Raw genomic sequence first — 144,179 nt, forward strand, 5'->3', positions numbered from 1 at the left:
TTCCATGCTTATGAAGCTGTGCTGGCTATTGGCTTCCATATATTAAGGCCCTCAAATCCACAAGCAGGTTTGGAGCTGAAACCAACAGCAGACTGAGGTGAAAGGTCACAGTCTTGTATTGTTACGGGTCAAATTGACCTTTATTTATTAAAGTAAACAGTAATAACAGTAATCTGCCTATCTAGCCTTTGTAGCTGTATGTGAGACTGGGCCAGTAGTGAGGCCACTTGCTGCAAGTACCAACATCATATTTATTCAGAAAAGAATGAATGTAAAGCTATTTCTAACAAAAAAAACCAATTTCGATAGTTATGAAAACATGCCCCGAAATCAATGTGACAACTAGCCCCACTCTCCCCTATAGCACTAGCTGTAACAGTAACAGCCATGTAATGGATTTACATGGATACAGTTACTCCCTAGTCTAGTTTCCATGGTAATGTAGGATAAGGACGCTGTGTTGTTCCACTGCATACTTGTCTGTTACAATATTAATATGTCATTTTAGGCGTATATGTTCATGTAAGATGTGCTCCTAGGAAGAAGTTGATCTAGATTCTCACCTGGTGTTCAGTGTCATAGGTTTGATTGTCCATGAGGGGGCAGCAGTGCACAACATCATAACTGGCAGGTCCAGAGCTACAAGCCAACAAACATGGAGGAGACAAGTACTGGCCACATCAATATAGAACCTCCTTGGCCACATCTCCCTGGTCTCTGTCACCCTCTGGCCAACTTGGAGCCCAAGGGTGCCCTGCGCCCAGTGAAGCCCTAAGCCCTGGACCTGGACCTGGCTTTAACCCCTTCCTCCATCATTGGTGTAACAGGCTATATATACACAGTATTAAATCTGTTGTTTAGCACAGAAATAATTTCTCTTGACTGTTTAAACCAACTGAAAACACATAGAAGGTGATGTTAATGCCAGATGTAAAGACGGCCTTTATAATCTGTGTAAACATGGAGAAACCACATGGAATCTGATTTTTTCCTGTTTAAAGGTGCTACATGTAGCATTTTAACATCAATAAATCATTATCACATAAATTTTGAGACATTATTATTCCTGTAAACAAATGAGACCATTGCTGAGAAGACTCTCAGCCTCTACCAGCTTCTACACTGTTTTACATTGTGTGCAACCGTGTTGGATTTGGCGGGAAATCTGCTGGATCGCTTTATGGCACCAAACAAGATGAGGGCGCTGTTTTCCAGAGCAGACAGAGCTAAAGCTTTTGAGATTCTGGCCACAGCAGCTGGGGGAAAATTACTTCCAACATGTTTATCCTCTTCAGTAAAGGAAAAGAGAAAGCCTTTGATCTAGGAAACAAAGATTTTATTTGCGACAGGAAGCCACAGGGTTTATGGGAAATGTGGTTTTAATTTTGAGAAACACTAGCACTAACAATACCACTGGTGTGAGATAGAGGCTACCGGTCGTCTCGACTATGGTCTCATGTCTTTACAGTAATTATACTGAGGTTACACAATCAATTTGACAATCATATATTGATGTTTAACAATGCTGCACGAAGCACACTATTAAGCACCCATGAGAAGATCAGAGCTGACTGTTTACTGATATAGTTTGGTTTCTGAACTGCTGCATCAAGCTAGCAAGGTCAGTTGTCCCATTTGCGTAATGCTGTTGAGACCAGTATCAAGGTTAGAAAGTAAAGGGTGGAATGTTAACTATAGGGTTAAAGGATACGGCTGGTGTTTTTTAATGCATTTCTTACCGTCAACAAATCCTATGGAAACAACAAAATCGGCAATGAATTTGTTTTGTCTCGTCCATGTAGCCGGTGCCCAATGAAGCCATGTCCCAGCAGCCATAGAACTCCATTGTATTAAAAAATGGTTAAAAACACGTCAAAGAGCCATGCTGCTGCTCTGGCAGCATATTTCATCATCACGATGCACCGGGCCAGCCGACTTTTTCCTCAAACAACTTAATAAGCCGGCTGTAAACACTTTGCGATCTCAGGAAGGTAGTTCTGTAGCACCGAAAATAGTCCCCGTCGCAATGAAGAATTTGTTCCCATTTGAATTTGATTTGGTAATAACTACAATAGCCTGATGGTAACAGTTAGCGATTTTTAAAATTGAAACTATGTCTGTATTTAAAGGTTTTAACCTTACAATTGGAGCCAATGACTTCCGGTTTAAAGGCTAAAAAGGGAACGTGGGAAGTCGGAAAGTAATGGGAGTAGAGCAAACGCATTGATGATTTTATTTTCATAGGATTTGTTGATGGTAAGAAATGCATTAAAAAACGCCAGCCTTATCCTTTAAGTGTAGATGCAGGGTAGCTGAGTATAGTGCAGCATGGGAGGTGTATCTAGAACACCAGAACTTCCTGTTGGTCCTTCTGGAGGTGTTCTGGGTCTAATTCAACCAAACATTTGTGATAGTATTGGAACCCACTTGAAAACTCCAATAACATACCTGCTCTCACCCTTTTAACATCCAAGATTTGGCAGAGTTTAGTGGTCAGGCCAAATCATCATGAAACAAAACTGACGACAAAGCACATTTACCTTTGCAATGGGCCTTGGACCTTGGGACATTGAATAATTCCAGTTCAGAATAAACACAGAGAGATTGTTTCACGTTTTTCTCCTCTGGCCTCGGAGAGATGTGGTTTCATTTAATGCACAGGATTGGCTGTCCTGCTATCTGCACAGGATCTGTCGACACCGGAGACTAAACTAAGCACTGAGAGCTTGAATTGCTCTTTATCACTGAGAGAGTCATATAAGGAGGCTTAATAGAGGAACTGGAATACAACCAGTGGATTTATGACACGTTGACCTCAATGAACGGTTGAACTATGCCCAAGGTTTCATATAGAGCATGAGGGTTGGCTCTCTCAGCCACAGTTTGTCTTAAAAGCCCTGGAAAGCAGCGCATTCTTGGCAGGCCATCACTCTTTCCAGATTGGTGCAGGTGAGCACAACTTGAGTTTTGTGTGATGATATAAACTGAACATTGCTTTGACTAAGTGGCATTCCACAAATCACTGCCTTGTGAATCTGATTATTTTCAATCATATGGTCTGATTTAGGAGTTGATTAACGAATACAAATTTCAAAAAAGACATTGAAATGATTCATTTGCACATAAGAAATTGAATGTCATATGTGTAATAAGTGAAAAACATGAGGTGACACCTTGAGGTGCAATGTGATAGATAGATAAACTTTTCTTACAGTATAATCATTAGACAAACATCAGAAAATTACATCCAATATCATCATTAACTATACAGTTGCCCCATAAAGTACATTCTTTGTACATTGTTATACCATGCTTTGATTGATGATAATAATGATGAGCATGATAAAAGTTCTAAGCACCAGTTCAGGTAAAGTGTTACCAGACATTTTGTTGCACGCTGACAAAATATTCCTACTCGTGATATTGCACAATCGATATCTCTCCAGGCTGAGTAGGGAAGGAGTGCATGAACGGTGACTGCAGCAGATAAACCTCTTGAGGAGAGGAAGGGCTTCCCATATGGACTCCAACGGTGCTGGCAGCGTGCAATACGACCGCTGGAATGAGGACAACATCAACATGGACGTGGCTGCGCCGCAGTCCGGTGTGATGAGGTAAGACAAGACACGGCCTGACAAAAAGATGGAAGGATCAAAGAAAGTCTTCATCTTGTTGAGAATTTTCTGAGGCTGCTGATGAGCAATCTATATAACTGTAGGAAGATTTGGGTGAAGTACACTTAACACACAACAGGTGGGGAACTTGGGTACAAAGAAAAGAGTTCTTGAATTTTAGGACACATGGTGATGGAGCTTGCAGAGTCCACATCGTCCAGTGGGTCGACATTGGGTTTTTATTAAAAATCAGAGTCCAGCAAGTGTCATCTACCTGTGATATGATGGATATGGTACAGTTTGATTCATCCATCCACCCATTCATCAATTTTTTAGCTGCTAGGGCCGCGGTGGCTTACAGGGCAAGAAGAGCATCCCAGACATCCTTTTTTTCTGGAACTTCCTCTAGCTCTTCCAGTTTGTTTGATTACATATTTATTACAGAATTGAACAATGCTACACTGGTTGTCTATGGGAAGCCCTTAACCTGAACGGATTCTAATGGATTCCACACAAGTATGAATATGTTATTATCGTCAGAGAGTTTTAGTGTCCCATGAAGGTCTAAATGTTGTTTCAGAGGCTTTTCCACCCTGACAGAGACACAATTCTGGGGGAAACACTGAATACTCTGAATTTGTTTGGTATGAAAAGGGTCACAGCACAAAATTTCAGTATCAGTCTTCAAAAACCAAATGCAAGTCAAATGCAAAATAAGAGTATTGGCAGGCTTTGTAAGACTTCTACAGCCATTTCACAACAGTAGTGACAACATGGTGAAACAGGGGCATTATGTAATATCAGAATAACATTGGTCTGTCCTTAACATATTTGACCTGACTCTGCCTCTCCTTTTCTTGCTTTTAAAGGCTCTACCACAGCGTGTGTACCGGCAACACCGGAGTAGTGGTGAAGGCGGCAGGAGCTTTGGCTGCACTGGTGTCCATTTACATCATAGGATACGTCACTGGATACTACGTCCATAGGTGCTGACTGTGGAGTCTAGCCAGGAAGGAAAGAGCTTGCATATGGACGTTCTGGATGAACCAAAAGGCTATGCTTTTTGACATCAGCAGTCACAAATGAAGCATTTTTAATGCTGAAGGGAAGTCAAATCCACCGTGTTTCAGAAGTCAGGCAGATAATTAAAGTTTTAAGAGAAATGGTCAATAAATTATTTTAAAACTATGGATTAAAAATTAGCATGGTATATCGCAGGGACCAAGTGTAGGGTCTGAATTTCTGGTGAAATCATTTTTTTTGATGTAAGAAAATTAGAAATGATGTTTGTAAGAGTATGTAAATAATCTACATGGAATCTCTATTCTGTATGTAATCTTTTGTTGTCTCAATAAAACTGGGCTATGACAACCGTGCCTCAGTGATGTCTAGATTGAATTTCAAAGCGGAAAGGTAATAGGAGTGCTTAAAGTATCCAAACAATCCTCAGCCTCCTGAAGGCCAGGGATCTTTGGAAAGAAGGAAATAATATTACAACCAATATGAAATTATGGCATAAAAATATGCAAAAAAAGTTGATTGTATGATTATATTGGTGTAAATACATTTATATCCGCTATTTGAATTACATTCCAATGATGTGATGCTATGCCTAATGTACATACATTCAATATTGTGACAGCAAAAACATTTATCTAATCAATCTCCGTTGTAGATTATCTTTATGGTAGCCACGTCTTGCTCCTCTGCAGGATTTGAGCTATTCAGCTCATCATTTGACGTGGAGAAGAGACTGGAATTGACTTCCAGGACCCATTCTGCGATCCTCTGGTCCGTGTAGTACTCATCGTCCTTATCAAGGCAAAGGGAGCCTCTGCCAGTCTTTGGATGCCCTTTGTCTTCTGAGCACTGAGATTCTGTTTCAATAGCCGAATCATCGGAGCACAAATCTCTTTGTTGCCTCGCTTCACAGAGACTGGCGTCGCGTTTAATCCCGACTGGCATCACCATGCCGCTGTCATTGGCACTGGGGTCACTAACGTCATTCTTCTTTTGACTTACTGTAGGGTCCACCGGTGCTGGAGTCAATGTCACAGCTGGCTGGGCATCAAAAGGCCTTTTTATAAGTCTAGGGCAAGTCTCGGAATGCTGGACGGCCGCTTTGTTTCGTACTGCAAGAGTACCACTGATTTTATTTGATTTATTAGACCTCTGAAGTCCTTTCCCACACCGGGCAACCGACACATGAAACACTGTATTTTCTTTCATCACACTAGAAACTGATAGTTGGGTATTGCTTCCATTTGTTAAGGTTGACCGCTCGGTGTGTAATGGTACAGAAGTGCGCTCCACTTTGCCAGAGATGATTCTTGATCCACTGATAGGTGGTAACGGGATGTCGCGGTGGACTGAAGCAGTAGAAACTGGTCTCGGTTTAGTCTGAACCATGAAGTGTCTTGACCGAGCCAGGAGGTGTGCAGGGTTGGCTGATTTTGCAGCTGGTTGAAAGTTTGTGGATGTTCGTGCTGTCTTGACGTTCGCAATGCTCAGCCTGTCAATCCGTTGGACGTTAATCTCCAAGCACTGACTTTTCCTCTCCGTGACGTTCAATCCCCATCGGCTGAACCTCCGATTCCTGTTTAAATCTGACCAAGCTTGCTTATTCTGAAGTACTCGGTGTGTACTTTTCATAGCTCCGACAGGTTGTTGCTTTTAAATGAAAGCGTGCATCTTCTGTCAGGCAAACTAATCCATCTTTGACGCACACGGACACGCTTGACCGGCAACTTTCTTATATACTGCCCGTCTCTTCGAGACGCCTCCCTCGCACACACGCACACACAACCCTGAGCAGTCACTCGATCTGTAACAGTACCCATACGCTTTCTAGTTTACCTGTGAATACCTAAGCTCTTTCACAGTTGACAAAGAGCCATGCATCCTGGACACACAACCTCCAAATGATTACCTACTAATGGATGACATTTATCATAGAAATAAACGTCTGTTTTGCTACTCTCTGTTTACGATTGCTATAACACAATACTGATTCAACGTATAGTCAGTTCATAAAAGCTTTTCCATTCGCTGTTCTAAACACCGGGTGTCTGGTAGCTCTGTCCCGTGAAAGTGATGCGTTTTACTTTCTGGTTTGTTTGGAATAAATAGAAGAAGAACTGGGTAGTTAGCATGAGCAGCAAACAGACAAAGAAAAGAGCTCCACCCACAGAAACTCAAACTTCATGAACAGAAAATCCAAGAAGAAAGACGACACAGTACTGGACACACCGTTTGATTGACAGGTGATCTCAAGTGCAGTGCAGAAACACCACAGCAATGAACGTTTAGCACCAAAGATAGAGGCTAAATAAAAAAAAATAAAAAAATGAGGAACTCAAGGATGACCACTTTTAGGAATTCATATTTGGGGAAAAAAAAACTGTAAACCACGTATGTGCCATATGAAATACATAATTGAATGAAAACCACCTGTGCCTCTGGCCGTTGAAGTTAAAGTTTATTTTTAAGACTCATTCAGACTTTATTCCCTGCTGCTAAAAGGGTAAATGGAAATGCTTTATGTTTATAAACCAAAATTTGTCATAGAAAGTCTCCGCTAATCCAGATTAGTGACCAGTCCACAGTACAGTACATGTTAAACAAACAAAAACAAAAAGACATGATTTTGGAAGTAATACAAAAACAAGTATACAAAAATTAATATTTTGTGTATGTTATATAAACGTTTAACTTACGTCATTTTTAGCATGCTCTCAGGAAGTGCCAACAGGATCAAAACTGTCAACACCATTAGCCTAGACAGGCCTGTATGTGGTTCAGACAGCTGGTAAATTAAACGGTTTACATTTATTAACAACTAATATTATGCCGAAATCAAACTTCTGCAGGATTTTGCCTGAATGACACAAACAATCCCATAGTCAGGTTTTCTTTGCTGAACAGGATTCCTGTAGGTTTACAAATGCGTGTTCATAAATTCAGCCTTAATTTCGGATCTGCGCAGGATTAATTAGTGTAGCATGTGAATGAGTGTAAACAACAGAGGTTACGGACAGTACGACTACCAGACGACGGTCAAGTTGCTGACGTCGTTGGAGAGGTCGGTCTTCGATGGGTAGACCACCTTGAGGTTCCCGTCTTGGTCGACCGTTCGAATCTGCTGGACGATCAGTTCGCTCGAGGTGTCGCCGTCGGCGGCCGGGTCGGGAGGCGCCTCTCCTTCCCCGTCCGACCCGGCCTCCTCCTTATGCTCTGCTGTGAATTTGTTCAATTCCGCCATTTTCTGTGGAAAAAACATGGGAAATGCCTGTTAAATGTGTGATAATTCTTGGTTTGTTCATGAGAATCTCTCTTTGCTCTACAGGTAGTATAATTCTCCCAAAAGTTCTCAAGACAAAATACAGTTATGGTTTAGATATTAGGGTTAGACTGATATTGTTGTTTGAAGGCTGATACAATATTTTTGTACTGAAGCTGCCAATAGACAATAATTCATAACTTTAAATTTGATCATTTTCATGACAAAAAAATCAAAAAATGACAAGTATTCAGTTGGAAAAGCCTCTGAAACAGCATTTAGACCATGGGACACTAAAACTCTCCATTGAAACTTATTGAAACTAAGTATAATCATACTACTATGGTGTGGAATCTGATCAAAATGTCTCATTAGAATCCGTTCAGGTCTTCCCATAGACAACCAAGTGTAGTATTGATCAATTCTATAATAAATATGTAATCAATCAAACTGCATCATATCAGAGGTGGATCACACTGACTGGACCGGAACTGAAAAGGCCAATATTGACCAAACTATAACATAAACTTATTTATGGATTTCAAATATATCTACCATATACATACAGTACATACAAAGATTTTCCTCAATTCCTTTAACGCATCTGACCTAATGAAACTGTGGCAGACCTGGCTAACCGTAGCCCAAACATCTCTCCCAGATGAATCCTCACGTTTGTTTACGTTGCTAAAATATTCAGTAGTGGGGGTATGCGATCTGTCGGCGAGATTGTGGAAATATCAGGACTGGTTCTTCGGAGCAGGAAATGAGTTGCGCGTCCTTGCAAACCTAAACCTGCGGTTTCAATTTCCAAAGTCACGTTCTCCGTTTAAGAGCTCCTCTGCGACTCCATCTAATTTCACATCACCGGTCATTTAATTAAAGCTCTATTCAAGTGGGGGAAAGGGATTAAGACGGGATTGTTTAGCAGTTGTGACAGGCTGCGTTCTCGGTGATGGCGAGGAGTAATTGTCCGGTTGTCACTAGGGGTCACATCATTCATTCATTCATGCGTTCCATTCGTTTTTTTTCATTCATTCCTTTTCAGGGTCATGGGGGAGCTGAGGCGTATTCCGGGTTACATTGGTCAGAATCAATAAAAAAAAAAAAGACAGAAAGAGTCCCGATATGATCCGTCTCCTTCGATCTGTTTAGACGTGGACGTCACCCAAACAGGTCGACGGTGTGTGCAACAGTGCCGGCCGCGGCTCTAGAGTTGCAGCGGCGGTATTGTGAGCTTTGTGTGTCAGTCGGTGACATTGTACACCCGACGGGACGGGGCGGCCTGCCACGGTGAGCTCACTTCTTCCACTGACAGGAGGGGGGGGGGGGGGGGGGGGGGGGGTCAGACGTCAACGGACCTTGCTGCCCTGACAGTTTTCCTCATCCCCCCCCCCACACACACACACCTCTCTGTTCTTGCGAGAGGGTCGGTAATCTGAAGTCACTTGAAAATGGAGAGTTCCTGGATCTGTGTGCTTGTGTTTGTGAAAATAACATGGAACTTAGGGTTAAGACTGAGGTGGGTTTTTGAAGGCTGTCTTTTTTGGGATTGAGAGTGGCGATATATTCAATATCTTTAAATCATTCAAAAATTCAAATCAGAAACTTCAAGTATTTGTATTCTTGTCAGAAGGTGGAAAAGCCTCTGAAACAGCATTTAGAACACGGGACACTAAAACTCTCCATTGAAACCCAGGATAATTATAACAATGACTAAAAACATATCAGGCATGCTTGTGTGGAATCTGATAAAAATGGTCTCATCAGAATCAGTTCAGGTTCACTTCTCCCCATGGACAACCAGTGTAGTATCAATTCTACAATAAAATATTTAATCAATCAAACTGCATCATATCAGAGGTGGACAACACTGACTGGACCAGATGTCATTTTTTAATAAAAAGCCAATATCTGCCTCATATATTGGTCTAAACCTATTTGCAATGTACTGAATCAGTTTACAAAGTGACTTAAAATCTTGAATAATTCAGATTTTCTAAGTGCAAAACTTACAGAATAGCTAACCGAAGTGGTGGCCGTCTTAATTTTTTTAATTTTTTCAGCATAAATCAACAGAGAAAGAGCGAAGCTTACTGCGATGAGAGCGTCCATGACGTCTTTACAGGTCTGCAGGCTGGTGGAGCTCGTCACCTCCAGGAACAGCTCTTTGGTCGTCTTCCTGATCTGTAACAATGTATATTATTTCCATTTAAATATATGGCAACAGATATGACTTGGATTCCAATTAGACAAAAACCACCTTGCATATTCGGTGGGATCGTTGGGTTCATTGTCATTTTTGTCAACATCAGCTCGACTGTATCCTATCCAAATCTCTGACAGCATTTAATTTCACCTCCTCTCTTATCTGAGGAAGGAAGCATAGCCTAATTCCGGTAGCAATAAAACATAATTTGTGTTTGTATCCGGTATTCCTGTCTAGTCAGTCATTACAAAGTCCGATAAAAAAGCAACAAAAAACTCTGAGGTGTTTAAGATCTTTGGATAACATTATGTCAGGATTGCTTTACATAATGGTATCCTTAAAAACAGATTCAATTCCAGTTTTGGCTGCTTAACTGTTGAGAATGACTTAACCAGTGACCTGTGAGAAAGACAACTGTCTATGGTCAGATTAAGATCAAACACACACACACACACACACACACCTTGGTTTTCTCACTGTTGGTGATCGGTGGAAATGAGATCACATGTCCATCTGCGTCCAGCAGGCAGGGGTAGAGTGCTTTGCCATCCAGAAGCTGCAGGTATCTGTAACATACAAACATTAAAATAAAATAGATTGTTCTTGCAGTTATCCAGAAGTAGAGTTCATAAAATCCTTTACAAAACATAAAACAAGGAATAGTAAAATGCATAAAATAAGATAACAGTTCAGTCACATTCAAAAACAAGTGTGCAAAAATAAATCAGAGAAATGAAAGAAAACATGAGTAACAAAACAAGGGGGTTTTCATGAGTGCCACTGAATTAAACACACTAAGTTACAAAGGCAGGTCGTTCCACAGTCTAGGAGGCCTGATGGCAAAATCACCTTTAGTCTTGAGTCTAGACTGAGCACTGAATCAATCACCTTTAGTCTCGAGTCTAGCATGAGGACAGTTCCAATCAATCGGCAAGGCTCTGGCTCATAGGGAACTTAGAAATCTGCAATGTAGCTTGGGCCCAGACCTAGTCATGCTTTAAATGTGATCGGTAAAATCTTCCAAATCTAAATCTAAATCTAAATTAGGGCTGGGCGATATGGACAAAATCAAATATCACAATATTTTTGACCAAATACCTCGATATTGATATTGCGACAATATCGTAGGGATGACTATTGGTGCTTTCACAAAATATTTACACAATGAGACTTTTGATAAATAATCATCAGTAATGTGGATATAATGATATATTATATAATGAATTCTGGATGAGCTTAGGTGACATTCTCTGGAAAAGAAGGTTAACATGCATTCAATGATACACACAGTTAAGATTAAGCTTGGAGGAATGAAAGGTTGTAGCATTCAACTGTAAACCACAGTGTGGTTGCAGTTGGTGTGTGTAATACCAATCTAACTTTGGCTATATAATTGAACTGACAGGAACTCATAAAGCCTCGGTAGCACTTTACTTGAAGCACATTGTGATGCATTTCAAGCAGATTATAAGCCTATTAGGAGCATGGATGAATTTTACTTACAATATCACATCATTAACCATATGTTTATCATATCATGCTCTGATTAAAATCATTATCATGCATTCACAATGTATTCCCAAAAACTCTTGCTTGTAAAAATGGCACTATGCAGGCTAAAAAGCTGTGCTGTGAAACATATTGGTATTCTCATTTTCAAAGTGTTATACTGCCCTCATGTGTCGAAACAAACAAAAAAAAAAAAAACAGCCTGCTCATCATGCTGGAGCTGAGCCCCAAACAAAGGAAATGCTGGATAAAAGAATGTTTTCTTTGTGCCGACAACCCGCACCAAAATCCCCTCCAAACAGAGACAGGAAAGAATAGTGGTTGTATTGTTCCTGGGAAATAATGACATCCAAAAATCTCATTGTCATAGTGCGAGCGGGAGGCCGTGCCTGCTTCCACTTCAGAGGAATCTGTCTTTCAATAACACCTTACATGAAGTGCTTTGTGATTCATTACCAGCAGATTATAAACCCGTTAGAAGCAGAGATGAACTTTTCTTACAATATGATCATCAGACAAACATCCCAGATTACATTAAATTTAAAAATCATGTCATTGACTATACAGCTTTCCCATAAAATGTTCAACTCCCTACATTTTTTGCAGTGTTTATTGTAGCACGCTCTGAATATAATAATCATAATGCACTCACAATGTGTTTATAATGTTGCCTCATAAGCACCACTTCAAGTAAAGTGTTATCTGGTTGTTTGTGAGTACCTTTGTGTACATATCTTGTTGGTCTTTTTAATATATTTTGAAAATCAATTGATTATTTGCACAAAAAAATCTCATTCACATCACCTTCTCCAACTCCAACTAAGCAGTAACTTTCAAAACTTAAAGACACACACACACACAATGAGACAAAACGAATGTTATGTATGAGTCGTGTGTTGTACTGACTTGTGGAGGCCCGAGACGTTCTGCCTCTTCTTCTGCTTCCTCTGCTCGTCGGCCTCCAGCTGAAGCTGCCTCATCAGCTCCACGGCCGTTATCTCCTTCCGGCCCAGCGGCACGATCTAACAGAACAGTGTCATCATCGTGTTCGATCTGAGGCTTTTTAACAGCTTTCCATCGACAACTACACTGAAGTACACAGCGACCGATATAACCAGAGAAATGAGAACGACTCTAGTCCGATCAGAACGTGTTAGGTTTTTGCGTGGCAGGGCTTGATTTCGCACCGGAAAGACAGCGCACCACGACACCGCAACAGTTTATAGACTTCTAAAGCTGAATTTAAGGCATAAATGGTATGTTTAATAGTAGGATACCTTCAGCTGGGTAGGGGGCTTGGCGTCGTACACCAGTGGAGCCTTGAGAAGCTGCATGTCATGAGTTGCGATGGTTGCAGTGGTCCTTTTACCACACAAGTCATCATGAAGCTTGGTCTGGAAAAACAACAGGGGGGTGTTTTTTTTTTTTTTTTGGTGAAGTGGTAATACTCTTGAGTTATGCACAGAAGTGTTACCAGTCTCAAGTCTTGAGGCAAAAGTCTCAAGTCAAGTTTACCAAGATTACCAAGTCAAGTCCAAGTCATTAATGTCAAGTCTCAAGTCTAAATGTAGATTACCAAGTCAAGTCCAAGTCATTAATGTCAAGTCCCAAGTCTAAATGTAGATTACAAAGTCAAGTCCAAGTCATTAATGTCAAGTCTCAAGTCTAAATGTAGAACAGCAAGTCAAGTCAGAACAAATCAAGAGTCCAGTATCAATTTAATATATTAAAGAAAACTAAATATCTAGGACGTTTCAATGCAATATGGTTTTAATAGGATAAAAACGTGGTAAGAGCATCATGAGTTTGATTTCTAGAATCAGTTTCAGCTTCAATAAATTCAATCATTCCATCCAAATTCAGAAAACAGAATCTAAATTCAGTCGTCTGCTGGAACAAATCTCATCACTTTCAATCTAAGTCATTTACACAAACACAAGATCTCAAGTCAAGACTTTAGAAACCTTTTCAAGTCATCAAAGTACAAGTCAGAGTCAAATCCCAAGTCACCAGAACCCAAGTCAAGTCAAGTCTCAAGTCTTCTCTTCTTGCATCAAGTCAAGTCTCAAACAAATAAAACTGTGACTCGGGTCTTGAGTTTGACCTTACCTGGGCCATCAGGAACCTCTTGAGAGCGTTCCCGGACTTCAGGTTCATGCCCCGGACCACGCAGCACACCAAGTACGGCCGGACGTCCTTCACCTCCCCGCTCACTGTGACCGTGAGCGCCGCGGGGGCGTCCGACACGTGCAGCACCTTCACCACCAGCTTGTTCAACTCCTCTTCCTCGTCCTCGTCGTCCGCCGCCCTCTTCTTCTTCCTCTGCCTCTTTTTCTTGTCTGCGTTTCGCCCCCCCTCCGCGTCGTCCCCGTCCTCTCCTTGCCTTCCCTTTCCTTTCCCTCTGCCGCCGGCTCTGAGGTAGTCCAGGATGGACTTGGTCTGGCAGCCGTTGACCATCTTCTCCAGACGCTTGTCTTTGAACTTGTTGCCTTTGAAGTTGATCTCTTTCAGCTTGGGGCAGTCGCTCAGGTCTGCGGGGATCTCGCTCAGCTTGTTGTTGGAGAGGTCCAACATCTGGGGAGACAGACATAAGCATCAGTTGGGTGTGGCAAGGTGCGGCACTCCAGACCTTAGTCTTAAGTCAGCAGTTGTTTTTATCATTATAATGGAGAGCAAAGATCAAGCAAAAAGTCTATTTGGAACCCATATCTTTAAAAGTCACACCAGGAAGCATCAGGACCAATGTTCCCTCTAAACTGATAGTTTGGTGACCTAATAATTTATAACATTGACCAAATAATAATATTGTAGTGGAAATATACTGTAGTTGAGACATCCTCTCTACCAGTATATTTTAACTCTCGGCCCCCACCTCGGGAAAGTAAGAATATCCACCAGTGACTATGTGCAGACAGATTCTATTGGTAGAATAGGAGGGATCATGTCAGAAAGTTGAGTCAAACTGAAACTGTATAAAAGTATTGTGTTTTGACCATGAGTTCAGTTCTTCTGCAGAACCACTCAGGTCTTTGGTACTTGAATAAAGATCTTTAAAAGCTGATTCACGTGTCTGAGGACTTTACTTCTGCCACTTTGGGGAACAACTATTCTACGACAATATCTTTATCTAAATTTAGTCTATTTATTTTAGCAGGTTTGGACGTTTTGGTGTACAATGCTATTAGATGTAGAGACTTTGTAAAAACATTTTGCACTTTGGCCTCGCTACTTGCCGTTCTCTGTCGTATGGAGAGACAAGCCAAACTCATTGAATAATCTGACAGTTTAATGTTGCCTTGCGTGTCGGCAAATATACTCGTAAAATATGATTGAAGACCTTTAACAAATAGCTCCTCTTAAATTCGGCATACCTCTAATCCACCTAGCAGCACTTAATTTCAATTAAATGTCAATTTAAAGCATTGGTTATTAACATTGTTTGCTACCGCCCTCCACGGTGTAGCGGTACTTTAGGAGAGGAAGAATGGGGAAGTAATTCAAAAAGTAGAGGTTTTATTTAAATAACTGCCGCTTGGTGTATTTGGGTGTATGCCGAATTGAAGAGCAGGTTCTACTCATTCTGAAAATGTCGTGTTATATCAGGTGTCTATGTGTGCCGATAAGCAAGGGAACACTAAAATGTTCGGCCTACTTTCAGAGCGGACAGCTTGTGAACATCACCGCTCAGCTCTTCAATAGAGTTGTCCGAGGCGACCACGGTGCTGAGGAGGTCCAGCCGGTCCGAGTAGAAGTCAGCGGGGAATCCCGTGATGTGGTTCTTGGAGATGTTGATGGTGGAAAGCTTGATGCACTGGCTCAGTCCCTCGGGCAGGGACTCCAGGCTGTTGCAGCTCACATTGAGCGTGTTGAGCTCCCCGAGCCGGGTGATTTCCTCTGGTAAAACTCGGAGGCTGTTGACTGAAAGGTCCAGAACCTTCAGGGAGCCGAGACTACCGATGACTTTCGGGATGGAGGCCAGCTTGTTCCTGCAGAGGATGAGGCTTTGGAGGTTTGTTAGATGTTTGATGTCCTCGTGGATCTCTGTCAAACTCGGACACTGGCTAACTTCAAGATAATTCAGCAGCGTGAGGGAAAAGATGGCAGAACTGAGTCCCCCATTAGAGGAGACTCTGCTGTCGACCGCCGTGCCCTGTAAAACCAGTTCACGTCTCTTCTCTTTCGCCGCTTTGTCTATTTCTGGCCATTTCTCCAAGTCATCCATGCTGCTGCTAAGCACCACTTGTCAAGTCTTCTTCTTCTCTGGTTTACCGTCGGACCGCAACCAACGTTAGAGCTCCATGCTGCCACCTACTGCACGCGTCTGTAACAGCGTGACTACACTTGTCAAGTCAGCGAGGACAACAAAAAATAAAACTTCCGATCGAAATCTTCAACATAAATGATATGTTATGCATAAATGATAACTGCAACGTTTTTTGGAGCATTGCAAAGTACTGAATTTAAAGAACATATTTAATAAAGAACAGATCAATTGATGATATATATATTATCACAGTTGTTTGTCTGTTTGTTTTGCACAACCTAATGTTTATTTAGTTTTTAACGACGCAATCATTAGGCTTTTATTTTGAATGGAAAATCGCTTAACTTCCGGTATTATCGCTAACTCTGGCTGCTTGACGTTGCTCTGCTTTGCCAGACCACCAGGAAGAAGTTGTCAAAACGTATATTTGGAAGCTTATCGATACTGTCATTCGTCGCAACATGTACGCATAACTATAATGCAACCAACAATAAGTGGGTTTTATTGCGAAATGGCTGCGTGAAGTGGCTATTGATGCTGAAAGTTATTTGCACATGTAGAAACTTCATTGACCACAATTCCTTGCGAGTGACCATAATACTGCCATTGCGCATGTCCCCGCTAGTTGTTGTCAGCGGTGGTTATGGAGATGAAATGGGACTGCGACCTGTCAACATTACGGTGATGTTAGTGGTAAGATATCTTTGAAATACATGCAGTAAAACTTCCACTTACTTTAGACCGTTTACCAACGACAGGGGTGTTATGTCGCATATCAGTTGTCAGTACATTTATAGGATTCTAGCTGGTGAAAATATAGCAACTACAGAACTAACGTTAGCTAGCTGTCTGGCTGAGTACTTAGCTAATGCGGTGGTCTGCCCCCCCACGTCCTTAAGTCGACAGGGGCTCTCTGTTCTATCCAATATAGCTCTGTTTTTATGTGTGGAGAGAACGGTACGCCAAACTCCATTCAATAATCCGTCCGTTTAATCTCGCTTTTCTTATTCTCATACACTTCTCGTAGAACATAACGTGAGAACTTTTACGAATCATTAAGATCCACTGTTCAATTCGGCATACTCTCAACACACCAGACAGTACTTATATACTTTTATACTTATAAAATCTGGACTTTACAAAGTGGTTCGCTGTGTTTCCCATAATCCTCTTCCACCAAAATACACCGTGAAGCGCGGTAGGTAGCGAGCAGTGTGAACCAATTCTAAAAGCTGAGATTTATTGAAACACTGTCCTGGTTGGCGCATCATTTGTATGACGAATTGCCACTAGACCATAACGATTCGTAAAGGCCTTATGTCATGAGATCTGTGAGGTGTGCGCGTTTGACAAATAAGGCAACATTGAATTGTCAAATTTCTGAATAGAGTTTGGCGGGGCGTTCTCTTCATATAAAAGCAAGAAAACTATCGAGACTAGGGCTTTCTACAAACCAGCAGGAACATCTAAAAACAACTTTTGTAATGCCGAAGGCTGGTGTCAAAATACATAAAACCTTGGCCAGGTCTCCCTTGAAAATTAGATTCTTAATCTCAGTAGGACTACCCTTGTTAAATAAATAAAAAAACAAAAGACAATCTGTTGCTTGTCTGCTCTGTCAGTGTCCATCAGAGGGATGCCCAGGAAGATTGGATTCATCGTGGTCAGCTCTTCAGGTCATGAGGACAACTTCAGTGCCAAGGAGCTGATGGTCCACGCACCCACTGTCAATGGCTGGAGATCCACCAGGTACAGACACATAGTGGTTTGTTTTTAAGTAGATGTTAGAGTGAAACAGTGTGATTTCAAAAAGTAATACACTCAAACACATTCTCTGACCAACTTGATTTTATCTCACACAGGTTTCCCCATCACTCATAAAAATAGCCTTTGAGGGAATGGTTAGTATCTCAAGATGGTTTCAACTCACTTGAATCAAATTATCACTGAATGTTAAAAAGTCAAGCTGCATTATATTTACAAATAAAAAAATAAAACATGCTGTAAGGAATATGCAAAATTCATTGTTGATGCAGTAGAAATGAATCAAGTTCCTTGCACCCGTTCCCTTGGAATGTTGGCAGATCTGAATCTGAGCTGGAAAAACCATATCGATTCAGTTCAAAATCATTAAAAGCTATGTAGTTTGGTTCATGTCACATGTCTGCTAACATTGTATTACAGCATGATTGACCGTTACCTAACATACTGTAATAATGTCTGGGCCAGCACATACCTGTCATATCTTAATAAACTACGTGTAGAAAAAACATTAATATGAATGACTACTTTCTCAGATCATTATGAAGCTTCTGCCAATTTAACCTAAATATTGTGAAGAGTTTATTGTCGTTAAGCAACTTCAAAAAGAAACTGTCAACAGATCTGAACCAAGCTACATCGTCACACTCTCTTAAGTTGCACTATTAAATTACTGGTTCTCTCTCCCTCTCTCTCTCTCCCCCTCTCTCTCTCATATATTTTGTCTTTCATTCATTCACTCACTCAAGGTTAGCCTGTCTGCCCCTAGTGGCCATTAGGAGGCACTGAACACATGTCGAGAATCTCTCTCTCTCTCTCTCTCTCTCTCTCTCTCTCTCTCTCTCTCTCTCTTTCTCTCTCTGGTGTACACTCACAATTCTCACAATTCTTGTTGACCTCTCACGCACCATAAGTATATCTCTTGTTTTTCTCGTTTGTACCAATTTTTTTTTGTATGCAAATAGATACAAATAAATAAATTCAACTTTTGTTTTTTGAGTAATCGTGTAGCCCCTTCCGCGCACTTTGTTCCCTGTGACGCTCCTGTATGTGATTGTAAATACGTTCAGTCTTTATGGAAAAAAAATCTTTAACAATCTCTAGGTAACGTTTGCTCCCCCCCCCCCCCCCCCCCCTCCAGGTTGTGCACCTTCCCCCAGCAGATCACCCTCCAGCTGGTGGAGCGCTGCAGGGTGAGGAAGCTGCAGCTGCTGGCCCACCAGTACCTGATCCCAGCCAAGGTGGAGTTCCACATCGGAGACAGCCTCCCTGACACCGGCGCCCCCGGGTTCCCCGCGCAGCTCCGCAGGCTGGGGTGAGACTGCAGATCAGGCCCGGGGGGGACAGCTGGGACACTCACTTCTCAGCAAGCTCTTAATCAGAAATACACATTTAGGTTGAGATGAGATGAAACTTTAATGATTGCTGTTGGGAAACTGGGTCGCTGCAGCAGCAGAATAATAATGGAATTACAGCAAAAGAAAAATAGCATATATGTAGGAATCGGGGTATTAAACACAATGGAACTGGCAATTACGACACAAGAATGTATTAAGTTGAAATATAAGAATGAAAAGTATGAAATATATGAATTACAGCATTTATGCAAAAAAAAGAATGAAAAATATGATGATCAAAGTTACCAAAATCATGAAATATATGCAGTATGAAAATACACTAAGTGAAAAATAATACAAATATCAACATATTTGCAAAGTAACACATGAGAAAAGTATGCTGCCCTCTTAGCCAGGTCGCTCTTGCAAAAGAGATTTCCTTTTAATCTCCATGAGATATTACCTGGTTAAATAAAGGTAAAAAAAAAAAAAAAAGAAGAGAGAGAATATGAAGAAACAATGTGAATTTACAACATGAAGGGAAATGAGCAGGTCCTGAAGAATCCCTGCTGACTATTAGAAGTGCTAAACAAACGTTTCTATCACAATTTCCTTCATGACACATTGCCGGTATTGGCAGTTAGTATGGTCAAATAGCATTCTTTCATCAAGGAATCTCGATCACATAAGTTCATACATAGATTCTATCATTCTCCTAGGAAACTCTCCCAAATGAAAATACTTCAATTTCCTAATTGTTCATTTTGCCCTTATGGTAAACCAGGGACATATATTATGCCTGACATTGGCTCTTCTCATGTGTTCTCCTTTCTCTTTAGTCTTGCCTCACTAATATTTTGTTTTATTTTTATTTACTTATTTATTTTTGTTGTTGTTGTTGCTTTGTTTAATGTATGTATATCTTAAATATTGCATACCATCACCTTGATTAATGCTTGAGGCAAGTAATATATGGTGTATTTTAGGGAAGGTGTAATGTCTACGACTATGTACTATCATATACCAAATAGAAGTGTTCTGATGATCCTTGTTTTATTATATGATATAAATAATTAAAAACAATTGATCACAAAAAAATGACACATTGCCGGTATGCGCATTGCAGTATATATAGAGAGAATGTACAGAGAATCCACATACAGACAGCTGATGTCAGTTGGCATTACCAATAGGAATTAACATAGAATGAAAATGTAGTGCGCTGTCAGGGCAGAAGAGGTGAACTGAAAAAGCCACATTGTGCTCTATCCACAGGTACGTCTCTCTATCGGACAACGAGAAGACGGGCTTCAAGTCCCGGGAGCTGAAGTCCGTCCACGTAGACGCCATCGGAACGTACCTGAGGATAACCTTCCACAGAAACCACGCCAACCGCTACAACCTCTACAATCAGGTACTCTGTCAGATAATAATAACTTTATTTGTATTGCACTTTTCTAAAAAACAATGTGTAGTGCTTTACATACGACAAAAACACAAAGAGACAGTCATGTAAAAGTACCTCATTTTGATCAAGTCAGATAAAAAGAAGTATGGCAAATGGAAACGAGAATAAATGAAAGAAGAAGGAGAAAAAAAACAAATGGTAATGAGTTGGAAGAGAGGTGCGAGACGCTTCAATTAACTGGCAAATCACATATTTTTTTGCTGCTTTGATATTGCAGTTCGAGTGCTACTAGCTATAATCGAAAATAAACAGAAAATAAATAAATAAAATGACTTCAGACCTTATAATCCATCCCAGCAATGGATGCAACTGATTTTTATTCCTGTAGACTGTCATATAAAAGTATAGGAAATGAAAAAAACTATAGGAAAATGAAAAGACTTCTGAGGACGTGTTGCTCACAGTGTGAACACGGGATTAGACGCTTGTTTGGGGTGACTCTGATATGAAATCAAGACAAGAAGCATAAAAGTAAAAAAATCAAGGTAAAAAATAATGAATAAATAAATCATCACATAAAAGCAAGTCTATAAAAATTGTGAAGTGAAGTGATTTTAAAAAAGGATACAGACCTCTTTGGACTGAGCCAGAAACAATTATGTATAGCTTCCAACAATGATTTATTCAGTGCCAAAGTGGCTCCTATCCAGAAATTAGCAAGGACCATGATAGATCATCAGAGGTATGTAAAGCTCTACATACAGTGAAGTAGGTGATGAAATTTCAAACACAATCAATCATCATGATGGCAAAAACTAGGAAAGTAAGGTCCCGGTTGAAAATAACAGGAATTATCCTTTAACACAATTGGACTTAATGTCCCTTAACAATTAATTTCTTGTTGTCAATTTACTTATTCTGCCCATTTGTTGCTTTATTTTTGTTGCTGCATTCGTCTTAAATTCCAATCCAGGTAGTGTTAAAACTAATTTTGTTCGTTACTTACAATATAGTGAAAGGGAGGCCAGGCCTTTGTAACACACTATTACTCATCCATTTTTCACATGCATTGATTTTCACTTGATCAGTAATTTGTACAGACATACACTTCCACACTCCTTTTAAACATTCTCTCTCTCAGTTCTGTTTCATTCCGCCACCTCACCAACATCTGTTTATGATTTCAGGTTGCTTTGGTTGCCATTAATGTTCTCGGAGACTCTGTGGATGGCAATGCTTTTAACACAATTGTAAGTGAGCGCTCCTGAACGTTTGTCTGTGTGAGTGTTCAGCCGCGTGTTGTGTCGAACTTACATCGGCACAACAGTGGGTGGTGCTGTTGTGTTGTGAATGTGTGTGCAAATTTCCCTGTCATCAGTCACTAGGACTTGAGTTGATTGATGTTTCATCACCCATCTGTTGCCATTGAACTCACAATGACTGTTAATGCCTTTGGCACAGTAAAATGGGAAACAGGCTTAATGAGCATTCGTCATATAATGCACTTTAATGTTATAGCATAAACGTATATGAGCCCGACTCACATATCAACCACCAGCTTCTTGTCTTATAAGCTACAACATGTAATTTCTGGAAGAGAAAAATGGTGTAATAATATAATAAGGATTAGGGCTGGGAGATATGGTTGAAATCAATATCATGATAATCATAAGGATTTTATATATCAATATATATCACGATATGGTTCATGAATGCAAAATCAAATGAATGTTCATCTCATTGAACCGAATGGTAATGTAAGGTGTGATGTCAAACAAAACAGAAATATTCAAATGATATTCCTACCATACCTCATTTTATGAGAGTTAAAATTTGCTTATCATCAATTTAGACAGCAAACATGTCAAACGTGTCACAATATTAAAATATCTTTATATCATCATGATATGATTCCACCGAAAGACGATAAACGATAATATTGAATTATTGCCCAGCCCTAATAAGGATCCTATTTTCCTCTTGGGACACTATTTACTCCATACTTTACATTTACTTTACCTTTTCTCCATACATTTACTCCACGTACACTTGAGTTTTTTTGACGAGTTTCTTTCCAAAAATGCAAATGCTCAGCATCAATAACAATATTATTATTCAGCTTCACAGGCACCGATCCAAAGATGCAACATATGTGTGCATACACGCACGTGTGTTTACCTTGATTGTGTGTGTGCGGGTGTGTGTGTGTGTGTGTGTGTGTATGTGTGAGGAATGTAGTAATGAGACGGAGAGGGAAGGTAGTGTGTAATCACACAGGAGGCCTTTAGTTAGCTGCTGTAATCAGATAGACGTGCAGACGGACAGCTCCTGGAGGAGAGAGAGCACCTTAAAACACACACACAGAAACACACACACACACATACAGACACACAGAGACATACAAAGACGCAGACACACACTCTCGCACAGATTCCAGTGAACAAGCTGTGCATTGTTGCGCCGCTAATCCGACTCTGAGCACCTCGACCACTGCGGCGATCCTGCCTAGTGGGCTGGCTGGATCTTGTTCTCTTATATCTGTCCTATGGGTGGAAGGTGTGTTCACTAAGACATGGAGTCCTATGGAGGGATAACTGTGCAGCTTAGAAAGGCACTGGATCTGATAAGACGCAAAGGGCAGGCCTGTTTAAATCGGTGAGATATCCCGAGTGACGGCACGCTTGCCATAACTATGTGCTGGCTTAACACACACACACACACACACACACACACACACAACCACCATTAATCAATTCAAGGTGGTTTATTGGCATGACATACAAAACGACTCATTGCCAAAGCAAAAACCACCAAATATGAGCAGTTTCAGCTTTTCCCCCTCCTTTTTTTCATGTTGCGGAGAAGCTTCGATTATTTTTCATACTTTTCGCTCCCAGTTATTACAGGGCAGGGAGGAAAGGACGCTTGTCCCTCATCATACCCGACGTATGTTTACGTTTGGCGCTCGTTAAGTAATGCGAGAATGACATCATCGAAACTGGACATAACCGGACAGTTCTGGCGATTTGCATGTTGGTACACAGCAGATGACAGATCTCCCCCATATGGCTGTAGCTCATGGATGGATAAGAGCAAGAGCGTGTGTGGTGTGTGAGTGAGAGTGTGTACTTGTATGACTACCGTTGTGAGGACAGGTTTGGCTTTTGGATATATAAGGAAGGGGCTGTTTCATAGGGGTTAGGTAAGGGTAAAGTGGATGTATAGTCTAGAGTCTATTAAAGGTCAAGGTTAAGCTTGACACAGCACAGCGACACGAGCGTATATGTGCATGCGTGCGTAATCTGTCCATCTGTTTCGCCCCCAGCCAAGCCGAGAGCAGCTGATCGAACACTACCTCAACAGTACGCAGCTGGAGGCGGCCCTGGACACGACCTACATGGGGTGAGGCCAGGCCGTTGAACCCCGGTTCCTTTGTCTTGTGACAATAACAAAAGCCATTTAGCCTGGACGCCAACCAATAAGGCGCTCGGGGGTCAGCCGCGGTCCGAGGACAAGGCAGGTGGCGGGCCAAAGGAGGCCCGTGCGAAGAGGAAAACACGTTTCGAAATAGTTGTTATTTATTTTAATCCGAGGGGGGGACATTTCACCTCAGGGTTTCACTCCCAGGGTTGGTCGATGTTTTTCCCCCTCTCCGATCTGAAATTGCACAACACCTAGCCCGGATCTTACCCATGTACTCCGATAACGAGGCATGTATTTCTGCACTGACATTGCCTCGACTCAAATGTGTCCGATGGAAGTCAATTAGTGGCCGCTATGGAATTGAGACACCTGATCAGCTATTCTAGTTTCTGTATTTAACTCTGTTGTAGAAATAATTAGGGATGGGACAATATATTAAAATGAATCCTTTCAACCTCCAAAACACCCCCCAGAAATTTACTATTTTCCAGGTATATTCAAAAATACCCAAGGATTCCCAAGATTTCTCAGAGGAAAAACCGCATGGAAAGCATCCACCCTACTATAAATGAAAAGATACTGACTCTACGGTCTGACACTGAGTCTACTGTTCCCCTCTTCCCCAGTAAGTGCGAGTCCATCTCCCCCCTGGACGACCTGGCCTTCGACATGTACCAGGACCCCGAGGTGGCCCACATCATCCGGCTCCTGGACCAGAGGAAGCAGGACACGGTCCGCCAGGAGAGATACGAGCTGGCCAAGAGTCTGAAGCAGGCCATCGCCGACCTGCAGAAGGTAAATACAGTTATTAGAGGTCCTACTAATTTTCTCTGCGTGAGAGTAATACACTCTTTAGTTAATAAAATGAATTCAATCACACTACTATTGACGTTTGTTTACATTCGGTGATAGTTGGTGTGGTGCACGCAGGTTTATAAAGCAAAACAGGGTGAGCACAATATGCGAAACATGTTCCGTTTTCATTGCATCTGCTTTAATAAACACATTTGAACATCATGTCTTGTAAACAATGTCCTGGTGTCCACTTTCTTAACCTGCCCTTTAATCGTTTCAGACCCTTCATAAGCTGTGTTCAGTTGGAAATAGGTTGTTTTTGCCAGCTTTTTCTTTCTTTGTTTTGGTTGTTAAGTTGGTTTTAAATTCATTTCCAGGTAGCATTAAAAAAAGATCTTAAAAAGTCTTAAACTGGGCTTTCTGAAACGTGCAGATATTCTTGGTCTGAAATCTTAATTCCAGATCCAATATGTCTCTACAGATGGATGGCTTTACTGTGATATGATGAGTAATTCTTAACACTGACTCGGCACTGAATAAAACGGAATGATGCCTTTCTGTCATGTTTGTATATTTCTATCAGTGGGAGCTAATTTGTAGTGCTGGGGAGCGACTGCTACTGCCTTGAAGGTGCTACGCGTAGCATTTTAACATCAGAAAACCATTGCCACATTCATTTTGAGACATCGGTATAATTACTGTAATTAAACAAGTGTATTGCCGAGAAGATTGGCAGCCTCTACCAGCCTCTACACTGCATTGCGAGCCACCGGGTTGGATTTGGCAGGAAATCTGCTGTATCGCTTTATGGCACAAAACAGGAACAGTTTTTACTTTGCAAGTAATACACAACTATATTACAGTTCCACTATTCTAACTGCATACTTTCAACTTCATGTTAGCTTAACTTGTCTGACAGCATGTTGGCTGTTATCGGCACTTCTCTTTCTTCTTGCCCTTCAAAACAAACTGAGCAATGCCTGGGAGAGGGACGGGGGACAAGTTGCAACAGGAAGCGATGGGGATCATGGGAAATGTTGTGTTAATTTTGAGATACACAAAATGCTACATGTAGCACATTTTAATGTCAGGGAAGGACTGAACAAGATGCCTGAATTGCAAGAGGAAGCATTGCTTCTAAATGGTAATTCCCCCCAACCCTCCTTTTTGTGAAGCTTACAAGATCTGAGTAGATGACAAGCTCCACATGTTTTTGCACATTGACTTCAAGTCTGCTAATAAGCAGATAAAGTAGAATCGTCTGTATTTGATGAGTTAATTCAGAGAGAATTATAGATGCAATGGAAGCCTTTAAATAGACTGTAAAATATGTGAGAAATGTTTTATGGGGGTATGGAAATAGTTATCTAGAGATATCAATACAAACCACTATATCTTGCAAATCTCACCTTTGTGCTGTGGCTTATAGTTTTTTGTTTTGTTACTGATATCCAGTGTAATTTCCCCAGTGTTTGTAACTGTAGTCGTTAAACATTGTTCAGATTCCTGTTACCAACCACCCTTGTATACAGCGTTACCATGCTGACCATGAATTCTTAATAAGCCCGACAGCTGCGGTGATGGCCCTAGAGTAGTCCCTCTCCCTTTGTTACCTCCAACCACGAGCCTCTCTGTAACCAAATAACGCACACACACACACACACACACACACTAGCACCTTCTTAGCGTGGCAAATTAGCATCGCAGACAAAGCAGTTGCCAAGGTGTTCATGCTGAAAATCCCTTGTCATCGCACGTTCAGAGTATGTCAAAGGACGATTTATGGTGTTGTATGACATCTGGAAACACGTGACTGATAGAGAAGACAGGGGAGAAGGAAGAGTGTCTGTCTAGTGCATCTCTTCCCCTGTATTTAGCCTTATCCTTAACCTTAACCTTAATGTAGGTTTGAGAGTCAGCTGCCGTGCGGATCGTCTACCCCAAGAGAAAGTCTGGAAGCACAAGGCATCGCCTGGAATCATGCAGTCACTTCAGCAGTTGAGACCGTCTCGCTTGGCACCGGGTTACCCACTTAATTCAGCTTAATGGAATTTCCTCATAAAGAAATGACCCGTCTGACTTACTGGAAGTTGCTGTCGAATTTCCAGCCTATAAAAGATTCAAGACCTGGTCCAAAGGGTGGCGAGACCAAGTCAAGACCAAGACCAGAGCAAATCAAGTCCTATTCAAAACCAAGTCCTATTCAAAAACAAGACCAAAGTAGGCAATAAACAGTGTACATGTCCTTCCAAATGTAAAAGTAATGATTGAAGGGTTTCTTAAGGATCAACAGAGACATAGATACTATCTAAGTATCTAAGTCTAAGTATGCTTCCATGTTCACTTTCTCGAATCATGCGATGTAGACCGACTGTGTGACCGATGCCAAGGCTGTCTTCGCGGCTCTTTCAGGTGGGGGAGCGCTTGGCTCGCTATGACGCCGAGAAGCGCTGCGCCATCGAGAAGGAAGACTACGACCTGGCCAAGAGCAAGAAGGAGCAAATGGAGGAGTACAGGATGACCGTCTACCAGCAGCTGGAGGTCCACAACCTGCTGGACCTGGCAACGGTCAGTCCCCGGTCACTACTGGCGACGCTTAACCTATGGAGTGCCAGTGTGATGAATCTGTGTGGTACTTCTTTTATCCTTCCAGGAAAAATCTGTGTTTTTCCAGGTAGTTGATTTGATATGAGAGGGCAGAAATATCGGATATAGGAATTTATGGGATATGGGGGGAAACAAAAGCATTTTCCTTATTCTCTCTCTCTCTTCTCCCTGTTTTTCCAGATCACCAGGGCGGCAGAATCGTCCCCGGCCCAGGCCCAGGAGCCTCCCTCCCTCCTGCCTTCCCCAGGCCGCCATTCAGCCGCCACCAAGCCCCGTATCTCCACGGACACCTTTAGGAAGGGGAAGAAATCCAACCCGCCCCGGGACCAAGCGCCCAGGCCGGTCGCCGTCGCCCCCGAGCCTACCAGCCAGCCCGCCACGCCCCACGCCCACGCCCACCCGGCCGCACCCAGGATCGATGTGAGTGTCCCGCCTCCCCCATCAAATATGCTGACGGATGATGGGGAATCATACCGTACTCCTGTTTATATTTTGAAAGGGAGCAAGGAGGAAGGCCTGCTTTTGGATCTTTATTTAGAGTCACAGGGAGCGGTCCAGGTCCGTGTGTCGAATTGGAAAAGCTGAAAGGAAACGACAAATTTCGATCCGCAGTCTCACAAAAAGTTTTTACACCCGATCTGTGGAATAGATATTGATGCACAGTTCAAAAGCGGCTTTGGACGTTGTGAAATGTAGTGTGTAAAGTGCATTTGTTTGTTTTGATCTTCATATAGCATTGGCCAACATTGGTAACAGCTTGCCCAATACTAATTCCTGAAAGACTAACCCTTCTCTGATGTTTTTTATTTTTTAATTAAGGAAGCCTATTTATTCTCTTCAAATCAGCTGATGGAAACAACTAATTAGCATTTTTTTATTTTTTTATTTTTTCCAAAGTTGACCGTTCTGTGGACCACGGCCCTTGAGTGTTTTCTCATTAACGATCCCGTGAAGAAAGCTGCAGTATTACCTGTAGCTTGCACAAATTCCGTTATTGTTTCGAAAAAATAATCCAGCCCACTGTACCAGCTTGGGAACACATGTCCCCCCCCGCCATAAGCCTCTGTGGTGTCGGAACATGGAACACATAGGGAGATTATGACCAGCAGGGGCTTTTATGCCGTACTCGCCACCTAGTGAGACCGGCCCTGCTACAGGTTAGGGTTTCACTATTTAATTAAAAGCGTGCAACAGTTGGCTGACTCCGGCGGCTGCCAACCTGGCCTGAAGGCAGGGCTTTGAGCCTTGGACAAGGCAGCAGGGTGCCAGTTGGCCCGGGGACATAGGAGACGGAGCTGGATGGATGGAGGTGTGGGTTTGTATAGAGGGGGTTAAACGTTCATTGTCATCATTAAGTTGAACGATCAACCTATCCAGTGATGAAATGCTAGTGAGAGTTAACGAGGAGAACGAGAGTAGAGTTCATCAATTTTTCAAAGAGATGGACGTCCTTTTCAAGCTTGAAAGTATAGATCGGTTGTTGAAATGTATGCCCATAATTTAATATGCTGTATTGACAACAGCATAGGAAATCCATGTCTGAATCTGAAGGTTGTATATAATGTAAAAAAGACTGTATCCCGCATCTTTCTTTATGTGATGCTCAACGTCCTGTGCTTCCAGGTGCCTTACGACGAGAGGCCACTGCCGGCCCTCCAGAGGAAGGACCGGCCGGGGGAGGCCGCCCAGAGCCCGGCCGAGGAGACCTCCCCCCGCCCCGACACCCAGGGGACCCCGCACAGCCCCGGGATGACAGGGGAGCCGGAGCCGCTGACGGAAAAGGCCCAGAGAGAGGCCAGCCTTCCCATAGAGGTCTACGGAGATGGCCTGGTAAGATACGACAGAAAAAGGTGGCTTAATCCAAATGCATGGCTGATAGCATAACGTTCCACCCTGTTCCTTTCTAGGTGGCTGCAGCTTATTCCAAATCCTGGTCCTACAGAGAGGACGCTCTGCTGTCTGTGTGCAAGAAGCTGCTGGAGTTACCTGCTACCCCCAAAGAAGAGCTGAGAAACACGATAAGAGCTGCAGTCTTCCTGGTTAAGAAGGGCCTCCTGGATAAAGTGTCATCTGTGAGTAATTTTCTCAAAAGAGGGTGATTCATGACTGTCTTGGTGATATGACACTATAAATGCTGTAATGGCCGAGTTCAGTTGAAAAGAGGTGGCGACCCCCATCAAAGCCTGCCAGATACGTCGACCTGTGTTACTGTCAGAGTCTTTGATTAATCGTGTTCTCTGGATTCCTGTTGCCAACAGAATTAACGTTCATACCGGTAACACCCACCCACTCTCACACACACACGCACACACACCCTTTACAATGTTCCCCCTGTCCCATATGCAATCCCGGTTCTCTCTCCCGGAGTTGGCTCCCTTGGATAAACAATTTTGACAAGCATGGCCTTGTAACCCCTCCCTGGAAGCCTTCTGCAGCTTGTATGGTAATGAAAAAGGTAGTCCTGCAATAATTCCGGTGATTTATTTTCCCAGTCACGCTGATATAATGCTCCGTTAAGTTGTTAACTGGTTCATTTGCTGCTCCAGAAAAGTGTGTCAGTTGAGTTCATGTTAAATATGCTCTCCTAATCAGATGATCTGTTAGAAACAGGTTAGCAACAGTGGCATCTTTGTTTTCCGCTGTCTAAAGCCATACAGTTATTAAGGGGATTTGACAATTGTGACTGGTCCCTTGCATCCGCCCCTCTCCATTTGCATTCACTGGTCAACTCCTGCAGAAGTCAAACCAAACGTTGCCATGTCTAACCTCCCCGCTAATTGACCTCACCCTGGTGCTAGCTTTTTCTCGGAAAGTCCGTTCGAGTGTCACAGCGAAGCCTCTGCCCCGCTCTCCGCTCTCAGGTTTTCCAGGCCTCTTTGAAGCTGCTGCGTCTGCTGCTGAGCCAGCTGATCCCAGGTCTGGGGCTGGGCCGGGCCGAGGTGGCCCACTGCCTGGAGCAGACCTGGCCTAACCTGTTGGCCAGGACCGGAGACCCAGCCGGCCGCCTCAGGGCAACGGCTACTGCCTTCACACAGGTGTCGCACCACACTGCAGTGGCATATTTGTGATGTCTTGTAACCAGTAATTTAAAGCTGCTACATGTAGTGGTTTTTAGAAATAAGGCAGATTTCCCGGCACACAATGTAAAATGCAGTGTAGAGGCTGACAAGCTTCTCAGCAATGTTCTCATTATGCTCATGTCTCAAACCTATGTGGTCTAATCTTGATGTTAAAATGCTATACATAGCACCTTTAAAGAAACCAAATAATTGGGATAGTGTAATTTGGAACCATTTGGATCTTTTTTTTTCTAAACCAACATTTGCTTCTTCTGTCTCTCTCTCTCACATTCACACACACACACACACACACACACACACACACACACACACACAGTGATTTTGAGAGTTTACAGTATATCAGTGGCTACCGTCAATGGCTTCATCATCAAGCAACAGGCCTTAGTTACGACAGATGAATTTATGTTACTGTGACCTGCTGCAGAATTCCTCATCTTGGCAATTACATCAGTGACTTTGTTCTCACTAGGTTGAAACCTCAGTAAAGGAGGATCCATTTTATTTTATCTGAGGGAAAGCTCTCAGGATGGATAAGCACACATTAATAAAATACTTATTGAATTCAGAGGCAATATAATAAGGGTCAGACAGTCTTCCATCAATGAATTGTAAGCGAAGAGCTGAGGACGCCCTTTTCTTGTATAAAAGCTGAGTGATGACTCCATGTTGCTTAGTAAATGTGTGAACTTGTTTTCTGTAATCAGTACATTTGTCTGTATCCTGTTAAATAAAATCCTGCATAATTTAGTCTTTTTAGACCTGGGGTATACCGAGGTTTCAGTTCTCCATTAGTAGTTTTTGTATATGTAAATTAGCAAAGAATATATACAGGAGTCTTAAATGCAAAGGAAGCTGTAATGTGTTGCTTGTTAACTGGAATCTGCGTGAGTGTCTATGTATAGTAGTTAAGCATGGGTGTGTGTGTGTATGTGAAAACGAAAGGGAGGGTGTGTGTTTGTGCCAGCTGCGGATTCAGTGAGTTCAGCCAGAACTGAGTCAGCCCTTATCATGTAACTGTGGTTAAATTTCTCTGAAATGCCTGTATGTGGCTGCCATCAATTAGCATATAGGCCAAGTGAACATTAAAGGTGAAGTCCTCACTCTGACTTACTAATATTAACTACAATTCAATTTGCATGCCTGTTGAAAGTGCATAAGACTGCGTGGTGTGAAACGATTCACCGAAATCTGAATACAACCTTGCAAGCGTTGTGAAAGAAAAACAGGGAACAATGTGTCCATGGGTCTTTAAAAAGACTGAGAAAAATCATAAATCATCTAAATTGCAGGCCTTCAATGCAGTGATGAGAGGTTATATTTTTTCACCATGAAAAGGCAGGTTTCTTCACACTGCATGTGCGCTCTTAGATTAATCCAGAAAGGGGTTAGTAGTACAGTATTCATCCTGTCTGTTTAACTCAACACAGTTGGACTTGATGTCCCTTAACAATTAATTCTGTGTTGTACTTTTTCTTATTCTGCCCTTTTATACTTTCACAACTTTCATTAGCTATGTCCAGTTAGAAATAGGCTCGTTTTGCCAGCTTTCTTTCTTCATTTCATGTCTTTTAATTGGTCTTAAATCAAATTCCTGGTAGCTTTAAAAAGATTTTGAACAGTCTTAAATCTACTTTTCTTAATATGGGGAATATGAGATCGATTACAAATACTCACTGACTCTACGCTGCCTACTTGAGCTGCAGTCTAAGCATGCCATGCTGTAGCTAGATATATGGAGGGTGAGTTAGGAGGTGTGAGGTGTTGTCATGCTCTGCCCCAAAGCCTCCAACAAGCCCCATGTTGTAGTCACCCCAGGCTGTTTAGACTGCCTCCTCTGAGCCTGGAAATGGAACAGAGCCATTGGTGTGTTTGTGATACAGCGGAGGGAGTGTGTGTGTGTGTGTGTGTGTGTGTGTGTGTTATATGTGCACTGTACTTGAATGCAACCCCTCAACATGTATAGGCGGGTGAGACTGGAAAGTGTCTAGGCTGGAGGCTGGAGCGGAGAAGAATGTATGTGAGAGCGTGTAATGTGTTGCTTACTGGAATCTGTGTGTGTGCTCATGCATGGGTGTGTATGTTTTTGTGTTGCGGCGAGTAAGAAAGGGAGGATGCCTTTCCCATGCTACAGTAGCTGCTGATCCAATGACATAGCGAGGCCAGAGCTGCGCTAGCCTTTGCCATGGCACTCGGCCCTCTTAAATCACTGTCCGTCCCCTCTGGACCTGTTAAGAGCTCCGGTGGACCGTCCAAAGAAATGAATGAATGGCCCTTTGTATGTCAAGGCCAAATTACATGTGATCATTACACATGTAAATTACACATTCCTCCTCTCCAACAATTGACTTCAGAAAAGGAAAGAAAGAGCTTCAACTCATTTGACAAAGTTAAGGATAAAAAACAGACTTTTTTTTTTTTTATCAAAATGTTCAGTCCCATATTCCCAACACACATTCCACTCACCTGATGAGACTACAAATGACAGAAGATTTTCCAAGAACCTTCTTCCGTCACTTGTAGCACTCTCTGTCATGACTTGTCTCTCAGCCAAGCTCTTGTGTGTTGAATGACAAATCACCCATGTGTAGCATCAGACAGATTTGGTTTGTCAGTGGTTAGGTTTATGTTACATAAGTCAGTATCGATTCGACCGACAACAAAGACAATGCAGCAGGTACAACCCTACATTTTTTTTTTTACATAAACTGTTATCTTGTTGCAGTAAACAAAAGATTTTAAAGGCATTGTATCCATTGTTCCCCATTTAGGAAATCGCTGCTTTGAAGGAGGTGCGAGCCCTGCAGGTAATCCCTAACGAGCTGGTCAAGCCCTTCAAGTCCAGCTTCCCCGCTCGGCTGGCCCAGAGCCGGGCCGAACTGCTGGAGAAGCTGCTCGCCGGGCTGGGCACGGACAACTCCGGCTTCACCCTGGACAATGTCATGAAGGTAAAGGAAAGGAAAACATGCTCGCTGCGTCCGGCTGTTCTTTTCGGTGATGTCGACGTGTCCTTCGGCTGTGGGAGGCGGATCTGTAATAGCGTTTGACTGATAGATCAAGCTAGATCAATACCTGGCCTTTGGGTTAAACATCAGATATGGTCCAGTCAGTGTCCCTGGAAGTATCAGGTTCAGGTTCAGGTTACTTGATTTCCCGTAGGTAGATTTGGTTTGCAGTAGAGAGTCATCCATCTTGACACATTTTAGAAACAACACAAAGAGTAGACAAACATAATAAAAGTACTCAAAGTTCCAATCATCACTAAACCACTAAAACTAAAAGATAACATAAATAAATAAATGAATAAACGTTGCTTCTATATCATCTGTGCAATGTCGCTACGACTTGTTCATCTGAGTGATGGACCGCTTTGTTCTGCTTTTTGGGACAATAACCCTTCGGCCAGAAGGAAGGAGCTGAAATGCACTGTGCAAAGGGTGGGAGTCGTCATTTAAAAGCTTATTATAGTCAAATGAGCTCTGCTTTCAAATCATCAGATTCACGTCTCCCATTCCAAACTTCCATTTGCATTGTGTGATTGTATGCCTGTGATCACAGCACTCCCCGAAAGGGAAGAGAAGGACATAGTTTACTGCTGAAAATGGGCGGCATTCCCCTTTAATAGATCTCTAGAGTAACGCCGGTGACAATCGCCCCTCGCTTTTTGGCAAAGCGTCAACTTCCTCTATCCAGTCATACTTTTTTTTTCCACTCTGTAACTCACAATTATCACATACCACCTACAGCTGGTTGGCACATGTAAACAGATACGTAAAACGGTGGCTGTGTTATTCCAGGTTAAAGCTGGCCAGCAGTTACATTCGGCTTAATAATGTCAGTATGAGTGAGATGTAACTGAAAGGGAGGCGGTGACTCCAAACACCCAAACAGGCTGTCAGTAGGCTCCAGTCAGCTGAGTCAATGTTGTCACCATTGGCATCAGCTCTGCTCTCTCCTCCACTCCTCTGGCTTCCAACGGTGACCTAGTATCTATGTGCAAACTATCCAGTTGTTGACAGGGCCGGGCAGGCCGACAAGCTGTCCTGTCCTCCCTCTGTAGTTTACGACCGGCCCTCCGCCCATCCCTCTATTCAGCCCTCCTCTTGACTCTGCCCGGCCTTTATGAGCGAGGGCAAATTGTTAGGTTGGTCCCTTTTGAGTTCCCCAACCTCTCTGAAGCCGAAGCCACACAGGTGGCCCTGGGTGGCCTGTGTTTGCGTGTTTGTGCATGCTTGCTAGCACTCAGCGCCGGGCCCCTTTGTGTTGGCTGCCGCTCGTGTTTGCTTGGGAAACATTTCCAGTCTTGGATTGAGATGTGACCGGAGGGCTCTGCTGCGTCCTCTCCTGACTGTCACATTAGTTGAACAGCTCAATTAGAAACCTAGGAGAGAGTTCCCTGACTTGAGATGAAAACTAGTTCTGAACTAAAAAAAATGACTTTCAATGAAGAGTGGCTTCTCAGATAGCTCTTTTATAATTACCTTGTATTTGATTTGCTGTAGGTGAAACCCGGTAAGCCTACTGGTTTCAGGGTCAAACAGGTTTCTAGAAGGACTTTCCAGGTCTCAGTCTGTCTACCAGCTTACGGAGGATAATATTCCGACTGACCTCAAGGCACTATGTGACTATTTTCAGGCCAGTATCACCTACCTGATCAGCTGCAACCGAGATGCAATATTTGAGGCCCATGGCAGGACATGTCTCCAGGGTCATCATGTTGACGCTAAAGGAGGTGGTTAAGCCTGATCTGGTCTTGGCTAAGCTACTTTACTGCACAGAGATGCTTCATACTAGTGAAAATGCTATGCAGTTGTTAACTTACATAACATGGTACCAAGCAATACTCTCACTGAATCCGGCTCAAGCAACTTCGTTAATTACAGGCTCTGCCCAGAATAAAAACCTCTTAATTCAGGCCTAGTCCCATTTAAATAAAAGTCCACTAGTATCTGTTTTCATCTTCTCTTTAGCTCATGTGTCTAGATCTTTTGATAGCTCTACAGTGTTCGCCTAGCTATGGTTTGTACATTTTTCCTTTTCCCCCCCTCTGTTACCTGGGTGATTCGCTGGGAGGCGGGAGCCCGAGTAAAAGAAGGGGTGATTGAATTTCCTGTAATTAAAATGAGGAGCGGCCAGCAGAGACAACAGAGAATAATGGCAGCCTGTCCCCCCAGCCTATTGAGCGAGGGATGGGTGCCCTTTGTACACAGTTTACCTCGGGATGTTAATGCTCTCCATCGCCGGGATAGCCATTGTGTCGTCGCCCTCTTCACAGAGATTACATTGGATAATAGCCTCTTCATACGTCATGATGTGCACGGCTCTCAAAGGACTTCTTCGCTAATCTCACCGCTTTGTAGATGGCAGTCAGTTTAACTAGTAGAACAAGATATTACTTAATAAAACTTACTTTTAGTGTGCAGTTGAAGATGGTTTCAGGGTGTGCAGAAGGATTCTAGATTAAATCAGCTAACTCTGAATATGAAAGCTTCTTTATAGTTCCAGATAAGTTTCAATATGAGGGCCAAAAGGAGCCTCTGAGGAGCCTTTTTTTTTTATAAAGATGTCTCTAATAAGTCTGAAGTCAGATGAAGAAGTTGAAACTGTCTCTGGCTTTTGTTTGAATGATAATAAACTTTATTTCTATAGCACTTTTCAAAAACAGAGTTCGAGTTACCAACATGAAGCAAAATAAAAAGAGAGTAAAAATAATTCAACATTGGATACAAAATACAATAAAATAAGGGAAAGGAGTAAACTAAACATGGTTTCAAAGTGCAGTAAATATAACAGAATATAAAATAGATCCATTAAATAAAAGATGAAGACAAAAATAAAATACAATAAAAATGACAGACCATAGAATCATGTAAAAGCTTTTGAATAAAAGTATGCTTTAAGGTGAATCTTAAAACATACCATGTGTGCGTATAAGGCTCCAAAAAGATCGTAAGTGTATATGGGCGCTAAACCATTAAGGGCTTTAAAAGTAATCGGAATAATTTTAAAAGCAATTCTGAATTTTACTGGGAGCCAATGTAAAAAAGCTAAAATGAGAGAGATGTTGATCCCATTTCCTAGTTTTAGCCAGCATTCTGGCTGCTGCGTTTTGAACTGGTTGTAGCCTGGAGTGGGCCTTGTTACTGAGGGTGGGGTAGAGAATTACAATAGTCCAGGTGGGAGGAAACAAAGGCATGAATAACTCTCTCAAGGTCATTGAAAAAAAAAGACCGGATTTTTGAGATGTTTCTAAACTGGCAGAAACAAAAGCGAACTAAACCCTGGATTATGCCACAATAGCACGATACCTGTGTGCTTTAGCTTAGTCTGTTTACTCCCTGTTCACACGGAAAGGCAAAACCTGTATTCTTCTGTCAGTTCTGTGCAGGGGCGCTGGAGCACAGCGCGGCAGAGGTCAGAGAGCTGGCAGTGCGCATCGTCTTATCCATGTACCAGCAGCACAGAAGTGCCGTCCTCTGCTACCTTCCTGCCAACGACGCTGCCACACGGAGGAACGTCCTCTACAAAAACCTCTTTGATGGCTTTGCCAGGATCGATGGGCGGCCGGTGGAGACCAAGGCGAGAAGTGGTTTTGTCTTTGTTGTAAATGAGGCAGATGGGAGCATTTTCTATAGTTGAGACATTTCAGCTTTTTAGAGGAGACCACATTGCGTCAACATTTTTTTTTTTTTTTTTTTTTTTATGAGCTGACCAGTCACACTCTTTCTTTCTCTTCTCTCTCAGTCAAATAAAACAAAAACCTAAACCAACAATACTTCTTCAACACCAACTGAATAGTGTCCGACATTGCTGTGGAATGTTGTGAGACCCATTTTATCAGATTAGCAGCACAAAATGTGGTCGAGGCAGGCACTTTTTCTACAAAAAAGCTGGAGAGTGGAGAGTGTGAATGCAGTCAGCAAGCCAGTCGGGCCACGTGCCAAAACCTGGTGCTGGCATGGTGTTGAATGTTTCTCTGAGTCATCCAGCGTTGGCAAGCGGCATTTCCCGCCAGCTTTTTTAGAGACTCAGCCTTCCTATTAGGTAATGGCCATGCTGTTGAGTAGCGCTCAACTCTGTCTGGTCATGCTCTCATCTGGGCGAGCTGTTGACATCAAAACCACACCACATCACTACAGCTTAGAGTCTGCACAGCTTAAATCCATGCAACTTTAAAGAGAGAGAGAGAGAAACTGGCATGGTGACCGAAAAAACAAAGAGATGTGATGCTGAAATGATAGTAACCAATAATCAGGGAGTGTTGTGAGAAAGAATTCGGCAAAGAGAGAAGAAAGGCAGAGAGGAAGCGATTGAAAATTGACGTTGATTATGGTGCTAACTGCATGCCACTACGCATCAATTTACCCAGACTTTGAAGAAGGGAGGTGGCCGGCAGGACGGACAGAAGGAGAAGGAGGAGATCCGCTCTCTTCAGGAGCAGCTGGCTGCCTTGAAGGAGATCAGTGTAGGTGGAGCTGTCGTCAACAGTGCGATTACATCACTTCTTGTAATGTCCAAATTGGTACTTATGTCATCTCAACATGTCCACATAGATGTTATGGAATTTATACCGCGCAGGTGTACACAAACTAGCTTGCTCACATATGTATACATAGCAATAAACTTGTTGTATGTCTCATTTAAAGTCTTGCAAACAAGAGTTCAATTATTAATTCACAATTGCCTATGTCTAAGTCACTTTTAAAGTTGTTTAGGGCTTTCTTTGTGTGATAGCATCTCTCTTTGAATCTGTACTCTCTGACATGGACCTGTGCTTTTCTGTTTCCTTGTAAAGGAGAAGGGAAACGAAAGCACCAAAGGACAAACACACGTGAAAGAAGCTCCCAAGGTTGAGAAAGAGTCCCCTAAGGCTGGAAAAACAGGTACGTATGGGCGTTCGAAAGAAAGAAGCAGAAAAAAGCACTGAAGTGCCTACTCGCACTAAAGAAGGTGCTCTTTGTTAGAGATGAAACTGGAAGGTATGTCAGTAGGAAAAAGAAAATCAAGAACCATCTTAAAGTGAGAAGCTAAAACACTTCTTGTATTCATGACAGCATACCTGCGAAGGCATAGGATAATCAATTTTAAGGATAGAAGAAATATATACATAATCATGAGCTTCATCATCATGGTCAACGACATCATTACACTAGTTTTTTTACTTTTGAGAGGGAGATGTTGATGAAGGTCATGATTATTATTTCTTCCATCCTGTATTAAGTATTATCCTATGCCTTTACAGGTGTGACATGGTGGGACATGAGTACCCCCCTTCCCTTCCCTAATTTACAGGGTTTTACCAGGTTGGGCTCCTCCTATACCTGAAGAAGCCATTGTCAGTGAAACGCGTTGTGTTCCTGTCTGTGTATCCCTTTACAGTCATGGCTTTTTAATATTTTTGTCACTTAAAGAATACCTTGGATTGCCATAACATGTATCAATGTATTGGTGGTTGATCTTGGCCTACTCTGAACTAGAAAATTCACATTTCACTTTAGTCACAGTATGATAATGGTCAGAAGCTAAGAACTAAAACTGAAAAGGAATGGTGTTTATTCTTTTACTTCAGTTAGTTTTGGATGCAAAGACTAAAGTTTAAGATTAGTTTGAGTTTTCATGCACTATAGTTTTAAAGGTGCTACATGAATGAATGAATGAATGAAAGAAATGTTATTTTCGTGTCATGCCAAATTAATGGCCCATCCCACATGAGATTACATGACACAGTGTTTTGCAAACAAAAAAAAAATCGCCATACAGGGCAAGGCTCAGATGGAGAGGGAGCCCTGGGAGTGCCCTATGGCTTCTGACTTCTCATCCTGACCAATTCACACTCAGCTGCAAACCGCTCCAGTGCACATCGGAGATCACGATCCAAGGAAGCCAGAAGGACGACATCATCTGCAAACAGCAGAGAACCCACCCTAATGTCACCAAACTGGACACTCTGCAGACCTCGGCTGTGCCTTGATATCCTGTCCATCAATATTACAAACAGGACAGGGGACAAGAAGCATCCTTGTCAGAGTCCAATGCCCACCTTGAATGTGCTTGACCTACTGCCGAGAATGCAAAACACAGCTCTTGCACAAAGTGTACAGGGATGGAATGGGTCACAGCAGTGACCCGGGCATGCCCTTCTAACAGGTTACCTTAGGGAACACCGTCATTAGACTTTTTTTTTTGGCTTTATTTGACATTTGACAGTAGAGCTAGACAGGAACGACTGGGTGAAAAACAGAGGGGAATGACATGTGAAAAAGGTCCCAGGCCAGATTCAAACCAAGGACACCTCGGTTACATGGTACACACCTTAGCCAACTGAGCCACCAGGACGTCCATAAGACTTAAGTGACAGGATTAACGAATTCTCATGACCCCTCGATTAGTCTAGAGTCACCTGTGCCAACCAGTCCCAGAAGGCCTCCTTCTTCAGCTTGATAGCCTCCTTCACCGGCAGTATCCACCAGCAGGTTCTTGGGTTGCCGCCGTGACAAGCACTGACCACATTCTGGCCACTGCTTCTTGCAGCTGCTTCCATGACAGAAGTTTTGAACAGGATCCATTCCAACTCCATGTCCCCAACCTCCACCCAGATGTAGGAGTCAGTATGTACGTCCTTCTTCAGCACCCCACCCACCTTCTCCAAGAAGACTGAGTACTCCAAACTGCTCTTACACATGTACGCACAAACAGTTTTACTCTCTGCAGCACACAGTTGCACTGAGGAGACCCTCTCATTGGTTCCAGAACCAATGCTGTGTGTAGAGGATAGCCCATATATATCTAGGTGGTACTGCTCAATCTCACATACCAGCTCAGAGGCCTTCCCCCCAAAAGAGGTTAGGTTGCAGCTTCCGAGAGCCAGTTTCCGTTGCCGAGGTCCACAATGCCTAAATCTACTCTGCCCCTGCCCTTTGTCCGACGGGCAACGCACCAGAGCCCTACTCTTCGCTTTGCAGATGGTGAGCTCACAAGGTAACGGCCCTGTACTGCTTATTTGGGCTGTGCCTGGCCGAGCTACAGGGGTCACCCAGCCACAGGTGCTCGCCTGTGAGCGCTACTCCCAGGCCACGCTCCAGTACTGGGAGTGTCCCTATTCTGGACAAGGTTCCTTTAGTTCTTGCTGCACCAGTCATAAGCGTCATCTCTGGGAAGTGCAGTGCAAAAACATCACAGCAATGGCACCAAAGAAGTCAACAAAATAAAAAAAAATGTTTATATTGTTGATTACCACTTTGATTTTTATTTTACTTGACTAAAATGGTTTCTGGCAAGTTTTAGTCTTGGTTAAGTATAATTATCTTGGTACACATGGTTCTTGTTTTTCTTTGTCCATACCTACAGGTAGGCATGAGAGAACAGCCTATCACCCAGCTCACACATGCTACAAAGTGTGCACTACGTATAAAGTATTTTTGGTAAACTTCTATGCCATTGAAGTCTTGCATAAATCTACTCTATTTTGACATCTGTTGAAGTCTCTTTTAGTACAAGAGTGCTTTCATCACATTTGGAAGGTACTTTCAAGGGTGGCCATGCAATGCCTCTAATTTGTGCAGTGGTGACTGACAACTGACAAATACTCCCTTCTTGATTTCCAGCTGTCACGAAGGCACCCCAAAACAAGTTATCAGATACAGTAGACGACCAGCCATCAGTTGTCAACTATCTGGACAAGTAAGTGACTCAAGAATATCATTGGAATGATATGAAGATGCAAAGTTTATCATGTACTTAGCTAGATTTTAATCTAGTTTCAGTTTGTTACATATTAGTATTTCTGTGTTGAGGCCGGTGAGTCTTGGTAAGATCTGATTTCTAGATATTTGGCTTTGGATGGCCACAGTATGTGTCAATGTATTGATGGTAGATCTGGGCCTATTCAGTACTGGATTCACATTTCATTTTACTCACAGCATAGCATTGATCAGAAGAACTGAACCTAAAAACACATCATGTTAATTGGTATTTTAGTTCACTTTGCTTTGGAGGCAAAAACTATAATTTCAGTTTAGATTAGATTTTCATGGAATGTAGTTTCAAATTTTTTTCCAGCTGACTACAGTGTTTTTTTTGTGGATTTACATTCAGTGTTTATATCTACACTATATTTCCAATATGTATTTCAGCCTGTGCATATTCTGCGGTAAAAAGGATGGATCATTCACAGAGGATGGGTTGGACCTTCACTACTGGAAGCACTGTCCTATGCTGCGACGCTGCGATGAATGTAGACAGGTACCTTGTTACATGCAAAAAGGGTTAGTGCATTTATAATCCACTTGACTATGAAAAGGGAACACACATCCATGTCAGCATCCAAGTATGTGACTCTTCCTTGACCCTAGCATACAGTAGTTTTTTTTGTAGTAGTTAACATTCAATAATGTGATGTAACTGTGAGAGATGACTTTTGAACATAAGGGCAAATTATGTGGATAAAACCATAACTACATGCGTCATAAGATTCATAAGTGGAATGTCATACAACTGGGTAGACGGCTAGAAATAGTTGCTGATGCTCCAGAAAAGTGACAGATTTGAAGTGTACTTATGTGGAAACAGTGAAATTCAATAGTTGTAACTGTTTTGAGAGCTTAAAGTTACAAAACTGAAGGCATTTGTAAATATCAGTATTTCTATTTGCTGAATTTTTGGTTTTCAGTTACTTCAAAAATCTTTTCACGCATTCACAAATGTTGAATCACACTTCACACTTATTTGCCGATTATGACACAAGTATACAAATGTGAATACCCATGTGTAAATATGACATAACACATTTACAAATCTGAAATCACTACTACAATATAAAGGTCATTTGGAGGTCAAATCTCATACAAACATTTGAGGAATCAACAAAATGATTTTCTCATTTATTGTCAATAGAGCAGCTCCAGGCTGTGTATCTGTAAGCCATCATATCATAAATGAGTCCTGCTTCTCTAGTTGGACACGGAGAGAGCGGTTCATGTTAACAAATACGAATTTGACTGTTGTATGCCATGGTGAATTCTAAATTAAATTATTAAATGCTGAAAATTTAAGGGAACTACTCTGAATCCATATTTTAAAATCTTTATTTATCCAGGGAAAGTTAACTGGTGGTCGCATATCCTCTTTTTTTTTAGCCCCACCCTGTTTTACATTCCCACACTTCTATATCTTATAGAAGCTACTGGTTATTATAGCTACTGGTGACTATCTATCTACATTTGTGGTGATAAGTTTGTGTTTGGAGTTTGAAGGGTTTTGTGTGCAGCTCTGCGTTGTGTTCACAGGTGGTCGAGATAGCCAGCCTCACAGAGCACCTGCTGGGTGAGTGCGAGAGCAGGTCCAGGTTCAGCCAGTGCCCGAGCTGCTCGGAGGCCGTGGCCGCTGACGATCTGGCCCGCCACACCCAGGGACCCGCCTGCAACCGTGAGTCTCCTGTAGTGTCCTCACTGTCGCCAGCCCTATCCTAGTGCTGCATTCATGTCGCCTGGGAATAACCTTCAGAACAACTTGGAAAAAAAAGCAGCGAATTGGAAATGTTTACAAACTCTTTTGAAGGCATCAAGATGCTTGAGGTGATTGATGGTTTCTGTAGACTTTGGTTGCTCCTGATGCGCTTTTTGATGAGCAACAGTTTTGCAATGTCAACCACAAATCAAAAATCCAGCAAGCAGTCTCACAAAGATCACAAAATTACTTATGTGATGAAAATCATTCATTTTATTTGAAATGAATATAGCATTCCATAAACTTGACTCCAGGTATATCCTTATTGGTGATGTGAGAATTCAGGAAATTGGAGAAACCAGAGTTCATCGCCAAGTTTCCAAGTAGTATTTACCATCTGAAAGCTGAGTGAACAGTATTTTCTAGTAGTATTTACCATCTGAAAGTAGTAGGAAGCTTAAATATACTGTTTCCAACGAGATATGAATGCAGCATGAATGCTAAAACTGTTCATTGCCAGCTAGAAGAATGAGGCTACCAGCTAAATGCTAATTACACTCATGTTAAGAGGGCTGATGCTTTCAATGCTAACTCTTACAATAAATAGCTAGATAAGGCAATGCTTAACTCTCAATCACCAGCCATATGCTTCCATGAATAATTGAAACCCATAAGTCTTTTGTATTGCCATAAAGCACTATTCTCTGTTCCCCCGACCATTTGAAACGACAGCAGATAAAGAAGTAGACAAACTAGTGAATAAAAAAATATGAGTTAGTGTTTGTTCCCGCTCACTTTCTCCGCTCCTCAATGGCACACTGTTATGTTTAAAACAACTCGTTTTCAGCGGTGTCGTTTAGTTATTTTCTGCGGGGCGTTTAAGGGGCCTTAGCGGCTTAAAGGTGTCGTGTTTCTGTCCGTTTCAGCCCCCGTCTCGGGTAAAGGGTCCAACCACTGTCCTTTGTGTCACAACAACTTCAGGCCCGGGGAGGAGGTAAGACTCTGCACATGCATATTATATAACACAGGTCCAGTTATACCCGTTCTGCGATGCCCACCCCCTGAGGAAAATGACAAATCGATGTGGGTGATATAAGCAACAACTATAAAGGATGTGGCTAACACATCTGTCCCTTCTATTAGGATATTCAAACTTGCCACCCCTGAAGCCTCAATTCAGCTGCAACATTTGCCTTCCATTTGATTAATGGATTAGCTTTTTTGCATGAAGCATATGGTATTCTCTGGAAATTGCCCTCCTACACCACGTGCTCATTTAGCTGCTTCCTAGATGAGAAAGTTTATGAGATGGGAAGAATACAAGGCGGAGGAGGTCGCCCAGAGTCTGGGATGTGTCGAGGCTTTCGCCGTCTTTCGGGACAAAGCTTGCCCACGCCGTGCTTTTTCTCTTTTCCCTTTTATCCAATCGGAGAGCTTAGAAAGCAGCTAATGTTAGGCTTGAGGAGCAAACAGGTGTGGGGGTAAAACACCACCATTGTTGACCTTTTAAACTTCAAAAGAGGGAGACACCTTTGTGTCTTTGTGTCCGTTTCGTTCGTCCCAAGACAAAGAAAATATGAGCACATTCTTCAGATTCTGATTGGATTAAAGGGAAATTGAATTGAAATGAGAAATTGTTTATAGCCAAGACTTACCCTGACTAACCCTGCTCGGGTGGTAAGGGATCATTGTGGTTGTGGACCCACACCCAGCTTTGCTTACATTCCGGTGTTGATTTAAGCGTGGACTGAAATGCGAAAGCTGTTGCTTTTGACACGAATTCTAAACACTGGGCGATGCTCGTTCATCTTCTTGGGGAGAAATTGGGCTGAAGTGCAAATTTCATTTTTCTCCAGCAGCAGTCATGGTCATGGTCAATGATCGATCTATAACAGGAAAAGGAGAAGAGATTTATTAGTCATCTCAGTTGAATATTATATATCAATAGATTAAATGTATCCATAAGAAGTGTGGTCAGTCACAGTGGTTGACTATTAAACATCAGCGAATATGGTATGTGAATATTACCTGAATATTATGTAATTTCCCCACGGGGATCAGCAAAGTCCCATCTTACCTTCCATAAACCGTACTCATATTCCTGCTCCCTAATAATCGGTCTAGAATGCAAAGCGAACGTGCCGGATCGCGTATCGCCAACCTTTAGAAATATGGACTTCGGAGCTGCTCATTCATAACTAATCCTCAGCGTCTATTCACTTCCCCCCTTGTGATGGAAAAGGTCAGAACGGAGGTGCGATGTCGAGGGTTCTCCGCCCCTGCCGAGAGATGTAACGGCGGTGTCGCCTTTCGGCCCACGTCTGCGTTTCCGTCGTTGCCGAGTCCAGTCGAACGCGCGGCTCGTCTTTCAGCCGGCCCGCCTCCTCCTCTGTACCCGGGACGGGTCTGACCACTGCCGGGAACTGGCCTGTCCCCGTCCCACTTAGCGACGCCACTTTGCAAATGAAACGTGTGACGCGACACCGCCAAGCACTCCCACAGTCCAAGTGGGAGTTTGAACCCTCTCCTTAGATGAGCTCAAAGGTTAACATGTTGGATTTAAAAGGGGTAGTAAGATATTTACTGCCCCATAGCCCAAATTGACCATTATATGTCTGTGGGGGGGTCAAAACTGGTGGTTTATCAGCAACCAGTAGCAGCCATAGACCTTGTAACAACGCATTATGTAATAACACCGCATTATGTAATAACTTGACAAAATTTTCACTTCATTATGTAATAACACCCGCATTTTGTAATAACCTGCCGCATTTTGTAATACACATCCTGAATGCAATATGTAATAAATGTGCAGTTTCTATGTCTCTATGAGCCCTCAAGTACAGTGACACTTAATGTAGTTTTGACCAATGAAAGATACTAATCTACTGAACTAATAGTATCTTTTTAAAATGAATTTTGAGTCAGTATGATTCATGCTAGAATGCATAGAATAAACATTGTTGTTATAATGTTATAACGATTTTTATGAATGAAGACATCCATTTTGGTTGGTTATTACATAATGCACCATATTATTACATTTTCATCAAAAACAAAGTGCAACTCCCGTATTTTGTAATAATCACCGCAATATGTAATCATTTATTACAAAATGAGGGGAAATTGATTACGTATTGCGTTCAGGCTGTGTATTACAAAATGCGGCAGATTATTACAAAATGCGGGTGTTATTACATAATGAAGTGAAAATGTATTACATTTTGTCGAGTTATTACATAATGCGTTGTTATTACATAATGCGTTGTTACAGATCTTAATGCACCTTTAACATGTTAACATGTTTGGATTTATAGGTTCCTGACTTAGACAATGGAAATGGTTAATGGTTAAAGGACAAGTTTGACGATTTTGGACCTATATATAATTTGTCTCTTACACACCTGTAGTACTTGGAGCCACAGAGAATATTTACTCCAATGCTAACAATGAGTCCAAACCCCATTTGGACTCATTGTTAGCATCAAGAGGCAACAGAGCTTGCTGATTTAACCGACAGCTGACTCTGGAGTCAGTATTCTCTGTGGGTCCAAGTACTACAGGTTTGGAAGAGACAAATTATTATATTGTGCAGTCTGTTTACACACGACTGTGCTGCCAAATATGATATGACTACAACAGCATCATAAAATTCGCAGATGACACCACAGCGATTGGCCTAATAAGCGACAGTAATGAGAGGGCCTATGGTAACAACCTCTCCAGGAAAGCCCAAAACATCATTAAGGACACCGGCCGCCCCGCTCATGTTCTGTTCTCGCTCCTTCCATCTAAAAACACGTTACCGGAGCATCACATCACACACCACCCGTCTCAGTAACAGTTTCTTTCCACAGGCAGTCAGGTTGCTGAACAGCTGACGCACTCACATGCACCCATATGCACCGTGTATATTGTGTATATAATGTATACATACGAGTGCATTGTGTACATAGTCTATGTAGGCCTGTAGTGTCTTTCGCTTTTTTTGTTGGTTTTGTGATGGTGTGCCCTTTGTGATAAGGCAGAGAGAGTCAGAACACAAGTATTTCATTGTGTTTTAATACACATGACAATAAAGTTGAAAGTTGAAGTTGAAGTATAGGTCCAAAATTACCAAACGTATCCTTTAAATATTGCGCTAACCAAAAATCACTCATACCGCTACTTATGTGTCACTTTAGTAATGATGTAGTTTGTCCTATAACTACATAAACATTTGTGTTCAACAGTCATTGTTATAAATCATTGTAAACCCGTGGTTCAACTCCGTTATAACTCATCTGTGTTGCCCGCATTAAAAAGCAGTTGGGCACTTTTCATATAGATCCACAACATGCAGCCCTCCCTCCCTCTCTCTCTCCCGCCTCACACCCTCACTTCATGCCTTCAGCTCAGGGAAAACTCGCACAGAAAAGTCACACTCTCAAAGCCAGTGCTTCTCAGCGTAGACCAAATGAAAGACTGCAGTGTTAGCGGGACGGGGAGGGCGGCCGTTCGGGGGCCCTGACTGGGCCCACAGTGGCCCCCGGGTTCTCCCCGGCGAGGACGAAACCGGGAGAGGAACCGACTTCACTGAGCCACTTTGTCCCCTCTGCTCAGGCCTGGAAGGCTCACCTCATGGGCAGGGAGGGCTGTAAACAAAACTCGCGGAGGACTGCGGTGTCCCAGAGAACCCAGCCAGCACAAGGTAAAGCATTCATTCACCCTCTACCCCCCCCCCACCTCTGCAAAAGCCTCATGTGAGAGCCACAGAAAGTGCCCAAGCTGCAGCTTTTTCCACTATGGCTTCCTCCTTCCTCCTTCCATAAGCACATAGTGTTGCACATTAAAACAGTGACAGATTTAGTGTAACGGATATTTGTGTATTCATTACGAGCGATGTTCCGCGATCCTGATACTGGTTGTATTCTGATTGTTGAATGGAATGACACCTCATTGCTACAACTTGCCATCAACAAGTTACTGTAAAATCCCAGTATGTAGCCACATCCCCACTTGCTGCTTACCTCACGAAACTTACCTGTTTATACTCACAACACCGATACCACGGGGGCTGCTTTGTGTCGTTGTCAACAGTACACAAAAATCACTGGGTTCTCCACTTTGTAAAAAGTGCTTACGTTTGTTTATGGTAAGGGAAGGTCATTCTCTGTGTGTGTGTGTGTGTGTGTTTGCAGGCAGGGCTGTGGGCGGAGCCAAGCTGAAGCAGGCCTGGTCGGTGGGGGCCAGAGCCAGGCCCATGGGCAGAGGCAGTCGGATCCCGGCCCTGGCGCCCCGGCCCAGCAGACACACCCCGAGCAAGCGCTGACCCTCAAAGCACCCCGGGGACCCCCACCCAGAGGAGGAGCCGTGGAGCTCCAAGAGCAACGGAGAACAACGTCCTGCATATAGGCACTCTTAGAAAAATCATCTAGGTCGAAGAGGTAATTTACTGACCGATCTAGGCCGATACCGAATTTTTGGGGGAATTTGGGACGATTTCTGTGTGAAACTGTTCCTGTCTTATGAGCCTAAATCGCGAAGTGGGGCCGCAACAGAGAAGAGCCATCCCATCCCCACTAATTGAGACGCCGTAGATTCAACCTATTAGGCCAAATGAGATTCCGGTGTCAGGTGTGGTCACCTCTCCACCCCATAGCAAGGAGGTGAATCGGAGCTAAAGAGTGAAATCCAAACTGTCTCCTAACAGCAGTGAGCGAGTCGATGTTTTCCGTCCCTTGGGCATGTGCGGTTTACTGACGTCGCGTTGCGGGATTTCCGGGTTTTCGAGGTTCATATTTTTGGAAACGAACACCTCTCACTGCCATTTGGAATTTGACCATTTTCATGACAAGAAATGACAAGTGTTTCCTCCAGAATTTAACTTCGGGGCAGGGTGGGTAAACCTCAGAAACAGAATTTAGACCACAGGACACTAAAACTCTATTGAAACCCAAGATACTAATACATATTCATGCAATGTTTGTGTGGAATCAGAACGGAATGTCTCATTAGAATCAATTCGGGTTAAGGTCTTCCCATAGACAACCAGTGTAGTACTGATCAATTCTACAATCAATATGAATGTACAAAAGCAGAGAGTGCCACTGAACCATTCCCTAAAAAAAAAAGCCATGGACAACCTGAGTGTAGCTTTACTGTGTGTGAGCCTCATGCTTTGCGAACCTGTTTACATTTTCTTCTTCTCATTTCACTTCCCTTTTCTGCCGGTGTGAACGCTGCACTCTGTAACTCAGAAGGCTTTAATGTAGCACTTTGCCAAAGCGATAATGCAGATATTTCAGTACTTCCGTTTTTGGGTTGTTTTTTTTTGCTAAATGCCTAGTGACAATCTGCGATAGACAGCACAGTTTTTTATATGCTCTAGTCTAGTGAAAGAAATAGAAAGCGGACCTTTTGCTGAACAGAATTGTTAAAATGAAAAAAAAAGAGAATAGGCTTAAAGGGAGAGGAATGTATAGAATTTACACAGCGCTTGTTTTTTCCTCGACAATCAGCATTTCAAGCACTTCAATCACTTTGAATTCTGTCCAGGATCAACATGAAATAAATCATTTTTTATGGGTTATAATGCAACTATCTTTATTGTGCTCTACAGTGTTATAGTGACTTTGATCCCAGTCATTTGTGACTCATCTACAACTAAGACAGAACACACATCTCTGAATCTGTGAACCACCTTGATCAGAAACATTCTGAATACCGTCCATAGAGTGATTTTTTTTAACTACATTTGCATAGATTGTAATGTTATTAGGATCAGACCTTTATTAATGTGCTTCTGATAGTGCTAACTGTGGCATGTACTGTATTAACCTTGTCACATTTTAGTGGAGAAACAATTTGGCTGTCCTTACAGAAGATTATCTTGATCAGTGTATAGAAAAAGAAAAAACTTTCCAGTCCATGGATTTGTTCATATTGGTTTTGATAGGAATCTGCTTCAGTATGGATAGAAGTCGGATCAGCAAATGTTTTATTGTGTTTTTTTCTATGTGCATAGAACTCTGCTTTCCCCTGAATATGAATTTTGAGCTGAAAATGACTATTTTGTTTCTGCAAATGTGTCTATATTTGTTTAAATAAAGCTAACTTAAGTGTTGCAGAAGTTGCTGTGCCTTGTGGTTTCACGTGACAAAAAGCTCTGTGTTGCCATAAAATAATACCAACAATTTGTGTTGGAGTTCCATCTGGTCAGCACCTCCAACAACCCCCTATTGAGCAATCAGGTGAAACCAAACTACTATACAAAGACACGTTTATTGAAAATCTGCTAAACAAAATCACCTCTTCTAGTTGACTGCAGAGCTTGAGAAGTATTTGCAATAATCTGATGCTAATATAAAGCTGAAGCACAACCAAAATTGCCTTTCCATGTCAAACGCTGCAGTACTCATTCATTATTTACAAAGTTGACAGAGGTCCAGTTTTATGTACACTATCATACACAGCTCTACAGTGTTACAGCTCTTTAGCTTCTTTGGTTTTTTTTTGGCCTGCCTCTGCAAATCATACTCGTACACGAAAGAATTACAACTACAAAAAATGAAAAGAGAGTAAAACAATATATTAACTTTTAAAAAAAGAAGCAACATCAAATTGATTTTTTACAATTTCAATACCCTACAAAACAACGATCACCCAAAATTCATGTGTTTTCTATGCAGTGTAGCTTCACAGGTATGTGCATTGAATCCCTATTGACAATCACAGAGATCCTGAAACAAAATCGAGAATAAAATCAGCTTTTAAAAAGGGGAAGAACTCACATTTTTGCCACTAAATGAAAACCTGGTTGATTTTTCTCATCGACAACAATGTGATTTTTGAACATTTGGCTTTGGCTCTCGGAGATCCAGTGCTTTTTGGCCATCCGAACAATACGTGGCGTCTGTTTTCTGTGGAACAATCCACAGTTGTAATGAGCGACTGTCTCCCAGATTAAAGAAACCAGAGAACTAAGACTCCAATCTGAAATGTCACCAAGATCTACAGCCCCGGGGGGAATGGGAGGCTGTTTCTTTGAGCTTTTATACCCAAAGACGTATTATTTTACAATATTACCAGCGTTTCTCAACCAGAACACCAGAAACCTTTACTTTTTTTCATTGAAATGACCTCTCCGTGGAGCTGTATGTGTGTTATTTCACAAAATTGACAACATTTCTGTAGTAACTTGACTGTGCTGGAGTGTAGGAAAAACTTGAGTGATGCAGTGGGAAGGTAAACCCGCCTAAACTCTCACATTTGAAGTTGCAGAAAAGAGTTTATGAGTATGCTTTGTATCAAATAGATATATAGGGAGAAACATAACTTAATGCTTTTCTGAAAATATACTCTGCCTGTAAAAAGTTTGGACCCACCTGATTGAATCTTCTATGTTTTTCATTCTCTTGAAGCCATTTTGATCTAAAGGCTTCTGCTTAAATGCTTGAAATGAGTTTCTTAGACAAATATAAATAGTGAAGTTGATCCTATGTATGAATTTCTTTCCAAAGCCTTTGCCTTTCCATCAAGGCAAATAATCTAAAATATAAGAGAGGTTTAATTTGTTTAACACTTTTTTGGTCACTGCATAATTCCATTTGTGTTATTTCATACTTTTGATGCCTTTACTGTTATTTGAAAATGTGGGAATTAGTAAAAATAAAGAGAAATGTGTTGTGTCCAAACTTTTGACAGGCAGTGTATTTGATTGTTCTTTCTATTGGAGGTTGTTCGCCTGATGATGAAGACCAGCATGGAGCTCAACCTTTTATTTCCCACTACATCACAGCAGCAATCACTGATTTCTCAAGACCATCATCATTCCGTGCAGTTGAACTATAGCGCTAGTGTGTGAAGCGACTCGTGTTTAGTTTAGTTCCATTGAGGTCCTTCTGGCGCACACCAGCTCCTCGTTCTGCACCACACTCCACATTTTGAGCAGCTCCTGCGCGCTCAGCTTGTGCACCACGATGAGGTTTTTGTAAAAGCACGGCTCGCTGTTCATGGGGCTCACCCGGCGCCGCGTGATGCCGAAGGTCCTGAAGCCCGGGTGCATCTCCGGCGCCAAGCGCAGCCGCTGCAGGCACATCCCCAAGAACACGTCGTCGATGGGGTACAGCTCCAAGTCCTCCGAGACCACGAAGAGCCTCCTGGCCAGCGGCGAGGACATGAGGAACCCCCCGCCCCCGACGTACGGCGGGTACGGCTTGTCGTACAGCTCTTTGGGGATGTAGTATTTGCTCTGGCGGTTCCGGATGGGGATCGCCTTGGAGATGGTGTCCCCCACGAACAGGTCGGACACTTTGCGCTCCTCCGCCTTGAACCCGATGAGATCCAGCAGGTTGCGCGTGTTCACGAACACGTCGTCGTCCCCCTTGAAGATGAACCGCACGCCGGCGCAGTAGATGTCGAACCACTTGAGGAAGTTGACCTCCTTCAGAGTCAGGTTGAAGAAGGTGTCCATGAAGTCCCACTGCAGGATGTCCCCGTAGATCATGTCCTCGTACTCGATCAGCTTCTGCAGGTTCTTGGTGTCTTTGCCGCTCGTCGGGCTCCCCAGCAGAAATAGAGTTTTGATTTTCTTCCCGTCCACGGTGTGCTCCCGGCCCCAGGTGTTGCGCACCGCCTCCCGCCGGTCGTGCTGCTCTATAACGGACTTGACCACCATGAGGAGGTGCACCTCTCCGCCCGCGCATTTCTCCGGGTGGTTGATGCGCATCGGGAAGTACCGGCAGTGTCGGTGCAGCACGAACTGGTGAAACCTCGGGTCCAGACGCCGGAACCAGTCCTTGGTCCTCACCGCCGCGTCTTCGCTGCAGTTCAGAACCTGCGCGTCCCAGGAGGCCGGGGTCCCGTTGGAGACGCGCAGCCGTTGCGCGTCCAGATCGTCGCCCAGCACCGTAGGGGACGAGCTCCCAAAAGCACTTTTCACGACTCCCTTCTTGAACGAGAAACACTCCGAGCCGCACCAGCCGGTATCCCGCATACTCTTAACCCCCACGCCGTCCTTATCAGCCAGCTTCAGCTTGTGCAGCATGAGGAAAGACGCGAAGACCAGAGACAGACTCAGCAGCGTTTTCAGCAGACCGACCCGCTTCCTCCTGAAAAAGTGATCCATGGCTGTTACTGCGGCGCCGACGAACCCTCAGATGCTGGACCGTTTGCCGTCATAGTGTTTTCACATGTGCGCGTCCGAGTCCGATCCGCCACCGCCGTGCCGCCTCGCTCGGACACCCAGGGGTGACGCTAAAGTGGCCCCGGACCCCCGCTTTGCCATGCCGGCGCTCACTGGAGCCGCAGGTCTGCTCTCGGTGCGGGACAAAGACGCATGGTCCCCTCTGCTCCTCCTCTGTCCTCTCTCTGCCAGCAGACTGACTGGAGACCTCCTGACGGCTCTCTCCTAGTCACCCCCCCCACCCCTCCTCCCCACCACCAAACTCCCCTCCCCTCCATTACCGACACTGATCTGGGACCAGCAGGTTTCTCCTTTCTCACACACACACACGCGCACACACACACACATCCCCCAGGTGTCCACCGTGTTAGAAAGTGGACCAGGCCTAAAGCTAGAATTTGATAGGCTATTTGTTGTCAACCTTATAAATAATAAAAAGGCTGCAGATGAAAGCTCCGCGGGTGCGATTTTTAAACGCTCAATATGGATTTTTAATTAATTTTGAAAATTTTAGCCCCACAGACTTAGCCTATTTGTGGCTATTGCTTTCAATCTGACTGTTATTATTAGGCTATTTCCACATGAATAAAACCCCATGCTGCAAATAAAGAGCACAACAAACGTAGGCCTATAGCTAAATCAAATAAACAAATAAACAAGAGATAATGAATCATTTTAGAGATAACACATACCTGCAAGTAGGCTATATCCATGATATATTTCATGATCCTGGATGTCATCAAACATGTACAAATACATACATTTTGTCCATTTATATATTTTAACCCGTCTAAACATATTCTGAAGTTTATCTGGGAACACACACACACACATACGCACACACACTCTAGAGCCAGAGAGGGAGTAGCATTAGGAAGTCTCTAGCACCCCCTTGTGGATATTTTCTGAAACTACATTTGACGTAAAGCACTGGCAAATTCACAACTTTTGTTTCCGCCATCTCTCTCATTTCTCACACTCCCCAGTTAAACCGAAACAACCTGCAAAACAGGACTTTGGCAAAAAACTTGAACTTATTTTCACATATTTATGTCGACAGAAACGCGGTTTATACTGGCCTTGCGATATATAATGTAAATAATAGTTCAGACACGATAAACGGGCAGCTGCGTCAAGCTAGCCAGAGTTACTTTGATAGCATAAAACAGGAAGTCCACTTCAAAATAAAATCGTTTTCATTCCTGAAAAAGAATAAGTATTGTACGGAATAACGAAAAGTGTATAAAAAATACTTGAATTGCTACAATAAATATCAAGAAAGTTAAATAAAAAATATTTCGTTTATTATTATTATTATTATTATTGTTTTTTACAAAATCAATATAAAATGCATATTTTCTAGATTTAATTATCTATTCTATTGTATTAAATTACGGTGCATTCTATTTTCCGAGAAAGCCATACCAAGCCAAAGTACATTTACGGCTAAAAAACAAACAAACAAAAAAACAATGTAAATGATAACTTAAGCAGAGAAAAACATAAAGAAATCTCTGAAAACATGAAGATGAATATCTAAACATTCAATATCTAAAATAAGTCCCATAGCAGTGGCAAATGCATTGATAGTTTGACTATTGGGCTGTACAGAACATCAACAAATCTTATTAAAATACTCCCTAAGTCATTCCAATACTCTTGAAAATAATCATATTGCAGGAATATGGAGTGAAACCCTAGCTGTTGGCTGGATACTATCAGCACTAGCTACAGTGTATCGTGTTGTGTGCAGAGTATTTCCTGGTGAACGGGCCATCTAGGGGCGCTCAGCCTCAAAGACGCTCCGACCTCTGACTGAACCTCACTGGTTTCGCGAACAGGAAACAGCGGCTGGTTGACTCACTCGACCCGAGCAGACGCGACGACGCCTCAGCGTCAACTTAGTTGTTTGTTAGATACATCACATTTATTTTGTAGCTAATAGCATACAAAACAAAACAGCCGAAAGACCTTCATTCACACCGGAGCCACAGAAAGAGAGGAACGTTACACCGGAAAATGAGACATAAGGTGAGTGTTCACGTTTCACTGACAGTCTGGTCAGCTAACTCACTATTAATAGCTAATCTAACGCTAGCTAAATAGCTAGCTTTGTTAGCTAATAGTTGACGTTTAGAGGTCCGTTATCGGAACCAATTTGTTAACTCTGGTGAGATCTCAGTCGTTCCAATAAGCCCCTAAATTTTCTCAGCATAACCAAACCACCGAATAACGATGCCGAACAGTGTCGAAGTAGCTCTTAAGTTATGTGCCTTCGACAGGGTTATGTTACCCACGTCTGTTTTGCTTTGATGTTACCAACGTCTGTGTTTTGACTCTAGTAAAGACAAGCCCTGCCGCTAGTAAAAACAGTGTGCTCTGCTAAAGGCCAAATTGCGTTTGGAAACAATGAAGAGTTTAGCTGTCGCTTGTTGGCATCTAACCTTGCAGCTACCAGCCAGTCAGCTAGCACTCCAGTGTCCATCTGTCCACTAGTAATCAGCTCGCCAGCCCACAGCTGGCTCATGTTTGCTGTCTTTTCATATTTGGATAAGCATAGCTTAAGCAAACCTAGGACATATCCTAGTACCTTTCTTCTTTTGACCCAGACCCAGAACTGGTCTGTTAAAATCATACATCACGTTTTACTTTGGTTCTACTATATATGAATATGTATACCAAGCGTAGACAAACGAGCTCGATTTGTGCGCTGGTACCCCAATGCACCCAAAACAGGATTTAAAAGCTGGCTCATGTAAACTAACCGGCCTGTTCTGACCACTAAATTGAACTTACCCTGAGTGAAAATCTCTGTAGACATAGTGCACATAATGGAGCGTGGATGGGGAGAGGAGACAGACATTTAGAACTATTTAAAACTTGACTTTAACATATTTTCTAATAAAAAAAAAAAGTTAATATACACATTGTTGGGCATTCATACCAGTATTAAAGCCAGTAAAGTGAAAAGTTTTAGCTAAGTAGTTGTTAGGCAGTAGCGTTGAATCTCCTGATGTTATGAAGGAAGTCTCTCTGCTGATTGAAACCAGCTGTTCTCATTAACTAAACAAACTGCATTATCTTCCTTTGCAGATGCCTGGTCGACTTGGCAACTTGAAGCGCAGAAAGGGGAAAACCAGTTCTGAGGCCAAAAGTTCCAGTAAGGTTAGTATTGAACAGAATACAACAAGCTGAAACTGCATCTTTACACTGGTTAGACTGATATGGGTATAAGAACGATGCATATCGATTGTCTATTGATATATCAGCCTGACCCATAACTCATTAACACAGGCTTCTGCTCAGAGGAGAAAAGATCTCAAAAGACCAAAGATGGACTCCTCAGCGGGCTTTCAACGGGGCAACTCGCCGGTTTGCGGCTACGGCAAGCCGGCCAGTCCTCTGGAGAGATTTTCCCGCATCACCTGCGAGTGCCACCAGCTTCCCGACCGGAGGCGGTGCTCGGCGTCGCCGCGGCCCGAGGAGCAGGAGGGCAAGGAGAACGAGGTGAGGACGAGGCTGGGCCTGGACGGCTGCAGAGCGTACGGCTTCCTGGACAAACAGGAGGCGGAGGAGATGGAGTACGGGGGCGCCGGAGAGAGCATCTTCCCGGACGACGACAGCAATCAGATTCTTCCCGTGGAGCAGTTTTTCGGAAACCTGGACGCCGTGCAGGTGAGGTCGCTTTGGTTACAACTTCCAGACATGACATTGTCGTCTCAAACAGGTTCTGGCAGAGGAAGCCTTTCCCAGTTGAAGGGCAAGTTGGGAGTGTGAAAGATGCTGCATATTACCCTCTAAATCCTATGCAATAGGAATGTGCAAAAACTATCAACACTGGCATTAAACCTGCCAGCAAAACTGTGATTTTTTTTTTTTACTGATTGACATTTACAAAAAGTCAGATGAATCTCAAAAGTAAATGTCTCTTTCTTTGGTTTTGATGGAAGCCTACACGTTTCAGTCTTTTGAAATGAGATGTAGGCGTTATGCTTTTTCCTGCGAACCTCACAACACACATCAGACGAGCATCATTACCTTGAACTCTGTACAATCCGGCTAACAATCTCCTTATTGGTTGAATGCAATCTTATTTATCTTATCTAGCCTACCTGTCAATGTGGTGACTGTGGTGTCTGGCTCTGTATCCGTACAGGATTGTCCTCAAAGAACAGCAACAACGTCCGTCTGGGTCCAGAGGGGCAACAGGAGGCGACATTACTACGCCAGAGAGGACAGCGACGAGGAGGAGGTGGGCTACACTGACATGCAGGACGACAGAGGGGGCAGTTAGTGAATAGTGACTGTGCCGGTGACTATGTGGAACTCTTAATTCACACCTATGGAGCGGCCTAAAACCTCGTTCCTGCTTTGGCTAGAAGAAGCCAAATAAAGCTAGCCAGAGAGAAGCACGTGCCAAGCTGTTTTCTACCTGTTTAAGCATCTTTGGGCCTCACACATGAGCATTTGCTTGTATTTAATTTTAATAGCTCTTATATTTTATTAAGACAGGTGGCTACATTAATGGGATTGAGGAATGCTACTGTATAATATAGCTCAGTTTATACTCATACCAGCTCTAGTTCAACCTTAACTGGTCTTACCTGGAGGTTTATGATTGGAAATGATAAAAAAAGAAAAAAAATGAAATGCTCATCAAATGGGTGTAAATTGTGCCTTGAGTGTGAGAAAACACAGGGGTGATCATATTGGAATGTGATCCATTAGTGGGGACAAGAGATGGAAATTATGGCAAGAGCAATCATTCCACGACACGTTGGTTCAAACAGGGTTTTGTCAATTTGAGGCAGGAGCTCAAATTCATTTTATTAAGATGAGTGCAGTTTATTAGGACCAGTCTTGTGATATGCTAAAAGCACTACGGGACTCAAACAGCTTCTTTGCCTCATTAAACTTTTTAAATGACAAGATACTCAATTAAATTTATATGGGGGGTGTCGCACCAAAGGACCGTTCCAAAATAAGAGCTTTTAATATCACAACTTTCTTCTTACATGTGTTTTGAATTAGTTTTATGTATAGACAGTAGCCTCAAGTCTCTTTTTGGCAGCCTACATACACACGTCTGTCTACATATAGGTGCAGCTAATGAGGTCCATGTTAGCTACTTGGAAATTGTGTGTACATTTTTATCACCATGCAAAAATGTAAGACATGGACTCAAAATAATTGTCAGTTCTTTTGAATGAATTGAGGATAACGATTTAAGCAACGGCTTGAGAAAATCAAAGCTATGTATCTACCTTGAAAATATTTGCACTAACAAAATACTCTGTTCATATCTGCAGTAATTTGTTGTATATTTTGTTGATTGTACCGACCAATCAGATGTTTGATATATTTTGATTATTTTCTTCTTTATTGCCTGTTAACTCATGCCTTATTTTTGCACAATGCTTTTCATATTTTTCTATGCAACTGCTTGACTGAATGACACACATTAATCCAGCAATCATTGTAGTCAAACGATGTATTTTATATTACCATGGCAACACAAAGAACAAATAAATGTTTTCTTGATTTCAAGGTTTTGCTTATTTGAAGCGGTGGAAGTGTGGTCCACTCTCCACCAGCCAAATGATTACTTCTGTCTAACAAAACAGTACCAGTATTAGGCATGGGACCTTACATTTTGTTAAGAAATATTTTTATTGCATCATAGGACACATCATTTTTTTGTGAACATCCTTTTTAGTGAAAAACAAACAAGGACAGATTCAGACTCTCGCCAACACCCAGCAGGTAATCACAATGAGAGAAAAAAATCAATTAATAAAAAGAATCTACCTATCAACCTGATATCCAAGCATTCACATGGTTCAATTAGTTATGTGTTGTAAATGCACAGTAAATGAATAACTTGTTTTGTTTTCAGATCACACAGACAGGTACAGGAGGTACAGCAAGGACGGCAGAATGAATGCAAAAAAATAAATCAGGAAATCAACAGGACTGTACGTTAGTGAGCTAGACAGCTTTTTCAAGTTACTCGTGAGGATATTCACGATTATCCCCATAATGGAAATTCACCAAGATGAAATTATCTTGAGTGTTTTTATCGTGATAAAAGAAAATCTTATATCCTCCCATCCCTAACTAGTATATATCAAAGCTTCACAGCCTGAATTGATTCAGACTGTCTCAGAGACGGCTTTTCAAAAAATCAATTATTCAGATGAGGTAAAAGAGTAATTATAAGGTCAGTCCGCTTAGCCTTGTTGTCTTTAAGCTCTTACTTCAGGTGACTATTAAGCTCCAACGACATCAACATGTCCTATAAATCTACTTTTCACAGTTCATCTGCATAAATTAATACAAATGTCATAAAAAAAGAGTAAAAATACATATAAATAATACTAATTTCTTTTAAAAGTAAGAGTAAAAAAATTCATGATAGGCAACGGCGCTTCCCTTTGGGTTTTTGTTTTGCCTTGTCCGTGCCTGTGGCTCGTTTGAATACCTTCCTCCTGTCACACAGCAGGTTGTGGGCTTCTTTCTTGTGGCACACAATGTGAACCAGCTTCAGGTTTTCCCTGGTGAACAGCAGATGGTAAAAGTAGTCCAGGTTGAGGTCGCTGCTCTTGTGATTCTGCACAGCGTCCAGCAGAGCAGGAATGACCGCCCTCTTCTTCTCAATCCTGCCCACAAGTTTAATAAGATATGCAGTTAGTGTAGCATGGATTCTAGGTTATTTTAGAGAGAACATGAATAAGCTGGTATAACAGTCGAAAATAAAGATCAAAATTAAATGAAATTGAGTAGTAACAGGATGTAGCAACTAATATAAATGCAGTAAATGTAGTGTCGAGCATATGAAGTAAAACTATGAATGAAAAGTATGACAAAATATGAATTACAGCATTATGAGGGTGTGCAAAATAACAGCCACTGAACATACTGAGACAAAGGAAATTGAAGGAAAACATGCATGATATGGAAATATACCAAAATGACTGATATGCTGTGTGAAATGATAAAAACAGAGATATGTAATAAGTGAGAAGGATGTGAGAATATGAAAGGAAAAACAGCTTACATAAAAATGTATAAAACTATGTGCATTTTATTCACATTAGCAGGTCTACAGAAGGCCATACTTGTGTGCAGAAAATGTCTAGGTGCGTACTATAAAAAAAACTATTCACTTTGAGTATATTCAGTTTACATATGTAAATGGGGAATATGTGCATAATGTGCCAATTTGGATATGCGTACAAGACATGTAATTGCTTATAGGTTTTTTTCTCAGCCATCTCTCAATTTGAGGAATCATGCACTCTGATATTTTCCCACAGAGACAATGTGTGAAAATAAGTGGGGAGGTATAAGAGTTGTGACTGACAGGAAAATCTCCATTAGATGTGAATTGGGATCTGTGTGTCTGAAAAAGCCTGAAGTCCAGTGCGCAACGTGAAAAATCCTGATTTTCAATGCAGTAAAACCACAGCCAGGATATAACTAGCCTTGGCTCGCCCTTGGTGACAACAAAAAGCTTTTTGACCGGACTAAAGCCTCCAACCTGTGGTCCAGGTTCCACGTGCTGAAGACCACCCGGCTCTCTCGGTTGCCGTAGGGGTTGATGGAGTGCAGAGACCTGCACACCTCCTGGTCAAATGATCCCTGAGGGAGAGGAGGCAACGGAGAGGAAAAGGTAGAAACTAGGACAAAGCTTGGTCCGGTTCATCCATCATCTTTAGTATATTCTTCAGCCCTATTCAAACTGGATTCGTTTTCCTGGAGTAGGTCCTGTAAATGTAATTATTACCAACTGTATCTGATTTCTCTCCACTATGAAGACCGGGAAGTAAAAAAAAATGTTTTTCAGCAAAAGGTCATCTGATTATAGCAATCCAGGTTGAATCTCCATAATCTGATGTTATTTTTTTTGCATACATACTGTAGCATTCTAGCTGAAAGAGCTTAAATGGAGGCTGTAGATTTGGGATATAAACAGCAATTTCAAGGAAAACACAGAGATCCTTTATCCTGTATGAATGGTGCTGTGGAATTACATTACAGGACCTCCCCCAGTAACACTAATCCACTTCCAGTAGTGCTTTACACCAAAGCCTCTTGAAATTCAGCGAAACATTCCCCAGATCCCTGTCGCAAACTCCCTTTTCCTCTAATATCAAAAACAGATTTCTATGCAAATGCTCACCTTCATTTAAAACTGCTATGCGTGTCATTTTTAAACGTCAATGTATCATCGTATAATTAATTGGGATACCTTGGTATAATTACCGTTACCATGAATAAAACCATGGTCAAAATGATTGGTAGCCTCTATCTCACACCAGTGGTATTGTTCGTGCCAGTCTCTCAAAAGACCACATTTCCCATAAACCCTGTTGCTTCCTGTCACATTGCCAGAAACTCTGAAAGCTTTTGTTTTGTTTGTGCTGGAAGAACAGCGCCCTCTTCCTGTTTTGTGCCTGTAAAGCAATCCAACAGATTTCCCACCAAATTCGACCTGGTGCTACACAGAGGCTGCCAAGCTCCTGTATTGGTCTTGTTTGTTCACGGTGGTTATACTAATGTCTCATAATTAATGTGGTAATGTATTGATTTATCAACATACTACAGGTAGCAGTGCTGCTACTTTACTAGCCGAATGGTTAGTACAATAAAAATGTTTTGCTACAAATTATTTGTTATTTATCGAGCTTCACTGTTTAAGAGTGTTTGACTACAACACATTTTGACCATAACCAAGCCTGTCTGATATCTGCCTTTATGACTGACTGTGTTTGTGTTACCTGGCAGGTGAACCAGCCTTCCCGAGTGCAGAAGCGATTTGGTTCCTTTTCAGTCCGGTCAAAGTAGCAGCCGTTGTACTTGGCCGACTTCAGCAAGTCCATCAGGCACTTTGTCGTTTTCAGGAACTCCGCCTTCACTTTCGGTTTCTGTATGCTTTTGGCGGCACCGTCCACCTGAGACAGACGGAGACAGAAAATTGTGTCAAAATTGTGAAACGAGAGGCAGATGAAGTGTTAAGTAAACAGGCCTTCACGGGTTTTTACCTCCTTCATGTAGCTTCGTATCCTGTTCTCGCAGTTGTATTTCATGTAGGCAGACTTTGTCTTGAACCGGGCACCAACACCTGAGACGAAACCTCATTTAACAATAAAGTCCACTACAGATTCATTCGTGTTCAAATACAGCAGGTCAAACTTGGCAGAAGTGCAACTGGAGCCTCTTTGTACCTCTGAACCAGTCTTCATCCTCCTCTCTACTCTCCAGCTCGGAGCTGTCCTCCAGGTTCCGCACCAGGTCGCCCAGGAGTTTCCGCCGTTTAGGAGACCGCTCATCGGAGAGAAGCTCCTTCGCCGCTTCGATGAGGCGTTCAGCGTGCCGGTCTGTGCTCAGCAACCGGTCAATGTCGCACACAACTGAAATGACAAGCACAAGGGGGTCGTAAGGGTTGGGCACAAACACTCTCATCTTTACCACAACCGCATATCAGGTCAGGAGGAGGGGGCACGCACAGCTGCAGAGTTGTAGCGTTTGTCAAACTGGTGTCTGGGGACCCGCAGGGGGCCTTGAGGGGGGTTCCACAAGGAATAGTGTAATTTCATCTTAAGTTAGGACAGTGAGGGAACAATAGAGAAATGTCTATTTTCATCATAGGTTTAACACTCCACACTGTTATATCCCCACCTACAGTGTAAACAGTATCTAACAATTCTATCGAAACAACAAACCTCTTCTCAGATGGGGGTCCCTGTGACAAAATCTTGGGGGCCTTGACATGAAAATGTTTGGGAACCCCAGTATGTGTAGTTTACTGCCAACTAGTCATCTTTGTCATTCACCATCACTGCCGTTACAGACACTCAACTTTGTTTTATTGAAAGCTTTGTCAAACCAGCCAAAAATAACACAGGAAGTCAGACAGTGTTGCCTTCAAAATGAAAGTGTAAAATTTGTCACTGTTGAGAAAAAAAAAGCAAGTATTGCGATGTCCAAAATATATTTTTAAAAAAATGGTTTGCTTCACCTACCTCCGCTCCATGTCTGGTCTCGAGACAGAAGAACAAGTTCAGTGTTGTCAGGCAGAGTTGGGAAGTATTCCTCTGTCACTTTTGTCCCGTCCGCATACAAACAAACATGCGAACCACCAAGCGGCACCTGGAACAAAAACGGACTGTATCTAATGCTCATTTTCTGTTTCATTTTTTATTTCTTTTCTGTTTCATTTCACAGCCGGCTAAATAAAACGGCATGCCTGCGAATTTCTGCAAGTTAATTTTAGGACTTTTTAGACCATTTTATTGTAAATTCAAATAAAGTCTACGGTCAAATTCACCCGAAAATTTAAAAATGTTGCAATTTAACGCTTCCTTGCTTATCGGCAAACGCAGATACCTTTCCGAACACGACTTGAGACATTTTACTAATAGTTAGAAACCATTCATAAATTCGGCATACGAGTAATTCACCGCCGAATTTAAATAATTCAATTCCAGACACTTTTTCTAAGACGTTATAAGCTCCTGCAGACGTCCTGTAATGCTGGGGCATAAAGAACACACGGTACCGTAATGTAAACAACGACAAAAAAGGAAGTTAAAGTGAAGAAAACACACGGTCTTACCTGGAATATCTTACAACCTTTTTTAAGCAACTCTTTCAAGTTTTTTGCTGCAATTCCATATTTTTTACTTTCGTTGAGGTTCCTAATTTTCACAGGTTTACTTTTCCCGAAAAAACCAAACATTGTACTGCCCGTGAAACAGCAATTACTGATGCTATCTTCTTCTTCTTCCTCTTTGTGGTGTTTTACGGCAGCTGACGTCCAACGTTAAATGGTGCATTAGCGCCCTCTACCGCAATTCTGGTATGCCTGGGGATTCTAGCCTACATTCTAATATTGTTTCTTTTAAATAATATTCTACAATCCACACTGCTATGGGTACAGTTCAATATCCCTATTAACTCAAACTCTTGTTTTCCAGTTTGTCTTAACTCTGTAATCAGCTGCCTTCCTCTCTGATATGTCTGACATCTAATAACAGCATGCTCCACTGATTCCTCCTCTCCACAATAATCACATTTTCCTGTCGGATGTTTTATGCAATGTTTGGTTTAGTCTGCTGTGCCCTATTTGTAATCTTGAAATAATGACTTCCTCCTTTCTATTTCTCATCCTTCTATTTACTATGCCAACTGTATTTTGCATGGTGCACACACACGTCTCCCTTTGATCTCTTTTGATCCCGCTATTCCTGCCATTTCTGATTTACCATCCGCCAAATGATTCCCTCTGCTTCTGCTTTACTCAGTGCTGCTGATAGGCCTATGTCACTTTCATTTCTTTTAACAGCATGTTTAACAGCAGCATACATCTTCATTTCCTTCTATTCCAATACGGGCAGGAACCCAAATATATGGAGGACCAAAATAGTCACAATTATATAAATATGTGTCAGTCAAATAAATAATTACATAAATGAATACAGAAATAAATTAATAATTGATTGATTGTTTTTCTTTAATTTTAAATTTATTAAATAATATTATTTCATAATTATTGTTTTCATAATAACATTACTATATTTAATTGTATTTTTATTTAATAAAAACTTTTTTTATTTTTCAAATGGCTTTTATTTTCAATTACATGATGATATTATTCAGAATTACATTTTTCAAAGTGGTTCTTTTATTTCCCTTTTTCTTTTTTCATTGCGCCTCTTTTTATTTCATAATAACACTTTTCATTTCATAATGTCACTTTTCATAATGTCTCAGCCGTCTGTCAATCAAAGTGAATTGGGCAGGATCTATTTGCTGATTGGGTAATCCTTTGCTATCGATTAATTTTCCTGGCTCTGAGGCTGGTCTTGCCCCATGGGCCAACTGACGTTAAAAAAGTCATATTATGAGAATAAAGTGGTAATTTTGAGAAAAAAGTCGAAATATTACTTTCAGAATATATTATCAGCACCTGGATAAGGACCTGACACTGCGGGAGAGAAGAGGAGCAGTTCACTTCCCCACAGAATCCCAACAGCTCCCAACACTTCAGCTACACTCAGCTAACAGTAACAGGTAATTGTAGGGAAATTATTAACTCTAGCTATGTTTAGCATGCATTCCTACCTATGATTCCTACTATGGATGTCAGTTTTGGGTAATTTTTCTTGGCCCAACATCTGTCATCGACCCTTATTATTAACAGTTAACTAGGGAGATTATTAGGCTACTTGCTGGCTCTATTGAGTGCATTGGTTCTTGTATTGATTAATACCTTCTACCATGACAGACGTTACTGTCTTCTACTATGATTCCGTTCTATTCTACAACTCTAGTATTTTTACTGTAGCTCTACTGTCGTATAGTATGACTCTACCCCACTGATGTTGACCTGGTTTCTTCTGTGTGTATGTGTGTGTGCGTGCAGTGAGCTAGAGGTTTTTTGTGAAACCTCCTGGAGATCTGTCCTCTCTGTCCTGTCTGTCCGAGGAGCCCAGACCCGGACCGAAGCCCCCAGTCTGAGCAGAGCAGAGTGCTGGGAGCTCCTGTTCTTCTCCAGCAGAGCCTGATGGAGCAGGTAGGAAGAGGGACCAGAGCCCTGTAGGCTTTGTGGAACCGATTAATTCAACATTGATTTGTTAGGCAAACTCTAATCAGGATTTTCACAGTAATCCTCGGTTTTTTCAATGTGACCATGGCATCCCTCTCTGTGAAGTTCTCAAGACTATTCTTGATGAAACAACCTGCTTAAGCCTTCATTTGACATTTAGTCAACTGAGAGTTGCCTGTCTGTTTTACCTTGCATCTCAAACCAATGAATGGAAATCCCGATCAAAACAAAACATTTAATTCATGCATTGACATACCTGCTATAGGTAAAATCACTGATCTCATGGTAAGTGAATGTCCACTGGCTGCAGCAAGGACCATGTGTGACTTCTAGCCTACTGCCTGGTGTACAAGCCAATCGTGGGACATTTGGCATCTGTCAAATTCAGCTGAAACCACCTAGGTTTAGGCTAGTTGCTGTGGGTTGCTGAGTCTCAAAACATTTTGAAGCAGTTTACCTGATTGCTAGTTTGTTTACCTGGCCTCTGTCAAAAGTCCAGAGCATTCAACTTTTTTAACAGACTGACATTTTCACGCACTGATCTCTATCGATCCATGCCATCCAGCAACGCACAGATCTCACCGAAGTACATTCATAACTAGTAATTTTTATGTCGTACAAATGCACATGCGAACGCCACCATATTGCAGTGTACAGAGCGCGTACCGTAATTAGGCACCGCAGTGCGCACTGGGCACAAACAGCCCGGCTGCCTCTGCCTTGAGTCCACTTGGATCCATGGAGCTAGTGGATTTTCTAATAAACCATCTTCCATATTAAACTCTTAACTACCTGTGCTATATGTGCTGCTTTGGAATGAGAGGACGTTAAAGTTTACTGTTACTTTAGTGTGCCACCTTTAGCTTAGGATCTTTTTAGAACTGCCTGGGGGATGAAACCTTTCTTAGCTTTCATATCCGGACTGGGAGAAGAGCTTCATTTTTGTAGCAAAACACTGGGATCAGCCGATATATGAAAATCATCTCTGTGTCTCTGGTGCAGAAATCTACCTTGTGTGCTTGCTCCAGCGTGATTTGAGTTTTTGCTAATTTTTGACATTTTACATCCCTTTAATGTTGACTGTTTTTACGTGTGTCACAATTAAAGATATTTTAAAATCAGTTTTGCCATACCACACAGGCTCATTTACTCCCATTCAATTCTAAACGGCATAGAAAACAACTTTGGAGACTTAATTCAGTCAGTAAAGGTAATCCATCACTGTGAAAGAGAGGCTGCCAATCGCGTTTTGCAAAATTGCTTCAGAACGATAATATCAGGCTATAAACGTTTACATTTTTAAAGAAATTCTGTTCACGGTTTCATATTAGTGTTCAGGAACACTGCAAGAGCTAAGACAAGACAGACTTACCACCGTTTTCTAATATACCGCTTAAGGGACATTACATGTCCGATTTCTGCATTTTCTACTCCAAAATAAAACTTTTAACCACTAGAACACAACAACTATAACAACTTAAATCTGGAGTCCATCAGATTTAAGTTTCGGTCGGTCGCATGCAACACATGCAACGAGTCATACTTTGGGCTCAAACATATGGGAGAGTCGTACACTTTTATTTTAACACAATACATTCTTCAAACACAAAATGTTTTATGGTTTAGTCTCTTACTGTAATGTCTGACAAGGTTGGAGAACACTTTGGGAGGGACCGTGCCTCCATGCAGAACATTTCAAGATCCTTGATATTCTTAGGTTTGTGCTTGTGGACTGCCCTCTTCAATTCAGACCTCTGGAGACAAGATGACCATTGCAAAACATCGATTTTGTGTTCCAGCAACCATTTCTTTTAATTGTAGTTCCAGTGATGCTTGGCAAAGTTCAGGCGCTTCAGTTTATGGGTTGCACTCAGTAAGAGCTTCTTTCCTGCAACCCTTCTAAAGAGCTTGTTGACATGATGGAGGCGTCTAACTGATTGTGACACTTGATAACCTCAGCATTCCACTCAACTGTGCAACTTTTTGATTATTGCCTTGACTGTGCTTAGTGGTATTTTACTATCTGTCTCTTCTGAGTTGAAAGCTCTTTGATTTTCCACAAAGTGATGGATGACAAATGGATTTTACATGTGTGCAACCTCATATTTTGACCCCAGTGAAACAAGAAATGATGAAAGCATACATTTTCTAGATTCTGAGATCATAAAAAAAAAAAGATTATTTTATACAATACATTTTGCTCATTTTCATGAAGGGTGACAATAATTGTGGAGTTGACTGTATATGTATATGTATCATGCAATTCCTGTATGATCATTTCTGAATTTACAATGCATCAATTCACAGTAAATGAAAAAAAAGACTGACATGGACTGATTGCAATGCAACACTGAATTTATTTTTTGCAGTGGGATTTCAGTCCCTCTCAGTTTCCTTGGCTGTTTTCCTCAGTGTTTGGACCAGCCGACGGAAGAAGCGCCAGACTCTGTTCTTCTTCTTCTTGGTCTTTTTGCTCTCTGAAAAATAAAAGAGGACAGTCAATGCCTCAATTCATCTTCATGGAAGTTGACATGAGCTACAGTGTGCGCGGACCTGATGAAGAACTCCTACCAGTTGGGAGGCTCAGAGGAACCAGAGGAGCTTCAGTAGGGAGGATCAGAGGAACCAGAGGAGCTTCAGTAGGGAGGCTCACAGGAACCACAGGAGCTTCAGTAGGGAGGACCACAGGAGCTTCAGTAGAGAGGCTCAGAGGAAGCAGAGGAGCTTCAGCAGCGAGTATCAGAGGAACCAGAGGAGCTTCAGTAGGGAGGCTCACAGGAACCAGAGGAGCTTCAGTTTGGAGGCTCACAGGAACCACAGGAGCTTCAGTAGGGAGGCTCACAGGAACCACAGGAGCTTCAGTAGGGAGGCTCATAGGAACCAGAGGAGCTTCAGTAGGGAGGCTCAGAGGAACCACGGGAGCTTCAGTAGGGAGGCTCACAGGAACCAGAGGAGCTTCAGTAGGGATGCTCAGAGGAAACACAGGGGCTTCAGTAGAGAGGCTCAGAGGAGCTTCAGGAACCACAGGAGCTTCAGTTGGGAGGCTCAGAGGAACCAGAGGAGTTTCAGTAGGGAGGCTCACAGGAACCAGAGGAGCTTCAGTAGGGAGGCTCACAGGAACCAGAGGAGCTTCAGTAGGGAGGCTCACATGAACCACAGGAGCTTCAGTAGAGAGGCTCAGAGGAAGCAGAGGAGCTTCAGTAGGGAGGCTCACAGGAACCACAGGAGCTTCAGAAGGGAGGCTCACAGGAACCAGAGGAGCTTCAGTAGGGAGGCTCACAGGAACCAGAGGAGCTTCAGTAGGGATGCTCAGAGGAAACACAGGGGCTTCAGTAGAGAGGCTCAGAGGAGCTTCAGGAACCACAGGAGCTTCAGTTGGGAGGCTCAGAGGAACCAGAGGAGTTTCAGTAGGGAGGCTCACAGGAACCACAGGAGCTTCAGTAGGGAGGCTCAAAGGAACCAGAGGAGCTTCAGTAGGGAGGCTCACAGGAACCACAGGAGCTTCAGCAGCGAGGATCAGAGGAACCAGAAGAGCTTCAGTAGGGAGGCTCACAGGAACCACAGGAGCTTCAGTAGGGAGGCTCACAGGAACCAGAGGAGCTTCAGTAGGGAGGCTCACAGGAACCACAGGAGCTTCAGTAGGGAGGCTCAGAGGAACCAGAGGAGCTTCAGTAGGGATGCTCAGAGGAAACACAGGGGCTTCAGTAGAGAGGCTCAGAGGAGCTTCAGGAACCACAGGAGCTTCAGTTGGGAGGCTCAGAGGAACCAGAGGAGTTTCAGTAGGGAGGCTCACAGGAACAACAGGAGCTTCAGTAGGGAGGCTCACAGGAACCACAGGAGCTTCAGTAGGGAGGCTAAGAGGAACCACAGAAGCTTCAGTAGGGAGGCTCACAGGAACCAGAGGAGCTTCAGTAGAGAGGCTCAGAGGAAGCAGAGGAGCTTCAGTAGGGATGCTCACAGGAACCACAGGAGCTTCACTAAGGAGGCTCAGAGGAACCAGCGGAGCTTCAATAGGAAGGATCACAGGAACCAGAGGAGCTTCAGCAGCGAGGATCAGAGGAACCAGATGAGCTTCAGTAGGGAGACTCACAGGAACCACAGGAGCTTCAGTTGGGAGGCTCAGAGGAACCAGAGGAGCTTCAGTAGGGAGGCTCACAGGAACCACAGGACCTTCAGTAGCGGCGCTTAAATCTCCATCAAGGGGGGTGGAGTTCACGGCTCCATCCACTACAGCTGGCTGGGTGGAATCATCTAGATCCACCTAAAGAGGGAGAGAAACCATTTGAATTTCTTTGTTATTATACAGTATCTTATCCAGCTACTCGATCATACATCTGCGCAGGTCTTCTTACCTCTTTGGTGGTCAGCACTTGTTTCTGTGGCTCGAACATCACACAGATTTCCCCCACTGTGACGTCAACGATCCTGGTCAGCAGCTCTGGCTCAAAGCGCTTCAGCTTCTCCAGCAGGACGTCTGGAGTGTACTTCTCTCTGACCTTGTTCTGGATAGTAAGGACCTTCTCATCCCGGATGGAGCGGGAGAAGGTGGCCTGACGGTCCGTGGAGGTCAGAGAGACGGAGAGCTTATCCTCAACGGCCTTCGTGAGTCCGACGGCCAGGTCGCTGAGCTGCAGCGGGGGTACGGATAAGAGGATCGCCAAATTAATCCAGAAGCCCTGCAGGACTTTAGGCACAACCAGCATCACCACCTCCTGGGGGCCGAGGAGGCTGGAGCTGGGCTGCTGCTTCTCCATCAGGCTCCTGATGGCTTTGTCAGCCAGACGGATGATCTGAGGGTCTCTGTCAATGAGAGTCGCTCAAAATGAGTTGAAATACACATTTTCTGAAAAGACACAATTTCCCCACGGAAATCATTCAAGTTTCATCTTATCTCATAACTGTGACTTACTGAAAACAAGGACTGTTTGCTTCAGATGAGTTCAGCACGATTCGGGCTAAAAACTCAATGACCATCATTTTCATGCTGATGTTCACCTCCCACATCTGAAACAAGAAATAGGATGCACCATTAAGATTTGACATATTTACAGGATCAGTCTAGTGTTATGTGATCATTTACTCCAAACTGAGTCTTTTCATGATCTTGGTCTTACCAGCGTGAGGAGAGGCTGGACACTTGGATCAAAACTCTCAAGATCAAACCTCCACAATCTATAAATGGAAAGAAAAAAGAAGGTTCATCTTAACTGTTGCTCTATTCTCATTAGTAACAGACTAGCTTAAAGGAATAGTTCACCCAAAAATTTAAATTCTGTCATTATCTACTCACCCCCATGCCAGTAGAAAATCATAGAAAAATAAAGTCTGTTAGTCCATACAACAGATGGACAGTTAAAAAAAGGAATAGTTTACCCAAATTTGGGTGAACTATTCCTTTAACATGAGCAGAGTCGATGACAGATTGAGTGGTGGACTGTCTCACCGCTCCCTGAGAGATGTCTTGCCCTGCGCCACCAGCCAGTCAGTCATGTCCTCAGCTGTCAGCTCAGATGGGACCTGCTTTTGATGCTGAAGCCTCAAAAACTGCACCATCATTTTTTTCTACAAGACAATAGAAAACATCAGATGTTCTCATGTACAATCATAGGAGACACTTTACCAGAGTTTGTCAGGTGTTTTATTTTGTGTGGGCCTGAAACAAAAGTGGTTCTTACTTGTACTTCATAGTACTTCCACTCCCAGCAGAGCTGTACAGTGTCTCTGTACACCGGTACATTGAACAATGCCTTTGAAGGAAATGTGATAATGTCACTCAAAAGCCTCTTATGCTACATTCAATTACAGCTCAAAATCTTTACAATTCAACTGCAATAAACAATGCTCACATACCTTGATGGGTCTATAGATGACCCTTTCTCCTTCAATCCAGTCCATTGATGTTTTGTTACTGGATGACAAATCAACAGTGCAGAAACGACACAATAAAACCAACTACCAAACTCACAACTACAGAACAGATGTAAAAGCACTCAAACACAGTTGATACTGGTGGCTGAAATGAACTCAGAGTGTTCAGGGAGAAAGTTTATGTGAGAGACAGAATGGACTTATTGTTGAGTCACTGGGAGTAGAATTCAGCAAATTTATGACAGACAGATCCTGTTTTGGTTCAAACTGTTCAGGCAGAGATGACCAGGGAAAATACATGTGTGGGGAATTATGATGATCAAGATTGATCAATAAGTTGCCTTTACATTTTTTATTTAATCACACAGGAATGTCTTTTTGCAAGGCAACACTTGATAGATGTTAATCCTGTGTTTTGACTTGGTTAGTTGTTTGGTATTGGGAGTGTAGCCTACATTGCCCTAAAAAACTGCCAGGTGTGTCAGCACTTTTATATCCTTGATATGCACACTGTGTAACATTTTGGTCAACATTGCAAGATTACACAGCCAAAGCAGATGGATAAACACTCTCACATTGTCTACATGGCAACTTCTAATGCTATGGTATTATGCTGCAAGTCTGACTTCAATTCCTGTTGCCCGACACGTTGCCTCGTCATCTTCTCCAAAAATGTTGCTTGTTGTATCACAAGGTTTAGGTCCAAGATGCACAAGCAACATTTTGAATCTGTGGAGAAGAGAAGTATCGCTTACAACAGGGATGGGATTGGCAAGCAGGACAAAATCAATGTAACTACACTGGCTATAGGAGAATAATGAAAAAATACTTAGTATTTAGATTGCTTCACAACAGTTCCCATGTATCATGGCCCTTATTCCTCCCTCTAACACATTACACTGAATTGATTTACAAAGTAACTCTTACTTTGAGTATATTTTAAATGAGCTACTTTTCTTTTTAATTGCTTTCATAGTATGCTCTCTAATGTCACTTGAATGACACTTCAATGATAGATATTCCATACCTGCACAGCAGGTGGCACACTCCTACACATTTTAAGTGTAACTATCTGCCACTTGAGTAGGTGTTGAGTATGAAACTTGGAATTTCATTGACATCCACATTGTAACACTCAATGTATGGAAAATCCTCTCCCACTTTAACCTTCCTCTACCTGCCTCACTACTTCCTGGATGGGCGGAGCCTCAGAATCAATAGAGGCAGCCAGCTCACCTGTGGCAAACGTTTGAGAACAAAGAAGCTGGCTGGCCTCATGTGGATGCCTCATCCCTCCAATAGTTTGATCTGTGTATATGATATGTACGTTTCCTTTGGTTTGAAATGCATTTATAGCAGCTTTAGTGGTTTATGATTTATTTGCTGTACTGACTAAGTTCCGGTAGTGGTAAGGTTATTTCTTCATTCTTAGGTTTACATAGTAATTGTGTTTGAAGTTAAATTACCTTTGTTGGATTGTTAATTATTGAAATTAGGAATTATGATGTCTAGATTAATATCCTTTATCCCTTTTTCTTCTATTATCAGATAAACCAGTTTAAGCTATCCCATAATAAAAGATTGGACTGGAAATACTGCCTTTGCTCATCTGTCCTAACAAGCCACTGAGTTGGTGATATTCCTGGAACCAGACTATCCTTAGGAGATCAGTATTCCTTTGAGCTAAATATTCTTCACAATGATTTCCTTTTAAGTAAAACCATTTTCCTGCTTTTACTTCAGCCCAACTTTAAGAGCCACATAATCACCACTAAGAAATGGCTGCCCATCAATAGCTGTGGGTTTTAACGATAATTGCCTTGTCACAAAGACAGTAAACCATAAGTACGCTGAATCTATCTGCAGAGCTGTAAGCCAGTGGTTCTCAACCTTTTTCATATCAAGGACCCTAATTTAGTCCACATTAGAGCCACAGACCCCCATTTGATGAGATTTTGTCTCTCTGACCCAAATCTGAGAATATTTTTATTGTCAGGTATGATTTTCCAATTCCATGACTATCTGTACTGTAGGTAGAGAGATAACAGTGAAACCATGATCAAAATAGTCATTCTAAAATGACAAAATAATGTTTAACAATTCATCAATTTGCTGGGGACCCCCTGAAACGCCCTGAAGGACCCCTGGTGGTCCCCGGACCCCACGTTGAGAACCACTGCTGTAAGCAACAGAGAGAGCACTGCACTAACATTGTCAAGTGGAGCCAAAAAAACAATCTATGCACTGTACTGTAAGGTGCTTTGGACAGAAGCGTCCACTAAAAGGCTCTTATTATATTAACAAATACTGTACAAGCCAAGCCCATTTCCACTCACACTGTTGATCCAGGAGATGTAGGCACTGACGGGGGTGAAGATGGAGGGCTTCTTTGGCTAGTTGCAGCCCATACTGGAGCCGAAGCTCACCACACCACGGACGTCCCGGGAGACGTCAGGGTTCTGGCAGTTCAGGGGGCCACCAGAGTCTCCCTGAGGGGCAACAGAGCCAGACGTGATGTTCAGGTAAAGGATGGCGAAAACATTTACAAATTGTACATATATAGTAATCATTACGGCACTGTGTAAAACTATTCTAAAGTGTAAGGCTGGTATATTTTCACAGGAACTCCATTTCTATATTACATGAGACTGTAGAATAAAATTTAAGGGTTGTGGGAAATGAATGTGACTCACATCCATCGCCTCTAGCACAGATCATGTTCTTGGTGACCAGGCTGCCCCACCAGTCAGGCTTGGTGCAGTTGGAGTGGCTGACCACAGGCAGGACGGCCTGCTGCAGGATGTCAGTGATGGGACCTCCAGCTGTGGAAAAGAACAGGGCATTCAAATTTAGCGCTGTAGTCAAGACCACAATAATCGAGTCCGAGTCAATTCTAAGACCAGGTCCAGTTGAGTTCAAGTCAAGACCAGGTCCAAAGGGTGTTGAGACCAAGTCAAGGCCAAGACCAAAATAGGTGATGAACAGTGTCTTTCCAAATGTAAAAATAAAGCTTAACGAGTTTCTTAAGGATCAACACAGATGATAGCTCTGGACTACACCTTTCAACATCCAACTAATGAATGTATTTTTAACGTCATTTGGCCCATGGGGCAAGACCAGCCTCAGAGCCAGGAAAAATAATCCATTGCAAAGGATTACCCAATCAGCAAATAGATCCCGCCCCATTCACTTTGACAGACGGCTGAGACATTATGAAAAGTGACATTATGAAATGAAGAGTCATTATGAAATAAAAAGAGGAGCAATGAAAAAAGAAAAAGGGAAATAAAAGAACCACTTTGAAAAATGTAATTCTGAATTGTATCTGCATGTAACTGAAAAAAGCCATTTGAAAAATAAAAAAACAAAAAAAAATACAACAAAATATAGTCATGTTATTATGAAAACAGTAATTATGAAATGATATTTTTTTTAATTAAAGAATAAAATCAATCAATTATTAATTTATTTACTGATGATATTATATATTTCTGTATTTATTTATGCAATTATTTATTTTACTGACGCATATTTATTTATTTAATTATGACTAATATGGTCCTCCATACAAATAAGCCAAGTTGATGTAGTTTGTATATTTCAACCTTGAAACACTGATCTTGTTGTTCGCATGCAATTTCAAAAAAGACAGAAGAAGACAGAAGTGAACTAACTATGCTTCCCTACAGTGTTCCATTATCTACTATATAGCTGTCAGATAATTCTGCTCCTTTTAGTTCTTTTACTTCCTATTAGTTCCTGTTCCTATTAGAAATCAGCAACCACTGACTCTTTGTTTACTTGTGCTTTCATGACTTCATCTTCAAGACAAATAATAGGATTTCCCTCCTGCCATACCCTGTTGTACAAACTCAATACCTTTCTTAATCTGTTTTCACAGAAATGCTTCAACATTATATAACAAGTCTCTCAAGTATCTCTCCCATGTGAGGTTCACCCAGATTTAACTGATGCTCTCCTCATTTCATCCAAATTAAACAGTACACTCAAAGCGTCTTCAGTGTACCCTCTCTCCGCCTGAACACTCCCAAGTGACCCATCTTTGTTTTCTCTCTTCCTCTTCTCCCCTCCTAGGATGTTTGAACTACGCAACTACTGCTTTTCTTTTCAACATCCCCTTACTTTTGGGAATCTAAAGCTGTTGTGATCCATGCAAGTAGTACTCTGATCACCTTGGATGTATTCAACTATACAACTGTCTTCTTCTTTTAGGATTTAGGGCAGTTTAGACGCTTCAATGCGCGTTACTGCCCTCCGCTGGTCAATGCAAAACCCAGTTCAGCCCATGGAAGTATTATATTATATTCTATATACTGAGAAATTGGTGGTAATGTGGAGTCACTAGATGGCGATACTTATTTCCCCGGGATCTTCTAGTTTTTTATACTCTGGAACACGCTCAGAGAAGAACTGCATAGCAACGTGAACATTACCATAGCAACTGATGCAACGCCATGGGATGGGACATACCAATTGAGAGGGGCCGGGGGTTACGTACCACTATTGTAAAGTTAATTTAGAGGTTCTGTTGCAGCCTAAAACGACTCAAAACATCAGAAATACGTGTATATTTTCAATATTTATATTATAGAATTTTTTATTGTTAAAAAACTCTCGATAAAATAATTGTTTTATTCTGCTAACACCCGCTTACAAAATATCCGACTTCAATATGGCGGCCGCGGGTTTGAAAATCTGAACGGGGAAGAAAGCCTATTTTCAGTTTAATGACTCTGTTTTGGATAACTTTTGGGAACTTTTTTCAATGATACACACAGTTCTCTGTTAAACCCAGAATATATGTTGCCAGTAGAAGACATGTCCTCCGTGACGGACGGCTGGAGAGGAGTGTTTGAGAGAGGCCGGCTGGTTCCCCCGCACAGCCAGACAGTCCGCCTGGCTGCAGAGACCCGCCTCACCCAGTCCCACGGCTTCCAGATCAGCCTCACCCGGCTGACAGGAGCTCACCTGCAGCAGGTGACTGTCGGTTCACAGCTACTGTTAGCTTGCTGTTAGAGTGAAAGAAAGACCGGGACCGAGCCTAGCTTGCTTTAGCCTTCTGTAGGTTTCCTAAAGTATGCTATTGGCATGGATGTAACTTAGTGGAGGTTAACCCCCCTAAATTCAGTGTATGCACCTGTTTAATTTGTGAAACAGAGTTAACCACCATTTTAGACTGACATATTTCTACCAGATAAATTTAAGGTGTCCATTTGCGCCGAAACGACACGATAATGACACAACACGTCTTGTCTGGAGAGCACGTCCCGCCAAACTCCATTCAGAAATCTGTCAATTTAATGTGACCTTGCTTATTGCCAAACGTACACACCTCGTAGACCACCTATACGAATCTTTTGGGTCCTCTGGTAAATTCGGCATAGAGCTAATGCACCAAACACCGGTTTATTTATTTATGTATGAACATTTAGAATTGGTTCACAATGCTTATTACCTCAATTCACTGTTTATTTTCGTGGAACGGGATTCTGGAAATAAGAAGCGAACCAATTATAGAAGTTGACACTTTATTGATATAAGCGCTGTTTAGTGTAGTAGAGTTTTCAGTGTTTTGTCGTTACTTTCTTGGGTTAACGGTGACTTTTCTATTCTGGGTGTCTCCCCCTTTTTTTTATTTTTTATTTTTTATTTTTTTTTTACACACAGGAGGTTTCAGAGGGGGAACCAGGTGTGACGTACCAGCTGCGCGTGACCCTTTTTGACAGGAATCACCAGCACTTCTTCGGAAAAACATGGAGGAGCTCACCCCAGAGGATGAAAAGCAACCACAAGCTACTGTTCAACGAGGTACCTGCATTATGAATCACCTTCTGTTGAAATACAAAAGCTGAAAAGATATTTAATTTTTTTCCCAAATTAACATGCGGCGGTACAAGGATTTCACCTGTATCTGTCGTTGCGGCAGTATTTCTGCCTCTCTTAATGAGTCCACAGGTGCAGCTCATTAGTTCTCTGCTCACCTGCTGCAAGTGAACAATAACAAACGCTTTTGCCAGCTTGCTGTCATGCTGGGGTTAAGTCCCTCGTGCAACAGGTCAGCAGTCCAGTTATAGAACCAGCATCAGTTTGTTAGCAGCAGAGGTGGAAAACCCCCTGATAAGCCCAATGAATTCAAAAAGCACCATTTGGCTAAATTGCTTCCATCAATCACTTTAAACATCACAACTAAGTTTGTGCTGCATCCCCACATTCTGCTGCAGACTGCATTGCGCTGCAGCACATTTAGGAAGCCAGCCAGGCATCCCAATTAAACAATTCAATTTGTTATTTTTTGTTTTTTAAAGAACAAGTCCCCAGAATCAGATGTAAACAACACAAGGCAGATTTATTGCAGTGTCCACTCTTAATTTCAGCTTCTGTGTAACACCAATCGTTATACAATCCATTTACATTTTACTTTACACTTTTGGCGCTCAGCAGACAGATTCTCCTATCTAGAGTGATGCTGAAAGTTGGCATTAACAAATGCACTTTAAAGCAACTATTTCAGTTTTGTTTTAGTGAGTTTTCAGTGTGGTTTTGGTAGTTTTAGTTTGTTTTCATGTTTACTAATATTTACTTTTAGTGTCGTTTTTATTTAGTTTTAGTATTTTTGGTAGGAGTGGTATTTTTTCAAAGGTATGATGCTAGAAGTTTAGAACAGGTATTTTGACTTTGTTTGCAACAGGTATTGTGTAATACAAACAATGAATCATAAATTCTTTAGAAAATATTCACATGAATTTTTCAATACATCCTCTTTTAACTATTTTTGATGCTGATCCCTTGAGGCATATTTAACGTTTAGTAAAAATAGCCCAAAAATTCTCTGCCCATATTTCATTCTCTTTTTTTTACCCTGCACACAAACAAAAAGCGAAAACTACAAACATTTCACGTATATATTTTTTTAATTACAGTTCACGAAAATGTTTTCTAACACCTAGTTTTAGTTTACTAATAGCCTTTTTTAGAGCTCTGTTGTAATGGCCAGTCATTTTTAAGCAGGTCTGATGCATCTCTGTTTGGCTTTTAAATGGAATGCAAAAAAAAAAAAAGCGTTGAGTATAATTGAGTATTCTGATTATGATTTGCTTTTCCAATGCCAAGAGAAGTTGAGTCTGTATTAATCCCTATCACCTCCTGACCCCATAGTTAGTTAGTTAGTTAGTTTATTGTCCCCGGGGGGAAATTCTTTTCCACAAAACTGGACATCACAAGGAGAACCAACAATACACCTTCCACACATCATCATACAACAATACCAGGCAGTAACAATACGTAAAGTATAACACAGCAGCACATAGCCTAATAGTGGTGGGCAAAAACAACATAAAAAGACAAGACTCCTAGTTCCCTTAGCGAGTCACCCTGTGCTATGGCTGCAGGTATCAGGCTTTTGCCAAAGCGAGCCCTTCTGCACCTCAGGGTCCTGCACCTGCGCCCAGAGGGCAGCACGGTGAAGTGGCAATTGAGTGGGTGTGTGATATCCTGTGCTATTGTATTTGCAATGTGTGTGATGGCCTTACAGTTGAGCTCTGAGAGGTTGGGAGTGGGAGACCTATTATCTTGGCAGCAGTGTTGGTTATGCGTGGAACTTTAACCCGTTTTGTGACAGAGAGCATGTTAAAGAAACAGGTGGAGCAGTAGAGCAGGGTGGGTTGGACAATACTTTGCTACAGCAGTAGGAGGAGATGGGGGGCGACATAGAGTCCTTTGAGTTTACGGATGGCTGATAGTCTTTGACGGCTCCTTTTTTGAATGTCCTTTGTGTGCTGGTCAAAGCTGAGTTTATTGTCCAGTGTAATTCCGAGATATTGAAGCTGTCAACTATTTCATTGATGAGCATGGGATGCTGGGGTGACGGGGTACCTATTGCTATTTCTTTTGTTTTCCTGACATCGAGATGAGGGTAATTACCCTCACACCACTGGGTGAAGTGTGCAACAGCGTTATGATAGTCCAGGACTGAATGGTTATCTGTGAGAAAAGCGAGAATGGCAGTGTCGTCAGAGTATTTGAGGTAAGTGGTGGTGGGGGAGGGGCTGGTGCAGTCATTGGTGTACAGCGTGTAGAGGAACGGGCTCAGCAGCACACAACACCTGTGGTGCTCCGGTGTTGGTGATGAGTGCAGGTGATGTTGTTGTGCCTACCCGAACTGCTTGCCGTCTGTCACTGAAGTTGTGCAGGAGATGGATCAGATGGAGGGGGAAGTGTTGAGCTGGTGTAGCTTCCGGATCAACAGGTGTCTTTGGTTGGTATTAAAAGCAGAGCTGAAATCCACAAAGAGGATCCTGGCGAAGGTGCCTGGGGAGTCCAGGTGCTGGAGGAGGAGGTGCAGCAGGCAGACCACAGCATCCTATGTGCCCCTCTTGGCCCTGTAGGCAAATTGGAGGGGGTCCAGTTGGTTAACAATTGGCAAGATGGTATGTAGCAGCAGATTCTCCAGGCACTTCATTATTAAGGATGTGAGGGCAATGGGGCGGTAATGGTTGAGTTCTGAGAGTCGGGATTTTTTGGGCACTGGAATTATCGTTGCGGTTTTCCAGAGGGTGGGTATTGTGGCAGACCGGTAGGATTCGCAGAAGAGCGAGTGAAGAATTGGTGAGAGTTCCATGGCGCAGGTCTTCAGCACCCTTTGCCGGGATGCCGTCGGGCCCCGGGGCCTTGCCTGGGCTTACACCGGCTAAGCTGTCGCCTTACGTCCTCCACTGAGAAAGGGGCCGGCCGGCTCGTCGGGGTCCAGTGGAGGGAGGGCTCTCAGTTCTTTGACGCATTCGTCCGTGAAGTCCTGAGTGTCGAAACGGGTGAAGAATGAGTTCAGTTGAGTGGCGAGAAGTTCTGTGTCAGGTGATGTAGACGGACTGTGTTTGGGTTCACATCCAGTCGGGGTTTTTTCACCATCTGGAAAGCTTGTCTAGTGTTCATGTTGCTGAATTCATTTTCTAGTTTGTCCTTAAATTTCAGATTAGCTTTGAGAACCTCATTTGTGATGGTGCGGTTTGCCGTCCTGAGACCAGCCCAGTCTTTGAGCCTGAAAGCTTTATGCTTCTCTTTCAGGCTCTGTTTTATTTGTGGAGTAATCCAGGGTTTGGAGTTGGGATATTTCTTTATTGTTTTGACTGGTATAGGCCTAGTGGTATTTATGCAGAAGTTGATATATAGCATGATCTATCAGTCAGGATACCTACAAATTTTATCTGCCTTAACTCAAGCACATAGCTTATTACCATTATTTGGTAATATATCTCTGAAGAAAGTTGTTTCTTTCCATTGACAAGTTCAGTCATGTAGACCAGACTCATTCATGGTGTGAGCCTGAAGCAGTGTTTCCTCTGTGACTTGGTTGTAATTTTTTTTTGTTTTGTTTCCAAATCTGCCATCCATCTGCCCACTTTTTGACCCATGTTAGGGTTCACGTGCAGACTGCATTGCTAAAAGCATTGTTCTTTGCACACTTTATCATCAAACATTAGGTCAATAGCCTACTTCTTTGTGGTTTAGAGAGAAGTTTGGCTCACATATGTGTGCAGTACTAATATCCGTATTTATTATGATTTCACACTCTCTTTTGGAGTGTTGGTAATATTCTTGTTCTGTTGGAGCTCCGTTGGTGAATAAATCCAGAGGAAACACTGCCTGAAGACTTATGAAGTGATTTTGTCTGTTTTCATAGTGCAGTTTAGAGAACAGCCACCGTTGAGGCCAGTTTCAGTGATATGTGCAATGAAGGATGAATGTGTGTTGGAAGTCAGCAAATAACCAACTTATAGGTCTGGGGATTGGTATTGCAGTGCGCTTTTATCTTCGGAAATGGAGTGGATAAGATTGCCTGCAGTTTAGGTCTAATGTGGGTTTGGAGCTCAGTGTTGCGCAAAAGCCTATACACTCACATACTCTATTGTACTTTTTCCATTTCTTTACTTTTCCACGCATTATTCTTTTGGTCTTTTCTCCTCTGTAATCATCATTAGATAGATGGGAAAAAAGAAACAAATTTTTGATGTCAAAATGTGTGATGTACTCTTTGAGAGATGTGCTTTGATGATGAAATTTCCAATTACTTCTGAAAACCCTAAAGAGACTGTCATAGCTATGCAGGACACGAGACACAAAAGACACATTTTCCGACGCTGGTGGTGAAATATGGCACAAGTCAGACTCTCTTCTTGGTATCAAGCGTGCTTTAAAAGGATTTGTTAGACAGGGACTCTGTTCGTTGTGGTTTTTCGGGTCAGTGTTGGGTTTAGTGGTTTGTTTCCTGGACATCTCACCGGCCAAACCTAAAGCACAGCACTAGTCAGTTGAACAGTTCATGTCATTTCCATGGTCTAGGCCATCCAGTCAATAGCTGTGATCATGAGCAACTCTCCCAGCTAGAAAATAAGACAATTAAGACTTGAAACTGCAATGCCATCAAGATCAATCAATAGTCATCTTTTATGCAGGGTTATCAAGAATTTTCAAGAAGGTATTGATTTCTGACCATTGATTGCCCCGCAAATCAATGCTTGTTCACAAGCTTTAGCAGAGTTGATATAGTAATACTTTAGATATGCTGTTTGTGTTAGACCAACATCATACATCAGTGGCTTTTTGCATGAAATACTACATGCTACATGTTGCATTCATCCATGATTGCCATAATTACATAAATCCATGATATTCAGTTTGTCCCTTTACAGCTGTCAGATTAGTCAGCCCCTTTAGTAGCCACTTGAAGAAATGAAAGAGATGAAAGCTATTGTTACTTAAATTACATCTGAAGCAGCTATAATGCCGGCTGAACATTGACGTAGTGTTGGAAAAGTTAGTTTACTAGCAAACTTGGTTTGCAAGTGCAACAAAATGTTTTTAATTTAGATGTAATATATTTAAAATTATAAATTGATAGTTGGCTGTTGGCCAGTTAGGATATTCCCAAATGTCCTAAAGTTAAGCTGCAGAAATGAGGATGCTTCTATAATGCGCAATCTATGGTTAAGATGTTAATTGAATCATAACTTCTTTTTGGAACAGTCATTCCAAAATGGGGAAAAAAATTGCATTCCTAACTGAGAGAAGATGGTTTTCAGTGAGGATGTTTCTATAATGTGATCCGTAGCCGTTGTGAGTTTTATGGTGGTGGTGGTGTTATAATCTAATAATAATAAATACTCTATTGGTCCCTGTGGGGATATTCTCTCTTCTCACGGAGGTCAGAGGTCAGGGCCAGCCACAGAGCAGCAGCCTGGAGCTGGTAGGAATTCATTGTCTTGCTGAAGACTCTACATCTCAGCTGTCGGTGTCCTTGCCAATACGTGGCCTGAACTCGAGTCCTCCGGTTGAAAGAGTCTCTCTAACCAGAAGAATCTTCCGGGAATAGGGGTACATTATCCATCGTGAACCAGAAAATGTGTGTAGCCTTATGTCCAGAAAACTCCCCTGGTAGGTCTCCCTGTCTCACATCCACCGTCTTTCCCGAGCCATTTAACAGATACTTTTGAGCAAATATGTGGGGAGCAGCCGCGCTCTCCTTTTCAATCACATGTCTTCCGATGGCCTCTGTTGTACTTCCTGGTTGGCGGCCAGTCACCCACTGTTTTATTATAGCGCGAGACTCTTGGGTGAGGTGTTCTGTGACTTCCCGTGTCAAAACCGTCTGATCTGCTTACAGCGTGAGATCTCACACACACCGTTTTGAGGAACACTTTTCGTGGAAAGAATAAGAACTGCTTGTTAAACGCAGGGTGTTACACAGTTCCCAGTCTTTTTAAAGACACCAATGAGTCACAGCCATGGCAAATTTTGATTTCCAGTTTTTGTCGCCATCTGTTTTCACCCCTTTTTTTCCCTCTGTTTGATGTGCTTTTGATCGAACAATCTTTCACAGTGTATGGCCTTACTTTGATCCACCATAATAGTCGTAGCCTATATAAAAACCCACTTGGTATCCCAATAAGCATCCAAATCCCATTAGCCATCGAGGGTAATAATATAAACCACATCATATCCTATCAGGATGATAAAGTGGGCCTGGCCCTCTCTGTGTCGTGCCGCGAGAGCTGCACCAGCTTTTTTTATTGGATTTGGCCCGATGCACTCGCATTCATACTGGTGTTTATGAGTGGCAAATTGCTGTTTGATATCCAAATAATGTCGGAGGGGGGGTATTCTCCCCTGACTAACGGGAGCGTGGTGCAAAATTGCGATTCCCCCCCCCCCCCCCCCCCCCCCCCCCCGTCAGCCATGATGGATCGGTTTTAATATCGGGCGAAAAAAGGAGAGATGCAGAAAAACACCCGGAGTGATTAAAGAGAGAACGAGTGAGCGCTCACTAAATCTATTTTCTGGCTTTGTCTCGGCGTCTCTTTCTTCCCAGGCAGAGGCGAGGTGTCGTCTTGTCAGCGGGGACGGCGGCTGTCTTTTGTGCCCGCTTGTTGTCGAGTTGTCAAAGTCTCAACTCGGCGACGCGCGCGCGAGGCTTTACTTTGAAAGATGGCTTCAGCGGAGAGCGCTTTTGAGGCCAGTTTGACGGTTTTGTCAACGCTTTAATGGCTTCCACGTCTTTTGAGAGCGTTTTTTTTTTTTTTTTTTTTGCGTGACATGTAGCGAACACAGCCTAGTAATGAAAAATGCACGATTTTAGTCTTTAGTCTTCTTGCTTGGAAGCACAAAAGGAAATTTACAGTGAATTTCCTATGATGGGTTTTTGATCTTTTGGTAAGACAAGGTACTTTTGTCATGACCTGCATTGGTGCTTATGTGTCAATACTCATCAGCTCTCCAGTCTTCTTTGAAAGGCATCCACAAACTAAACTAGGCCTAGTGCACCAAGGTTTCCAATGTCACTTCTTGTTCTCTCTCTTTCTTTCGTGGCGGTACAAATTATGCAAATCAAACAAACTAGTCACCCGCTATCTCAACGATCGCTGGTTCCGCTCACACCACGACTCAGTGTGCTCGACAGCTGCTGGGATCATCTCTAGTTCCACTGCCCTCCGGTCTGGAACAGTGCACGCAGCGGGCAGCAGAGGGCAATGTTGTGCCACACGCGGAACCAGATGGAAGAGCTGCGAGACGACGGAGGCGGCAGAGAGGAATGTGCATCTATCTACATTGTCTCTCACTGTGATCACTCCATTTTAGCTCCCTGCCTACATAGGGAGCCAGCGGTTCCTTTTCATATGTGCAGCGCTATCAGGCAGACAGCTGGGCTTCAGAGGAAAAAAAAGAAAAGCCAAGTTTGTTTCTGTGTTGGTGCAACCTCTGTTTTTCCAGGTCTCTGAACACTGTGTTTTGCCTGACGTTGGTAGCGTTGCACAGAATAAGCTGAGGGGTAATACACACACACACACACACGCGTGCACACACACACGCACACACACACACAGAGAGCCTTATTACATGGCTTCAAAGCGGCGAACAGCATAAGATGACAGCGCTTCACCGATGGGAAAACATTTGAACATCAGTCGTACAATTCCTCGGCTTTTGTTTCTTGAACAGTTGCTCTCTGAAGAGCCAACTGGTTTCACAGGGAAGAATCCCATCTGGTTCAAACTTGGGCTCAGAGTTGTGAATGTGTGATGTGTGGCAGTAGACATTAAATTCACCCCTTTAAAAGCATACGTTGCTCCTTAATACATAGGTTGCAAAATATAGCCTATAAGTTGTCAGTGGTATAACATACCACTATAATATAAAGTGAAAGACTCCACCTTCCCCGTCTTTGTCTCCCTTTCTAAAGGGGGGGCACATACTCCAGAAAGGCTTGGTTCTTTTGGGACTTTTTGGTATGTTTGTTGTTGTATGGTGCAGTGGTTCTCAACGTGGAGTCCGGGGACCACCAGGGGTCCTTGAGGGAGTTCCGGGGGTCCCCAGCAAATTGATGAATTGTTAAACTTCAGCATTATTTCATTTACAGGAAGTTAACACAATCAGAGAATGTAGAAGACTTACTTTTTTGATCATAGTTTCACTGTTATCTCTCTACCTACAATACAGATAGTCATGGAATTCTGGACAAAATCATATCTAGCAATAAAAATATTCTCAGATTTGGATCCAAGAGACAAAATCTCATCAAATGGGGGTCCGTGGCCCTAATGTGGACTAAATTAGGGGTCGTTGATATGAAAAAGGTTGAGAATCACTGGTCTTTGCAGCCTACCTCCTGTGATGGCACCAGTGACTCACACCTATTTAAGCGCGTCCATTCAGCTGTCATGTAGCAAGAACCATTCTCTTCTTGACCCACGTCCATTTCTCCAGTGATGAGAAAAACGGTGCGATTGCCCAACTCTCAATTTCTCACAGACTACTTGTGAATTCTCTATGCAAGGAAAGATTGTATTGTTCCTTGTCGAGGTATCTTTGGCCTAATTGAACCAAACATCTTCACCCCCTCCACCCCGCCAGACACAGAGAAGAAGACATTTAGGTCAGAGGAGAGCGTCATACTGCATGATTTTTGAAGTCTTCAAAATTCGAACGGTTACCTCTCACTGCTTATTTGCAGCCGCCGGTGTGCTAAGGTGCTTAGTGCAGCTTTAAAGGATAACATCAGTGTAATTTTACTTTCTCCTTATCGCCATTAATGCCCATGAAAAGTCTAAACCCAATGACGCATTTGCCACAGTCAGAAGCCACTGCTGTCTGTTCTAACGCGGGTTTTCCCAAGTCACAGGCTCCCATCGTGTCCAAAAGTCCATTTTAAAAACAGCTTGCAGAGACATACTGCTGCAATACATCACCAACACGTGTATTGTATTTTTTTCCTAACATGCCTTTTTTTTTTAAAGGCCATAATCATTGCAGCTGATCACGAGATCACCGCGCGGATTCGCCTCCCCGCTCCGCTTCCGCTTCCGTTTCCGTCCCCCCGCCCGCCGCCAGAAATACGGAACAGCGTGCGCTAATGGAACAAGTGACAACAGTCCCCATTAAACCCACTTGAATTAGCTGCGTGATAAAGCCTTGTTAGGGGGAAAAACTGAAATACATGCGGTGTTCAACATGATGTATTACGTTAGTGGAGGCGGCGGGGTGTCTCTGAGCTTGTTTTTAATGCATTTCTGACACAACGGGAGCCCGAGACTTCCGAGAGGTAATGGTTTAGACTTTTCATGGGCGATAATGGCGACGGGGGGAAATAACATCTGAATTGGACTCCTGTATGAGTGCGCGTCCTGGATTATGGCACAGAGGAGTCTCGCATCCCATCCTAAACGCTCAGATAAGTAAAAAAGCGAACCTAGTTTTTCGCCTGTCCCGCATTTCTCCGTCTTCCATGGCCCACTGTAAATGCAGTGAGCCTGTTTTAACCCTACTGTGTGAAAAGCCGTATGATTGATGGACAAAGGAGCCGCTATGGCAGCGCAGACGGGCCTTCAGCTTACCTCGGTGCTTAATTCCTTCTCCCAACTGGCATGCCACACTAAGAGATATACACTTCAATTATACATGGGGACAGTGGGGGCGCAGACTGTGCCGGCTTGCCTGGGAACTGATCAATATTTTAGCTCCGGGGGGACCAAACATCCAGCGGAGCAGCTGCTGCTTAACAGCTTTACACACTGGAGTGGCGCACCCCGTAATACACAGCCATATATAGTGTGGTCGTGTGTGTGTGTGTGTGTGTGTGTGTGTGTGATTGAGGGATTTCAAGAGCCACAAAATGCAGAGCCACTGCCGAGGTGACAGTAGGGAGAGATGAGAGCGGCGAGTAGGTGTGTATGGGTGTGTGTGGACTCGTTTCTTGCGCGTGTGTGTGTGTGTGGTGCATATTGACTCGTTTCTCACTCGACTCGTTTCTTCCTCCATCCCTCTCTCGTTTCTCTTTTCCCCCCCGTCTGTGCAGCCTTCTCTCTCCACGCACGCGCACACACACACACACGCACGCACGCCCGCAGTGAGCTTGTCCCTATAATTCTGCTATCAGCTCTCCCTGGGATATGCCCAGCCTATGTGCAGGGGGAGAGAGAGAGAGACGCAGAGAGGGAAATGGAGAGAGAAATATATTCCTGTCTTTTACTCTGTCATTCCAAATGTGTCTTTCCTCCGGCTTTGACATGTCAATTCCAGCTCTACCTTTCTTGAATTTGAAGGTTGGCATTACTCCGCCAATACTCCCGTCCTCTTCCGTCCCCCTCCCTCCCTCCCTTATTTTTTTTTTATTTTGATGCATCTCACAGCGTTCACACTCGGTGCCCCCAGTTTGTCTGCGAGGCATTTCAGACAGGATTTACTAAGTGTCAGGAGAGCGAAAACCTGGGTGACGTGCTAAGACCTCACCCAGCCGGCACCGAGACCTGTAGCTTGGCAGAGCTGGCGGATGTTGCGGGAGTGCCGGATCTTTCGGATTTTCTTGGGAGTCGGGGACAAGGCGACCAACACCGCAGGCGCCGAAGTTAAAGAAGAAATTGGGGGGGGGGGGCTTAGGGAAAAGGTTACGAGAGTTGTGCTGATTGGGAGGATTTCACTGTGTGCCGGCGTGTGTTATTGGGAGCCGCTGTTGACGCTGACAATAGGTTTGCACTGTCACCGAAGCGAGTCAGCTCCAAGGAGAATGTCAGAGTTATTGCATTTTTCTCTCATCTTGTTAATTTCTCAGCCGCTTCAGACCGGCCCCCGACTGCGGCTCAGGGCACGCAGCCTGTCAGGAGACGTGTAATTCAAAGTCAACTTGCCTTGCGCTCATAGGCTCTCAGTCAGTTTTAAACTTCATCAGTTATCCCCCAGTCAGTTTGAAGCCATGATCCATCTTTTTCAATGTCTGTCTTCCCCACATTGTATAGCTGGAGAAAAAGACGCTTTGTTCCTCTCAGGTAATAACTGACAGTGAGTTTCCAGACCAAAACACTGGGTTAACAACAGAACCACATTGCTGAAATTGTGAGCAACACAAAGGACACTGTTTGCCTTTGTGTACATTGCCACTTGACCCGATGCTGAAAAGACCCAAATCCCAAATGCGAAAGCCATACAGTGGGACGCGATCTATATCGAATTTAAGAGGCGCAATGAATGAAGCAAATGACTCCAAAAAGTAAACGGGTGAAAATGGGCACAGCGGCGCGGGGCTTTGATGTGTAATCAGTGTTGCTGCAGTGTAGCGAGATAGCGATCCGTCACTCCTAGGCGTGGTCCAGCCAGGATCAGCAGCGATTACAGCTCAGGCATTTTTGTGCCGCTTGCTAAAAAACATATTGGCATTGCTCCTGAAAACCAAAGTGGAATACATTGCCGAGTTTGGTTTGTGCGCATTAGAAGTTGGAAAGTATCTAAACTGACATTTTGAATGCTTCACAATACAAGTCTCAAGGCACCTTCCGTCTTGAGAAGTCAGACTATTAGGAATAAACCTAATGTTGACTTATCTTGTCCAGCTAGCTTCGTTCCATCATTATACTCTTGTGATGGACCACACAGTCCGAATACTCTCACACCGGAAATCATTTACCCTGAATTTCAGGAGGGTCACAGCAGCCCAGGAAAAGAAACCTGCTCCAAGAGTTGAAACGCTTCTTTCCCTTCCTTTTGCTGTCATCTCAAGAGACACCATGTGTATATATGTGTGTGTGTGTGTGTGCATTCCCAATGAGTCACGTATGCCGACGCCCTCCAAATCAAGGTAAGCGCTTTTTTTTATGCGGCGCGTTAAACAGGGCCGCGATCCCGACGCCGGGTCACGGACCGCGTGATCGCTGGCAATTTACGGACGCTAATAAGGGAAACAAGACCCCAAATGAGGGGATGGAACTTAAATCAAGGCTTTGATTAGGAAACGCAGGCCACTTTTGCAAATACCTCCCCCTTGTTCATCTATCTGGGTAGCCCAGGGTTATTTTTAGATTTTAATCTTTAGGTTAGAGTTAGACATATTGCTTTGCCAATATGGCCGATATTGGCTTTTTTATTAAAAATCAGATATTGGTCCACCTCCGATATGATGGAAGCTCCTCCCTGTGACAACAACTTGTAAATGGTTTTATTTCTATTATTTATATATCAGATGGCTGAACAGAGAAATCATTCCAGTGCGATATGGGGAGATGCTTCCCTCTCATGATATTTTCCCCCTGGGTCCAGAACTCCGAGGAGGCCCGCGCCTGAACGCCCGTTGACTCGTCTGCCTGCACGGCTGAGAAGTCTATTCAAATCAACGCTCAACCTCACACACACACACGGGCCCCGCCTTCCCCAGCTATTACGCATTGACATTATCGGCCATAAAGATGCCTGGAGCCGTCGTGTCCTCCGTCCCTGTGATTTTTTTTTTTTCCCCCTGCCTCTCTATCCACGCTGCCATCTCTCCTGTGCTAGTGACAGTCGCAGAATTTCACACCGAGAGGATTTGCGGCGCTGATACCCGCTGGTTCTGTGCCTGTCAAATGACTTATCTCTCTCTCTCTCTCTCTCTTTCTCTCTCTCTTCCTCTCTCCCTCTCGTTCCCTCCCCTCACTCCAAAGGCGTTGGCTATGCTGCCAAAACTAGTATCAAAACATTACAGCCAAGCATCTGCCTGAGTGCATATGCTTGCTTAGCTTCACAGGATTTCATGCACTGTGCTGTGACTTTGCCTTTAAGTCGCTGCCTTTAACAACAAAGTCCCACGGAGAAGGCACATAGCAAATATGGCAGTTACAGGAGCCGGCAGCTAAAGGAGCAATTATATAACGTATACCCATATATTTCCAAACATGTTGCCATTTAAGTGAAAGCTTGATTGTGTATTCAGGTGCTATCTAGGATATGTTCTCTCTCTCTCTCTCTCTCTATCTCTCTCTCTCTCAGTGCATGAGGTTGGCCTAGATGCGCTGTCTCTCAGAGCGAGATCAAATGATTGATTCGTAATTGATATGTTATTCGATAGCCTAATTTTTATACAAGTAATATTCATACTGGTTTAAATAAACAATTTGATAGTATTTCCCGTCTTTGCTGAGCAAGAGTTTTGTGCGAAAGGAATTAAAGGCCTGTCCCAAATATAGGCCGGTTGAGTTCAGTCTTTGAAGCAAATAAAAGCCCGGGCTGTTAATTGAAGTTTTACGGTAGTTAATACACACATGCAGACATGTGGAGCTGGGTCTAGGTCCTGAGGCTGACGCCGGCGCTCCCAGTGCCCCAGCCAGGGCGCCGGCTGAATGGAAATGCCCTGTTCGTTATTCTTTTGGGAAGCCCCCGGGGGCCCGGCAACAAGGCCCTGTCAATTACACTCCAGTTGCTCTGGCGCTCTCTGTGCAAAACCACAGCTCATTTGCAACCCTTTTGTTTTCTACAATCCCCCCCCCCCCCCCCCCCCCCCTCCCTGCGCTTCCCCTACCAGCACTCGCCCAGGCGCCCACAAGTTGAGCATTTGAATGACCACCTCCGGGGTGTGTGAAGAATTAGCCACAGCTTTTCCACTGTGACACCAGTGTGAGAGGTTCATAATTGCTTGTTTAGCACAAACAGCCAGCAATGGGACCCGATGAAATCCATTAACTTTGGTAGGATTCTTACCCAGAATCAGGTTCTATATACAAAGTGTTTTTTTCAACAGTGCCTGTAATCCAAGTTTTGTTAATACATCTCAGCCTCCAGTAGGCAATAAGACACTTGTCATTCAATATTTATTACTTTAACAAGTGTCTTTGATCATTGTGAGTAGGGTTCGACCGAAATGGGTTTCTTAAGGCCGATGCAGATATTTTTTTAACTGAAGCTGCCGATAGTTTGTTCCAATATTCAATATCGTTAAATATGAAAATTACTATGCAGAAAATGAAACAAGAAAACTACTAGTAGAGTAAATCCCTTTTTAATGAAATGTTTGAATAAACAAAATGAACAAAGAGAATATTGCAAATGGAAAATAAAAGTGCCTGGAGAGATACTGTCAACAAAAGCTTTTTCTCTCTTCTGTTACCTTCATTGCTATGGTAAACAGAAGTCATTTTTCTGGCACAAAAACATGCAGACAAAGCATATATGTCCTCATTTAAAAATTTTTAGAAAAATAAACAACAAAATAATAAACGTTTAAATAAAACATTAAATAAATCAAATGTGCAAAGAGAAATAACTGCAAATGCAAAATAAAAGTGCCCTGAGACCTACTGTCAACAAAAAACTTTGTCTCTGTTTTGTTTGTTACTTTTTTTGGCAAAATGTTAAAAAAGATATAAAGTTCTATCAGACTGCATTTCAACTTGGCACTATAAGGTTCTACTTCCCATTCAATCAGAAACTTCAATGTTTTACTAATGTAACCCCTAGTACAAAACTGAGCAGGTCCTGGACCTCTTGAAGGTAAACAGCCACGCACAGAATTATATTAAAAAAAAAAATCCTTATTCACAACAAGTTAATTTGAAAACACTTGTGTCCTAAAGAGGCAAGTTGGATATCCAAAATAAAATACAGTTCCTTGAGTACAACAGCTGTTCAAGTTTCAGTCCAATATTCATTAATGCTCCATTAATAAAGTGCATCAGTGCCGCAGGTTTACAGACACTCTTATTGTGGAGGAATCGGCCGAGCTAATACGAGCTACAGTGAACACCAGCTAAAGCGAACATAAGCAACTGTAGGCTAAAGCAGTGACCAACACATGAACAGTCCTACAAATGCACACAACAGGAACCGTATTAACCTCATTACATACAATACATACCAAGCTATACAAATGAATACAAATAAATGTACTATGAGCAGCAGAAATGCCCACTCACCCGCTGTGGTAGACTAGGCTCTCGTCCCTAGAGCTACAATGGACCCAGGACCAACAGCTAGGGCAGCTGGCGCTAGGAGAAACCACATTGCATTAGCCTAGCTAACACAATACATCAGTGGTTCTCAACGTGGGGTCCGGGGACCACCAGGGGTCCTTGGTGGGGTTCCAGGGGGTCCCAAGCAAATTGCTGAATTATTAAACTTCACTATTTCATTTACAAGAAGTTAACACAATTAGAGAATGTAGAAGAATGACTGTTTTGATCATAGTTTCTCTGTTATCTCTCTGCCTACAATACAGACAGTCATGGAATTCTGGACAAAATCATATCTAACAATAAAAATATTCTCAGATTTGGGTCAGAGAGACAAAATCTCATCAAATGGGGGTCCGTGGCCCTAATGTGGACTACATTTGGGGTCCTTGATATGAAAAAGTTTGAGATTCTGAGAATCACTGCAATACATCATACACCCTGGAAATAGACATGAAAAAAGATAGGCGTCACACTTATACTACACCTGACAGGTCACCTGACTTACGTTCCTAGTTCCGCCTGGCTAAACTAAAGACCAATCAAAACCTAGCTAATGGCTAGCTAATGTAGCTTGAAAGGGTAGTAATAATGGGGCGCAAGCCAGACGATATGAACATTTTTATAGTTAATGAGGAGATCAATCCACTATTTTATTCTATTATATATTATTTATTCTATTATATTTTTATGACAAAGGCTAAATGAGAATTCCAGGCTTAATCGAGTGTTAGCTTTTTCTCGAACAATTCCCCAAGACGTCAAAATTTTGTGACATTTCGCATCCATGTCTAAACTCCACTTTTAAAGTCAAAACGAGGAGTCCAAGGAGCCGAGCCGAGGATTGATTCCATCTATCCTAACGCTCCTATTTACAGCGTTGACAGATGCCACGCAGCATCGTCCTACACAGCCATAAAAACCACCGGGGTCTTTTAACACCCTGGAGATGTGCTCAATGTTGTATAACAAACAGTCTCCGCTCTCTTTATCTTTCTTCCTCTCTCTCTCTCTCTCTCTCGCCCTTTTCTACCCTATCTGCACTCCCTCACACTTTCGTTAGCACCCTCTTCCCTGCCTTGAACGTAGTTAATTTGTCTTACTCCCACAAAGGAGCCCCGGCTATAATCCCTATAGCTGCCGACAGGCCGCTTGCTGCCAGCGACAGTGACTCCTGGCCACATGCTTCTGCGCTGATGAAGTTTTAATGTTGCCTCATCACAGTTCTCCCCCTTTAGTCATGTTACAGAGGTGGGGGGGGGGGGGGATATTTACCCCTGCGACAATCGATTAGCGTTTTGTTGACAGTCACCGCGGAGTATAACCTCTCATTAGGTCCAACATATGTTGTGCCCGGCGCTGCAAGCTGTTTTCTCATCGACGTCCCCCGGTGCTCCCCGCGGTGTCGGGAAGGAGCAAAATGTCATAACAGTGGTGTTTTTTTGGTTGGTTGTGGTTTGTTTTTTTTAAACATAAAGCTGTGTTGATCTTGAACCGGTTGAGATAGGGAGTTTTGTTGAGGCAAACTGAGGTGAGGATAGAGAGAGAGAAAGAGAGAGAGATCTATATTGGCCAAACGGCAACCCCTAAACATCTAATCTTGAGATGCATTTAGTTGAAAATAGTCCTTGGTTCCGCTTGCTCTGTCCTGAAATATTCATAATTGTATGCATTGTTTTCTTGTTAAGCGCCGACTGCATCCTCCTGTAAATCTGAATTATTGCAAATTGAGGGAGATATTTGTTCTGTGTAGATAGACGAGTGCTTTCTTTTTCTTTTTTTTTGCCAGAGCTTGGAACTGAGTCAAATTGGAGGTGTATCAAAGCAGCGAGGCAGACAAAAAAACCCAAAAAACTACCTTTTGAATTGGAAATCTATCATGAACAACGTCCATGAGACCGGGTACTACGTGTTCGACCGCAATGCAAATTCTAGTATTATCGCAGGGGAGGGAAGGAAACTTGGGTGAACATATATATGGATCCTCGCCATTCCCCTTGTTTATTCAGCTTTGGAGAGGTTCAAGAGAAGTTCACTTGAGGATGAGGCTAAGGTATGGGGGGGGGAAATAAATAAATAAACTGAGTGAAAGTAAAGTTTTCAGTCCATGAATATTGAATGATGTGCATTTTGTGATGGAAGCGTTTTTTTTTGTTTTTTTTTCCCTTTCTCAAAGCCAGTGTTTTCTGCTGCGAGAACGTCTGAGTTACAGCTCTTGACACACACACTGACACACACACACACACACACACACACACACAGGAAATACTCTGTACCTGAGAGGCTGTGAAAATGAGTCAGAAGTCACATTAGAACTGGGGGAAAAAAAACAAAAAACTTCGCTAAAACTTGATTTCTTTGAGTTTTCCTCACTAACTCAGAGCCTCTATGTTTCAATTACCAGCCATTGTCACTCACCCTGTTCCGTCTCATCAACGCCCATCGACAAGGTCAAGCACATGAATTTGTTAACGCTGAATCACTTCCAGGAGGAGACTTTCATCTGATGAAACGCACCGGTTCGCCAGGGCTGTTTTGTGAATAGCAGCATCCTCGTCGGCAAGGCAACGTCCCACGCACATAAAAAATAAATAAATAAATAAATAAAACTAAGGCCGGTCGAGTCTCTCTGCCTCCCACCTCTTCCATTTGTATTCAGCCGTGATTTTATTTTGAAAACTTCGGGGTAGTAATTGAAACGCGCCGTGCGCCGAGATAAAAGACTGATGCGGCCGAAATGGGAATGCCTCTGAGGTTTCTGAATTTGAATATACGGTTCTGCGGTGGCTGATAGTCGGATGTAGAGATGAACAGGCCCCCGCCACACTGGGCCGGGAGAAATTGGCTCTGTATTTCAAGGTCTACTTACATCATTATTTATTTTTTATTTTTTTTCTGTCGACACCGTCATGTTCTTTTTTATGCTTCTGAAAAAAACAAAAAAAACAAAACAAAAAAGAAAACAGGCTTTGTTGTGCTCGGGGACCAATAGATCATAGAGAATTTGTGGGTCTCTTTATCATACTCAGCCCTTTGTGCATGTAAATCAGTGTGGCTCCGCTGTATGTGCGCTATTATTTCCCGATTTGAATGGCGGAGCACAGGCAGTAAACAATTGCACTTACCTGGCATGGACAGAAACCAGGCTCCCAAAAGGCCTGACTGTCTTCCTCTTGAACTTGAGCAAGAATCGCGAGGCCATTGGCCAAACCCCCTTACATAATGCTACAGCATCTCCTCACCGGGGGGACGTACCTGCCTCTTGAATGTGCAGTGTGTGTGTTTGATGTCGACATCCTCGCCGTTCAGGGGATCTTGTCAGCTCCGGCTGTTTGGCTCTTTCTGTTTAGACACTGGCAATATGGTGATTGACACCAGTGGGCTTGGCAAGACCACAGAGAATATCGAGCAACAGGACAATTGGAGGGGAAAAAAAGAGGCTGTTTGTCCCTCTCGCAAATGATAATTTCCCTCATTGAACCTCGGTTGTTTTGTGGAATATGGGTCTTCACTAATGGAAGCTTAAACACTTTACAGAGTATGTGGGTTAGGGCTGCAACTAACGATTATTTTCATTGTCGATTAATCGATTAGTTGTTTGGTCTATAAAATGTCAGAAAATGGTGAAAAATGTGGATCAGTGTTTCCCAAAGCCCAAGATGACGTCCTCAAATGTCTTGTTTTGTCCACAACCCAAAGATATTCAGTTTACTGTCATAGAGGAGTAAAGACACCAGAAAATATTCACATTTAAGAAGCTGGAATCAGAGAATTTTGACTTATTTTTCTTAAAAAATTACTCAAACCGATTAATCGTTTATCAAAATAGTTGCCGATTAATTTAATAGTTGGCAACTAGTCGATTAATCGTTGCAGCTCTAATGCGGGTACTAGTAAGTATGTGAGTTTTTCCCATGGCACAATACATAGGCATCAGGAACCAAACTCAGTACAGTCAGTCAGTCATCAAACACTTCCCTATATACCAGTGCACTATCAAATTGATTTGCGGTACTTGTGAAAATTATTATATATTATTTTCACGCAACCTTACTGGGATTTTTACTGCCACAGTCCTTCCTTGTATTCAACCAGATGATCATACGATTGCCCACCACCCCATGCCTATGCACACACACACAAACTGACATCATCTCCCACTTCTACTTCTGATAATAATAAACTATTTATATAGTGCTTATCTAATATCTGAATATAAGTGCTTTCGAAAAAAGGCGTGAAATTGAGGAAGAGCAAAATATATAAAGGAGGTACAAATTGGGAAACGAAACGAAAAGTGGTTAAGAATAAACATAAAAGTGTAAGAAAAACAACCACAAGTGGGCATTACATAAAAGCACGTCTATAAAATATCATTTGTATTGGCTTACTTAGGAAGGCTACAGTGGAAAAAGTCTTGATTTTAAACATGAAGGAAATAATTTGAGTGATGCTTCCAAAATAATCTTCTCATTGCTTGTAATGCTGCTTTTGGCCAGCAGATGTCGCAGGTGGATGCTGTATTCAATATTGGTTTGGCCTCATTTAAAAATAAACGCATAAATAATAGAGTCTGGGATTTTTTTTTTCGGGTTTTCCAGTCAAGGGGCGTTGATGTAGCTGGCCTCGGCTACAAAGCCCTGCGGGTAAAGCCCTGCACGGCGTCTTCCCTGGCACCGGACAAAAAAAAAATCCTAGCCGCTGCCTGCCCTAACCGCCTCTCCGTGCCTCTCTAGGTCCTGTACTTCCACACGTCGCTGCGGCTGCCCGGCACCGCGGCGGTCCTGGAGCTGGTGACGCTGTCGGCCAGGCCAGACGGCTCCCAGCGGGCCCTGGGGCGAGGCTTCGGCGTCCTGGAGCTTTTCGCCGACAGGCCAGAGGCTCCGGCCGCCGACGGGGACAGAAGGTGATTAGCCGCTTCTTAATTACACCAGCCAGGGGTTAATGAAGTTTCTCGCGGAGAGACAGGTGAAGGACAGGTACGGTCGCAGCAAATGCTTTCGAGGGAATCCAGGGATCGTCAAGCTCGTTGGGGGTTGGTGGTGATATACTTGTGTCTTTGGTTGGCCTTTGTAGTATTAAAGTCCCACTTTTTACTGCATGCTTGCTGAACTGCTGTTTGGTGAGATCAAGTCTTGCGGTCAGAATTGATCAGCCAGTCAGGGAATGGCAGGTCTGGCAGCTAGTTGGCTGACAGACGCTAGAGTTTGTGTTGCCATACACTAATTTAATTCTATTAAATAATATTAAAGAAAGAATTGCCTGCAGTATTAATGCTGGATGAATGCAGGTTAAATTCATTACTAATGCAAGACAGATGTAGGATCGATAGGAGGGACTTACTTTTACTTTTAAGTCAATTCTTTAATTAAGTAAAGTCTTAGTGGATGAAATGTACCATAACTATAGACACATGGGTCTCTAAATTAAGAATTATAGCAGTTGCATTCATTCAGTTTGGTTTCATTGTGTTTCCTAGACTGAATCTGCACCATGGATCACCAAGGAGCCTGCTCCATCCCCTGCTGAAGGACGCTGATGAATGTAAGGAGCCTTTACACTATCATCTGCATAAGCTTTTTTGTTTTTTTTAGTATTCCTCCCTTTTATTGAGGCAGTAGGAACGCTGAGAGAGCCACAGCATAGAGGGTTTTAAAAAAAGGAAAATGATTCAATGCCATCCTTCAGTACTCCTTGCCATGTCATAGCATGCTAAGCTATTCCACTGTGCCATATCACAGTGGGATACCATGCGGTGATTCACTTACGCTTCATGCAGTTATGTCATCAGAAGGAACTTTTGGAGACACTAATCCATAAAGTGTGGGCCTCTGCGGAGTTGAGTGTAATTACGGCATGTGTTTGTGTTTGTCTGCTCTGTCTAATAAAGATAAGAGAAGGTAAGAGCGAGCGTCACCATAGACAGCGAATGGGAAAGAGCTTGTTTGTGAGTTTTTATACCGAAATGGGCTTCATTCTTTAGTGGCGAACAAGAACTAATCCAGAAAATGCACTCATATCCCCATAAAATCCTCGGTGCTCTCACCATCACCGCCATTACCATCTTATGTAACGGGCCCAGATTTTCATGCTAATGAGGTTCTTTTGGGTGAGAGTTATTTTGGTTCGCAAATATCGATCGGACTATCCTTGACCATCGGAATAAGGTGAATTTTACATTTGCGAGCGAGCCCCCTTTTAATTATTAAATGTACTACTGAACGTCTCGGTCGGTGATCTCCAGATATGTCCTCACTTGGCTTAAAACCAAGGCTATGAATTACAAAACACTGTAGTGCCTCACAGTATGAATAACACAGTGCCCAGCGAGAGCCAGAGTTCCTGTCTTGGCTATCATGTCACATGAATATTAGAAAGCCCTCTCTCAAACGGACTCTTATGCCTACTGAATTATTAACGACATGCCTGTTGTTTAGTGGGACGTGGCCTTTCTGTTTTTCAGGGCCGTATCGCTGCCTGTTCCCACGTTTACGTTCAGAACCCCCCCCCCCCCCCCCCCCCCCCCTCTCTCTCTTTATGTCAGTTTTGCGCTCACATTATCGCATCGTTTTTGTACTGCTATGAAAAAGACTTCCCCTTGAGGTTGCCATTTCTGTCTAGGTTTCCAAGAGAAATTGTAATGAGACTTTGAATTCTTTGTTACCCCAGCCTTTCCTCTGTGCAGACTGGATTCAGGTGCGTTTTGCTGTGTTTTGTTATGAATGGCGCACATCCTGAGGTTCAAGGACCGGACCTCTTTGTCCAAACTCCTCAACTATTGTATGAAAACACAGCCCGGTTTGATTTAGTGGACGAACAGAACATCTCCTTTTTCTTCTTCTTTTCCTTTTTTCAGCACAAGATAAAAAAACTGCTTGTAAATTCTTATTTCACCTCAGCGATTGTTGTTGCTGCGATAGTTTTGGCGTCATGATTTTCTCCATACGTGGCACGGAGACTTCACAAAAATACACAATGGAAATACTAATATAAGTAGATGCTTATATTTGCATCATATCACGACAGAAACACATAGCCTACAGTCTATGATCAAACCTACTAACATCTTTGCTGTTGTTGCCATTGATTAATAGGCTACATGTGCACTGAAGTATATTTTCAAAGCAAGAGAGCCACTGTGGGATGATGCACATTGAAATATCACATGCCAAATGAACTTAAGGTCTGCTATTGAATTATCACTAAAATAAGTAAGATTAAATGTTTAGTAAATATTTGGGCTGCATAGATAGGTAGATAGATAAATAAATAGAGACTAATCACAAGTCAAAAATAATCCTAAACAAATCCACGTGGCTGCTTTGATGCGTGAGAGAATCTGTGTAGAAAGTGAAGCTGGACTAAGGGGGCAGCCAATCAGGACCAAGTCCAGTTGTGATGCGTTTACTGGAGGTAATGCAATAACTTAAAACTGAACCATTCAAACAAAGTCAAATTTTAACAAACAAATGTAAACATCTTTGATCATATATGCATATAAATAGAGGAAAATTTGAATTCCTATAGTATGGGAGGACACTGGACACTAGGACACTGCACTTTGGCGGCCCCAAGTGGCAGTGGGAAATAACCGTTTGAATTTTTGAAAGTTTGAAGGACTTAATTACCCAGAAATCGTGTATATGATGTCAGTAAACTGCACACGCATCTTCTTCTTAGTGTCTGGTGGGGCTGGAGGTGGTGAAGAGGTTCAGATAGGTGAATCAGGCGAATCTGCAGCGTCTCAATTAGTGGGGATGAGACTTTCTCTTCTCTGTGCAGCCTCGCTTTTTAGGCGAAAAAAATGCCTTGTGCAGCTTCAAGTTTATTCTTTCAGCCTGCATTTGTGATGTTGATGAACTGATTTTGGTATCATACTCTAAAAGCACTGAAACATATCTGTGAATACATGCCAATACCGTAATGAGGCGAGCAAAAGTGTTGGCAGATATTGGCTGGCAATTGGTGGGTTTATTCTTTGCGCACACACACACACACACACACACACACACACACACATACATACAGATACTGTATATATGTATGTGTGTGCATATATCTCTCCACTGAGAAATACACTGTCTGTGACACTGTTTTCCTGGTACGGTGGGATAAGAAGAGCAAACAAAGCTGAGGTTCTCTCCCTTTTCACAGCGTAGCTCATTTTCTGTTCCAAGGCCAGTAATTGTACTCCGTCCTCTGGAGTGCACACGTAGGTCAGCATTCTGTCCGCTGTTTGCAGGACAAATTGTAGTGTTTGTCTTTACACTCCACTGAATGCTGTGTTTACTTGCATATGGACCTCCAACAAAAGCACGGCGAAGAAAGAGGCAGACAGAAAAGGAGACTTGGCGAAGGCCTTGCCGCCACTGCACACTCTGCATGGTCGATAGAGTGGAAGGTAGCCTCATGCTACTTATTGTCTCAGCAGGCATGTTCTCTGGATGCCACGAGTACACAATGTCTTTGGAACTGTACAAGTGGGTGCTTTACCTTAACCGCATTGTATTGAGTGTTTTGCCTTTGGTGGAGAGAAAAACAACAAATTTTGAGCATGAAAATGTGAAAAATACAAACTTTTCCCCTGTTAATGTCAATTTGTTTTGCCTTAGTGTGTGCGCTACATGTGAATATTGTTCTGTCACTGCAGAAACCTTGAAACTAGTGCTCACCTTTTGTTGAAGCAGACGTCCTTTTCCACATTGTGAATGGTACATTTTGAATTTTGTTGACTATATGCTGTGTATAATGTCAACTGTCTACTACAGTAAAACAAGCAAGGGCGTCAAGTGGGTACGGCAAGGTGCAGCACAGTCTATACCTTAGCTGAAGTGAGTCCAAAGTTGATCTCGTAGGTAAGATTGAGCCAGAAATGTATTTGGAAGCCATATCTAAACAAATGCAATGCATGGCTTTGATGTTTCAGCAATATGGTGATCCCTGACAGTAGCTATTGAGCAGTGTAGCAAGATAGTGATTCAACATCATCCAGCCAGGATCAGTAGTGATTAGAGCTCGGGCATTTCATGCCATGTGGTAAAAAATTCACATCTAATAATTTATGACATTAACAAAAATAATAATACCTTGTCAGTCATCGATCATTGCTCCACTTTGTCCCAAGAAATTTAGTTGACATTAGCTGATTTTAAAGTGTTGGTGGCAAATGATATTACATAGATGCAATGACTTTGCCATACAAATTGGAGATGCTTTAGTTTCTTTAGTTATGCACTGACAATACGACCACTAACAACATGTTTTTCATGTGAAATATGCAACTCATGTCCAGCCTGCAGAGAAGTGCTTCTGCCAGAGAGTGAGTGTGTGTGTGTGTGTGTGTATGTGTATGTATGTGTGTGTGTGTGGTGGGTATGGGGGATGTGACTGGGTGCCAGGAGGAGAAGCAGGGACAGGCAGGGTATAGGTGGCTGCCAACACTATCTGTTCCTATGTTCTGCTGCCCAGCCAGGTCTTCTGCCGCTGGCCCATCACCACCACAGCACTACCCCCTCCGGTAGAGGACGGACCTGGAGGAAACGGAGGGGGATGCAAGGAGAGGGATGGGTGGGTGGGTGGGTGGGAGGGACGGTCCAGAGAGGATATATGCTGCAGATAAAACCTCATATCTCCAATTTTGAGGATTAGATGTTTAGATGCAAGGATGGTCCTTTATGGGTCATAAACCCCATTGGAGAAAACTAAAAAATGCATGGTGGTCAAGCTAAAAACAAGCCTGACATTTTGGAGATACAAGGTAACGATAAGATAGATGGAGAGACACTGACCCGAGGAAGCACCAAATGGGGAGGTGCAGATCAGGTCGGATCGAAGCGGAGAAAACGAAAATAACACTACGGAAGGAAGAAAATGAGTCGTGGCGGCGGTGAAGTCGAAACTTCTCTCCGCTTTCCCCCCCCTCGAGCTGGAGTTTGGGTCAGGAGGGAGGAAATAAGAAAAGGAGAGAAGACGGAGGAGAGACAGTTGCCGCGGGGCTTCCTAAACTCTTTTTTTTTTTTAAAGAGACAGGAGGCGACAAGAGAAGGAAGGAGGAAACGAGGACGAGGGGAGGCAATGAGCTCCTGGGCTTGATCTAAGCCGCTTCTTCTCAATGAACTGGGAGTGGAGGGGAAGGAGGAGAGAGAGAGGGGGAAAAGGGGAATGAGGGAGATGGAGGGCTGCTCTGGGGCCCTCTTAGGGTGATGAGAGGACAAACAGATGGTACATTGTGTTCACATTAGCATGTCTTAATCTGAAGCAACGCTGCCATGCATCAATTTATTGTTTGTGCGTGTGACGGAAAAGTTAGTCAGCACGAGCAGCGATAGCCATCATGGCCGAACAGACCAAGGAAAGAGAAACTCAAACCGCATCAACAGACAGTCCAAGCTCCGCCCACGCCGTTTGATTGACAGGTGATCTCGGGGGAAGTGCGGCCAAAAGACGGTGTCAAAACCACGTTGCGGAGTACCACTTGGAAGTCCTCTCACGTTTTACCTAACTTGGCCGTAACACACCTCTTTTCAACTTCACCCCATCGGCATTCATCTTTATCACAGTCTCCTTTCCCCACTCAACCTTCTCCCAAATCCGCAGCCTCTGTCTCCGTCTGATGCCGAGCCACTTTCTTAGCATTTTTTTTTTTTTTTTTTTTTTTCCCTCTCTTCCTCGGTTTCACATCTCTTGCCAACTCGCCGCTCGCCCCGACTCTGAGGTACCACGCCACTGCTGGGAGGGAATTTTTTTCTTGGGTAGTTTTCTAATCCATGCGCGGCATCTGAAACCCGAGCTCGATGCATAATGAATAACAAGAAATAAATGATGAAAAAGTTGCCGACACCTGGGCACCATCTGTGTCAAGCAAGTTGCATGAATGTTTGATTCCCCCCCCCCCCCCTCCTTTTTTTGCTCCTCCTGCTCCCTTCCTCCCCATTCTACATTTTCCTGCGTTTCACGGTGAGAAACGCCTTTTCAATGAAAGCCGGTGCCGCTGCTGAAAAACAGAGTTGAAGCTATGCTGCAACCTCAGAGATTTCCTCAAAACCATGTTCCCTTTTGGCTTTGTGGTGCGTTTCAGCGCACGTTTTAGCGGTAAGCAGTTTTTTTTTTGAAGGGGGGGGGGAGAGGGGTGGATGGTGAAGTGAATTTTGATGAGGTAACTGTTAAAGGGTTTGGGCGGGATGAGTCATGGACAGGGAGGGGAGGAGAACAGAGGGATATACTCCCCATCATCTTCTTTCCTCTCAATCCCCTTTTCATTGGCTTTGTAGGTAAAAGCACTGGCTCGGGCCTGCGACTGGTTGAAAAGCTGTCTGCAGCAGAAATGGAAGTAGATGCTACTCACACATGCTGTGATCTGATCAGCCTTTTCTATTATTAGGGGTCCAAGCACTGCAGGTGCTGGAACACTATTGTTTCTGTTAGGATTCTCCTTCTCCTTCTCCTTCCCCTTCCCTGCCTGAAAACAATCAGCACCTCAGAGACTCTTAAGTCCTAGAGCAATCAAATTTGGTGGATAGGTTTCAAATCTTCAAAAAACAATCAGCCAGATGGTGGCATTGTGACAAGCAACTTACCATTCTGGCCAAAAAGTCTGGAACCGTAAGGCCTAGAATCAAAAATTTGCTCAGATTCCTTGGCAAAGACATATACATTGCACATACTGTTTTTTATTTCCACAATAGTAGTTTTTCCGCCCTTTTGAATTTTATGCAAAACCTCTTTTTCGCCATTTCTCCCACAAATGTCCAGAAAATTTTGCGGACAGAAGACATGCAAACAGGGAATGAGGCGTAATTCCTAAATGCTTGATCTTGCCAAATAATATTCGGGTTTGGGACGGGCCCACAAGAGCGTCAGACCACATTTGCTCATGCTCCAGTGCCACACCATCAGGCCAACATTGCAATAGCACCTTTAATTTTTCCTACAAAGTTGGAACACACTGCCTACATCATGTTTGTATCACAGAAATTTGGTACTTGCAACTATTTGGTACTAAAGATGTTGATGCCGAAGACATGCAAACAGGAAGGGATGCGTAATTCCTTAACACCTAAATGCTCGGGCAACCAAACTTCATATATGTATTTGTGAAGGTCTTAAAAGTTATTCAGACTACATTTGGGTGGAGCAGGTAAAACTATAGAACATATGTTTTCAAATGGCAATATGTCGGCATCATTTCACCTGCAGGACTTGCACCGAAACGTTCCATTGTTGCTCTATCTCTTTATATGGAGCTTTTCCAAAATGGATGAATCAAGCTTCTATTGTCACTGTCAAATCATGGGCTTGGACCCCATGGGCTTAGACACGGCTATTATAATTATTATCTTTATTATTATTGAAAGAAAGAATGACTTCCATACATAAAATGGGAAGAAAGGGTTATCTACTGTAACAGGACAGATCAGATCAAGAGGTTAAAGTGAAGAAAAAAAACAAAAACAGAAAACCCCACACATCCAGAGCACATCCAAAGCTCATGGACAACAGGTCCCTTTCCCCCTCTAACATTTCCCCATGCATTATTTCAAACATGTCCCTGTGCAATATTAAATACGATACAGTTTACTTGAAGTAGATTTAGCACATATAATTCATTTTCTTTTAAATCATACCATTCAACTGATCTCAAGGCGATCCATCTGCTCCCAAACTCGCTGTTTTTTGTCTTGGTTGTGCTGTAATGTTGAAAAATACTAAGAGTCTTCTCATTTGTAGTGATTCTGTGTTTCTTAAACCAATAGTATAATTGTGTTAGCAGTGGATTTGCCAATTTGCCTCAAGTCTCCAAACAATTCTACCATTAAATCTATTGAAAAACAGTTTTCATGTCATATCATTTTTGTAACTGAATCCAGAGTGAAGCTACCATGGGGCAATACCTCAGCAGATTGATTTATTCTTTATAAAAAAAAGTTTGTAAAGCAGTCAGAACTGGAAAAAATGCATTAATATCAAAAGTTGCTGCATATATTGAAGCAAAAACGCTGCTGCATGGGTTAGAATGGGTTACATCCAGCAATTCCTCCCAACTGTGTGGGATGTTGTGTGGGACGGTTACTAACTTTAGTGACTCTAAATAGAAACGGTACATTTTATTAATATTTTATTTTTTTAAGCCAGACATATTTTTCAATATGAGGTTGACAAAACCATATTCCCCTCTTATGACTCACAATTTCCTTTTATATTTGGAGGGTATTGCTGCAATAATTTGATTGAAGCTGTACTCGGAACAGACATTTCGGTAAAGCCAGCTCTGTATAAGATATTACCCTCTTTATTCACTATGTTTCTTATAAATGTAATCATTTCAAAATATGTTCTTGAAACTATAGGTTTATTGAGTTTAACTGAGTAATGTGTATAATTTACAGGTTGTTTTTAATTGTGGTCATGGTGCAACCTTGCAATAGTGGACATGCTGTGTGTTGGATCGGCCAAAATGCTAATATTAACTTCCAGAGTTTCTCTTAACTCGGATAATACCGCTGCTTGTTTTGATGGCTGTCAAAGAATCCTTTGGTTCTCTGCCATGCTAAATCAAGTCAAATTTATTCATAAAGTGCTTTCAACAAAAACAGCCTCTTTACAAAGGGATTTAAAATAAAGCACGTAAATACAGTTAAAAACACAGAGACAAACAGAGAGAGTGAGTGCCTGTGTGTGTGTGTGTTTGTGCTAGGGGTGGAACAGTTTAGAAAATCTTGGCACCGTTTTTGAATACCGCCCTCGGTTTCTTCAGCGCTACCGTTGTAATGCTAATATTTCATGTCCAGGATGGAAGCTACAATAAACTATCTTCACACCCCCTTTGTTTACCATGACAATTATGAACCAAAACACATCCCATCACTTAACCCTCTCAGACGCGGCCACCGATTCACTGCTCTATAATGGCTCACCTTGAGATTCATCACTGTCGTCTTGATGAAAGAGTCTGCGGCAGTGAATGGAGCGTCCTGTAATGATCGTCACTGTTGCCGCTGAAGGTGTAATTATTAAACCTGTCGGAATGAATGATCGCGGTGCCGCTCGCGCCTAGAGGAAGCCAACATACGTAGCGCATCAAATACCACTTTGCTTAGCTTCCAAACGGTCTCTTCGCTTTGTGCCGATGACAGGAATCGTGGGTCGACACCTGTCATCGCGCGACCCGTTTGAACGATGGCGACGTCTACTCCATTGCTCATATCTTGCACCTCATCTGCGGCGCGGCGCTTCGCTGGGAAGAGCGTGTTTTCCAAGCTGAATGGTTGTCATTTTGGTTCAGGCCCGGAGAGCGACGCCCCCAGCGTAATGGAACATTGCACCTAGGTCGCCGACAGCCAAATGGAATATTGAAAGATGGAAGTGTCTGTGTGTTGCGTGTCACGCTGTCCAGTGACATGCTGCTTTTGGGGAAATATTACCCTACATCGCACCAGGTAGATGGATGACATTTGTTTTGCTGGGGATGGCTGGGTGGGATACCTCCACATCCATCTTCAGAATAGTAGCAGAATGCCCGTTTGCCACAACATGCCTCAATGATATAAAAAAAAGCAGGTGAGATAATGGAACGATGATTGTAACACAGTGTGCCATGCTTGTTTTTTGCAGACGGCAGTCTCCTGAAGAGTATTGATGGAGCTCATTTGGACTGCGTGGTAAAAAGCCACCCTGCGCTGCTTTCCGTGACGCACCTCCTTCCAGAGAACGTCCTTGTGTCTGGGGATGAGAACATTCCCGGGCTGGCAGCTTCTCCAACAGGTGAAACTACCCTGCAGACTTTAAGCCACGATGTAGGCCCAGTTCAAATCCCAGGCCAGCTGGGAACATGTGGGGAAAGAGAGCGAGTCTAGCGTCAAGATTCCCTTCAGTATGATCCTTAACCAGTGTTGGAGGTAACTGTAAGCACATTACTTTTTCCTGTAATAAGGTAAAGTAAGGCATTACATCAAATTCCAGGTGAGTAAATTTAGCAAGCACCAAACTGGTCGCATGTTATCATGGATTACATGCTTGTTAACCTCTTTATTGGCATAATATCTATGGAAAGATTCCCCTCCTCGTCCTATCCTGCCTTCAAGGCATGCCGGATATATCAGAATTACGAGTAGAGCGCACATGAATGAGCCTGTAGTGGTAATTACGACTCGGAAAGTTGGAATTTAATGCTGCAGGCTCCATCTTTACTAAAAGCCTTACAAGACATATTTAGTGTGTGTCAGTGCTTAGACCACTTTGGGAACCTTCCAGAAAATGTGTGTCTTTTTGTGTCTTGGAAGTCCAATATGGATAAAGTGCATAAAAATGGAAGCCTTATGGACTGGGCAAGAGCAGTTGTTTATTTTTTTTCCTTCTTGACACTCTTGGATGGATATGAAAACGGTAAGAACTGTTAATCTGGAGGCTACATCTGTATGTATCTTCATGACCCTTCTGACCCTTTCCACTTAGAAGCAGCCTGCCTACCATCTGTACACATCTATTTACACAGTACAATCTTTCTAAATGTGCTCTATAGTTCAAAAGACAATTCACTTGGGTGCTAAACTACCTAGTTATTTTTACATTGTACAACATCCAAGACAAGGTTTTGAAATGTAATGGAAAATGCCGTCTCACATTGATAGGAGTGTTTAACTGAGAGGCAACATCACCTCAGGGGGGCTTTTGAAAAATCCCATAGTGCAAGCTGGAGCTAATCCTCTCTTCCCCTGCTTTGCTCTCCAGTGCTGCTCATCTCGCAATTGAAAACAAATCAGAATGCGCTCGCTAATGTAAACATGCAAGGAGTCAGCTGCCTTCATTTGTGTCTCAATTGAAAGCGATAGAATCCAAAGGCGTTTATTTTTACATGCCGTTCTCCCCCGCTGGCTTGTTGTATTAGGTCTTTATTTTATCAGGTTTTCAAATGTACCTTTATGAGCGGTGTTGCCATTAGAGGTGCGATGATACCAGTTTTTCAGAACCAAGTAGTAAGTACTTTATTAAGTGGATTGGCTGATTCGAGTACCAATCCGAGAACCACTCAATTAACTACACAATTCACCCAAATAACATTCATTTATGCGGCCTAATATGGTTGCATTATAAAACAAGGAACATGAACAAGTGCTTAATTTGATCTGCACTGAAAATCCTCAATCAAATATATGAAAACACTACTACTGCTACTACTGATCATCATCATTATCATCATAACAAAATAGAAAATGGGTCGAATGATCCTTTTCACAAATTATGACATTTTCAGCATTTTCATGTTGGTTCACCTGCCAGCGTCAAGCCAGCCAGATTAGAAATATACCTTATGGTCAAAATTTCAGAATAAAACCCATAACTCAAAGAACTGCACCAAGAGTTGCAATTCTTTGAGTAATACAAAGTAACTAAGTTAATATATTTAGGGGGCCTCTATAGTGAATTAAAATATAATTGTTTTTTGTTTTGTTTTCTCCTCTTCACATCATATATTTATACACAACATTACTTAATTATTCTTTTTTCCCCCAACAGTGTCAGCGGTTCTGTATTATTCTGTCTCTGGCTGGCTTGCAGTTACTCATGCTTGGCTGCTTCTCCTCTCCTCCACTCTCAACACTGCCAGACACCTTAACTTGGAACAGATGGCACTTTGCTTCACTGAGATCAAAGAATCGCCTCACTGCAGACAGTTTTCCTCCGCCGGAAAAGTATTTTATTGCACCAAAGCGCAGCTCATTAAAGTATCGGTATCAGGACAGCTTCAATTGTAAATACTTGGGAGCTGGATCGGCACCAATTCCAATACTACACATATTATTTTTGCACTTCTTGTCTCCATCCAACTGTCAGGCAAATTTTAAGCAAATTGTTTCAAAATGTCGCACGTAAATAAACTGTAAATTAGATGGGTTGAATGGAATAAATAAACTTCTTGAATGTAGAATGGAGCTATATCAGAATAAAACAAAATTGAGCAGAAAAATAGTGCAGATTTTGAGGGAATTTTATCCAAGTTTGCCATTTCCATTCATACAAAATCATGTCCATGAAGCAAAGACCCGCTGAACCAGGTTAAACATAACGTGAACCTAGCTCACCCCACCTTCCCCAGCGCATAACATGACCAGGTATAATGTTGTGGGTAACAATTCACAATAAGGGTTAGTAAGTTAAGTTAATTAACAGTTAACTAATGTGTCTGGTAATCATTTACCAATGGTGTTCATGTTAACTAAGGTATTAATTTATACATTATTTAATAGTCATCTTTATAAACTATTAAATAATGTATAAATTAATACCTTAGTTAACATGAACACTATTAGTAAATTACACGTTAGTTAACTATTAATTAAGTGTTAGTTAATGCTTATTAAGCATTAACTAACCCTTATTAAGCATTAACTAACCCTTGGTGACCCTTATTGTAAAGTTACCATGTTATGTAAGACAGATCCATGATACACACTTGTCTTTCTCCAGTTGCTTAAAATAAGAACACACAGGACATTCAACATACTGTTTAATAGTGACCCTTTTTTGGGGGGGGGCTTAGGTCTATCAGAAGTTGAAATGTCTGCAGTACTTAGAAAGTAAGTTTCTAAGGGGGGATGTAATGAAGTCTGACAGTGCAGAGCCATAATCATTGGGAGTCAGTGGGAGGTATGGTAGCGGGCTAATCCTCTTCATGTTCTGGGGCTGTGAGCAGCAGAGACCTAAGCTGCCTTTTAAGACCACAGTCACTGGCTTGATATTCACGCTGCATTCAGAGCAGTCCAACTCTGCGCTCCAGAGACAAGGGCCGCAATGAAACGCTTGATGGCTGCATTACTCTTTAAGAGATTACAATCACTCTGGCTATTTTCTCTCTGTTGTGTCTGAAAGCAGTGATTGTGGACTTTCCAGTGTGCCCGCTTCACAGGCGCCGCCGCTCTATCCATCGGCTGAGGTGCTTTCTGACTCAATTCTGATTCAATTTGCACCAAGTATCCAAATGGAAGCAGTTTTTTTGGGTTGTTTGACACAAGTGCTAGCATCTCTCTCTCTGTGTCTTATGAATATTTCAGTGATGGGCATCGGACAGCTCACCGCAAACCGATGGAGCGATGATTCAGATGGCCTCGCTGGGTCTCACAGAAACTCTGAGTAACACAAATTCTAATTAAATGCATTTACAATCAAAGAGCGAGGGGTGGCCCACTAAACATTTGCTGCCAACGCAGTTGTTTCTTCATCCAACTCTTTTAGTAAGAGTGACGCCATGAGAAAGTCTCAATTACAAAAATGAAACGATTGAATGCTTGATGGAGTATCTTTCTGGTGGGGGAAAAGAGTATTAAATCGATACAGTTTTGGTGAGACATTTGCTCGTCTTCAAGAGGAGCAAAGAAGTACTTAATAGGCTTGGGCGGTATCCAAAATATCGTGATACTGTCCCGCCAAAATATCGCAATATAAGATATTATCACAGGGGGTGGAAGTCTTTTTTTTTTTACTTGTTTCTTTTTTTGGGGGGTTTATATTTTTTAATTTCTTCTAAATTACATCAAATTTCTAGGCTATAATAATAATAACTATTATAAACAGCCTATAAATATTCGATGACAATGAAAATATCGCGATATTCACGAAATATCGCAATATTCGATAATATCGAGTATCGGCACAAGCCTAGTTCTTACTGATATTTTCACTTCTGTATAAGCTTTATAGCTTTTAGTGCATACCTGTCAAATGCAACTAAAGCAGAGCAATCTAGATAGTAATGTTTTTGTCATCTTTTTGGGAGGTAATTCTACCTCTTACTGTCAGTAAAAAGAGCTGAAAAAACCCCTGAAACCTGGAGTTGAATAAACATTGCAGGTGCAGCGAACATTCAAGTTGTCTCTGGAGTCCAGGGTGAGGCGAACATGCTAGAAAGTAAAACTGCTGTAGCGATGTGAAACAGCAGGTGTTTTGGGAGAGCAGCCCTTTGGCACTGGAGTCGACACCGTTGTTTTACTGATATAGAAGTGTTCAGAAATTCAGCTCACATTTCAAGGTAAGTAAGAAACTGTGCAATGTGAAGCAATGTTACAGTAAGCTTACCACAGCTGAAGCGCCGAGCGAGTGGGCTTTCTATAAATACACACACACACATTCACACACAAAATAGCTATAATGCTGCATATCAAACGATGCATTCTCCAACTTACCTCTGTTTCTCAGGGTTCATGGTTTTTCTGGAAAAATGATAAATTCATGATAAATTCTCTGGGGAAGTCGGGGAATTTTACAAATGGGTCACTTTACGGGAATATACCAGAATGTATTTTACAGCTTATTTCCCACATTCATTGCATTAGATGGTGGTTTTCAGCTGTTTTTCTCCACAGCAATCCCAACAGTGATGGAAGCAGACTGTTTACCCCTTTCGAATTTTTCTGAGCTGAAAAAAAAAAAAACCCAAAACATTATCAAATCAGGCAGGAATTAAAGTTTTAGGTCATGGACGTGCTCCGACTTAGTTATGGAAAATCATGGAAAAGAAACCCTGCTTTCTGTTTGTCTCCAGGAGATGGTCTGCTGAGGCCTCAGCTGCTCAAGATGCTGCCCTACACCCTGGACAGGCTGACCGTCTCCCTCCAGCCGTCCCTGGAGAAGTTCGAGAGCCAGCTACTGCAGCTGATCAATGCTGACTGCCACAACACGGTAAGGCCGGGCTCCCGCAACACGCCGACAACCTTGACAGTCCACAGAAACCCGTGGCACGAAAACCAGAGGAAAGGAACGGCCGCCTGGTCATAGCCATGTCCAATCAATGAGGTTTTTGCAAAGCCACGTCTCATGCAGGGCTCTACAGTGTGAGCGTTTGACTTGCTCGTACGCCCTAAAAATAGCCGTGCAAGTACGAAAAATCAAGCGTGAGCACAGGGCAAAGGGAAATATTGAGACATGAAATACATGTGATATACATATAATGCACAAACATAGGCAGTGATGACGGAGTAGTGTTTTTGGGGTTATTTTACACGTAAGACACAATCCTGATAACATTTCATCCTCTTTCAGGCGATTGTTCACTATCCACCTCAGACTAAAATTGGCCAGGCAGCAGGCCATCCTGGGCAATGATGGCTTTGACACACCTCTGCCAAGATTATTTTCCCCCAGCCTGATATTTTCCTTTATCTCACTTTCCGTTACTCCAGTCCAGTCTGCAAGCACCAGCTCTTTTACAGCTGCCACTGCAATTTAAGGCACACCACCTCCCAAACTAAATGGGGCTTATCTATTCTCTTCTCTTTTTCTTGTCTACGGAGACCCGGACGGTTAACCATATTTGACAGGTGCGGCTATGCGCTGGCAGTTATTTGTACAGTGGCATTGCGCGGGGCCCTATCTATTCACTTCAGCCTAAGTGAGATGTGTCTGTGGAAGGGATGAGAATTGATATGACAATGCTGTCACTCCTTATCTCCGTCCCGCTGCTCTTTGATACGATTGGGCTGGATCCTGCAACTTAAACTCAGGGGATTGAGTGTTTTAGAGTTTATTAAAGCTACTAGCAGTCGCATTTGGAACTTGATGACTTTGGCAATCCCTTGAGTCCCTCAGCGGAAGTGTTTTACATCACTGTCACAAAGGCAACTTTACACTTACACCCCCCACACCCCACCCTCCACAATACAAACTGAATAATTGAACTGGAATAATACTTGTGTAAGGAGGTGAATTGTTTTTCTAGGTACAAGACAAGTGTTCATCAGTGGCTAATCTATGTGTGACAAAAAACTTTTTTTTTTTGCTGGCGAATGTAACAAAAGTGGAATTTTTTAAGTTTGCCCGATGCTGACAGGCCACTATGATACTGAAAGACAGCTAACCTACCAGAGCGTAGCTGTATAGTGGAGAGCATCTATTCTTCTTGACAATACATTGGTCAATGATGTGGTTATCCTGATTATTCCAGGAGTGTATGCTGCACACCTAGCTAGCTGTCATGGGACTGGACAGCATCTGGACCTGTCTGTGTATTTGGTTCCATACAAAAAAGCAGAGCAATTCAAAGTGAGTCCTCTTTCTGTTTTGGTTGAGGCTCTATCTTTGTGCTCTAAGTCAATCCTGCACATTTCATAGGGAATCATACCCAGGGACAAATAGAATAAACACACAGTGAGAACAACACTTACAATTAAATTTTTTCTACAGCCATTATACTATGCTATCAAAATGAATTTGAGAATATGAGGTATATTGAGGTATATTGAATTTGAGGTATATTGAGGTAAATATTCTACACGCAGGGGCTTTAAGCAGGGCAAATGTGGGCACTAGTCCCTCTGCACTTGGTGAGGTTTACAGTAAGCCCACATAAGACGGAATTACTGCTTAAACATGTTCTTTACTGCACTGCAGGTAGCTTTCCCCGGCTTTTAGACAGGCTTAGGTGGGAACTTTGCCAGGAGGGCGACTGGGATGGAGGAGTGAAGAGTCTCTACAGGCACACAGAAAACTTTGGGAGTTAGGAGGCTATTAGAAAAGCAATTCTCAACCTTTTTCATATCAAGGACCCTTAATTTAGTGCCCAGTAGAGCCACGGATTTGATTTTGTCTCTCGGACCCAAATCTGAGAATATTTTTATTGTTAGATATGATTTTGTCCAGAATTCCATGACTATCTGTATTGTAGGAAGAGAGATAACAGTGAAACTATCAAAATAGTCATTCTTCATAGGGCTGGGCGATATGGTTGAAATCAATATCACGATAATCATAAGTATTTTTCTCGATATCAGTATATATCACGATATGGTTCATGTATGCAAAATCACGTTAAATAATCAAATGAATGTTCATCTCATTGAACCCAATGGTAATGTTAGGTGTGATGTCAAACAAAACAGGAATATTCAAATAATATTCCTACCATATCTCATTTTATGAGAGTTTTTAAGTAAAATTTGCTTGTCAACATCAATTCAGACAGCAGAAATGTGTGTCATGATATTAAAATATCTTCATATCATCACAATATGATTCCACTGAAAGACGATAAACGATAATATTGAATTATCGCCCAGCCCTAATTCTTCAATTCTATATTCTCTAGTTGTGTTAACTAGAGTAAATGAAATAATAAGTTTAACACTTCATCAATTTGCTGGGGACCCCCTGGAACCCCTCAAGGACCCCTGGTGGTCCCCGGACCCCACGTTGAGAACCACCATATTAGAAGACTGTGGCGTTTTTTGCAAGGAAAAGCAACATTTGGAACTCAGAAGACTTAGTCCTAGGTGATAATGGTGCAAAAGGTTTGGCATTTAGAATTTTGTCATTTTTCACAGTGGCTGTTTTGATGCCCAAAAGCAAAGAGATCCAGGTCGTCCTTTGTTATCTCTGCTTATTGACCTCAAAAGCTCGGGGTATGAATTGCCCGCGATCTTACAGCGCGACCTTACAGCGTTATTCATCTCCACAATCAGACAACAAAGCGCCGTATTAGCTGCGGGTCACGTCCGTCAATAAGCGACCTCCCGAGTGCCGTGTATGCCGGAACAGTTTGAACCTGTCAAAAAAAAAGAATTCGACCGGGGGTTGGGGGGGGGGACGTCTGAGGACAATCAAAGTATTACCGCTCGGTGTATAGTTCGATTCACGGGACTCCAACGGCATGAATGCACTGCACAATAGCTGCCGGTGCGTCATTCCATTCTCCCATTCTTGTCCCTGTGCCCATACCGTGGCGGTCAACGTGAATCAAAAACACGAAATGGGTCGATTTTTTTTTCATCGATGTCCCTCAAGGGATGCCGGCTCGCTCACTATTGTTGTTGCTCAGAGGACACTAACAGGAATGTCACTGGAAAGGTGAGCATGCATAATATCAGGATTGATTGGACGTTCACTTGGGACTGTAGTGGCCGTGGGTGCTGGTATTAATTTTATTACCCGTCACGCTGACCCCCTGATTTCATTACACATGCGGCCGAGGTGTAATGAGGCGCAAGCAGCTGCTCGTTTTTGAAGTACACTAGAAACGGGATCGGCCACGCTCACGAGGAATTCCATAAAAACTTCCAAAAAGTAGTAGCCTACTTTTGTACCGCTTCCTTTTCCGCTGCAACGTAGGTGACATGTGAGCATGAATCACTTTTCTCATCTTGGAGTTCACACTTTTTTTTTTTTCCCCCTCTCATTCGTGAGATGCGCTTGAAGGTCTTCACAACCTGCCTAAGTTGTGCGGAGCAGTTGAGAACGCTCCAGATTGACTGAATATCTCTCGTGGAACTTCGGCGGCGTGACGACATTCTCGCGTCTGCGAGAGGTGTTAATGCATGCAAAAGTCGGCTTGATCGCAGCTTTTTAATTAAACTGCGCGCGGGTGTGAGCGCGTGAGGGGGGAGAGAGAGAGAGAGAACGAAAAAGCGAGCGTGCGTGATCTGCGTGTGACCTTTCAAAGTGTGACTCCAGCTGGATTGTCATCATCAAGCTTTCTCTGAAGTGATGCTGACACCACATCCGCCACCTCAGCCGCACTGTTACGTAGATGCGTTTGTGTGTGTGTGTGTGTCTGTGCACGTGCTCGCGAGTGTGCACGAGTGTGTTTGTGACCACATGCCAGTGTCTCAGTGTTTAAACGGGTATAGAGGAAGACGTGGAGTGATAAAGAGATAGTGCGGCACGAGACAAATCCTTTATTCTGGCTGAGAGTCTGACATCTGTCTTTCCATAATCTCCCCATAAGTTTGTCTATATATAGCCCAGCACACTATCGCGGAATGTAGGCTTCTTTTGGCAGTCCTGTTTCCCATATATTACACAGACTGTGCCCTAGTTGATGTGCTTTTCATATGAACTACCGTAGCTTTATAGTGTACTTTAATGAGCACCAGGCCAATTTGGAGTACTCTCGGAGCACTTCAAACCGACCCCGACCTCCAGCCGGAAAAAAACTAAAAACCATTTAACCTCGGGGCGCTCGCGTCCGCCTACCCCTCGCCCGAGCGAAGCCAGAAGCCGCGCCACCTCCGACGACCCCGGCAACCCTTTCGCCGCATCCCAAACGAAATCTATTGCTCTTGATGAAAGGGCGCTGAAACGTTGTTGTCGGAAATTATGTAACGTCTCGGCTCGCGATCAAAAGACCGCGGAGACAAGTGGGAGAAGAAGAGGCGGAGCGGATCAGGCGAGGACCAACGCCGCGCCGCAGGCAGAACAACATGCCTAGGGCTGATTTAATGAATGGAGAACAAGTCTCGCAACGGAACGCTCGAGGAAGTTTTCATTTGTTCTGAAAGAGCGGAACTCAAAGCGGGACTGCCCCTATGGACGCGGTGCTCTATAAAAGACAAAGGAGGGTGAACATTTTCTGGGATAGACGGGATCTCTCACATTGCGCTCTGAGGAGACCGGCTGCACCTCGACACGTGCCGGCCGAGCGCCTTCACCTTATCATAATTAGGTCTGTAGGAGGAGTGGGATTCGATGCACCCGGCCCACATCACATATTCATGAAATGCGGGTCTTCACAGTGATCGACGATGGAATGATTAGACGAAATAGAGTGAAGTCGGGTGCGCGAGTTTAGTTATAGACCCCCATAAGTCACACTAGACAGGGAGAATGCACAGCAGCCGAACGAGGAAAGATGAACTAAATAAGCCTCGGAGTTGTTGGGTTTTTTTCTCTTTCTCTGATGTTTTTCCTCTGATGTACTCGTATATAAAGAGAATGATCTTCAGGAGAAACTCCAAAAAACTTCATCAGTACATTGCAAGCTTTAATTGCATAGTAAGATCTGACAGGTCCTTACATCTTCAAAACATCCTATGTGTTTTATCACTCACATTACATGTTCGGTTGTACTATATATTGTTTACTTTGTTAAAGGGAATACCACCGGATTGCAGCTTTGAAATATGACTTTCATATTTCATCGTTTCTCAACCATTTCAGCTGAAAAATGAAGAAATGTCCCTCTAAGTGTAAACAGGCAGAATATTGAACTTGGATACCTAACCCTAACTCTAACCCTTAAGGGTTTATCATTAAAAAGGTAATAATACATTTCTATATTACAGTATGCATTTTTCAAGTTCCATAAATTATCTTATAACCCCAAAAGAATCATCTTTCACATTAGCATGTCAGTTCTTTGGGTTAGGAGTTCTTTTGGAGTGTCACTGTCCCAGATGATATGAATGACACACAGCGAGTTGACTGTAAGTTTAAAGTAGAACCGCCACCTTTAATTTGCACTGTGCTTTATTATAAGGGGTGAACCATTAAATGAGTATTTTTCTTTTTGTTCATGGTCCTGCAATTTCAGGGTGCTCGAACACATTTGAATAGATGAAGATAATATTCACACAGGCTCGTACTCGGCATTGCCTGACTTAATTAATGTGCGCAGGTTTCCTCAGGTAAGTCAAGAGATGTGCAGGGGAAAGCTTTTCTTATTCAGACTTGGGCTTTTGAGGCTGCTTACCTTTTTGTTTTTGGCAGTCCTTCCAAAATATTGAAATCAGCCATTTGCAGCATCTGCCTCCCGGGTTGCCAAGTTTTTGTTATCAGAAATTCTTTAGGCGATGTCCTTAATTCTAAGGGTCTGGATGGCTCCAGGCCATTGGCATGAATTGGCAGATGAAACAGAATGTCGATTTCACTGAAGATAAAGCCACATCTGAGTTTTTGATTAGTGTTGTGTACTGTTTTCTAATTTATGACTGTGGTGTATTTCATTGCCTTAAGCCTATCAAGGATTATTGGGTTAGATGTTTTGTTTTTTTACATTGTCCCTTAATAGGTTAGTGATATTCAACATTGCAATTGAGACTGTTGGAGCCTTTGATAGATGATGTAGACCAATGCCAATCTATTGGCTTGCCTGGCTCGTTTCAGTTCAATACAACAGACAGGACAATAAATTTAATCTGTTCCTATTGGGTTTTACAGTGATTCCCTTCCAGCTACCACTTGTCTGGATAGGCTTATACTCTTATCAATATTTGGAGCAGGCGCGTAGGCACGCTTTGGCCAAGGCGGCCTGTGGCCAGCCAGTTTTTCATTATGCCAAACTACAATGTTATTACAGTGAGGAAATTCACTGTTCATTCAACGGTGAAATTCAGTGGTGAAAAATCAACCTAATTTGATTTTATGGCCAACATTTTAATATTATTGCAGCCCACCCACAAATTCTATTTGGCCACTTCGTGATACAGTCCTGGCTATGCCACTGATTTGGAGGCTAATTATTTGTAGATACAACTTTTGGCTTATGTAACTTTAGGCAGGCATCTAACCCAGAGCAATGGATTGACATAATATAACGACTGATGGTTGATAGATTCAGAATAGGGCCCATGATCGCACAAAAAGAAGCCTTTTTCATCCATTGGGGTTTGCTTGACGTACTTCACCTTCTCCCAAGAGCATTTACTATTGTGCATCCAAAAAGAACTGAAATGCAAGTGTGAATCAAGAAAATCTTAAGGCACACCCGTATTTTGGGCAAACCCTATCCCAGCTGTGTTCCTGCCCAATGGATGCTTGGTACAAAAGTTGCTGTAAGTCTGAGGTCTGAAAGTAGTCAAAAATTTTATTTGTGCAATGAAGTCTGCAGTCTATAAACATCACCAAACTGCTGATATCTTACCAAAAAAGGCACTGGAGCACACGGATCACTGGATGTAATTTGATTTAACAGGTGCTGCGTCTTCCTCAGACATCCTCAGTCCTTGCATCCATTAAATCAAATTATAGCGAGTGATCCGTGTGCTCCAGTGCCTTCTTGGGGTAGATATCCAGAGACTTCCACCTGCTGAGTTGTCCCGGTCTGAGGGCACCGGCCCCCAAGCTGTGAAAATCACTGCTACTAATCTTACTTTCGCATTATTTTTTTTCCAGGTTTGACTATGATTAGTTCTCAAATCGTCATCTCTCATTATGAACCATCAGAAACTGCAAAAATGCCACGCGAGATTAAAGACCCCACCGGATGTTTAATCTTCTTTTAGTATGATGCCGTCTCATGTCTGTGGCTGTCTTAACAAATCATCACGTATTATGACCTGGAGGGGCGTAACTGACACAGCAGCTCACTCAATGTATCGCCTCCTTTCGCGAGATTTACGAATACTACGTTTTAAAACCTGCGACTAATTAGTGTGCGGTTAAGTTTGAACTCTTCTATCTATCTATCTATCTCTTCTATCTTCATCTTGACACATCTTTGGCACAAGCGTCCACCTATAGCAGCGTTAGGGGTTTCATTCCCATGGGAACCACCTGTATGAAGACATGCATGTAGTCACCGTGCTGCCACATGTGCTTTGGATGAAAGTGGCCACCGGGTTTCATGTGTTATGTTCAGAGAAAAGCCGCTAGGAAATGGGAAGGGAAATATTTTAAAGCCGACAGTATCAGTCTATGTTTGACTTAATATTTTTGGTTGTGAACCGTGGGAGTGTTTCACCAGCAGAGCAACAGTGATTTATCAGCGGAAGCGCTGTGCCAGTTAAAATCTGTTAAGGAGTAGGGGAGTGGGAGGATGAGAGCGGCATGCTAATGATGCTGCCACTGTTTCCTGCCATGGATGACTCACCCTCAATATGGGGGAGCTAACATCTACTGTGTGGGCAGCAGCAGCACACACACACACACACACACACACATTTTGGATGCACACTAACAAAATTCAGGCACATACATGACTTTACTCCAACATCGAGGCATGCTATTGTGCAAGCATGGCATGACTGTCAACACACACACACACACACACGGAGATCACACAAGTCCTCTTTGTTTGTTTGTTTGTTGCAAACACTTGCACACTCTCTCTTATACACATTTGCACACATTTGCACACACACACACACAGATACACACACTCACGCTCGCGCACGCACTCGCACACAAATATAAGCACCAGAACCCGCAAACACGAGCGTAGATAATCGGCAAATGAAAGAGAACGTCTCCCATTATATTGTCAAGATAACTAAGAAAAGATAATTAGCCCCCGAGTCACGGGAGCAATTAAATTATTTTGCTGATTACACATTTCAGTTGAACTCTGCTCCGCCGGGCTCGGTGAGCACGGCTCCGTCTTCACACTTCGACGCTGACAAACTATCCCCTCAATCAGATCCCATTGATGGCGGTTTCATTCAAGTGTGGCTCAGTCATGTGCCATTTGAATGTCATTCTGTGCCATTTTACACGGGATATAGGGATGAGGGTTAGACCAATATGACGGGCCGATGTTGGGCTTTTATTCAACATCAGTATCGCTGTTGCAATTTACTTTTTTTTTCAATTTACACTCTGTTCCCTCAACCCGCCTCATCTACATGTACTTCAGTTAGTGATTTCCTACATTTCCCAGAATGCCTTTCAACAACCCCTGAAGATGGGGCGAGAACTTGTTGCTTTCTAATCAAAGGTGGGTGTATAGGCAAATAAATATAGTTAGCTAGCCAACTAATTTGTGAACATTTTTGGTGTGTCTATGTTATGTTGTGTACATTAGGGCAGTGGTGCTCAACGTGGGGTCCGGGGACCACCAGGGGTCCTTGAGTGGGTTCCAGGGGGTTCCCAGAAAATTTAAGAATTGTTAAACTTCAGCATTATTTCATTTACAAGAAGTTAACACAATTAGAGAATGTAGAAGAATGACTGTTTTGATCATAGTTTCTCTGTTATCTCTCTACCTACAATACAGATAGTCATGGAATTCTGGACAAAATCATATCTAACAATAAAAATATTCTCAGATTTGGGTCAGAGAGACGAAATCTCATCAAATAGGGGTCTGTGGCCCTAATGTGGACTAAATTTTAGGGTCCTTGATATGAAAAAGTTTGAGAATCACTGCATTAGGGCACCAAACGGCAAAATGGGCCCCGAAATGCAACATTGACAATGTACATTGACAATAGTGTTTTGTTTTTAAAGTGTTTTAGATTGTTTTTTTTTCCCTTTTAAGGAGCTGCTAACCCGCCTAAAATAATTTCATTAGTATCTGTTCCATGGAGAGTTTTAGTGCCTCATGGTCTAAATGTTGTTTCAGAGGCTTTTCCACCCTGACAAGATTAATATTCTGGCGGAAACACTGACTACTTGTCATTTCTAGTATGTTAGGATTCTCTTCTTTTTCTGCCCTAAAACAGTGTCTACCTCAGAGACTGGAAGTCCTAGAGCAGCCAAATTTGGTGGATAGGTTTCAAATCTCGCCCACTACTACTTTTGGCTAATAACTCCTGAGCCGTAAGGTCTAGAATCAAAAGCTATTGAGTATTGGTACAAAATATTGGCAGCTTCAACACCACAGTCTTGGTATCGGTTTTCAAAAGCCCACATGGGTCACAATATTAGTATTGATCAGTGTCACATGGTAAGTCCTCTCATGGCCGCTGTGTTAACCCGGCGGGGCCAAGACCCGTCCTCGCGCCTCACAACTCCCAGCCGGAGCTATTAAAGCGAGCGCGCACTCTCACTTCATCTCCCGCCCTTCGAGCACAAAGAACTAACCTTCAGAAACTAATTTATCCCCCTCTAAAAAAAAAAAAAAAAATCCACAATGAGGCGGCTCTCCATTTCTCTCCCGGGCCGCTATTATTTCCAAATTCGCTCTAAATGACTTTCATTCTTTTTCGGCGTATTTATTCGACTGACAATGTTCCCGGCGAAATCAATTTTGCTTACCAATATTTCATCCTCATCCGCGCGCACGCACACACACACACACACACACACACACACACTCTCTCCGGTAAATTGAATCCTAGAGAATCTACTGTATGTTGTTAATTTGTGATAATGACGACGCCGTTTTCAGGTGTGAATACTCAGGTGGAGAAATAATCCTCCGAATCCAGTTTTTTTTTTAATCCTTTTTTATTATTATTATTGTGGATAGTAATTCAGAGGGTAAAAACCTTCCTCTGTGCTGCTTCCAAGCGGCGTCCGAGGTAATGCTATTCATATGGAGTGGATTCAAATACAAACCTCTTCAGCAAACATTATGCACTACAATCCTCGACAGAAATTGCCTGTATTTTCTGCAGGCTTTTTTTTCCTCCCCCCCGACGAGATAAGATATCTTTTTTTTTTTTTTTTCCAGTAGAGTTATCTTTCGACTTGTCGGAGAGCACTTTATCCCCAACGCCGATTTCAAAGGAATACGGGCCTTTTTTTTTTTTTTTTTTTTTTCTTTCCTCGAGATTGCAGACACATTAGAAATGTGGGTTTTTTTTTTTTGCAGCGTAAGAGGCATTCCTGTCGAGGCCTCAAGGCCATATCGGTATATAAGGTCGGCTTCGGCTCGCGCTTGATGCACCGCGGACTTAACAGCCGGGCGAGATAATGCCGGCTCAGATATATTTTCCTCCGGTCGCCTTTCTACTTTCTTCTCCTAGCCTGGGAACGGATGGTTAAGCGGAACGTTTAGTTTCCCTTTTTACGACGCCCACACTGGGGCGACTCCTCTAATTGGGAGACAAAAAAACTCTTCCTTTTTTGCAACACGCTGCTTTTGTTTACTCCGTTAACGAAGCTTTAACACGAGCCGCCCTCCCCAAAAACACGCAAATTAAAGGCTCGTTCCGCCCCCTCCTCGCTCTGGTTTAACGAGCCGAACACCTTTGGGCGTGTTTAAAGGAATAGTTCACCCAAAAATGAAAATTCTGTCATCATCTCCTCAACCCTCATGCCAGTTGAAACACAGGTGAAGTTTGTCCATATAACACACAGGGAGGCTGCCAGCACAACTCCATATCAGCCTTCTCCAAAACAACTGAAGTCAGTGGGGACCAGTTCTTCAGAGTTCCAAAAAGACCTACAGTATATTTACACCATCATTTAGTGCAAATCTGAACTACAGCTGATTGATTTGCAACAAATAATGGTGTATAGGTCTTTCTATTCACAGTGTGATTGTTTGGCTGTTTTTGTTTTGGAACTCTAGGGAACTGGTCCCCATTGACTTCAGTTGTTTTGGAGAAGGCTGCTACCTCCCTGTGTGTTATATGGACTAACAAATTTCACCTGTGTTTCATTTGGCATGAGGGTGAGTGGATGGGTGAACTATTCCTTTAACGGCTGGGATGAAGAGCTTGCAGTCCGTCTAATTCAGGTGTCAAGTGTGCAGTGTGAAATCTCGGAAGGGCCCACGGACACTGGCTACTGCCTGGTGAAATGATTCGCGTAGATTTGGGGGGGGGGGGGGGGGGATATCGCAAATGTGGCATGAAAGCAGGAGCAATGGTGTGTGTGTGTGTGTGGGGGGGTGTGTGGGGGGGGGGCGTTAGGGAGAGAGAGACACGCCCACGTTGCCCCCCCGTGCGCTCATCACTCAGACTAGTTCCTCCTCTGTGACCACTGGAAATGGAGTATAATTTAACTTGGGGGCCATTTCATTGTTCCCTTTAAGCTTCTTAGCTCTAAAATATTCATATTCCAGGCGAGGGAGGAGGAAATCTGCGGCGGCAGTAGACAGAGGCGAGAGGGAGAGAAGAAAGCGGATAGCGAGCCAAAGAGGTAGAGAGAGCGAGAGAGAGAGAGAGAGACTGATGGAGTGAGAAAACAGGGGAAAGAAATAAATGAAGATGAGAGACTTGGAGGAGGAGGTGGAGGAGGAGGAGGAGGAGGGGTACGGAGAGGGATGCAGGGAACAGAGAGCGCCACTTCTAACTGATGTTCCTCTTTTAGAAGCACCCAAACAACTCTATCTCTCACTCTCTCCATGTCTCCGTCCCTCTTTCTTTCCCTCTTTCTCAATCACGCCATTACTGGGCCTGTCCCTACGAGAGACAACGGCGTCCTCCTGTCATCTTTCCTCCAGCACTGGCTGCAGTGGAGGGAGGGGAAAAAAAAAACAAAACCCCCAGACAGATTCAGGAGGAAAAAAGACACAATCATAATTATGATATGGATGTCGCTGAAAGCAATTATTTGCGTCCGTCTTGTCACGCTCGCCGCTGCCGCTGTAACTCCAGATTTTAGAACGAGTCACACGGCCTCAGTTAAGGCATAAATATGGCGATTATGCACGGATCGCTCAGTTTATTATAACATTTTATGATCATAATATGACTTGTGCGAATATTTTGCTACTGCAGTTTCATAAAATATTCAAGAAAATCAACAAAAACAACTCTAAATACTACTTATTTTCTAAATCACATATTCCCTATATGCAGCAACTTCACTTGGAGTTATGGCCACCAAATTTAACATGCTTAGTAAAAAATAGCTGGTACTTTACAAAGGCTTTTTCATTTGTATTTTATGAGGTATTTCACATGAAAAATGAGTGAAACGTCTGAGATTTTCGCCATATTTTGCCAGAGTTATATGGATATGTAAGGCCTAACATGAAAAGTGTTTCCTTATACAACATATAAAGATTCATTTTGATTGGATGAAAGGATTTTTTTTTGTTAACTGCCATAGTTAAGGAAAGATGATGGATGGATTTGTGCTGGTTTGCATTACGTCGTGTGTTTTTCATCATTTTCTTTGGAAATTAATTATCATGCCTGTCATAATGCATGTGCGTTACATGCAGTTCAGCCTCGAGTTTGAAACGTGTGATGGATATTACAGGGTACATGTTAGTCTTTTGGCACTAAGGCTCCAAGCGTAATTGAATGGACCCTTAGCCTGTGTGATCCCAGCTGGAAGGCGGTTATGTAACACTCCCAAGCCGAAGGAGAGCGGAACGTCTTAAAACAGAAAATACATACACAGTAGGGACGGGACGATATCTCATAATTCAATATATCGCGATACAAAAATGTGACAATACGTATCGTGGAGCAGAAAAATGAATTTTATTCTGCTGTAGTGATCACGAAAGTTTGTCGAAATGATATTATTGTCACTTTGTAATCACATTTTGAAGTTGTTGTTTACATTCTAGCAGCCAATGCCATCACTAGAAATATTTGTGTCTCAGAAATAAACAGAATTCTGCTCAGTTAGACTTTGTTGACATTGGACTTTTATTTATTACATCGTATCGTGTATCATATCGTGAGATAAGCATATCGTCCCATCCCTAGGAAATACAACACAATACAATAATAATAGAGCTGCAACAATTAATTGATTAATCGATTAGTTGTCAACTGTTACATTAATCGCCAACTATTTTGATAATCGATTAATCGGTTTGAGTAATTTTTTTAAGTCAAAATTCTCTGATTCCAGCTTCTTAAATGTGAATATTTCCTGGTTTCTTTCCTCCTCTATGACAGTAAACTGAATATCTTTGGGTTGTGGACAAAACAAGACATTTGAGGACGTCATCTTGGGCTTTTGGAAACACTGATCCACATTTTTCACCATTTTCTGACATTTTATAGACCAAACAACTAATCGATTAACCGAGAAAATAATCGACAATGAAAATAATCGTTAGTTGCAGCCCTAAATAATAACACAATAATCCTCCTAAATAAGCAGAAACAAAACTTTGACAGCGTGCGTCGCAGCGGCCCCGCAGACCACGCCTGCTGGGTCTTAATTACGCAAAACTTGGCATATTAACTTCCACCCTTCTTTCCGTCTCCCTCTGCCTTTCTTGCGTTGCCAGTATTGTGCGAGCCGGCGGCCCTCGCGGCAGCCCGAACCCTCTCTCCGGGGGGGGCACTCCCAGGTCTTAAGCGGAGAGCTTTCAGATGTTTGACACGGCTGTTTTCCCGCCGAGGACAAACATCCATCTGAAAACACTCGAGACGAGAGGCGAGGCTTTGCTGGAGACGTGTTTACTGTTTGAGAGAAAGGGAGATGGGAAGGAGAGCATTTGGGGATACAATAGGGAGATGGGGTGGGTGGGTTGGGGGGGGGGTAGAAGACAATGGATGGAGGGAGGGAGGGAGGGAGGGAGGAGAAGCTGGTACAACGCGGCCGCCGCTTGTAAGCGAGAGAATGAGCGACGACGACGATGATGATGACAAGAGGAGGGGAGATAGTAGACGCTAGAAGGGCAGAGGGAGAAAGAGAGAGGGATGGAGTCAGTCAGCGGAGAGGAGATGTAAAACGGAGAGAATAGCAGGAGCGGTGTATGTGGGCTGTACAGTAGCCAGGCAGGCTCTGCCGCCGCCGCATTTTCATAAAAACCAAAGCTCAATTGATATGCTAATTGGATCGAGAAGGTGTGGGCGGATATGGAGACGGGGTTTATAAGCAGTCGGAGGGACGGAGAGAGAGAGAGAGAGAGTGGGAGGGAGAGATGTGAAGGAGGGAACGGACAGAGAGGTGGTAGGAGAGGGAGGAAAAGACTGGGATGAAATGACGGCCCAGTACCTCGGGGGGGTGGGGGGTGGGGGGGGGTTCACAGCACTTGTCAGTCAACAGTGCATTAGCGGCAGGCGGCTACCTGGGAAACATCAGCTACAGTATGGCGAGAGTGCCTGTTCACACACCGATTCGTCCGTTTAAACACTTGTTTCCACTTGGCTCATTTGCATGTAAATGTTATACAGTATCTAATAACGGCTGCTTTAAAGTGTCTTATTATTTCCGTTTTTGGGCAAAACCAACCGGTCCCTGGTTATATAATTTGAGACGATTAATAGATTATTAATTCATTAGGGTTTGCATGTCCACTTCCTTGCATGGCTAATTAAAATCAGAGTGGTAATATACAGTATACAAGGCCACAAGTAAACAACGGGTCTTGTGTGTGCCTTTGTGGTCTGGACAAGTTGTTAGTGTTTTATCAGAGGGACTGAACTGCCAAGTGTTAATTCTCATTAGGGTTTGACCGATATAGGATTGCTGATACTGATATTTTTTGGATCAAAGCTGCCCATAGCCAGTATTAATCTCTAAATCTGACCAATTTCCTTTCAAAAAACAGCATAACAGACCAATATCAGCCCAGTATATCGGTAGCTGATACATCGGTCTAACTGTAATTCTTCTACAGAAAAGCTCTCAAGGCGTCAAGGTCAGTCAGTTCTTCATAAAAGGCTTGTGAGCTTCAGAATAGCACGGGCAGCAGTGCAAGAGACAGTCAGTCAGTCTCCATCAGGGGCGCAGAAGTGACTGAAAGGGGGGGGGGGGGGATGTCGGAGCTGTGGGAGCGGCGTCCCATGATGCCCCGCTGCCGCTGGTGTCCCGGGGTTAGTGTTAAGGGATAATTGGACAAGCTGCCATTGAGTCTGTTTAATAGCCACGCGCAAGATCCATATAGGAGACGCACTCGTCCTTACTCTTTGTTATATATGAGTGGACTCACTTATATGAATATGGCATTCATTTAAATCCACTTCCAGTCACAAGATCATATGATAAAGCTAGGGTTAGACTGAAAAATGGCAGTCAGTGTCGTTCCATCTCTGCCATGATGGATATGATGCAGTTTGATTCATAACATATTGACTGTATAATGGATCAATACCATACTGGTTGTCTATGGGATTAACCTGAATTGATTCTAATACAGTATTTAGAACCTAAATGATATATTATTTGTTTTATTAATTTCCTTGGTTTAAATGGAGAGTTTTAGTGTCTCGTTGTCTAAATGCTGTTTCAGAGGCTTTTCCACCTTGACAAGAATAGAACTCTGGTGGAAATACTGAATAAAAAAAAAAGTCAAAAATGGTCAAATTTAAAGACACAGAAAATTGACGCAAAATATTGGCAGCTTCAATCCAAAAATGTCCATATTGGCCTTCAAAAATCCATATTGATTGAACCCTGAATTGAACCACAGACTGACAAAAATGCACTCTGAATCATAATTTGCTTCATGTCTTTGATTCAATACACTAGAAATGCACTCCCTTCCTCACATGTGATCACGTCCCTCTCTGGCTGGAGAGCACTGCAGTAGCCGCCTGTCCACTCTCAGCTGCATTAGCATGTGATTAGATGTGTAATTCCAAGGCTTTAGTGCGTCAATATTTTGTGGGAATTCAATCCGTGGGGAAACGGCCTTTATGGCCAAAGCCATAATAACCATGATCTGTGTGTCTATTGAGTTCACTCTCTCAGCATGCATTTAGTTTATGTTGTAAGCTGCTTAATTCCAACATGGTTTCAGTTTTTGTGCATTTTTATTTACATTTTCCATCCCTCTAGTGCTAATTGTGACAGTTTTTGATAATTATTAAGGATGTTTTTTAACGAGTTTTGCCGTACCTCCGCTCATTAACTCCCATTCAATTCCAAACGGCATTGAAAGCGACTCCACAGACTTCTAATTCAGTCGATAAAGGTAATCCGTCACTGCGAATGAGAAGCCGCCACGTTTTGCAAAGTTGCATCAGAACGGTAAGGTCAGGCTATAAACTTTTTTTTTTGTGGAAAATGATCCACAGTGATGTAAAACACTAAGGGAATGCAGGGGATGAGCAAAAACTCCAATCACGCTGGAATAAAAGAAGTTAGTTGATCAAAGACCTTAATTGCCAAAAAGCCGGTCTGTTCCATTAAGGTCCATTGTAGCTAGTGAGGTGGGCCATTTCCATCCCCCAAGCCTCCCTCTGTCTCTTACCATGTCTGAGCCCAGACATCAGTTTGGTTTGTTAATAGAGAACAATGAGGAAAGGTGCATGATCTACATATCCAATTGCCTCTCTGACTTTGATGTCTTTCTTACCGCAGCTTACATCACGCAAGACCACGTTCTGGACTGAAATCTCCCCATCTCCAGGCTATGCATCCCTCTCCCACTCTATACATCAATCATGTGAAGTCGTCCTTTGTATTTGGTCCACATGATATACAGCCAAAGCCTCGATCCCCCCCCGCTCTTGCCATTTCATGGCATATTGAGATGAGATGAATCTTTAAATGATCACCCTGGGGAAACTGGGTCGTTGCAGCAGTAAAATAACAGTAGGACACAGCAGGGAAAAACTGAATATAAACATGAAATGGAATATAAATAAGAATATAACAAATTGGGGTTTTATAAACGCATGCGACTGACAATCCTAACACATGAGGACTTATTTAACAGTAGGACTTATACCTAGAGAGAGTTTTGTGTTTGTGACTCAGATCTTTTCCTTCTCACTCCTCCCCAGAAGCAGCCTGGAGCAGAGGGCACACTGAAGATGGTTGTCATCCAGGAAAGGCGGCTCCATGTCGGGGTGCACAACGGCTGGTGCTTCCTGGAGAAGCCCCAGGTGGTGGTGCTGGAGCCCCAGGCCGCGGGGAGCCGGAGCCGGGGCCGGGCAGACAGCCCCTCCAAACACGGCACCCTGCCCAAGGACAGGTGAGTAGAGCGCATACAGTATGTCCTCGGCGTGGACATTAGGCTTCGGGTTGTACAGGATCTGGCGAGGCATCATGCTGTCGTCAGACAAAAACCACAGATCTGCAAAAAGTTTCTCATTTTCATGGTATTTCATCACCTTCTCCAGGCTGCCGGCCCTTTTGCTGATAGGCAAGCGACTGAAAGTTTAGCCAGTGAAGTCAGCGCTTTTTGCAAAAGCTAGGTTGGTGTGGATTTCATTTGTGTATCATATTGGTTGGGAGATATCTGCAAAAAGTGGAATATGTAGACTTGCATTTTTTCTCCCTTTTTTGTCCATTCTGTCCCTTACAGCTTCACCCTCTCCCTCTCTCCAGGATCAATATATTCTGTGTCCTTTGTCCTCTGCCCTCCCCATCACACCTAGTTGGTTTGGAGTAGTTATTTTGTGCCCTTGAGTGATTTCCCCCTTAGTGTTTTTTTCACTTTTTTCGCCTATGTACACTTCTTGGTAAACATACTATTTTTCTTCGTTCCATCGGCATAAGTTTCCTCCGACCGGATTTCGGTGTTCCACTTGTTCAAGCTGAAAGGTTTAATAAACATAAAGAAATCTATTCACTTAAAAAAAATTCAGCAGCATCATTAGTTTTTCTATATATTGTCAGAATCTGCTTTGTTCGCGCTTGTTTATGTGCTAGAAGTGTGATTTTCAGACTGTTCCTCTATAAAATGGTAGTGAATGGAGCGAGAAAAAAACAACACAATTCTCCGATACCCCTCTCACGGAGCAACAGATAACAGAGAATCGCAGATTTTGGGGTTATATCATGTCCAGGAAGCTACCCAAGCTACTACCAAAGTTCAACATCACTTTAACACTCACCTCAACATGACCCCACTCTCTTCCCTCTGCTCCCATTATAGGTGATGTAGGTCAGAGACTGTAGTAAGAGACAACCCAAACACAAGCAGTACTTACAGGTAGACTCAGCCACATACACACAGACTTCAGGTTGTTTTCTTCCTGGTTATGAACATTAACTGTATGTTGACTAGGGCTGCAACTAACGATTATTTTCATTGTCGATTAATCTGTCGATTATTTTCTCGATTAATCGATTAGTTGTTTGGTCTATAAAATGTCAGAAAATGGTGAAAAATGTGGATCAGTGTTTCCCAAAGCCCAAGATGACGTCCTCAAATGTCTTGTTTTGTCCACAACCCAAAGATATTCAGTTTACTGTCATAGAGGAGGAAAGAAACCAGAAAATATTCACATTTAAGAAGCTGGAATCAGAGAATTTTTACTTATTTTTCTTAAAAAATTACTCAAACCGATTAATCGATTATCAAAATAGTTGGCGATTAATTTAATAGTTGACAACTAATCGATTAATCGATTAATCGTTGCAGCTCTAATGTTGACTATAACTTAGCTGAAAACAACTATATGTCAGCAGACATTACTTAAATGCAACAAAGCCACAGACTAAACTGACTGACTGATGATTGTTCTTCTACTTGCTCATTTGCAAAGCAATGCCCTATCACTATACTTTTACTTTGCAGCAGTCAAAAACTGGATGCCTTTCTGCCGTCACTGCATCACAACCACAGGTGATTTTGACTTTATCAACACTGTGAAACATTGGCTCCCTGTTCCTCTCTATAAAAAAGCCTAATTTGAGAAACATTGTGGTATCGACACAGAGCTATTGATGTTAAAAGGCGCATCATCAATCATCGGTGAATATCAAACTTCAAACTAACTTCACCTGGTGATCAACGGAGCCTGAACTGATCCGGACTGGACTCAAAATAAATGGCAGACTGCGCTCACAAGCTTTCAATTCAAATCTTAGGTAGGGTGCTATGACAGTGAAAGATAAGCTTACAGTTAACAATAATGTTCTTATCCTTCTCTTCGATCAGTTCAAAGTAATGTGAATATTTCCAAGTTCTGCAGTTTATTGTTGTGTTCATTCTGAAAGCAAGTCGTAACCTACAAGCCTACAACTCATTTGAAAGAAAAATGAAATGTAACTTTGAGAATAATTTTGAGAGTAACTAATAACCAATTACATAAATTGAAAAACTAACTCGTTAAGTTACTCGTTACCACAAAAAAGTAATCTGATTACTATAACCCCCAACACTGCTCATGACCTGAGTCTTTGACGTCAGCAGTCTTACTTTCAATCAACACACAGGTCAGGTTCAGCCAGCACACCACTACAAAACAAAAACCCTTGACCTGTAATATTAAATCCAATTAAATCCAGGAAACCACGTGTTGCCACTGCGGTTGCAAACATCTGATACACCTCCAAAATCTATTCAACTGATCCTGGACCATGAGCTACCTGTCCACCAAATTTCAGCCAAATCCATTCATAACGTTTCCACATATCTTGCTCACAAACGAGGTGAAAACCGGTAGAGGAAAACACACACACTCACACCCATTTTCCATTTAATCTTGTGCAACCGCATACATTATGTTTACATTTCCCATGACCCTTTTTAAGTAGCCCATCGACCTTGCTGGAAGAACAGATACGTCAGATAACGCCCCCCCCCGCACCCCGACCCGACCCCAGCCTCTATAAACACAGCATCCCTTCGCTCCCGTGCCATACAAACCATCCTCCATCCTTGTAAAAACAAGCCTCGGTGTGTGTTTTTACTTCACGGCCAATCGAGGAGATACGGCTCCCGCTGCCTTCGCCCCTGGGTTTTTTTTTTTTTTTTTTATTGAAACGCCGTGACACCCGACGTTAACCCTGTCAAACCGCATCTGCTCATGTGCGGTCGGCGGACGATCTGCCGTAGATCAGTAGTAAAAACACACGGGTTTGATGGCTTCGGTGCGTCTCGTTGCACGTGTCTCCGGGAGGCGAGGTCACCGCTCTGCACCGAGGTTGCTTCAGCGAGGCCGTTCGGGTAAAGCCGGAGGGATGGTGGGAATAGTTGAAGAGACAGAAGGGCCTGTGATAGAGGTTAAAGCAGGGTATCAGTTATCCGAGAATTTCCTCAATGCCAAGAGCGCATACCAAGAGCCATGTGAGCAAAGCAACTTGCTTTTCTGCCTTTTTCCACACATGGGATGCTGGAGCTTTCTTATTGACAAATATGCCTGCCAGAGACTTGTGTAGGAGGAGAGCATTTCTGCCAATTGTTGCTGCAATTCCTACCGGTTGCCAATACAGGTCAAAGATTATTTAATGCTAGGGACGGGACGATATGCTTCTCTCACGATTCAATAAGCGATATGGGGTTCACGATTCAATACAACCACGATACAATGTAATAAAGAAAAGTTCGATGACAACAAAGTGACTTATGTTTATTTCTGAGCCACAAATCTTTTTAGCGTTGGCATTGGCTCGCTAGAGCATGAACAACAATTTAAAAATATCATTACAAACTGCAGATAATATAATTTGGATGGAGAGCTTGTGAAACTGTTATGGTCAAGCGTCTCATTTGTGATTACTACAGCAGAATACATTTTTGTATCACGATATATTGAATTTCGAGATATCGTCCCATCTGCGTCCTTAAGTGTAACCCCATTTACCCGAACCTCAGGCCTCCAAACTGTGGTGATGAGAAACATATTCTCTTGCCTGAGTGCAACTATTGGAATTTTCCAGAACTGAACTGAACAAAAACATTTTAAAACAGCAAACCAAATAAGCACCGAGCATGTCAAAATACAGGTATGTGCACATTTCACATTTTAAAGCTTTGGTCCATAATTTTCATACATTTCACTGTTTTTTTTCCTTAATGATGTCCATCCTGCGGGGTTTTTTGGGGAGAAATGCGGTTGTACTGACAGCGCTGTCTGCAAAAAATACCTAATTGGTTGAAAGCATAATGGTCTGCACACACATCGAGGACTGTTAGTGGCCTCCGATGACAGAATCCACTGCATATGCTGTTCGGGAAATACCAATATCTTCCATAAATCCCTAATTCGGTCCGTCATCCGATAATTGATGTTTTTGTTTTATTGAGAGGTGCAGTAATGATGCGGAGGACCTCTGGGTTACAGGAATAGTCAAATCACACCTCCACTCAGAAGACGGACGCAAACATCGACAAGTGTGTGTCTGAATTGAAATGTGTAGTCCTTGCCGCTTCGAATCGTTCTTTGTGCGAGACGCCGGCACATATGATAATTTTGTGGGTGATTATGTGGGCGTCTTAGAAGCATGAGAACATGCGCACACACACACACACACACACACGAACCGACAATCAGAACACCTCCGCGCTCAATTACCGTATTATATGAATAACCATAATCAGCATCGGAAATAATACCTCACATTACATTGCCGGCGGTTGGCTAAGCGAGAGATGTTTTTTTTAAACAGGGAAAACGCAGCCTGGTATGATAACATATGTGTAGGCAATAATTATTCTCTTTGCCTTTTTTATTTTTATTTTTATTTTTTTGGGAGGTCGGTGAAAGCTGACAGTCAGTCTTGCTTGTAGTGCGCCCGGGTGTTTTCACACAGCCAGAGAAAGAGAGGGAAGAAAAATTGAAAAAAATACGCAAAGGGTGAATGACGAATAACCGCTCACGCAGGAGGGGCCGCCGCTCACCGGGGAGGATTTAGCCGGCGAGCGTAGATCCTCCAGCACACCCCGGATCACCTGGATCATCGTTTTATTTCTTTCTTTTCTTTTCTAGTATTAAGAGAAATGAGGGGATTGGGGCGGGCTGCTTCTAGGTGTTTTCTGGAAAGGAGACTTTTGCTTCCGAAACGTCTCTCAGCGCTGCCTGAGATTTTCGTTTTTTACTACATACCTGCCTTCTCCACTGTCTTCTCTTCTCTTCTCTCCCTGTCTTAACTAGACGGTTATCTCGCTTACCCGATTCTTTGCTCTGATAATGCAGGATCGTTTGACAGTTTGTTACCTCCCGTTCCCGTTGTCTCTAAGTCTGTCTTGGCCGTTGAAAACCCCGCAGCCTCTCCTTAATCCGCTCTCGACGGGTCTGCCGGCTGGCTGTATTCGCTAGTCGCTCCCCCCTGTACTTTCTCCGGGATCCCAGACTCAGCAGGATTCTCCCAGTCGACCGAGAAACCCCCTCTTCCTCAAGTCCTCTGCTGTGGTCCCGTAGGTTATCGGGCCACTGTCAAAAAAAAAACTCGTAGCTTGGCTGGCGGCGGCGTTTGAAACCGTATTCCTTTTTCCCGAAGAATCCTCCTAATCTGTGCATACGCCTTCCTTTTTGCTAGCGTTTCTGCAGGGTAGTCGTGATCAAAGTAGATCCTCCTGTCGCTATGGTAAATCTCCTTCTTCTTCCATGTGGCGTGCAGCACCAGTTCTTTGGTTCTAAACTCCTGGAAGCATACAACCACCGACCTGGGAGGTTTGGGGCCCAGCGCTCTGTGGCACCGCTGTATTCCGAGTTCATTTTCAGCGAGAGGGTTCCAGCTCTTTTCTGATAAAATTGTCAGTAAATTGCTGGATGTTGTTTTCCTCAGTTCCCTCTGGGGTGCCATAAATGCGGATGTCGTTACACCTCGAGTGTGCTTCCAGGTCTGTTAGCTTCATCTGTAGACTTTCCTGGGCTTGCAGTGACTGACTCGGCGCCTCTTTGAAGTCCGCGGTCCACTCTTCGATGTCGGCTATTCGTCCCTCGGCCTCACCCACTCTATCGGTTGTAGCTTTAAGATCAGGGTACCACTTCACCTAGCTTCTGTTGAAGTTCCTCTCTTGTGTCGGTTAACTCCTTTTTCAAATCATCTCTGATTCTGTCTCGGATATTGCCCGGTTCAGACTTCATCTCCGTGGCCAAGGTCTTGGTCGGATGGTGGAGATGCTATCTTCCCCGGACTGCTTTCCCTTGCCCTCCTTGTATTTTCCCCCTTCCCTCATTAGTTAAGACAAAGTTTAAAGAGTACTCGTATTTAAATTGGGGGATAAACTCCGACCGACCGGGAGGGATTGTTTATGCGGCCATCCGCTTCAGCCTCTCCACCGGAAGTCCTCTTCTCTCTCTTCTCTCTCCTTTCTTATTCCCTTTTATTCCTCCTTTACTTCTGCCTGTTTATCAGAAACAATTTTGCCGAAGCAGTATACAAAATGTACATTTTCAAAAACGGCAACAAACAACTGTTGATACATTCAAACTAGTGAGATGATAAATTATTTGACTTCAAACAATGGCATATAATCACCAATAGCTGAATGTTCCAAAATTGCAAACATGTCATTATGCTAATGATCTTTGTGAGTGTGTTTGTTTCTCTTTCCGCTTTTTTTCATGCCCCTCTCTGTCCTACCACACCCCTCACTCATCATGTATATGTGTGTGTGTGTGTGTGTGTGTGTGTGTGCGGTGTCCCCCCAGCACGGCGTCGGCATCCCTCCCTCAGATCTTGGGCCTTCGCAGCAGCCTGGAGCTCCGGTTGACCAATCACAGGGCTCTGGGGATCGTCTTCCAGCTGGAGTACGTCTTCTCCGCTCCGATTGGCCGAGAGACCACGGTAAGGAGGGATACACACACACACACACACACACACACAAGCCCTAACCCTAAACTAACCTTAACCTGACATAATCCTAACCCTAAAACCCAAATCCTAATCTGAAACAAACCCATTGGAAAAAGTGAGGACTGGCCAAAAATGACCTCACTTTGAAAAAATGTCTTCACTCCGGAGGTCTAAAACTCAAACTGGTTCTCACATGAATCAAAGTCGAATAACACACACACACACACACACACACACACACACACACACACACACACACACACACACACACACACACATAGGCATTCCCTGCCATCCTCCCTCCATCCCGCCTCTGTCCTCTCACCAACTCGTCTCCTGTCCTTAGAGTATCGCTCCCTCCATCTCTCGCCATTGTCTCCCAGAGGAAATTACAGAAGGCATCCTTGGCCAGACAACCTCTGCAACAACAAACAAACAAACAAGACCGGGAGGAGAGTGGATGGAGGGATGGAAGTGCGGGATTAGAGGAAAGAGGCAGAGGAGAACAGATCCAATCAGGATGTATTGAGCCGTGTTGGCAGCTCGCTTCTCGTCCTTAGCGCTTAACCACACAGTTGGTCATGTGGCTCATCTACGCCTACAATATGGTCTATTGGCTTTATACACACAAAGCACCAAACAACTACTACAGTGTGTCTGCAGGTCCTCAAAAAGTCTTAAAAGTGTTTTTTTTTTCTAATTTCAGGGTCTCAAAAAGTTTTGAATACAGTTAAATTTTGAGTCTTCTAGGAAAACTCAACCCTAAAAAACTGTCAGTCCCTCAGAATCAAAGAGCGAGAGCTTCTTTCTAGACCCGCCATTTTGCACCAAGAGACGTTCAACAATCATACTGGGAGAAATCCATCGGAGAAGAGGAGAGAGACCAATTTCTCCACCCACAGTAGCCTCAATAGACCAGAATGCAATGCAGCCACAAGACATATTCCGTTTTCGTCAGGGGCGTGACTCACTTTTTTTGAAAACTCGCTGTTTCGATAGGCATTCTGGGAAATTTAGGAGACAAGTAACTGAAGAAGAAGTAGACAGGCAGGTTGAAGGAAAGCGGTTACGACAAAAAAGCAAATTACAACACTGAATAACTCCTGGAATGCGTTGAATATCACAGATTGATGATATATAACAGCGCAAGAGTATCCAAGGGTGGAATTTTCATTTAAATACGGTTTCTAAGGTCTTTAAAACCTTTCTTGGTGCACTCCCATATACTCTGATACTGCTATTGTTTTTTGTTTTTACTCTTTGAACTGAATTTGAGAAATTTGTGTCAGATTTCATTTGAATCTGCATTAAAATGGCCTTAGAAAGTCTTTAATTTACAAAAACACGTAGTCACCCTGAACTAAGCTATCATGTCATGACACACAGACAATTAAGATCCAGCCAGAAGGTTTTGCAAGGCCTCCCTGTTCCGTACGGACCAATCACAGTCCATGCATACAAAACTACAGGATTTCAGACATGTAGAAACTAGATGGCACTAGAGTGCATACCTCTGCTATAAAATTGTCAAGATATGCCAGCTCCACATGATGGACTTTCACCAAAAGTTAATCATTTCTCAGGAGATGCACACATTTTCATGACTGAAGTTAATCAGAAATTCTTTGCCCCATAACATTTTCACAAAGTTGGTGCTTTCGTGAATCCCTTCGGAAGTTGCGTGCCTTTTTTTGTGAGAAGCCACGCCCACCGCCACACCCCCCTTTGGCCAATCGGTGTGAAAAGTGAATCGGTTCTCCCTTGCCAGACGGAGCCGGGGTGAAAACAGAACCCCCGTCCAGCTCCATCGGCGGAGGTAATTATCACCTTCTTCACACAATGAACAGTATCTAACCAGTTGCTAGGGCTTCCTTCTCAGTGGGCCTATCATTTGAAATAGTGTTAGACATTGGTTTGTATGGGGCCAGCATTGTCCTTTAATTAAAATTGGGATGTCAGCCAGTATTGTTCACCTATGATAGAGGTGATAAAGTTTTTAATGGGTTTTTGGATTACATATTTATTGTATAATCGATCAATATTACACTGATCTATGGAAAGCCCTTAACCGATCGATTCTAATGAGACATTTCGATCAAATTCCACACAAGTATCCATCTATATGTTAATTATATTATTGTCATTATCCTGAATTTCAGTGGAGAGATTTAGTGTCTGATGTTTCCGAGGCTTTTCCACCTTGCCACCCTGGTGTTTTGGAATGAACATGGTTACATTTGAAGATATAAAATTTCATCACAAAATATTGGCTACTGGCAGCTTCAACCCAAAAAAATATCGGTAGTCGGTGGAGCTCTAATTTGGAGTCCCCTCATGCCTTACCTCTATACATATCAATCACATATACCGGTAGCTGGCACTTGTAGCCAAGCTGTGAAATGACCTGAGCCAAATGTCAGCGTTTCCACAGCTTGATGAGGAAGGATTCCTCTCGGGTTGCGGTCGAAAGTGATAAACACACCTATACACATTCCATTAAATCCCAAAAGCAAAGAGGGTTGGGGGGGGGGGGGGGGGAGGAGGAAGACATCCTTTATAACACGGTCGTAATTATAGAAAGAACTGGCTTTCAGTCAGGGAAAATGTCAGAGAGAGAGGGAGAGAGAGACAGAGAGGGAGAGAGAGACAGAGAGCAGACCGACAGAATCAACACATCCCCGGGGAAGTCATTTCCAAAATCGACCTGCGCCACTTTCAGCCGCCGATGCCGCGGAAAAAGCAGAGAAAGATCTCGGTAATTATGTGCGTGGGCGGGCCTTCAGCACTTAGCGCATGCCAAGGCCGGACTCTCATTGTGTGCCTGTGTGTTGTCCCTTACACAAGCAGGGGTCGGCCGGATCACCAATTAAAAGCAGCGGAAAAAACAAGCAGCCGCTCGGTCATCAGAGCGCCACGTCGCATTTGCATTTGGTGTATTAATTCACCCATTCTTACCTCCGCAAGCACTTGACAGCTAATCAGACTGTTATTGTAAATGGACACAATTATTTTCTTCCTTTTCAATCAAATACCACGGATGAGAGTGATTATTCCGTGTTCTCGTTGACACATAGGGGGAGATGGTGCGGAATAAACAGTTGGGTGAAAAGAGGAGGGTGGAGGTAATAGATTGGGCTTCCACATAATAACTGGGTTCCCATGTGGCCGAAGCATTTCACGTCACATCTCACTTGAGGGATAGCTCACCTTGCTCTTCGCCTTGTACATTCTTTATTGCATGCAGTTTTGACCATGCAATTTTGTTCCAGCGTCCACCTTTTCCTAAGGAACCAGGGAATGACCAATGTGGGGTCATTTCATAAGCTGAAGAATCTTCAAAGACCTAAGCATTTTACACTGGAGACAGCGATTTGTCTGTTACCAGAAAGTTACAAGAAATGCTCCCAATGGGGGGGACACATGCAGTAATGTCCGAGAATTGTTCAAATTAGTTCAATTCATTCAAAAGTTTTCGCCAGCAAAATAACCTAGACACCCTATACCTGTGCAGAAGTGTTGGATTCCTAGGTTGTTGTTCTGGTTAAAGTTAGGGTTAGAATAACATGAACTAATTTGAAAATTACTCTCTCCCTTACTGCATGTTATTCGCCATTGCATCTGTTGGTTTGGGAATGAATCGCGACCACACAACTTTGACACACTTATTTCTCCTTGGCTGCGAGGACTCGTAATAGAGTTACGTGAAAGTGACTCATGCATTAAACTTACCCTAACACCTAGCTTGAGACAAAAAAAAAAATCGAATACATCTGGCAGAAGTGTCAAATCCGTGTCTGTCTACGTCATCCCAGGATAAATAGGCAAGAACTGTTGTGAGGACCCTACCACGCTCCACTTCACCACCTTCACCTTCTCTGGCATGAAGCCGTGATGAGGTGCGAGATATTTACTAGGTGGGAAGCGAGATACTAATTGTGCATTTGTGCGCAGTATATTTAGATCCTCGTGAAGGAGTGTCATGATCTGTCTTGGGTCTTGAATAATGAGGCTTGGAGAAACGTGCTGCCTCCTGAGGACAGCGGAGGCCATGACACCCCAAAACCCCACCCAACCACCCAACCAGCCAACCCATCACAGCTTTGACAGGACTGCGGCCTCGGTAGGACACTGCGAAGACAAAGTCTGTGTATCTTCGGCTACCCAAGGAGGAGAAGAGTGCGAAGGGGCGGTGTGCTCCTCTTTTCAGTGTGTCAGAGCTGTCAGAGATGTGATGCTTTGAGGTGTTATGTCTGTGTTGAGCTGAGGTGTGCCTTCAGGGCAGGCAGCTGTACACTGTCAACAGTACTTCGCACCCCTTGACATTCCTCGCCGCGATCCGCGAAATGTGAAGGTTCACGTCTCGCCGCCGCCACAGCCTCGCTCGAGACATTTCAGCCTCAGCAGAGTTCCGCGAGCGTCGTTACTTAACCCTGCAAAAATCAATCACATTGACTGGAGTTCGACCCACCGCTGTTGATTTGCTGCAGTTTAACTGCACTTGTACTCTTGGGTATGTATCAGAGGTTTTGGCTTTTGACCTTGGTATCTATTCTGAGGCCTTTAAGTCAAAAAACCAAACATGTCAATGGTTTGAATATTGCTTTTGACATATCCGTTCCTGTGATGCCTTGCCTTGTTTTTACCTTGTTGCCTTAGGCCTGGATTCTTATGTGGAATTATAGTACATCATATTATTTTCTATTGTCTCTTGGGATGGTTTGTGCATATGTATTAACTTAATTTATTATATCACAGAATGGATCATTCCTCTGTGGATTGCTTCATGCATCTTTGAAAAATATATCACAAACCAGGCTTAAGTATATGGAGTCTCCTGTGCAATAGTGCACGGACACCTTGATGATTGAGAGTCCCCTAAAATGGAGAACTCTCATAAAACTGAACCTGTTTGTCCAGCCGTTTCCATGCCTCTTTGGCTCTGAGCGTCCACATTGCCACTAGATGGTGCTGTGTAGTGCAACTTGAGAGAGTGCACTCTCCTTTATGGGGCTGTGCTTGCAGGGGTGGAGGGCAAGAGTATGTACTCTGTCTTTCTGTTGTTCTTTCGTCTGATTAAATAGAATTATGTCTTTTGATGTATTCTGAGGGGGCTAAGGTGGGTGAAAGGAGGAAAACAATTTTGCTGAAATCCCTTCACTCTCAGAATGTTAACACTGTGCAGTCCAGAGCCAATCGCTCGGTGCACAGAGGCTGCCAGCATCTGTCATCTACTAGCCAGTCTGCTTCTCAGTGTAAGACAAAGAAAGAGGATGACCTCCTTTCACAAAAATTGCATTGCCGTCATTGCCTTTCAGTTACGATGGAAGAAAACCATGCAGTGTCATTGTTGTCCTCTTTGGTATTTTTGATTGCAGTTGCGACGGGTTGTTCTTTCTGCCTCTTTCTCTCTCTGTCGCATACTGCCTTTCTCTCTGAGAGCTTTTGAGCTTTTGATCTTTTCTGTCTCCAACCGACAGGATGGGGTTAGAATATAAGTGGAGGAGGCTGGAACTGGAAGAAGAGAGGAACTGGGAATTTTGTGCGATAGGCTGTTCTTCCGGGGTGGCTGGGGTTGACGAACTTCAAACGAGCAACTTTGCCTGCAGTCAGATACATCAAATGCGCACTCCCTGCCTCTCACTCTTTCTTTATTTCGCTCTTTCTTTTGCTCTTTCTTTCTTTCGCTCCCCACCCTCATCAAGGGGGGCCACGCTGTTAGTCAGCATTCCTCTAAGTGCTTGGGCCTTGATGGGCTTTACACTCGGGAACTGTGTCCTTTCCCCATTTCTACTCCAACTTTGCCACATCTCTTTGCTGCTTATCGAAGACGAAAGCCTGAGAACCCATATATGGAAAAGAAAGGCAAGGTAAAAGTATGTTTGAGAGTTGCAATTAGTTACTCCGCACACTGGTATGCTCAGTAATTACGACAACCCAAAATATTAAGATGATGGTAGACTTTAATTCCCTGCTTCTGCTACCATGTTATTAGTGTAATTGCTCCTTTAAGTAGACCAGCGAGTTATGGTATGAAATACTGTATTCATTGGACATGATAGTATAATATTACAGTTTGAGACATAAATATGGCTCAATCCTCACTATCCATATGGGTTTACACAAAGCTGTAATGTATGGCGCCCTTGAAGCAGCTTTGATTTTTCCCTTCATGGACTTAATTAGTTATGTTTCAATGTTGAATTCCAAGATGCTCCTTTCCATGAACCTGTGTTCGCAGTAATGAGCCATTTCTCATACGGGCCACAGCAGCACTGATAAGAGTAAATACCTCTTTGAAAGAAACATTTTAACCTTTTTAAGCGTTCATCTCGCAGCTCATCTGAATACACTTATCTCTTTCATGAGAAGTGAAAAGCGGTGTCCATCACGGCGCATCGTGCATTCAGCATTCCACTCAAAACTGGAAGTGGACGCCATCCACAGTGCATGATTTACTCACCGTGAAAATACTTGGGCCGCTGACAACTGACGCGATGCGGCGATGGCTCCCCTAATTGTGGACTGTCAACACCAATTTAGCCCGGCCGTAACTCCATCCGAGACATTTCTGCCCCGGCTCTCGCTTTCCGATCGCTGCTTCTTTCAACCACCGTTAGCTCGCCGCCGTTTATCAATTGAGCCATGTAATACAGTCGCATAAAGCTTAATGCAAGACGATGGGGCTTATTGTTGTCTGCCTTCCCCCCGCTGACAAGCACTAGCTCATCGCTAATGGAGGGGCCGGTCCAGGGGAAATCAAGGCAGGAGGCGCTGCTGGCCCATGCGCTGTTGTCCTTTTGCCAGGAAACAATTTGTCGGAAGGCATGACAGCTGCAGTCGTCCAAAACACTGACACAGGGAGTGAGTGACTGCTCGCGGGTCGGGGGGGGGGGGGGAGCGGGGGGCGATGGACGGATAAAGGGAGGGGAAGGAAGGGAGATGTAGAGACAAGAGACTGCGTTTCATCCTCTCACCAACCGCCGCCGCCGCGCTCCGGAGAGGCTCTCAGAAGCAGATCACATCCTTCGGAACAGTAATTAGCGACTCGCCCGAGCTGTTCCGCGACAGTAAACTCGGTGTCGGAGGAAAAGCATGTTGACAGTTTTGACACGCCGCCCCTGTTACCGAAACGGTTCCCCCGTTTTGAGCGAAGGCGGCCAACGCGCAACCCGGTAATGAATGTGTCACCCGCGTCACGTCTCGATGTCACGTCACCTCCTGACCCCCGGCCGGGCTCGGTGGCTGGCGCGCTTGATTACCGCGCGTCTGAAGAAGTGCAACCATTACCGCGTGACCTTTCTGATTTAAGCGATTTAAACATATGCACCGATTTGCCCTTTACTGCGGTCTCATCTGGGTATATGCGCACACCGGACTGGGATTTGGCAGCAGGTCCATTTCTAATATATAAGGCAATCATCCAGCCTGAAGAAAACGTGGTTACCTGTCACCAACAAAGTCACAGATGGTGTAAATAGTACCACCCCAAACTCACAGAAATGTTTAAAAATGTCATTATGAAGTGACAATAATATAATTTGGATGGAGAGCTTGTGAAATTGTGATGGTCAAGCGTCTCATTTCTGATTACTACAGCAGATTAAAATGTATTTTTGTATAATTGAATTTCGATATATTATCCCATCCCTATTATACAGTGACTCTCACAAAAACAGTGCCAGTTCACCCCTGGTTAGTATGTTAGTCTGATCACAGTGGAATCAGGTACAACATTTTATACAGCCACTCAAAATAAGGAATAAAACAGATAAAGCACCAATACATATTATACTACAGAAAATCATAGCTACTACGTATGGATGCCTCTTGACCAATGGCTTTTTGATTAGGTTTCAGACTATACAGGCATTCATTTTGTTTGGTGCGGAGCAAGCTTTCCATTAGTCGAGATATTTAGCAGTTTCGCTTTCTTAATTTTAGCAGTTTCGCTTTCTTAATTATGTGTTTATTCCTTCCGCTGTCTCACATGTATTTGCCAAGGGATTTAACATGAACAGTTTGTTGAGTAGAATGCAATGCCATGGCTAGAGACTGGGTTTATTAAAGGTGTTGGTGCACAGCTTCTCCTAGGTGCAGCACAGACTCTTGTTTGGATTTTAATTGGCTCACAGACAGGTACATGGTGTAAAGATCGATGTGTGTGTTTGTGTGTGGCTATGTACAGTACGCGTGTGCGCGCTTGTGTGTGTGTGTGTGTGTGTTTGCACGGTAATTGTGAGCTTTAATGATGTTTGCTGATTGAAAAGCATCTTGCGAGAAGCGCTCCCCGTTCACATGCTCATTAAATCGCCGCTTTACACTGACACCCTCCCCTGACCTTACGTGCCACTC

The 144,179-nt window shown here is 42.9% G+C and overlaps 6 protein-coding genes across 6 annotated transcripts in view; 3 read left to right on the top strand and 3 right to left on the bottom strand.

The window, feature by feature from the left end:
• Window positions 1-7,044: 7,044 nt before the first annotated feature.
• On the bottom strand, window positions 7,045-15,861 carry lrrc47 (leucine rich repeat containing 47). The gene is made up of 7 exons (XM_071525076.1): window positions 15,264-15,861; window positions 13,721-14,185; window positions 12,889-13,005; window positions 12,518-12,633; window positions 10,566-10,668; window positions 9,991-10,080; window positions 7,045-7,878 (listed from the first exon to the last, which is right to left on the bottom strand). The coding sequence occupies exons 1-7, from the start codon at window positions 15,831-15,833 to the stop codon at window positions 7,657-7,659; spliced, it is 1,683 nt and encodes a 560-aa protein (XP_071381177.1). The 5' UTR covers window positions 15,834-15,861; the 3' UTR covers window positions 7,045-7,656.
• A 667-nt stretch (window positions 15,862-16,528) lies between these two features.
• On the top strand, window positions 16,529-48,038 carry cep104 (centrosomal protein 104). The gene is made up of 22 exons (XM_071525073.1): window positions 16,529-16,568; window positions 17,498-17,624; window positions 18,778-18,951; window positions 20,249-20,387; window positions 21,569-21,631; window positions 23,707-23,783; window positions 24,431-24,599; window positions 27,012-27,188; window positions 27,387-27,577; window positions 28,730-29,036; window positions 29,114-29,278; window positions 30,068-30,241; window positions 33,055-33,231; window positions 36,662-36,862; window positions 37,653-37,748; window positions 38,079-38,166; window positions 40,888-40,963; window positions 41,416-41,524; window positions 42,568-42,706; window positions 43,654-43,721; window positions 47,330-47,417; window positions 47,908-48,038. Exons 2-22 carry the CDS (start codon window positions 17,512-17,514, stop codon window positions 48,036-48,038), a joined length of 2,922 nt encoding a protein of 973 aa, XP_071381174.1. The 5' UTR covers window positions 16,529-16,568; window positions 17,498-17,511.
• A 799-nt stretch (window positions 48,039-48,837) lies between these two features.
• b3gnt7l (UDP-GlcNAc:betaGal beta-1,3-N-acetylglucosaminyltransferase 7, like) lies at window positions 48,838-52,838 on the bottom strand. Its single transcript, XM_071525075.1, has one exon. The coding sequence runs from the start codon at window positions 52,833-52,835 to the stop codon at window positions 51,585-51,587; it is 1,251 nt and encodes a 416-aa protein (XP_071381176.1). The 5' UTR covers window positions 52,836-52,838; the 3' UTR covers window positions 48,838-51,584.
• Window positions 52,839-54,711: 1,873 nt separating this feature from the next.
• Window positions 54,712-58,414, top strand: cunh1orf174 (chromosome unknown C1orf174 homolog). Its single transcript, XM_071525072.1, has 4 exons — window positions 54,712-54,923; window positions 55,986-56,057; window positions 56,187-56,567; window positions 57,049-58,414. Exons 1-4 carry the CDS (start codon window positions 54,912-54,914, stop codon window positions 57,184-57,186), a joined length of 603 nt encoding a protein of 200 aa, XP_071381173.1. The 5' UTR covers window positions 54,712-54,911; the 3' UTR covers window positions 57,187-58,414.
• Window positions 58,415-58,469: 55 nt separating this feature from the next.
• Window positions 58,470-63,671, bottom strand: dffb (DNA fragmentation factor, beta polypeptide (caspase-activated DNase)). Its single transcript, XM_071525071.1, has 7 exons — window positions 63,511-63,671; window positions 62,918-63,044; window positions 62,120-62,305; window positions 61,937-62,016; window positions 61,673-61,846; window positions 60,433-60,533; window positions 58,470-59,551 (listed from the first exon to the last, which is right to left on the bottom strand). Exons 1-7 carry the CDS (start codon window positions 63,631-63,633, stop codon window positions 59,302-59,304), a joined length of 1,041 nt encoding a protein of 346 aa, XP_071381172.1. The 5' UTR covers window positions 63,634-63,671; the 3' UTR covers window positions 58,470-59,301.
• Window positions 63,672-76,209: 12,538 nt separating this feature from the next.
• nphp4 (nephronophthisis 4) overlaps window positions 76,210-144,179 on the top strand; it is a gene marked incomplete at its 3' end in the record, with an annotated part of 121,549 nt that continues 53,579 nt past the window's right edge. The window contains exons 1-8 of the mRNA XM_071525074.1: window positions 76,210-76,368; window positions 77,059-77,199; window positions 96,860-97,029; window positions 97,603-97,667; window positions 106,734-106,883; window positions 111,658-111,794; window positions 129,137-129,327; window positions 135,683-135,818. Coding sequence (XP_071381175.1) covers window positions 76,210-76,368; window positions 77,059-77,199; window positions 96,860-97,029; window positions 97,603-97,667; window positions 106,734-106,883; window positions 111,658-111,794; window positions 129,137-129,327; window positions 135,683-135,818 — 1,149 coding nt within the window. The remainder of the gene's footprint in view (window positions 76,369-77,058; window positions 77,200-96,859; window positions 97,030-97,602; window positions 97,668-106,733; window positions 106,884-111,657; window positions 111,795-129,136; window positions 129,328-135,682; window positions 135,819-144,179) is intronic.

Source organism: Centroberyx affinis, unplaced genomic scaffold, assembly GCF_046629955.1.
Source record: "Centroberyx affinis isolate AG114_WGS23_722 - 3 ecotype Tasmania unplaced genomic scaffold, CSIRO-AGI_Caff_v1 ptg001262l_1, whole genome shotgun sequence".
Lineage (NCBI taxonomy): Eukaryota > Metazoa > Chordata > Actinopteri > Beryciformes > Berycidae > Centroberyx > Centroberyx affinis.

Bases quoted from the DNA above. Each gene is read 5' to 3' on its own strand.
- lrrc47 (XM_071525076.1), bottom strand. From the start codon at position 15,833: ATGGATGACTTGGAGAAATGGCCAGAAATAGACAAAGCGGCGAAAGAG. The intron at 10,669-12,517 runs GTCAGTACAACA...TGTATGTTACAG, and splicing joins AACGTCTCGGGCCTCCACAA to ATACCTGCAGCTTCTGGATG. The intron at 10,081-10,565 runs GTGTGTGTGTGT...ACATTGTTACAG, and splicing joins CCAACAGTGAGAAAACCAAG to ATCAGGAAGACGACCAAAGA.
- cep104 (XM_071525073.1), top strand. From the start codon at position 17,512: ATGCCCAGGAAGATTGGATTCATCGTGGTCAGCTCTTCAGGTCATGAG. The intron at 27,578-28,729 runs GCCCGCCACGCC...TATTGACAACAG, and splicing joins GCCCCCGAGCCTACCAGCCA to CATAGGAAATCCATGTCTGA. The intron at 40,964-41,415 runs GTAAGTGACTCA...TATGTATTTCAG, and splicing joins GTTGTCAACTATCTGGACAA to CCTGTGCATATTCTGCGGTA.
- b3gnt7l (XM_071525075.1), bottom strand. From the start codon at position 52,835: ATGGATCACTTTTTCAGGAGGAAGCGGGTCGGTCTGCTGAAAACGCTG.
- cunh1orf174 (XM_071525072.1), top strand. The intron at 56,058-56,186 runs GTTAGTATTGAA...TCATTAACACAG, and splicing joins AGGCCAAAAGTTCCAGTAAG to GCTTCTGCTCAGAGGAGAAA. The intron at 56,568-57,048 runs GTGAGGTCGCTT...GTATCCGTACAG, and splicing joins GAAACCTGGACGCCGTGCAG to GATTGTCCTCAAAGAACAGC.
- dffb (XM_071525071.1), bottom strand. From the start codon at position 63,633: ATGTTTGGTTTTTTCGGGAAAAGTAAACCTGTGAAAATTAGGAACCTC. The intron at 62,306-62,917 runs GTAGGTGAAGCA...TTGTCATTTCAG, and splicing joins AGACCAGACATGGAGCGGAG to TTGTGTGCGACATTGACCGG. The intron at 59,552-60,432 runs GTTGGAGGCTTT...ACTTGTGGGCAG, and splicing joins ACGTGGAACCTGGACCACAG to GATTGAGAAGAAGAGGGCGG.